Consider the following 138485-nt stretch of genomic DNA (forward strand, 5'->3'; position numbering starts at 1 on the left):
GCATGGCCCTCTTCACACTCTAGCTCCTGCTTGACCCATCAGCCATTTTTGTTACAGAACTCCTGATCCTCCTGCCTCTTGCTCCTGAATGCTGGACTGGCAGGTGTGCACCCCCACACTGGTCTGTATGGTACTGAGGATGGGAGCCCAGGACTCTGCACTAGCTGAGCACTCTGCCCTGCATTGAGCAGCAGCCTGTGGTAGTACTTACTCAGCTGATGTCCCAGTGGTGGTGATGTTATCCCTTGAGGGGTCAATGATGTTCTCATGTGAACATGATTGCTATCCTGGAGGTCATCCCCTCCCCTGAACTCACCATATTCTTTCTCATGTGTGTTCTTGCTAATGTCCCCTACTTATGACACAGCTACAGGACCATACCAAAACCTCGCCTCGAAACTTTACCATGAACCACTAGTCTGTCTCACACAGGTGTCCCTTCCTGCTAATGCTGGTCTGGACTGCCAGAATTGTCTAGATCACCATCTCCACCTCCAGACAGGTACAAGAACTACCCATACTCAGGGGTTTTTTGTTGTTCTTTTTTTTTTCTCTTGAGGATGAAGTGTCTTCCAAGTTATAAGTCAGGCTGGGAGCCAGAAACCCGAGCTGGGCACTTTGTTGTCACAACTTCCTGGGTAACTGAATGTGAATTCACTCCAGATAGGGTCCCCATGATGGACCAAAGACATCAGCTAGCTTAGAGAGTCAGGGAGATTGCTGAGGATACTTGGACTGTCACCTGTGAGCCCACTCCAGCATGGGTGCCCATTCCAAGCTGTCTCTGCTGACTTGCCACCCTCCCAGCCATCGTGACTGCATACGCCATGTGTGGATGGGGCCTCAGGAAACTTGTTTCTTCCAGAACCTTCTGAGTGTCATTTCTTCCTACATTTTAATAAGACTTACAAGACACCAGGAAATGTGTTCCATTTCCTCTGTTGTAAATTGTGTGCACGGACTGCCCCAGCTCATAGGACGTCCCTAGCTCCCATCAGAACTTGTTCAGCCATGTGTTCCAGGACTACTTCAGCACATGCTGTCTTGAACACATCACACGCCTTTAATCCCAGCACTAGTGAGACAGAGGCCAGTCTGATCTACATAGTGAATTCCAGGGCATCCAGGACTACATAGAAACCCTGTCTCGGAAAACCAAAAACCCAAGAATTTAAGCTTATTAATGTAGTTTGAGGTGTTGAGAGCATGGATTGGGGGTTGGCGGACCCAGGTGGTTCTGATGAAGATAGCATGAGATCTCCTGAACCTGCCCCCTAAACTTCATGCCCAAGGGCTGCTGTCAGGTCCCTTTGCTGGAATTGCACCTGCTGGAAGCATTTGCTCTGTCTCTAAGAAAAATTGTAACTGTAGGTCTCAGAAATTCCTCAACTCATTTAGTATAGTGTATAAGTGGATTAGGAGAAGCGGCTCAGTAGTTAGGAGCATTTGCTGCTCTTGCAGAGGACCCACATTCATTTTCCAGCACCACATGGCAGCTCACAACACTTTGTAACTCAAAATCACCAGTCTAGAATACCCAGTGAGGGGCTGGGGGCGTGGTCAGGATGGAGCTCCCGCCTAGGATCCCCAATGAGGGGTTGGAGGCCTGACTGAGAACTATCCTAGTGTAAGGGCCTGGGCTCCAGACTACAACCAAGGGAATAAAAGAGTGTAGTTTTCAAAGTAAAAATAAAGTCTAGGGTGGGAGCCATTTCAGTTTTGGGAGTTTTGCTTGAGGTGTCAACATGATCCCTGGGTCAGAAGTCACTACAATTTAGGATGTTACCCAAGCATCTGAGTGGCCTCTGGGCCCTGCTGAGCGCTGGGCAGTGTCCCAGACTTCCACCCACTTCACACCAGTCATGACAGTTAGATGTCACACAGTGTCCCCTGACAAAATCACCCCTGGGTGAGAGCCACCACTTCACCGAACACATTTAATTATTCCTTTACAATTGGTTCCAACACTAGAGGGCAGGATATGCCTTCTGCTCAGGCCCTCATCCAGAGCACGTCCCCCACTGTAGAAATTGTCCCTTAATAGGCAGAATGAAAACCACGAACTACCAGCACCTGCGTGAAGACGGGGTGCACAGGACTGCTAGGTGCTCGTCTCATATAATTTCTGGATGTCCTCCTGGTATATCTTCGCCACAATGTGCCTGTTCATTTTGGACAAGGGCCCTGTGATGAAAGCAAGGCTGTGAGAGCCTCCTCGTATTCTACCCCTTGTTCTTCACAGAAGCCTGAGCCATGTGCATGTTAGGGGTGCATGGGAACTGGGGTAGGAGAGCGAACTGGAGAGTAGAAACCCACTTTAAGGCACTTCGTGAGTCCTTTCCTTCAGTTATGGGCCAGTGGTTAAAACAGGCATAGAGACGCCACCCCAGGGACCCGTGACCCAAACAGCCTTGCGCAGTATTTTGTGGGCCCAGCCCAAAGTCCTCCAACACTCAGATGCTGCCTCTGCACCCTCAAGAAAGTCAGGAATTATGTCTGGAGTTGACCCATCTTCATTTGTGATGAAGGTGTTGGGATTGGGATCAGCACACTGCATTTTGTACAAGCAGGGATTGAGTGTTGGAGGTGTTTTTAAAGGTTTATATTACAGTTTGTATCCCTGTGTGTGCATATGGAGGCCACAAGTGGGCGTCAGATCCCTGGAGTTGGGGTTAGCAGGTGGTTGTGAGCTGCCCAGTGTGTGTGTAGCCACTGGGAACTGAACTTGGATCTTCTCCAAGAGCAGCAGATCCTTTTAACCTCTGAGCCATCTGGTTCCAGATGTGGGAGTGTGTGCTTATCCGGCCCAGGAGGGTGTCAGATGTCATGCTCCATCACTCTCAGAAGGGCTCTTGCTCAACCCTGAGCTAAGCTGGTTGGCAGCAAACCCCAGGGATCCTCCTGTCTCTGTCCCCACAGCACCCGTTTTTACGTGAGCCCATGTGGTCCTCATGCACCAGCTCCCTTAGCCCACCTAGCTAGCATCTCCTGAGCTCCCAATGGGTTTGGTTTGGTTTGGTTTTTTTCCCAAGGCCCTGGCTGTCCTAGAACTCACACTATAGACCTGTATAGTCTATATACCTATATAGTCTATTCAAAGGCTGGCTTTGAATTCACAGAGATCTGCCTGCCTACCTCTGCCTCCTGAGTGCTAGGTTAAAGGTGTGTACCTCTACTTCTAGCCCCACCCCCAGTTTTTGGAACCAGTCTCATTCTTTGACCTGGTGCTGACCAAGTAGGCTAAGATGATGGTTCAGGGAGAGCTAGGGATTCTCCAGTCTCAGCCTCCCCAGCCCTGGGAGAAAACTCAGTGGTTAGAGCACCGGCTGCTCCTGCAGAGGACCTGGGTTCGGTTCCCAGCACCCACATGGTGCCTCACAACCACTTTTGACTCCAGTTCCAGGGAATCTGATGCCCTTGTCTTGCCTCTGTGGGCACAGGACAAACATGGTAGATCATTCATACATTTACACACGTAAAAATAAAAGTAATTTTAAAAGTCAAACAGCATGCCCCTGGTTTGTTGTTTGCTTGTAAATGGCTTCTGGGGACTCAAACTCAGGTCTTCATGGTTGTGCAGTCAGCACCCTTACAAACTGAGCCATCTCCCCAGCCCCAGTGAGACAGTCTCTCACTCTTGTTCTACCCTGGGCAGCCCCTGAACTCTAGATTCTCCTGCCCGGCTTGCAAGTGCCCGGCTCCTAGGTGTGTACCACCACACTTGTTTTAAATGTGTTTTGTTGGAAAACTCAGCTCGAGCCACATGACCACAGACCATTCCCATACTCAGTGGAAGCCTGGGGCTAGGAGGCTGAGCGAGTCCATGACCCACCCATGCCTGCCATTCACTCACCGAGCTCCCCACCGCCAACAGAGAAATCGCTGTCTAGAATGACCCAGTTAATGATCTTGGCGCCCGCCGAGGGTGCCTCCGCATTCACGTCCTGGATGCCCTGGTTGATGAACTCTGTGACCAAGGGGTCACGGTTTTCTAGGATATCTGTCAACCAGGTGGACTGGCTCCGCAGCTTCCGGCAGCAGGCCACGGCCTCGCTGGTCAGGGCACCCCGAGCCTCTCCAGTCTCCGGATTGATCTGACACTGAGAAGGCAGGTGGGCAGAGTTGGTGTTCTGTGAGCATCCTTCCGGGCCCATTCCCATGGTACGCGCGTCCTTCAGGCTGCAGCCAGTGCGTCAGAAAGTCCCGCCGAACCCACTAGGAAGGGGCAGAGCATGCAGCTCAGAGGTCATGCAAGCTTACAGAGGCATCTGGGAGTCAGTTCTTGCCTTCCACCGTGTGGGTCCTGGGGATCGAACTCAAGTCATCAGGCTTGGCAGCGAGCATCCTTACCCACTGAGAGCTCTCAAGTGCAGCCCACCTTCCTCAGCCAGGCTGTGGTTGATATCCTCAACTTGGTGCCTTGATGCCAATGGCCCTATATTCATGCTTTGAGGGACACTGGTCTACAGGGAATATTCTAGATTCTTCTCTGCTCTCAAGCACTCTGCACCTCTCCACAGAACCCACAACTCCTCATGAAAGCTGCTAAAGGGTAAATGTTCAGTGTTGATGGAACAGGATCTGCAGTCACTATGACAACACACCACTGGAGTTGTGTCTGGGTTTCCAGCATAACTGAGATGAAAAGGCACGTTCTGAATGTGGACAGGGGTCCCTGGGGTGACTCAGTGGGTGAAGGCCCTGTGAGACCAAGGCAGTGGGTTCCATCTCTGGGACTGTGTACCGGTGGGAGGAGAGAATGCATTCTACACAGGTGCTGTGGTACATGAACACAGACACTCATAATAAAAAAATTTTTAAAAATTAAGCCAGACGATGGTGGTGCACACCTTTAATCCTAGAACTCAGGAGGCAGAGGCAGGCGAATCTCCGTGTTCGAGGTCAGCCTGGTCTACAGAGTGAGTTCCAGGACAGCCTGGGCTACACAGAAAAACCCTTTCTTGAAAACTAAAACCAAAACAAAATTGTGTGTGCGCGCGTGCATGCGCGTGCATGAAATTCAGAGGGCAGCATCAGTGCATTCCTCTGGCACTGTCCTTTTTTAGTTTGAGACATGGTCTCTCACTGGCCTGCAGACTCACCGGTGTCCCCAGCACTGGACCGTACAGAGTGCTCCAGCATGCCCAGGCTCACACAGTACTCGGCTTATCCATGGGCTGTCTCCCCTTGCCCTTCAATGCTCTGGTTAGGTATTTAGTCACTAAAGTGGTGACTGAGGAGCTGAATGACTCCCATCTAGCCCATCTCATTCGGTACTGTCAGAGCCTTGCTCTGGGGGAGCCACTGGGTACCTTTAATGTGAGGAGGGCACACAGGTATGGGGCATCCTGGCCCACCAGCATCACGTAGCGCACAATGGGGATGCGCATCTTCACTCGCTCCTCAATGGGATGCGGGTTGACCACTTCGCCCGAGCTCAGTGTGATTGTATCTGTGGCAGGAATGAGAAGGCACATGGAATGGTTTCTGGGGGCTGTCGTGGGGGACATCCCCTGACATCCCCTCCTGGAGGGAGTGGGGCCAGCTGTTCTTCCTTGCGTCGTATGCAGTCTGCACCTCTGTGCCATGTTCCTCACCGTTGTTGTTCCCCGTGACATAGAGAAACTTGTCGACATCCAAGAAGCCCAGGTCGTTTGTGTGTAGCCAGCCCTGGTTGTCCATTTTCTTCTCTGTACTTTCCTTGTCGTTGAGGTACCCCATGAAGATGTTTCGGCCCCACAGACACAACCTCCCGATGCCTTCGTGGTTCTCTTTTTCCACCTTTGTGTGACAGTTGGGCAGTGCCTTCCCACAGCTGTGGGTGTGGAGGGGATAGCAGGGATGGCATGCTCCCCCACCAGGACATGTTATCCCTAGAGCCTCCCCGTCTCTTCCTCTCCTACTCCTTTACTGTCTCAGTCTAAACAAAACAGTGCAGAAAAATATGAAATAATTAAGGTTAAGGCACCAAAGTGCAGTCAGGACATACAACCAAATGTCCCCCTGCCTCCTCAGGATCAGACAGAGGCCAGGTAGGCTGTTCATCCACCTCTCTCCACTAGGGGCATCCTAAACAACCAATCAGAATGGGTTTGCTGTTTTAGGATTCAGCCCAAAGCTGGATGTGATGGCACCTGTCATCACAGTGCTTGGGAAGTTGAAGCAGTAAAGTTTACTGTAAGTGTGAGACTAACCATAACTGTGCAGGAAGATCCAGTCTCAGAAAACAAAATGCAACAAAGCCAGGGAAGGGGTGGGTTTTGGTGGCACACACCTTCCATCCCTCGACTTAGAGACAGAGGAAGGCAGATCTCTGAGTTCAAGGACAGCCTGGTCTACAAAGCGAGTTCCAGGACAGGCTCCAAAGCTACACAGAGAAACCCTTCAAAACTAATGTGTCTTGCCTCATGCACAACCCGAAGCAATGTGTACAGAGGCCCCATCTCCCACTCTGTTGCCAGGCTTGCTCTGAGGGAGGTTGCCCTTCCCAGCATCTGCTTGGTACTCAGAGGGACCTGGATTCCACCTCCTCTCACCTCTGCCCCTCACCGCAGAGAGAAACGTCCAGAAGAAAGGTGAAGGGACGCTCAGGGGTAGCCTGGGTCCCGGGGACCCCTGACCAGCTGCTGTCCCGAGGGGTGGGGAGGAGACAGAGCCCCCCACCCGACCCACCTCGGGAGCCGGAAGGCCTGGTAGCTGGACAGAGAGTGAAGTCCGCTGGACTCGGTCATGCCGTACAGCTGAAAAACGGGGATGTCCAGGCTAAGGAAGAAGTCCACCGTGGCCTTCGACAGCCCCAGGCCGAAGTTCAGGAACTGCTGGCAATGGTTGAGACCCAGGAACTTCCTGGCAGGGTCGAAGGTCACCCTCTTGGCCAGGCCAAAACACAGTGGCTGGTGGATCTGCCTTTAGAAGCGGAGCCATGGCCACGGTGTGATCGCTGCCCCACCCCCGGTCTCCGTCCTCCCCGCCCCCAACGCCCGCTGTACCCTTGCAGCCGCCTCCTGTTGGTGCTGAGTCCCACACGCATGGCCCAGCGGTCGATCTTCCTGCGGAAGGCGGTGGAGTCCAGGTGTTTGGTCTTCAGGTTGTCCAACATACGGTCCCACACCCACGGGATGCCGCAGAACGTGGTGGGCTGGACCTCGCGGAGCATCTCTGTCAGGAAGCCCTGGATGGGACGGGATGGGGCGCTGGGGGACCCTCACGCACACAAGGGTCAAGCTTCAGCGTGGGGGCCAGGATGGGGCCAAGGACAGCACAGGTGACAGGCAGCATCAGGCCACAGAGGCCCCTGTCCCGAATGAGGGAGAGAAGAAAAAGAGGGCCAGAAACTGGGAGGACAGAGGCTGCACCAGCTCTTGTTGGTTTGCCCCATGCTCATACCTGCCTCAGCTGGCCCAGAGATGGCAAAGGATCCCTAGCTCCCCCCCCCCCCCCCCGGTCCTTTGCTGCTCTCACCCCCAGAGCTCACCGTGCCAGGGGCTCGTGGTGGCCCATTCCACTTCCCTGCCTCGGATGAGGGGAAGTAGACTGTTCCAGCCACGGAGATGGCCACCCACACATCCAAGATCTGGACCCCAGCATAGCAGAGCGGCAGGTAGCTCACAAGGACCTCCTGACCATCAGGTGGACACTTGTACCCCAGGCTCTGAACGGTAGCTGCTGTGGTCCATGTGATCTGAAAGGCACTTCTCTAAGTCAGGCCTGGGTCCTTAGTTCCAAGAGCCACCACGCTGGGCCGATCCTTCCTGTCCCTTGGGGAGCATCACTCACATTGTCGTGGCTGAGCATCATGACCTTTGGGGCCCCTACAGTGCCCTGGTTGTACACCAAAGCACAGCACTGGTTAGGCTTCTGTGAGTCGATGATATGGTCCAGTTTTTCATCCGAGATGCCATCTGCGAGGTCCAGGAAGCCTTTCCACTGTAGAAAGGCTAATCAATGGGCTTTGGGGAAGTCGAGGCTAGCCCAGAGACCTGCCCAGCCCAGCCCAGCCACCTCAGCTCCATTTGTACACTGGAATATCAGGAAAAGGAAAGCCATTTGATACATGTTCCAAAATGGAGGAACTACGAGAACATAGTGCCAGACATGTAAGAACACACACTTAAAGAATCCAATCCCACTTGGGGTGGGGAAATTAAAAAAAGAAAGAAAGGAAGGAAGGAAGAAGAAAGGAAGGAAGGAAGAAAGAAAGAATCCCACTTTGGCTTTACTGGACTCTCAATGTCACCCAGCACCAGGCTTGGCCTCTCTGTCTGGGCCTGTGGCTGGCTTTCCACCTCTGACGTCCCTGTCTAAGCATACCGAGTATAGATTCGGCTGTACTTCCTGGATGTCTTCTCTGTATTGTACAATGGCCTTGAGATGCTTCAGGTAGCCCTGGATCTGCAGGACACCGTGGGGTCAACACCAGAAGTGGTGGGGATGCCTGTAGCTCAGGCTGGACTCAAACTCACTATGTAATAATGGAAAGTGATCTTGAAATCCTGACTGCTCTTACTACCATGGACGGTTTCCATGGTGCTGGGCATGGAACCCAGAGCCTCATCCATGCCAGGTGAGCTCTGCCCACTGAGCTCAGTCCCGGTGGTGACATATGATAAAACTTCCTAGTTTTATCATGTGTATGTATATGTACATCTGCATTGCTCATGTGCAAAGTGGAGGTCCAAAGGGGGCGTCAGATCCCTGGAACTGGAGCTACAGTAGGTGGTCCCGAGCCACTGTGTGTTTGACGAGAACCGAACTGGGGTCCTCTGCAGGTGCAGCCAGCAGAATGCTGCAGTGCACCTGCTTCTGAGCCAGCTCCTAGACCCCTGCCTCAGCTGACTTTCTAGTTTATGGTGCGGAGCCTCACATATGCCAAGCAGGCCCCACTGCTGAGACACGCCACCAACCCGGTTTCTTACCATTCGTTTCTATTTTATTTCATTTCTGACTCTCTCTCTCTCTCTCTCTCTCTCTCTCTCTGTGTGTGTGTGTGTGTGTGTGTGTGTATACACATGCACGAACGCGCATGCTCACACATGCATGGCATTGGTGTTTTCCTCTATTGCTCTCCAACCATAGAATTTTTAAAATTTACTTATCTTGCTGTGTGCAGGATGCAGGCATGGCCATCTGGGGTCTCAGACCCCACGGACTGCCCAAGAGAGTCCCCAGATCTACATACCTGAGTGAAGGGGCACGAGTTCACTCAAACATGTGGCTCTGGCAGGCCTGGCCTTTCTCCCCCACTCCCTCTGCCTTGCTAGAAATCATTAGATTGCATTGCTAAAGCTACACGCCAAGATCTGCTCCCTCATTTGCCCACTTTCTCCTACTGTGACTGACTATCAAGGTCCAGCTATCAAAGTATAGAAGTCCATCAGTCAGAACCTCACCTAATTAACATGGCCAATTAAAATTAAACACCTCTTCCTATCAGAGTTTCCTGTTTTACCTTTATAAACCGCAATTTTCCTATTGGCCACATCTGTCTCCTGTATCCAGAGGCAGTTCTGTCCTTTGTCCTCCGGCCGGGACAAATACCCTGCCACTCTTCCTGCTTCCTTCCCCTGCCTTCTTTCTCTTTGTCACTTTCCCTGCCTTCTGTCCTCCTGGGCAAATAAATATCCTCTCTGTTGAGAACTCGGTTTTGGGGTGTCTTATGCCGATGCCTGTCCTTTCATTGAGAGCACCCCAGAGGCTCTCACCTGGTTAACTTTCTGGAGCTGTTTGTCATTGTCCACCACGAAGATGTCCATCTCTGCGGCTTCAGCGATGACCTGGCAGGCTTTGGGCGAGTTGCTGCACAGGATGCCCACAGAGATGCCGCTGGAAGCAGAATTCAGGGGTGCAGACCTCGTGAGTGGAGGCTTTGGGGAACTGTGTGGTTCTTGGGGGCTTTCATACCTCCTTGGAAGGTGGGGTTCAGGGTAACCCCTTTCAAAGCTTCCACTAATGTTCCATGTGAGCTCAGGGATGGCTCAGTGCTAGGATATTGAAAGAACTAAGGAAGTATATCTAGAGGAGGGGGCGTGAATGTTGGGCTCCAGAGGGTGTATATGAGTTTGATGGGGGAAGAGAATGTCTGGAAGGGAGAATGAGCATACTAAGGGCTGTGTCATTGACAAACCCTGTCAAGAATTGACTTGCACCTGGGACAGGCTGAGTGCCCCTTACCCTGCCATGATGGCTCCAATGCTGGCAATCACCCACTCCGTGGAATTGAAGCCCATTATACCCACGCCATGGAAGCGTTCCAGGCCCACCTGAGAGAGGAGACACCTTTGAGAGACTCAGCTCAGCTATCCTCACCCTGACTTCACAGGAGTCTTTAACTGGTAATCTCAGTCTCCTTCTCTGGACCATTTGTTCTCTAGCTCCAGGTGCCATATAGTAGTAATGCTAAGCAGGGCATCTCCACCACACTCTTCTGTACCTGTTTGTCCACCCACCCATCCACCCATCCATCCGTTCATCCGTCCGTCCATCCATCCACCCATCCATCCACACATCCACCCACCCATCCACCCATCCATCCACCCACCCACCCACCCACTCATCCATCCACCCACCCACCCACCCATCCATCCGTCCATCCACCCACACATCCATCCATCCATCCATCCACCCACCCATCCATCCATCCACCCACTCATCCATCCATCCATCCATCCACTCATCCACCCATCCACCCACCCATCCATCTACTCATTGTCATCTCCGATGTTTCCCCACTCACCAGGCTGTATCTTTTGCATAGCATGTAGCCTCTGGTCCAGGGCCTTTGCATGCTGTGTGCCCTTGGCTTGGTATGTTCCTCCCTAGATTTCCCGATAGCTGCTTCCCCCACTTGGTTGAAATTTTACTGTCAGTGAAACCCTCCTTGGCTATCACGCTTTAAAAATCCACCCTAACTCCTGCTCTTTCTTGGTCAGGCTCCAGATCCCCCATCCTGACCTTATTTACCAGTCTGACCGGGAAGGTCACTTCAGGTTTTGTGTCCTTCCCCATTCTGAAGGGTGGACGTTTTTAAAATCATTTACTCAACAAACGCCAGAGGGTGGAATGGTAACTTCCAGTGGAAATTAACAAAGATGCCATCGCAACACCAGGTAGCCAGAAAGACGGGGCAAGGAGATGGCTGTGCTGGCAAAACACATAAGACACGTTCAATCATGCGTTGACGGAGAGTTTTTAACAGCAATCATTCTTTCTTAAAAGACATAAGTGGGTGTTTGCCTGCATTTGTGCCTGTATGCCGTGTGCACCCACAGAGGTGAGAAGGGGCATCTGGGTCCCTGGAGCTGGAGCGACAGACAGTTGGGAGCCACTACGTGGAGGCTGGGAACTGAACCCTGGTCCTCTTCAACAGCAGCCCGTGCGCTACCGCTAAGCCACAATTCCAGTCCCTATTTCTCTATATTACATGTAGGAAGGCATACACTATACACACAACACATATGCCCTGTGTGAAAGTTCTCATATTTATGAGTATCACATGCTAGATTTCAATATTTATATGAATATATTTAGCCATATGATATGGCAGTATACATGTGGCATACCTGATAAAGCTCTGCATTTTATACACTTGTAAGATTAAAAGACACAAAATACATGTAATACAGAAACTTGGAAAATTACCCTCCAGCTCTATGCACTCACATTAATGCACGTCAGCTATGCAGAATGACTCTTGTATGTGAGGAAACTGAGGTAGAGAGTGGCAAATAATCCACGTGACTAATGGCAGGTGTGACCCTCAGTGGCGTGAATGAGCAACCGGAAGTAGAGGGTGACAGTAGCCACCTCACGCGGCCCCATGCCGCCGGCGGCGCAGGTGGGGTGCGCACGCGCAGGCGCAGTACCTTGAGGAAGGCCTTGGCTGCCCGTCGGCAGGCCTCGTAGTATTCGATGTAGGTGAGCAGCTGCCAGTTCTTCTTGTACTTGGTGCCTATCGCCAGGTAGTGCGAGTACTTGGTGGCAGCGCTCATGATTAGGTCGGGCACGGTGACCGGAGGCTCATTCTCCACATTCTTGCCCATGCGCAGCTTTACCTCGCCATCGCGCTCTGCTGTCCAGTAGCAGCTACCTGTGGCAGGGTCAGAGATCACTCCATGGGACGGGAGGAGGGATGGTGGTCACTGTCCCCAGCACAAGAGGGCATGGGGTCAGAGGTCATTCCTCCCCCCACCCCGTGAAGGTTGGACCATAGAGGTCAGGGGTCACTGTCTCCAAGAGGACAGGCCAAAAGACAGGAGAGTTGATGTTCCCTGTCCCCTGACCCACAGAAAGGAGGACATGGAGTCCCGCGACTACGATCACAGGTCGACAAGGTCTGGATAGTTGGTAACCTGGCCACAGATACCATCCTTCCCCGGTACAGCTGCCCCCTTCACAAGGTCCACCCACCCTCGGACCTCTGCTCCCTGTCCCACCAGGAAGTGTGCCAGAGTGAGAGGACTCCCAGGGACCCCGTGCTGGCCCTGCCACCCTCTCCCAGCACACGAGGTAGCAGGCCTCCCACCTGGGGCCTTTGTCTCTGAGTCTCGAGATCTGTATGACTTCATCATTTTGCTGTAAATTTTGGTCTTCAGAATGGCTTTTGCTGCCTGGACGGGATGGCCACCCTCTGGGTCACCTTGTTCCTTAGGGTCAGACATCCTCTTGACAGGGACCAGGTGACAGGAGTCGGTTTGGGGGGGTCAGGTGTACACAGCAGAGGTCCTGCCCCTCACAGAGTTAAGTAGACAGTAGCAGAGTTGGCCCGGCAAAGAAAGGAACCTGCAGACCAGCTGTGGGTGTTGGCACAGGAGACGAAACAAACTGGGTGTTAGCGAGGGCATTTCCTGCGTGGGTGGTGTGTGCAGGCGTGTTGCAGCCAGAGGTTGTAGGCGTGTGTCTTCCTCAGCCACATCGTCGGTCCCCCACCATGCCCCCGACCCAAGCCTGTTGTCGGCTGGCTGCTAGTGAGAACTAGGGCTCCTCCTCTCTCAGGGGTGTGCTGCACACTCGGCTTTTACCCGGGGGTGGGGACTGAACTCAGATCCTCAGGTGAGTAGCTACGGGAGACCCTGGGGAAGGAAGGAGGCGGCAAGAATGGGGTTTCTCAGAACCTTCGGTGCCTAGGACTGCTGCCAGGTGCTTCCCGAGAGAGGCTGGGACTCCTGGACCTTCAGCCTTCCCTCTCCCCACAGGCCTCACTGCCTTCTCATCGGCAGGACAGTGGTGACCCCCGTCCAACTCTCTCACCACCTCCCGCTTTAGCCACAGAGACAAGAAGCACCCAGAATGGATGTCCTCGGGAACAATTCCCTTCTGCAGCCCAGCCCTTGTGACATCACTGCGTTCCATGAGCCAGGGTCGCGATGGCAATGTGGCCCAATGCCCCTTTTCAAGACGCTAGCTCTGGGGGACAAGAACAGGTGCAGGAGAGGAGACTTCGCCTAACTGCCACCAGCCAGGGAGCTCCCAAAGCCCTGGTCCCCAAGGCTGGTGGCAAAGTTTTGGGTTCTGGTCTGAAAGCCTGTGGGACTCCAGTGTCCTAAGGGCATGTCGGCCTACATGAGACCCTGTGTCAAAAAACTTAGAATGACCCTGCGATCTTGAGTCCCCCTTCTGGGCATTTCAAAAGAAGGGACTTGGGGACGTTCCATATCCATATCCACGTGGCAGCTGCCCTGGTCCATGCTCACTGAGAGATGAGGGAGGGAGGGTGTGGGCTCCCCAGTCTCCAAGAGGACATCTGACAATACCCACCCCAACAAGGAGGAGCAGTAACGACACAAAGAAATGTCCCAGATGAGGGTATGGCCCCCAGGGCCCACTTGGAGGCTCCTTGAGCCAGTCACAGACAGGAAGTGCTTGGAGGGGTCCTCGGAGGGTGGGGGTTTGGGACCGAGCACTGAACTGGGGCAGAGCTTCAGTGTGGAGAGCCAGAAGGAAGGTTCCAGTACTGAACAGTGACGGGGTTTGTTACACAGTGTGAATGTGTTTTGTTTGTGTGAGGCAGGGTCTCACTTAGCTGGGACTGCCTTTGAATTCCCTCCGTGTCCAAGGATGACCTTGAACTTCTGATTCTCCTGCCTTCCCTGGTGTTGGGAGTACAGGTGTGTGCCACCACACCCAATTCATGTGACACTTGGCGTGGGCCTGGGCCTTATTCATTCTGTGCAAGCACCACCCAGATGCGATGGTAGGTGTGTGTGTGTGTGTGTGTGTGTGTGTGTGTGTGTGTGTGTGTTTGCTTTAGGACTCCCAACAGGTACTTGAATGGGCCTGTCTGGTTTCATTCATATTTCTAACCTGTGTAAGGCACAATGCCCAGCCCCAGAGCTGTAAAAAGAAACGTAAACAAAAACCTCACAAACACAAATGCATGAATGAGAGGGTGGGTGAGTGATTGGCTAGGTGAATAGATAAGAAAGTACTTGCAGGGTGAATGCTGGGTAAAGGGAGCCCACACTTCCCCTTTCCTGGAAGCACCTTCCTCCTGCAGCTGGGTGCAGGAGACAATGGCTAGTGATGTCACAAGGGGTGACCTGAGAGGAAGGTTCCAGAAGCCTGAATGGGGTAAAAGCTTTGTGGGGCAGGAAAAACCCATCTACCCTCGTCCCACCCTCCACCATCACCATCACCCTGGCTAGACTGAGGGCGTGACCAGTGCTTCTGGGGTGACCTGCCGCTGACCAACTCTGTGCAAGGAGGAATATCTGCGTGACCATATGTCTCCACTTGTGACGCCTGGCCACCTCGGCCAGAGTGGCATCTTGTGAAGGATGGTGCTTGGTAAGGTTCCAGAGATGATCCCCACGTAGGGCACGTGACCATTTCAGAACAGAACCCACACTAGGGAAGGCAGAGAAGTTCAGTTTTTCCCCACAGAGGGAAGATGGCTTTGAACTTCTGATGCTCCTGTACTTGCTCATGGAATGAGGCTTGAGTTTAGGTTCCTAGACACACACAAAAGCCAGGCACAGTTGGGCCCTTCTGCAAACCCAGGACCTGCAGTGTCAAAGGTAGGGGTGCAAGGTAGAGGCCGCCCGCCCTGTCGTGGGTGCTGTAGCAGGGTGCATTGTCCTGAAGTCTGTGGGACTACACAGGCGGTGTCTGAAAGCCACTGTGTACATGTGTGCATAGAAGCCAGAGGTCAGCTTGACTGCCGTCCTTCCGGCACCATTCACCCTGTGTTTTGAGACAGGGTCTCTCATAGAACTGGGAGTTTGCTAAGTGGATTGGGTGGCTGGCAGTGAGCTCCAGCAATGCCCTGTGTCTGCCTCTCCAGAGAGGGGTTACAGATGCATGCAGCCACACCTGGGACTTGGCATGACTGCTGGTGTTTCAAACTCGGGTCCTTGTGCTTGGACTGCACACATTTACCCACAGAAACATCGCCTCAGACCAACCTTGCTCTTGAGCTATGTTTTGTTTTGTTTTGAGACAGGGTCTCTCTGTGTCGCCCTGGCTGTCCTGAAACTTTCATCTGTAGACCAGACTGGCCTTGAACTCACAGAGATTCACTTGTCTCTGCCTCCCAAGTGCTGGGATTAAAGGTGTGGGCCACCACCGCCAGGCAGCTTTTTATATTTCTAACCTTGTGGAGAATTAAAATGTTTTAATTATAGTTATTGTTCAAGAGCAGGTCCTGCTGCCTGTGACTCTGCTCACTGCCTTCCAGACAGCTGTGGTCACAGCGGGCCCCTACCTGGCAACAGACTTTTACAACTTACTTTATTATTAGTGTGTGTGCCTGTGTCACACGTGCGCCATTGCACACGTTAGATGTCACAGGACAACTTGGGGCAGTTTGTTCTATCATGTTGGTCCATCATGTTGGTCCGAGGGACTGAACTCCCTACAAGCTGTCTGGGTGGTCCATTGAAAATTCTGAGGAAAAGAGAGGAGAGAAGAGGGATGAGAGGAGAAGGGGAGAAGTTTGTGAGATCCTCACCACTGAATACCTTCCAACTTAGAAATCGTTCCGGGCTGAGACCACGCAGTCTTGAGCCAGGGACTTGGAGACATCACAGCGGACAGCGGTCTGCTCCTCTGCTCTTCTTGCCAAAGTTCATCCATTCCCCTCATTGACTCAGCAGCTGTGCAGCGTGTGACGCACGCTTCTTGTGACCTGGAAAGACTGAACCACCAATGGCTCAAGAAAAGAAGGTGGAGGACCCCGAGAGAGGCATAGATGCCACCCCAGGTCTGTGATGGCCAGGGAGCACTGGGGAGGGGATAGACGCCTCAGTCAGCAGGGCTCAACCAAGCTTGTCTGACCTGCCGGGCTAGCGCAGTCTTTCTGGTTGGGTATGAAGTAGCAAGCAATCGGCAGTTTGAAGTTTGGTCACTTGGGTCACAGGTGACACCTAGGGGCCTTTGTTACTTACGTATTATCTAGCTTCTGATGTGATGATAAGACTGGCCGAAGAGGGAGAGGGTCACCTGAGGTGGGTGACCCACAGCCCAGGCGTGCCACAGGTGCAGTCTGGACAGCTCCCCACTGAGGTTTACCAGGCTGTTCTAAATAGCGGCAGTTGACAAAACTAATCACGCAGATACTTTTTTTTCTTTCTTTTTTTCTTTTTTCCTTTTTTCCAAGACAAGGTTTCTCCATGTAGCCAACCTTGAACTCACAGAACTCCACCTGCCTCTGCCTCCTGAATGCTGAGATTAAAGGAGTGTGCCACCACTACCCTGCTCACACAAATACTTTTTTAAAAAAGGCTATATGGGGCTGAAGAGAGGGTTCGGTGGGTAAGATCCCTGGCTGCTCTTCAGAGGACTTTGGCTCCCTTCCCAGAATCTGTGTGGTAGTTCAGGATTGCCTGTAACTCTCTGACGCCCTTGCCACACCTTCATGGCCATCAGCCACAGACATACATTCAAACACAATGTTCTTAAACGTAAAATTTGAAAAAAGGTTGTGTGCGTGCATGTGTGTGCATGTGAGCAGGATCACACGTATCTCCACCATGAGGAGCTGTGATAGTGCCGGGGTGTGGGTGACAGCCCAGGAGCCATTCGTGTTAGTCACTTGTGGTCATTATGCAGGGACCTGAGCAAACCTCTGCTTACCCCTGCACCAGCCCTTCTCAGAGAATTGGGGTGAGTGGCAGCTTCTGTGACCCCTTCTCCGCCAGTCCTGATCTTGCAAGAACGCATCTCGGGGCTTGGGAGATGACTTCACAAGCATGGGGGCCTGAGTTGGACCCAGAGCCCATAGCCACATGCGGTGGCTCCCGACTGTGACCCCAGCACTGGGGAGACAGAGACTGGAGGATCCCTGGGGCTCCCTGGTTCCAGCCCAACCAGTCAGGGAGTTTGGGTTCAGTGAGAGACTCTGCCTTAAAATACAAGGTACAGAGCAACTGAGGAGGACACAGCTCTTGACCACTGGCCTACATGTGCACCTGTATACACACACACTCATTCACACAGATGTGCGCACACAGATACAGGTATCCACACGTAAGCACATACACAGATACAAACACACATGACCAGACACATGCGCATACACATACTGTCAGCTATGTAACACTATTCTTGGGGGAACCTGAACAAATACCTACTCACCCTCTTTGTGTGACCAGAGACTTTTCCCGAGGAACTGCAGCACACAGGGACACTCACCAGGTAGGGAGCCCACAGCAGACCGAGTGCAGACACCACCCAAGTCCCACTTGGTGGACCATGAGCTTTCCTGGGGTCACTGACAGGCCTGTGGGTGAGGAGACCCCAGCGTGGGTGACAGCTCACAGAACTGGGCACCTGGAGCCCACTGCACAGCCTGCAGGCCACAGCAGGCTGGAGAGCATCCTTTGCAGATGCCTCAGCTGCTCTGAGCCTCCTCCAGGCAGCTGGAAGACTCTGACAGCATCTCTCAGCCATCCTCATCACTATAGACATCTGCGAGGGTCTTAGCTAGGGTTTTGGTTGCTGGGATAAACCCCATGACTTGAAGCAACTTGGGGAGGAAGGATTTATTTCATCTTACAGCTTATAGTCTGTTTTCAGGAACACCTGCCCAGGGAGGTGCCACCCCCAATTGCCTGGGCCCTCCCCCATCAGTTATCAACCTAGAAAGTGCTACCCAGACTTGCCTACATGCCAGTCTGATGGAGGCATTTTCTCAGTCCAGAGTCCTCTTCCCAGACATGTCTAGGGTTGTGTCAGCTTAACAAAAACCAACCAACCTACAGAGGGAGGAATTGGTGAATCTAATCAGTTTCAGGGACTTCCTGGAGGTTCTGGATGGTTTACTTCCGCAGTCATGAACATTCTGGGCATGGCAGTGTGTTTTAATCTGTTCAATACACACGTCCATAAACACGCATACCTGCAGGCCACTCCCCTCCAGCTTGGAGTCCATGGCCGCGCTCTGCTGATGCTCTGTGGCCGGTGGGCCCCATCTCTGGCTGCTCTGATCCTTGGTGCATTGGTTACTTTCTGTGATGCAATGACACCACAACCAAAGGCGACTTAAGGAAGAGTTTATTTGGCTTGCAGTTCAGAGGAATAAGAGTCTATGTGGTGGGAGGCGCGGCACAAGCCGCAGGGACAGAAAGCTCGCGTCTGGAGCCACTGGCAGGAAGCAGAGAGCAAAGCAGAAGTAGCACAGGCTTTTTAATCCCAAAGTCTGCCCCAGTGACACACTTCCAGCAGCCAGGCCACACCTAGCCACTCCCCAAACAGTACCAGAAACAGGGACCAGGTATTCAAGCATATGAGCCTATGGGGGCCATTCTCAAAGTACCCAAGAAGTCAGAACCGAACCTCAGACATAACAGGAACCTGGAGGCAGCAACTGTTGCAGAGGCCACGGAGGGTGCTGCTAACTGGCTTGCCCCCCATGGCTTGCTCAGCCTGCTTTCAGGACCATCAGCCCAGGGATGGCGCCACCCACAATGGACTGTGCCTTACCCATTGATCACTAATTAAGAAAATACCCTAGAGCCAAATCTTAAGGTGGCATCTTCTCAATCAAGGCTCCCTCCTTTCTGATGGTGCTGCCTTGTGTCCAGTTGACACAAATCTAACCAGCACCCCTCTGAAGCCACAGAGAAAGAATCCAGAATCCATGCTTCATTCACTCCTGCATCCTTTGTGCTTTCAAAGTCAGCACCGTGTCCACTGTGCTACCAGCCTGGGACGGACAGCTCCCTCGGACCACAGCAGCTGCAGTTTTTCCCTTCAATTTCTTTCCAGGAGCATAGATGCCCGCAGGAGTTAGAGCTCAGCTGGGTGACTGTGCCCTGAATGCCCTCCCTTGCATTCCAGTGCGGGGGAGGGGGGAGCCTCCCCTCCATCACCAGCCTGCAGGGCAGCATCAAGTTTCCTGGCGCTCTTTTTCTCTGCACACTGCACAGGTTGAAATTCTCGCTGCCCTGCCGCTCTTTCTCACGTAGACCTTCACTGAGAGTGATCTCTCTAACCACAAGACAGAGCCAACATCATGTTTAAAGCCTCCTGCAACAAAGAAAGGAGTTCTTGCTTTAAGTTGTTCGTGTTTTGCTTGCATTCATGCCAATCACAGGTCCAAGGTCCCTGCCAGGGACAGGCTTATTTTCTGCTTCCTGGCCTCCAGGATTGTGAGCTGATGTTGTAACCCTCCCAGCCTCAGAGGTGCTGTCATAGTGAAGGAAAACACACCGAGGCGCGGTTTGAGAGTTTGAGTGAGAAGTCTCCCTCATGGTCCTGTCTGGGGCATTGTAACTCGGGTCCCCCCAGCAGGTGCTGCAGAAAGAGTGTCACAGGGGCGGCCTTTAACCCAGGAAAGCCTTGTGCTGCTCCCAGTGTGCCCTGTATTTCATTTGTATTCTAATAAATAAAGCTTGCCTGAAGATCAGAGAGAAAAACAGCACCACTAGTCAGCCTTACAGACCAGGCTCTGGCAACACACCCCTTTAATCCCAGTAGCCATACTAGTTTGCCATAGAAACCGAGCGGTGCATGCCTTTAATCCCAGTGGTGCGCGCCTTTAATCCAAGAACTAGAGAGGATTATAAAACTGAAGGATTATAAAAAGTCTCATTCTGAGATTCCTAGAGGCAGGATCGCTACTTTCAGACTAAGGTAAGAGCCAGTGACTGAATGCTTTGTTTTCTGACCTTTAGGCTGAACCCCAGTTTCTCTCTCTGAGTACTTCAGTGCCCTCCACTTCTTGCCAGAACACCTTGCAAAGTAGTTCCAACACACACAGAGCAACACACACACACGGAGCAGCCTTGCCTCAAGACCCTACACGTGCGAGGACTGGCCTAGCTGTGAATCCCTTTTTATTTTTATTTTTTAAATATAACTTTATTTTATGTGCATTGGTGTGAGAGCATCAGATCCCCTGGAACTGGACTTACAGACAGCTGTGAGCTGCCATGTGGGTGCTGGGAATTGAACCTGGGTCCTCTGGAAGACTCAGTGCTCTTAACCGCTGAGCCATCTCTCCAGCCCTGGGAATTCCTCTTTAATTAAAAAAAAAATTCACCCCTTAAATCTCCCCCCACAACACCACAATCAATCAAAATTTCAACCATGGTCCTCAATGTCGGTCACAAAGAGTCAAATGACCTCCTCACAGGGGTCACCAAAGACCATACGAAAACACAGACCTTTACATTATGATTCATTCATAAAATTACAGTTATGCAGCAGCAGCAGAAGTGACTGTGGTTGGGGTCAGCACAACAGGAGGAACGGTACTAAAGGGTCGCAGGGTTAGGAAGGTTGGGAACAGCTGGGAACTCACTGTCTTCAAACCACTGTGCACCCACATCCCATGACCCTGCTGTCTGATACAGCCATTGTCACTTCCTGCTGTTGTTTGGTTTCCTCTTTTAGAGACCATGTCTCATTTCACCCAGGCTGGTCTTGAATGCACTATGAAGCTGAGGATGACCTCAAACTCTGTGTGTGTGTATGTGTGTGTATGTGTGTGCGCGTGGAGGCCAGGAGACAAGTGTCTTCCTCGGTCACTCTCTGGTCTGTCTGTCTGTCTTCTGTCATCTATCTATTATCTATTATCTATCTGTCTGTCTGTCTATCTATCTATATCTATCTGTCTATGTCTGTTTGCCTGACTGCCTATTTGAATTACAGACACACCATACTGCTCCTGTTTTTTTGTTTTGTTTTGTTTTTTAAAACCTGGGCACATATGACCTAAATGCATGCGCACCAAGCCCTCACTGAGCGAGCCTGATTGTAGTCCCCAGTAATGAGTTGATAAACAGGAGCCACTGTGCCTGGCCTCTTTTTAAAAAATTAAATTTATTTGTCTCTTTTTAAGGGTGGGACATACATACCACTGTACTGTACCCAAGTGGAGGCCAGAGGGCCACTGGCAGGAGCCAGCTCTCTCCCTCCCCTCGTGCTTTCAGGGGCGTGAACTAGGGCAGCAGCTTGCACCTAGCCACTGAGCCTCCAGCCCCTTCCTGTTTGGGTGGAACTCCCTGTGGGGGCTGGAGGTACTGCCCAGTAGTTAAGAATGCTTGCTGTGTCCTCTGCTGGCCACAGTGGGTACTGCAGGTGTAAAGTGCTTAGCCTTCACCTCGAGTTCCAGGACAGTCAAGGCTGCACAGAGGAATCCTGTCTCAGAAAATAAAAAAAAAAGCAACAAAATAACCAAAACAAAACCCCCAAAACTGTTTTGAAAATGCCTGTGAGGGCCGAGGCTGTAGTTCGACTGTAGAGTATTGGCCCGGTGTATACAGAGCCTCTAGCTCCAACCCAGCACCACCCACACCTGTGACTCTTTTGTTTGGTTGATTTTTTGAGACAGGGTTTCCATGTATAGCCCTGGCTATACTGGAACTCACTCTGTAGACCAGGCTGGCCTCAAACTCACAAAGATTTGCCTGCCTCTGCTTCCCCAGTGCTGGGATTCAAGGCGTGTGCCACCATTGCTGGGCTAACACCTGGGGCTCTCTCTTGCAGCTCCTCTCAAGCTGTGGAGCAGTCACTGCGACGGAGAGGTGCTGCTGAGGCTCTCCCGACATGGGCCAGGCCATGAGACCCCGATGACCATTCCTGAGCTGTTTCAGGAGTCTGTTGAGCGATTTGGCGCTCACCCAGCCCTGGCCTCGAAGAACGACAAGAGGTGGGACACACTGACTTTCAGCCAGTTCTACGATGCCTGCCGCAAGGCGGCCAGATCCTTCATCAAGGTGAGCAGCCCCTTCTGTCAGCCATTCAGAAGCAGTGGTTCATAGGGTGGAGTGGCAGACTCTGGGGAACTGAGGTAGGAGGCTCCTAAGTCCCGAGCCAGCCTGAGGTACTGAAACCCTGTCTCAGAAAACAAACAAAAGGTTAAAAAGAGGTTGGGCAGAGCCTCAGTGACGGCAGGGTCTCTGGGTGTGCACAGAGCCTGGGGCTCCATCCTCAGTACCACGTAAAACCGGGTGTGGCGGTGCATACCCACCACTCTCAGGAAAGGCTGGAGGGCCAGGAGTTCAAGCTCATCCTCAGCAGCTGAGGGGCCAGGATCTAGCCTGGGCTGCGTGAGGAAACACCTGTGGGGCTGGCTTACAGTCCCAGAGGGTTAGTCCATGGTCATGACGGTGGGGGGCATGCGGAATGCTTGGTGCTGGAACCGCAGCTGACAGTTTACATGTTATGGGTAAGTGGGAGGCAGAGCACAAGACTTGACACCTCAAAGCCCACCTCCTCCGACAAGACCACACCTCCAAATCCTTTCCGAACAGTTCAGTCAACTGGGGGCCATGCATTCAAACGTGAGCCTGTAGGGGCCATTCTCAAACACCACTCCCTGACCCATTGCTTGTGGTCATAGAATGCAAAATACCTTCAGTCCAACTTCAGAAGTTCACATAGTCTGTCACAGTCTAACACTGTTTCAAAGTCCAAAGTCTCTTCTGAGACCCAGTGCAATGGATCATGTCCTTCCAGCATGCAGCGACTCATTCCAAAAGGGAGCAAAGAGCAAAAGAGGCAAGGAAACCCTGCCCCAGAAGGACGTAAATCCAGCGGTGATCTGGATTACTCCATGTCCAGTCACTCTGGTGTCAGAGAGCGGGGACGGCTCTTTGGGTCTCTACTCTTCCCAGCTTCCATGCAGTAGCACACTTCCCTCCCTTGATCTGCAGCTCTCCTGCAGTATCCCATAGTTCTGGCGTCTCCGTCACCTTGAGGTCTCCAGTACAATCCAGGCTTCTCTGTCACAGCCCCCATGTGGGGACTCTCCTGCCACATGCCTGGCCTCAGCGGCTTCTCTAACCACGGAGGGAGTCCAGAACCACATGACTGATACTGCCAAGTCCCGCTGCTTGCTTGGGATGGACCCTGGCCACCCCGGACCTACACGCCTGTGCTTTGAGTCACTGCTACCGTCCTTTGTTGCATAGACCTTCCTTTAATTCCTTTCTTAGTTGCAAGATTGACTGGGTGGGGTCTTGCTCTGTGGACGCCAATCCTTTCTTTTCCATATCAGGCTTTTCTTTAGGCTTCTCGTGCCCTTGAGCGCAGGACTTGGCCCCAACATTACCTTTCCTGATGCCGCTCAGTGCACATTTCTCTTTGCCCTGCTCACTCCTTTCGTTGTGGACTTGCTGAAATCACCAACAGCCATGTGACACAGCCATGTGACACAGTCAATATTAGGCTGTCTTGAAGTCTCCTTTGCCCACAACACTGGTTCAAATTGGTTCAGATCTCTTCACATTAGCCTTAGGCAGAAAGCAGGAACATTCTTCATCAAAATACCTTAACAATGGTCTCCGACTCTGTTGCTAACATTGTTGCCCTCTGAAGCCGCTTGAGCTAGGGCTCCACAGTCTTCCAGCAGCTGTATGCAAACCTTCACATGTGCACGCACACACATCCTCATAAATAAAACTAAGGGCATGAAGAGGGGTGGATCCTAGGTTCCAGCAGCAGCCTGGCCTCTATGGTGAGCACCAGGGAAAAGCATGGGACCTTGTCTGAAAAGACATGAGGGCCCCCGGGGACAGGGTACTCAGTGCAGTGAGCCTTACACAGAGGACACACACTGCAAGATGCCATCCCAAGGGGTTCACAGAGCACCAGATGCACATTGTCAGGAGGAGGGACGTGGGTGCTGAGGTCTGAGGAGGGATGGAGTTCATGTCAAATGGGGGCGGAGAGTCATGTGGGGACAATGGAAGGTTCCATGTGGATGCTCGGAGAGAGGTGACTTAGCTTATGGTACCCGAGTGCAGGCTGGACGGCAACTTCCTGCTCCCCGCAGGCGCTTTCCTTTTTCTTTTCACCCCACGATTGGATCTTGAGAAGCAGACATGCCCAGAAGCTGATGGTGGCTTCCTTCTGGTTTATTTCCCTCCAGCTGGGCCTGCAGCGCTTCCATGGCGTTGGCATCCTGGGTTGTAACTCCGCCGAATGGGTCATCGGCGCCCTTGGTGCTGTCTTGGCTGGGTATGTTCCCCCTTGGGGTCATGTGGATGAACCACCAGCTGCTCAGTGCTGAGTCTGGGAGTCGCACAGATACTGAGGACGAGGCCACCAAAGTTAGATGAGCTGAGGCAGCTATTCCATCACCACGGGGTACCGGAGCTTCCAACTAGTGAGGGTCACGGGCAGCTCGGGTTCTGACCCTGTGACCCCGAGCAGAAGGAGTAGCCTCTTTCTCAACCAAAAGTCACAAGGAAGGGGGTCAGAGGTGATAGAAGAAAGGATTTTTACAATTTGAGGTTCAGTCCCAGTGGCGGTACTTTCCGGGAGCTTACAGCTCAGTAACACTTTCCAACTAGAAGATCCAATTTGTGAGAACACGCAGCCAGCGCAAGAGGGCTTGCTGGCGCAGGTCTGTGGCTATGGTAACACAGCTCCCGACACAGCTGGAGTCCTGATGTTTAACCAGCTGTTGTCATAACTGCAGAGAATATGGGACACGTCAGGCAGAAGAAGCAGGCTAGGTGGCTGGTGGCTTTGAATTATTGTGAACTCCACACTCAGCACAAACCCAGATTCAGTCAGAACCTGGCAGTGGTGGCCCACGCCTTTAAACCCAGCACTTGGGAGGCAGAGGCAGGCCAATCTGTGAGTTTGAGGCCAATTTGAGTTTGGTTTTACAAGAGCTAGTTCCAGGACAGGCTCCAAAGCTACAGCGGAACCCTGTCTCAAAAAAACAACAAACAAACAAACAAAAACCCTGATTCAGATTCAGAGGTCAAGAGTAACACACCTTCCACCTGTGACCTTGGCCTCATTTTCCTTTTAAAAATAATCTCTTAAATTTAAATGTAAAGATTTGTGCACATGTGCAGGTACGTGTGTGTGTGTGTGTGTGTGTGTGTGTGTGTGTGTGTGTGTAGATGTCTACAGAGGCCAGGTGATGGGGTAAGGGGTCAGATCCCCTGGAGCTGGAGTTATAGGCCATTGTGAACCAAGTGGATGCTGGGAACTGGACTGGAGCCCCTGCAAGAGTGGCCAGCCAGCTCTCTAACCACTGAGCCATCCCCAGCCTGGGCCGAGCTCTCACTGCTGGCGACCTCCACAGAAGGCTGGTGGTTTGGGGCTCTGTGGTACAGAGAGCCTCATAAAACCCCCCAGCCACAGCAGAGGAGCCACTTTGATGGCTAACGGCCTTATGATGCCAGCATGAAAACCTGAGTTCAATTCTGAGAAGCCATAGAAAATGCTAGCACTGACTGGGAGATGCTGGCTCGGTGGAGAGAGGCACCTGCTGTCAAACCTGCTGATCTTAGCTCCATGCACTGGGTCCCCAGGGTGGCAGGGGAGAACCCGCTGCTCGGCCCCCCCCTCCACTGCTTGCTTCAGGATGAGTCACCTCATCCACACAAATATCTGTAATTTTAAAAAGAATAAATTGTAGGAAGAGCCTTGACTGCTCCTCCGGAGGACCCAGGTTCTCCCAGCACCCACACGGCAGCTCACAACCGTCTGTAACTCCAGTTCCAGGGATCTGATGAGTCTCTTTGGCTACTCTGGGTATTTTACATATGTGGGACACACAGACATGCAGACAAAACACCCACATACATAAAAAAAACACTTTTAAGAATGAATTCTTTCAGAAGCACTCAGTCTGTCCACACTTGAGTGTGTCTGCTGTCCCCAGGGGCCTCTGCGTTGGCATTTATGCCACCAACTCGGCTGAGGCCTGCCAGTACGTCATCAGGCAAGCCAGGCTGAACGTCCTGCTGGTGGAGAATGACCAGCAGCTGCAGAAGATCCTGTCGGTGAGTGGGGCTCAGGGTGGATTGCACTGTCTGAGGTGCATCCACAAAAGACCTCCAGAAAAAAATTGCTGGGGGGGGGGGTAAGGTGACTGTGGGGTGTTGATTCCCAGGCCTGTTGGTTCACCTCACTTTCCAACATCCCTCTGAAGAGTGCACTCACAGGAGGCAGACATGTCTGTCTACCAGCACTGTCCTGTAGCATTCATGTTCATACAGATGTTCCAGAAACACCTCTCATTCCTCACCTGTGCACAGGTGCCCAGCACCTGCCTGGTTTGCAGGAGGATCTGGAGGAGAGCCCAGGGGGCCAGGCGGATATGCTGTTCAGCTTGGCCATCAGGAGCTGGGGGGCTGGCTCAGTGGGGACCCGAGTCTGTCGTCACAGTGTGAGGATGTCAGACAGGACCCTTGGCCAGTCAGTAGTGAGAGACACCGCCCGAAAAGACAAGCAGAGAGTGATGGGGAAGATGCTCAACACTGTCCTCTGACGCACGGACAGACAGACACATACATAGACACAAAAGTTAAAAAACAAAGCGCAAGAGCTGCCGTGACAGTTCGCTCCATGTCTCCAGGCTCAAGTCAAACATTATCTAGAAACAACATGAGCAGGGACATGTATGTCTACCCGTGGTCTAGCTGTTGGTCATGTGTCCCCAGTGAATTCCTTCTTAGGCTGGCTGGAGTCTGTGGCCATGTGCAACAGTTCCCTTTGACTCCTGGTTGCCAGTATTGAGCTGGGTCTCCTATAGGCTAGGTTGGCCTTGAGCCCACCGTGTAACTGAAGCTAGCCTTGGCCTCCTGATCCTCCGCCTCCACCTCCTGAGTGCTGGGGTGACATGTGCTGGGTCCAGGCCCCAGGGCTTTGTGAGTGCTGGTGACTGTTCTGCCCACTGAGCACAGCCCCAGCCTCCATTTATAAAAATTACTTTCTTTTTTAAAAAAAAGATACGTTTATTTATGTATGAATGTGTCCGTATATTTGCGCGGGGCGCACGCATGCCACGGTGTGTGGAGGACAAAGGTCAGATTTGTGGGGTCGGCCCTCCTCTTTCATCATGTGCAAACGCCTTTACGAGCAGTCTGGTGTGGATCCTGCGTCCTAGTATCTGAGCCCACAGGGAACTCTTTCAGATTCCACCCGACAAGATGGAGCCCGTGAAAGCCATCGTGCAATACAAGCTTCCCTTGAAGGAAAACAGCAGGAATCTGTACTCGGTGAGTACGGGAGGGGCGGGAAGGGCGGGGCCTCTGGGAAGGGCGGGGGCCTGCGGAGCGAGGTGTGCTCTGTGGGAGGGGAGGGGCTTGCGAGAGGGCCCATGCCACTACAGCAAGAGTATCGTGAGTCTTGGATCACTTTAAAGTTTATGTTTGAAGCAAGGCTGGGGACACAGGCCTGCCATCCTAACTACTAGGAAGGTTCAGACAGGAGGATTCTAAGTTTAAGGCCTGCCAGAGCAACAACTAAAAGAAGAGGCCTGGGGCATGGCTCAGAAGTAAAATGACTACTTAGAATCCCCCCAGTGAGGGGCTGGGGGTGTGTTCAGGGGTGGAGCCCCGTCTAGAATCCTCCAGTGAGAGGATGGAGGCGTGGTCAGGGTGGAGCCCCGCCTAGAATCCCCAGTGAGGGGCTGGGAGTATAGCCTTCTGGTGTCTTCTTGCCTTGGTGTGTGATGGGAGAACCTGGGTTCAACCTTTAATGCTGAGTTTTGAAGGAAAGAAAAAACTAAGGTAACCTCCTTAGTTAGAGGTACCCCTGACCACACTTGGCACTCTTAAATTTGGGCCAGAGGACCCTTGGCAGGGATAGTCCTGGAGCCTTGCGTCTGACCTTCAACCACTAGGTGGCAGCAACGGTTGTCCCAGAGGAACAAGTCAATACATTGATTATGGCACGTTCCCTCTGGGCGGCAGTGCCCCTCACTGGTACACACACAGGGGGTGGTTTTGTTACTTAGCAATGTATTATCTACTCTAAGGTGGCTGGGTGGCCCCATGAGGTTGGAATGGAGATAGATCTAGATATGTATGTAGCTCAGGCTAGTCCTGAACTCACAGCCCAGCTGGCCTAAAACTTGACATCCTCCTGCCTCAACCTCCTGTGTGCTGGGACCATGACAAGGGTTCAAGCCTAGGTTTTAAGATTCAGTTTAAGAATACACTTTTTTAGGACCAGCGCCTCAGTCTGCTTAGCTGCCCTGGAAGATCATCTAAACCTGAAGGACACCATTGCCTTTAGTCCTTCAGCAGAGGCAGGCGGATCTCTGAGTTCAAGGCCAGCCTGGTCTGTAGAGTGAGTTCTAGGACAGCCAGGTCTACACAGAGAAGCCCTGTCTCGAAAAACAAAAGGCCAACTCCAAATGTCTTGAGCAAGGAAGGTCTTTTGCCGGTTCCTTTACCTGCAACTTAAAAGGGCTGGTTTCAGGCAGAGGGCTTCAGCCAGGGGCTTGCATCCTCTGGGGTCCTATTCTCTAGCCCCCGGGGCCCCTGCAGCCCCTGGGGATCCCACGGTTCAGACTGTGCTAGCTGCATTCCTCCTCTTCATGAGCTCTAGCCCTGGATCGATGGGATACCCCGGCTTCATTCAGTCAGGAATGACTTCCAAGGTAAGGAAGCCTGACAATGTGAGCTCAGGAAAGCCTAAGCGCTCCCTCCCAGGGTCACCGGCTCCTGCGGGAGGGGCCAGCAAGAGGGCTCAGCAGGTAAAGGGGCTTGATCCTAGGAACTCACATGGTAGAAGGAGGGATCCCCCAGACATGCACCCCAAAATAAGTAAATGTAACTTTAAAAGTTTTTGTTTCAGTGTTTTGAGGGTCAGTCTTTTGTTATTTACACCATGTTGTTCTTCAGGATAGCGTATACACCAGAGGAGCTGGGTGAAGAGACCACAGGTGCTGTCCAAAGCCAAGCACAGACAGGCAGGCAGTCACTTCTTGGGACAGCCCACAGAGAGGGCCTCGCATTCCTGTGCAGAAGATGAGGCCTGACTGAGCTGACAGGCCCTGGGGAGGGGGCTGAGTGTGAAAGTCCTGGGCATTTCTCTGCCAGCCCCTTGGAGTAAGACGGTAGGACAGGGTCTGAGCAGTAGCCATCTGGGGCCCCACCCTCCACCCTCCTTCCCGTCCACAGTGGCATGACTTCATGGAGCTGGGTAACGCCATCCCCAATGTGCAACTGGATCGCATCATCTTGAGCCAGAAGGCCAACCAGTGCGCGGTCCTCATCTATACCTCGGGCACCACAGGGAACCCCAAAGGGGTGATGCTGAGCCATGACAACGTAAGCCAGGGTTCCTTCCCCTGGAGCATGCTGTCCCCTGGGCAAACCAGAGCAGTATGGAGGTGTGTGTGGGTCTGTGTGGGTCTTCTTCCAGGGGACCTGGACAGTTGGTGGAACTGAGGACTTGAAAGTAGGCCTGGGTCCAAAAAAGGGCTGAACAATCTTGGGCAAGAAAACTGATGGTGCCATGCCTCAGTTTCCCTGTCTGTGAAATGGGAGTTGGCTTCATGGTTTCTATCAGGTGGGTGTGGTATTTTAAAAATTCATGTATGTGTGTGTGTGTGTGTGTGTGTGTGTGTAGTCTGAGTGAATGTGTGTGTGAGTGTGTGTGTGCAGGCCAGAGCCTGACTTCAGCTGTGGTCCCTCAGCTGAGCGTCCCTAAGCTGAGGTCTAGAAACCCACCTCTCTAAGGCTAACTCTATTGCTGAGCACCACCACACAGGCACCAGGTACTGGAACTCAGGGCTTTTTATGTAGGATGGGCACTTTACCCACCAAGACATTTCACCAGCCTCATTGGTTTATTGTATTTTTTAAAGATTTTATTTATTTATTATGTATACAGTATTCTGCCTGCATCTATGCCTGCAGGCCAGAAGAGGACACCAGATCTCATTACAGGACGATTGTGAGCCACCATGTAGGTGCTGAGAATTGAACTCAGGACCTCTGGAAGAGCAGCCAGTGCTCTTAACCACTGAGCCATCTCTCCAATCCATTTTATGTTTATTTTTTGAGACATGGTGCCATGTAGTCCAGGCTGGCCTCAAACTTGCTATGTAGCTGAGGATAGCCCTGAACCCCTGATTTTTCTGCCTCCACCTCCTGCGTGTTGGGATGATGGCATGCTTGTGAGAACACGTGTGTGCAGTGTCTGCCGTCATTGATGTCTTTCTCGCTTGCTCTCCTATATATTAAGTCAGGCCTCCCATCTGGACCCAGGGTCACAGGTTCAGCTCGTGTGTCTCCACCTTCCAAGTGACTGGGTTTGCGGGTGACCGCACATACACTGCACTGGACAGTTCTCTGTTAACTTGACACAGGCTGGAGCATCTGAGAGTAGGGACCTTCCAGTCAGAAAAATGCCTGGGGAAGACTGGGCTGCGGACAAGCCTGTGGGGCACTTTCTTAGTTAGCAATCTGTAGTAGATCTGGCTTTCTCTTTTGGGCCACTAATGTGATCCCAAATCACCACACAGAGATTTATTTTAAGTTGTGAATGTTTGATCTTAGCTTAGTTGTTTTTTTTTTTTTTCTGCTCTAGTTCTTTTAGTTTATATTAACCTGTTTCTCTTTTACCTACCGTTTGCCTCGGGGCTGCTTACCTTCTTTCTGTGTGTCCTGCTGGTGGGGGGGGGGGCACCTGGCTTCGGGGCCCCAGTCTCTCTCTCATTCTCTCCCCCTCCTCCTCTCATTTTTTTCCTTTTTCTGAAGCCTAGATTTCTCCTATGTATTATGCCTGCCAACCCTGCCTATCCTTTCTCTGTCTAGCTGTTGACTGTTTAGTCCTTTGTTAGACCAATCTGGTGTCTTGGGCAGGCAAGGCCAAACAGATACAACACATCTTCACAGAATCAGACACATTCTTACATTGTTAAATACAGCATAAACAAAAGTAACACATCTTCACAGAATTAGACACATTCTTATATTGTTAAACAAATACAACATAAACAGATACAACAACAACACATCTTCACAAAATTAGGCACATTCTTACATTGTTAAACAAATACAGAATAAACAAAAGTAACACATCTTTACACAGTTAAAATAATACTCAACAACAGTGATCAGTTAGGAGGGCCCAGCCCATGGTGGCTGCTGGTCCTGGTCTCTGTAAGAAAGCAGGCTGAGCAAACCATAAGAAGCAAGTGAGTAGGCAGCACTCTCCATGGCCTCTGCACCAGCTTCTGCCTCCAGGTTCCTGCCCTGTGTGAGTTCCTGTCCTGACTTCCCTCGGTGATGGTCTGTTACCTGTAAGCATGAGCCAAAGAAACCCTCTCCTCCCCACGTTGCTTTGGTCATGGTGTCTCATCAGACCACTAGTGACCGTGACATCACCCACTAGTGAGGACACCACTGCCATCACGTCTGGGTTCTGGAGACCGTGCTCCAAACTTCACTCTTTTGTGAAAAGAGCGTTAGCAGCCACGCCATCTCCCAACCCCTACAGGTTGGCATTCTAGATGAACCGACAAAGCTGTCTCCCCAGCCTCGTTCCTTCCTTCCACCTGCTGGTCTGTCGGTGTGCAGCGTGGGGAGTGTGCAGTCACTCTCCACCTTCTGAGGACTCTCACTGAACCTGCTGCTCACCTGTGGTTAGGCTGGCCAGCCACCAAGTCCCAGGGATCCCCCTGTATCCACCAGCGTGGTGACAGTAGTGTATCACAAATGTGAAAGGTGGACCAGTAGTCCGGGGAGTGGTTTCAGTGCAGTGCTCTCCCACAAGCATGAGGTCCCCAGTGCAGTCCGCGACACCCAAGTTAAAATGCAGGCGTGACAGTGAGCAGTCTGGAATCCCAATGATGGGGGTGGAGATAGGAAGATCCTGGACCTCACTGGCCAGGCAGCCTCCTCAAATTGTGGAGCCCCAGGTTCAGTGAGAGACCTTGAATCAGAAGACAAGGCAGAGCGGGCTGGAGAGATGGTGCAGTAGTTAGGGGTGGAGTTTGGAACCCAGCACCCACATAGCCCTCAGGTGTTACATGAAGCTGTCGCCTCCAGCTGGAGTGCGGCAGAGACACAAGGGTTGCAAAGCTTGATGGTTCTTTTCTAACCTGGCCACAAAGCAGGAGTAGCTGGTTTGAGAAGAGAGCCCGCCCCAGAGCAGTGCACATGCCCTTATAGGAAAGTCCATATCTTAAGAAAATGCGTGTGTGTGTGTGTGTGTGTGTGTGTGTGTGTGTGTGTACAGCTATGGGCATCTAAGTCATCATGTGGGTGTGGGAGCTGACCAGGTACTCGGCAGGAGCAGCAAGCCGCTGAGCCATCTCGCCAGCCCCAGTAAATAAAATTTCAAAACAGTAAGGTAGTAAACAGTGAGGGAAGAAAACTGATCTCCATCTCGGGCCTCCTCACATGTGCTCACACACACGCACACATGCACACATGTGCACACACACGTGCACAGTGGTCCTCAGGTAAGGCACCAGAGCTCTGGGTTATCCTGTTTTCTAGATCACGTGGACTGCGGGGGCCGCATGGCGGGAGCTGGAGCTGAGCTGTGCCTCAGGGAAGCAGGAGACGATAGTCAGCTACCTGCCCCTCAGCCACATTGCACCCCAGATGACGGACATCTGGTTGGCCATCAAGATTGGGGCGCTCATTTTCTTCGCTCAGCCGGACGCACTCAGAGTAAGGCTGGGCATGGGCCCCACCAAGTGTCTGGGGGCCGTCAGGGGAGTGGATTTCATTTGTCCACTGGACAAAGTCTAAGAAATTTTTCTCTGTCTTCATTTTTCTGCTCTGTTGCACAGCATTGAAAACAGCTGAGTAAATTCTCTTAGTTTTATCTTGATGTGCAGTGCAGTTGTGTAGACTGCACCCTAAACAAGCTCAGCTAGAGGCTGTGTGACGTTGAACGTCTGTGCTTTTAGTATTTCTTGTGTTTGCTTATTGGGTTTGTGTGCCGTGGTGTGCATATGATGGTCAGTGGACATTTGAGGGTCCGTTCTCTCTTCCACCCTGTGATTCTGGGGACAAACTCGGGTCATCAGACTTGGTGGTAAGTGCCTTTACCCTCTCAGCCATCTTGTGAGTTTTCCCTTTTAAAAATGTGTGCTTGGAGTTTGTGTGCCGTGGTGTGCATATGATGGCCAGTGGACATTTGAGGGTCCGTTCTCTCTTCCACCCTGTGATTCTGGGGACAAACTCGGGTCATCAGAATTGGTGGTAAGTGCCTTTACCCTCTCAGCCATCTTGTGAGTTTTCCCTTTTAAAAATGTGTGCTTGGAGTTTGTGTACCGTGGTGTGCATATGATGGCCAGTGGACATTTGAGGGTCCGTTCTCTCTTCCACCCTGTGATTCTGGGGACAAACTCGGGTCATCAGACTTGGTGGTAAGTGCCTTTACCCTCTCAGCCATCTTGTGAGTTTTCCCTTTTAAAAATGTGTGCTTGGAGTGTGTGTGAGTGAGCATGCTCCTGTGAATTCCCAGCCTTTAGGCTCGAGTCTGGGGAGAAGATTCTGGCCTGAGAAGCACCAGCTGCTCCTGCAGAGGACCCAGGTTCGATTCCAGCATCCACATGACGGCTCCCAACCGTCTGTAACTCCAGTTCCAGGGATTCAGTGCCCTCCATGGGGCCAGGCATGCCATGGTGCTCATACACACATGCAGGCAAAACTCATGCTTATATAAATAAAATAAATCTAAAAGCCAAAAGCCTGGCCAATGTTGCAGCTTACCCCTTTAGCAAACTTAGTTCAGAAGTGATTTCTTCTGTATTCAACTCCAGCATTCTGGAGTATACAATGTTATCATTTCTGGAATATACAATGTTACCATTTCTGGATTCATCGTCTGTTGTTTTCCTGTTGTTTTCCTGTGTGTTAGAGGAGGATTCAGCTCCTTCGCTGTCTCCACCCGCTTCCCCTTCATCCTCTGAAAATAAACTGTCCCTTGTCACAGCAACAAAGGGCTGACTACAAGACCCCGGCTTTGCTGCAGTTTTGTCAGGATTTCTCAGAGTGGTCAGTAGGTGAAATTTTCTTCCGGTCAGGGTTCCACCATGAGCTGGGCTGCTCATTGTTTGTTCTATGTTGGGATAACTGGAAGCAAGACCTGAGATGGTTTGTAACTTATTGCAGTCGGATAAAAATTGGAAGGAAGTGAGGAGCCAAGCAAGGGGGCGGGGGGGGGGGGGGCTGAGCTGTGCGGATGGACCCCTAGGGAGCGGAGTGTCAGGCTGCCCTGCATGACCACAAGGACGTGGAACCTTTGTGTCTACCTGCAAGGTGAACACTGACCACAAATTCTGCACGTATCTGTGCTTGTGGACAAGCACAGCTGCCCAGTAATGCAGTTCTGGGGGAAAGAAGATGCTGTGGGCCATGAGGGGCCAGGACAGGCTTGAGCGGTGCCCTTGGCACGCTGTCCTGCAGGCCTCTCCCTAGCCCCCTGCCTGGGCCTCTTTACCGAGGTCTTTGCTGTTGTCTTCCTAGTTTCTTGGTACCATTCCTTCACATTGCTGGAGATGACCCTCTGGTAGGCTTTTCAGAATATTTTGGGAAAGAAATGTCTGGTTCCTTTCGTTCCAGATTTTGCCAAACTTAAAGAAACTGCATAAGAAGTCTGGAGTCCGCATCACCCCTAGTTGACAACTAGTGACGAGAGAAGCCAGTTAACGCAACATGCATGTGTTCTCATGAGCTCGGGGCTACAGGTTCAAACTAGGCTGTCTCGTGCCTAAAGTGGGTTGTCATGGAGCACTTGGGGAGACCCATTCTCCTGCCTTTTCTAGTTTCTAGAAGAAAGGCTGCCTTTATTCCTCGGCTTGTGGTCTCTTCCTCCATTTTCTAAAACATGTCATTGTGTGTGTGTGTTTATGAGTGTTTACTGCATGTATATATGTGCCCCGTTGTGTACTTGGTGTCCATATTAGCTAAGAAGGCACTGGTCCCCTGGAGCTGAAGTTCCAGGTAGTTAAGAGTTTCCATGTGGGTGCTGTGAACCAAACCTGCGGGCTGTGCAGGCACATCCAGCGCTCTAAGCAGGGAGCCCGTCTCAATCTCCTCTCCCTGTCTGTAGAGTCGGGTGCTCATTATCCGCCAGGTTCACCACTAACAAGGCAGAGGAACATAGAAAAACACACATGAACTCAGCTTACGCATTCAAACACGTGAACATACCCTAAGCAGTCACAAATGTGTATGTAAACGCACTGTCTCAGTTAGACTTTCCATTGTAGTGATAAGAAGACACCTTGACCAAAAGCAAGCTGTGGAGGGAAGGGTTTTTCACACTTCCACATCGCAGGCCGTTACTGAAGGAAATCAGGACAGGATGTCACACAGGGCAGGAGCCTGGAGGAGCAGGCGCAGAGGCCAGGGAGGGTGCTGCTTACTGGCTTGCTCAGCCTGCTTTCTTATAGAACCCAGGATCAGCAGCCCAGGGATGGCACCTCCCAAGGTGCCCTGTGTCTCCCCAGTAATCACTAATTAAGGAAATGCCCCAAGCCAACCTGGTAGAGGCATTTCCTAAACTAGGAATCCTCCTCCCTAATGACTCGAGTTTGTGTCAAGTTGGCAAAACACTAACCAAAAATACATACAAACATAAGCCTAGACATACAATAAACACATAAAATAAACACATAAATGCGCATTTACAGACAGTGACAAGCACATAAGTGCAAGTGTAGAAACACAAACATGAGCATGTAAACACACAGGTGCCATACATACATGTGTAATCACACAGCACACACGTGGGCCTCAGTCCCTGCTGAGGCTCCCGCCTCCCTCCCATGTGGACCCTGGACAGGACACTGAGCCACCTGATCACCCAGAAAATCTGACTTCTCAAGATCATTTATTTAGTGTTACTTTTTGAATTTGTATTAAAGTTTAAATTTACAGTGCGTACTGGTAGGAGGTGAAGGCGTCAGGGTCAGTTCCAAGGGGCTACTCCACGGAAACAGTGAAGCATGTAGATGCGTAGACACGGAATCACATGACACATAGACACAGCTGTGTGCAGACAGACACAGCTACATGCAGACTCAGACACAGAGCCGTACGCAGACACAGAGCCACATGAGACACAGAGAAACATGCAGACACAGAGCCACACGAGACATACAGAAGAACCGTACATAGACACACACAGAGCCACATGAGACACAGAGACAGAACCATATGCATGCAGACACAGGGACACACACAGACACAGGGACACATGCAGACACAGAGCCGCACTGCCTGATGAGGACCCTAAAACCATGAGTCTGATCCCCCAGTCTCCACACAGAAGAGACAACTAATTCCTTCCAGGTTTCCCCTGATCTCCACAGGAGTGCCCTAAAGAAAGTGAAGGAAAAAGAAAAGCCCTATGTGGCCAGGAGTAATCCAGATAACCAGGGCACTGAGGTTTTCAGAATGATACCTGCTGTGATCTCATCACATGCATCCTTTCTGGTGGCATGCGTTCCCTCTCCAGGCCCCAGGGGCACTGCATACCACAAATAGTAGAGCTACAGAGACAGCTCAGCTGTGAGACCGCTTGCTGTATGACCATTAGGGCTTGCATTCAATCGCCCAACGCTCAGGTAAAAATCTGAGCGTGGCCACCTGCACACCTATAACCCTGGCACCGTGGAGTGGAGCAGGAGGTCTCTGGGAATCACTTGGCCACCCAGCCTCAGGTGCTGGGAACGAGTGGCCTCAGAACACCGGCCTTCCTGCTCTGCCCTCCATGTGTGTGACTGTGTTGATCTCGGGTGTTTTGTTTGTAGAGGGATGGGATGCAGGGGAAGTGCCCAGCATGGCGTCCTATGCAGTGAAAACACCTTTGAGTGTGTCAGGTGCTTCCACTGCCCCGAGGGGCTCGAAAGTTTCCACTTTTTGGACATCTCTATCAAGTGTGGACGCCTGCTTCTCCATTGCCTTCCAGTGCAAGTCATGTATCCATTTTTAAAGTGTCATTGCCACGCATGTCTGCAGGGGGTGAGGTGGCAGGTCACCACCTTTCATTACATCTTCCCATGGACACACTGCTGCTTGGATTTCACTTCTTACATTTCGGCTGTTTGTGCCTCTCTTTTCTTTTTCGTTCTTCTTCTCTCATACAAACAATCATCTTGGCCGCAGCCCCCCAACCCCCACGCCCCGCTCTGCGTCTCATTAGGCTGTGTTTGCTTGACACCGCTGGGAGGCTTGCTCTTCTCTGGAGGGAAATGGGGGGAAATTACTTGGATTTAATTTCTCTTCAAATTTTTTGCATCTCAAGTGTTCTCAGGTAATGAGTCCTTACCAGATGCCATGGTTGGTTGGCAATTGCCTTCTCCTGGTCATCTGCTCTCTTTTGTTCTTCCTGTCATGGTCTTTTGAAGTGGGAAGGAAGTCTGGTTTTGATGAGGTTCCGTTTGCTGATGTCCCCCATGCTCTGCTAGGACAAAGTGTCCCTGTCTTCCTCTATGTGCCCTCTGCTCTTAGCTCCTCACTTAGAGTTGATTGTCCTGTTAGGTCAGAAGTCTGCTTTTGTACATGAATATCCTTTCCCTGGTGCAGGAAGCTACTCGGGATGCATGCTGAAAGCATGTGATCATAAGTGTAAAATATTGTCTGTGAAACTGTTTGTATATTCTCTCACACATGCACACATGCACACTCATGCGCACATATGCACACTCATGCACACATTCATGCCCAGTGCACACATGTGTACACTCATGTATTTGTACACATGTGCACATGTGCAAGCATACACACGTGGGGTGGGGTGGATGAATCTGAGTCTGATTGGCTGCTGTGAAGCCGGGGGTTGTCCCCATGCTCTGGGGGAAGGGAGAGGGACATGTGTGGCTCCTGAAGGTGCCACAGGGCCTCATGCACCCTGTCCTGTGCAGGGCACCTTGCTGTACACTCTTCAGGAGGTGAAGCCCACCGTTTTCCTGGGGGTGCCTACTGTCTGGGAAAAGATGCAGGAGACCATCAAGGAAAATGTATCGAGGTCCTCGAGTCTGAGGAAGAAGGCGTTTGCATGGGCAAAGATACTTGGCTTAAAGGTCAACACCAAGCGGATGCTGGGGTAGGCGCGGTGTCCTGGAGTGGGGGAGAGGGGTCACGGAGGAGCTCTGTCACCTGAAACTGACTGTCTTTGATGATGCCATTCCCAGGAAGAGAGACATCTCCATGAACTACCGCATGGCCAAGGCCCTCGTGTTCACGAAGGTCAGGACGACCCTGGGTCTGGACAACTGCCACTCCTTCTTCAGTGGGGCTGCACCCCTTTCCCAGGAAGTCTTAGAGTTCTTCCTCAGTCTGGACATCCCTATCGGTGAGATCTACGGGATGAGCGAGAGCTCTGGACCGCACACAGCCTCCAGCAAGAGCAAATACAGAGTTCTGAGGTACCAAGGCTGCTGCAGCCCCAAGTCCCCCGTGTCATGGGATGAGACCTCTGGCGGAGACACATCCTGACCTGGATATCCTGGCAGTCCCATTCTCCAGCCCTCCCAGCCCAGGTCCTCTGGCTTATCCCACAACCTCCCAGGAGGGGCTCTTGCTGGAGAGCCACCTATCATGTTGTGTGACTTTTCCTGGGGGAGACCTGAACGACTGTGTGTTTAGCCCAGATAGAGCGCCAAAAATACCAGAGAACACTTCCTCCCAAGTACAGCATACCACGCTCCTGGGGTGGTGGCTTTCTGCTTTTGCTCGAGGTTTGCTAGCATATGGGATGCAAGCGAAGGACCAGAATAACAATAATGATAAAAATGAAGGAGGAGGAATGGCCAGAACCTGATGGTGTCCCTGAACTGTAGACACCCTCGGGTCCACTCACCTGCATATGGCTTTCTCCACCATGGCCACACACGCCATTTGACCAGGACACTAGTCGTGCTGTGGGCTGGCTGAGGCGGATGCTCCCATGTCCACCCCCAGCACTAGGAGGGCAGGCATACGGCCGCTTACAGAGCACACAGTGCATGTCTGTAAGCCAGTGAACGCAGAGTGCTGCCTCATGAGGTCGAAAGCAGCTCTCCATACATTCCTTCTCTGAGGATATTCAAGCTTGTGGTGCTTTATGCCGCCATCCTGGCCACCACAGGGCTGTTGCCCCCAGTGTTCTCATAGGGAGGTGACTTATCGCCATCCTGAGGTCTTCAGGGATTTTTTTTCTCCACATAAGTGGATGTAGAGCCGGGTAGTGGTGGTGCACACCTTTAATCCCAGCACACTCGGGAGGCAGAGGCAGGTGGATCTCTGTGAGTTCAAGGCTAGCCTGGTCTACAGGAGCTAGTTCCGGGACAGGCTCCAAAGCTACAGAGAAACCCTGTCTTGAAAAACACCAAAAAATAATAATAATAAGTGGATGTAGAAACAACTTCCAGTCCTGCGGGGCTACCAGATGCACAGAATATGGAGAACCTGACCACTGGGTCTTGAAGGGACATGAGTTTAGCTGGGACAGTGGAGAAACCTCAGGACTCTGGGCTGCTGGTGTGGGAGGACCCAGGGTCGGCAGCACTGTGTCCTTAATGCTCTCCTCCCGGCAGCTGCGGCAAGGTCTTTAATGGCTGCAGGAACATGCTGTATGAGCAGAATAGAGACGGCATGGGCGAGGTGTGCATCTGGGGCCGGCACGTCTTCATGGGCTACTTGGACAGGGAGGATGCCACGTTGGAAGTGCTGGATGATGATGGCTGGCTGCACTCTGGGGATATGGGCCGCATGGACAGCCAAGATTTCCTCTATATCACTGGCCGAATCAAAGGTATGACGCATCTTTGGAGCAAAGAGAGCGAGGTGTGCTAGGGGAACTGACAGGGAATTTTGGGTGCCCAGGCTACCAGGAGTACAGGCAGTATGGGCGATGTTGGGGTGCCTGGTACTAGGGACACCCCAGGTCATGGGGACCTGTCATACTGGGGGCAGGTTGCTCTAGACCTGAGACCTGTGTCCCGGAGTGAGACTGCAGCCCAAGGCCAGGAGTTCCTAGCAAAGGTTCAGAGAGAGTGGGGGCAACCCTATCAGCACAGCACTGGGAAGGCTGGGGCTGGAGAGCCGCAGCCTGGAGCTATCCTGGGCTGCACAGTGAGGGTCAAAGTGCTCTGTCACCACAGTGGACACCACGACCAGAAGCAGCTCGGGGAGGAAAGGGTTTATTCGGTTCACAGCTCGGGCCACAAGCCATCATCCAGGGAGTCAATGCAGAAGCTGATGCAGAGGCCGTAGAAGGGTGCTGCTTACTGGCTTGCTTCTCATGGCTTGCTCACTCAGCCTGCTTTCTATAGAACCCAGGACCAGCAGGCCAGGAGTGGTCCCGCCCACATCAATCTCTAATTGAGAAAATGCCCCATAGGTCAATCTTGTGGCGACATTTTCTAGCTAAGGTCCATCTTCCCAGGAGACCCCTGGCTTGTCAAGCTGACAAAAGCTAACAGGACAGATTCTGTCCACGTGGGGTCCTAAGGACATAAATGTTGGGAGGGAAGCAGGAGTGGGTGGGGACTTGGGGTGCCTGAAAGGAAACCACATCAACCTTTGCACTGGTCCCAGGTTGGTGGGGGAAGGACGCTGTACCAAGCTGGGCTCTCGTTCCAGAAATGCTGATCACGGCTGCTGGTGAAAACGTGGCCCCCGTTCCCATCGAGACCCTAGTGAAGGAGAAGATTCCCATCGTCAGCAACGCGGTGCTGGTGGGCGACAAGGCCAAGTTCCTGAGCATGCTGCTGACGCTGAAGGTAGCCCAGGGCAGTCCCAGCCCCCGGGGGCGGGGCTGCAGGTGGCCAGAGCTCAGGCTCTGCTTGTGGGTCTGGGTTGGGGTCAGGGATGACCAGGGAATGTGCATGGTGACAACTTTGTCCTGGGGCAGTGTGAGACAGACCAAATGAGTGGGGAGCCCCTGGACAAGCTGAACCTGGAGGCCCTTAACTTCTGCCGGACACTGGGCAGCATGGCAGATACTGTGTCGGATGTAGTAAAGTTACGAGACCCGCTGATCTACACAGCCATCCAGCGTGGCATAGACAACGTGAATCAGGAAGTGATCTCTGACGCGCAGAGAATTCGGAAGTGGACCATCTTGGAGAAAGACTTTTCCATCCAAGGTGGAGAGCTGGGTGAGTAGCCTGGCCTGGGCCTTCAGAGGGCAGCTCTGGGCTGTACCCTTCCCTGGTGGTTAGGTCTGTGGGACCAGCTAGAACATGGGACATTTACCAGCTGTGTCCAGCTCCCGTCTGGCCTCCCCATGTTGCTTCTTCCCTAGGACAGACACATTTATGCTCTGGAGCTAACGTCAGAAATCCTCACCCTGGGCTGGAGAAGTGGCTCAGTGGTGTGCGCTCATGCGTGCGTGTGTGCACACACACTCCAGCCAGAATTCAGATACCAAAGTCTGTAACTCCAGCTGCCAAGGGATTGGATAGCCTCTCCTGGCCTCTTTGCACAATGCATTCAAATGTACACACACATATACCCCCCCCACATATAGACACATAGTTAAAAATAAAATAAATCTTAAAGACAAAAAAAACCTTTCTTCTAGGCAGAACCGTCATTACCACCAGTCCATTGGACATCTCACCCTCTCACTGAGAGCAGGAAAGGCCCCAGTCCAGCCGTGGGACCCTGTCCTTAGGTGCCCACAAGAAGTGTGGAACTTTGCCTTCCACAGCTTGACTAACCTCTTCTCCACAGGGCCAACAGCGAAACTCCGGAGACGTGTCATAACCCAGAAATACAGAGCCCAGATCGATAACATGTACTTGTGACTGCTGGAGCGGAAGCGTCCGGCCGTCCTCATGGTGAGACCGCCGGCCTGGCTTAGCGGGACTGGGTGACAAGGGCCGGTAGCAGAGCATCCTGCCCCTTCTGTCTTCCCAGTCAGGGGACAGTCACGGTATCACCTGGCTCGTTGGCCACCAGCCTTGATGGCCCACCACCTTCCAGGCCCCCCTCCGAGTGAGCCCTGCTGGACCTGCTGGATCTGCAGGCTTTTGCTCAGAGAAGGTCTGGGTTCTAGAAATCCCGACTCACCACACCTTCTATCTGCACCCCCAGGACGTGTCTGCGGGGAGCATGGGGGAGGGGCGCAGAGCGCATGCATAGCACCTATAACCACTCTAAGTCAGCTGACGCCTTGTCGTGAGACTGAGGAGTGGGCCGCCCAGGAAGGGACACCACAGCTGAGCCCCGGTTCAGCTCCATACACGGACAGAGCTGTGTGTGTGTGCTTTGAGATGGGGTCTCCCGCTGGCCTGAGATTTGCCAAGCAGGCTAAGTGGGCTAGAGAGCCAATGTGCTGGGGTATGAGTGTGCATCGCTGGTAGCTGGCTCCTAGCTCCTCTCCCCCGCCCCTCCCTCTCAAGTTTGCTGAGTCTTTACCCACTGAGCCACCTCATCTCCTCAGCCCTTTCCCCTTTTTAAGGGCACTCGTCAGATTGGATTAGGACTCACCCACTGCTCTTCATTTCCAAATAAGGTCAGTGTGAGACGGGGGCTCGGGTAGCACACTGGCCCACAGCACTCAGTCCTTGGGTTCGCTGCCAGGCAGAGCAGGGCGCAGGGTGCAGCTCCAGCTCTCCACACAGCTCAGATAGAGCAGAGAGCTGCTCAGAGAACAGAGCGCAGGCGCAGCCGCAGCCGGTCAGGGCCTGTCCCCACCCACATGCACGAAGGAACCCCTTCACCTTGAAAGGCTCAGCCTAAAGGTTTAAAGGGGTAACCGAGGTCAATATTGGTTAAAGAGTGTGTGAGAGAGAGACATGCAGGCCAGAGGACGACATCAGGCACCCTGCTTTTTCTCTGAGACTGTACTCCCTTGAGACTGAACCAGGCTGACGGCCTGCAGCGCTAGTCACAGGCGGGAGCAGCCGCTCCCAGCTTTTACATGGGTTCTGGGGCTTCGAAACCCGGTCCTGATGTCTGCGCAGCAGCCCTCCTACCCACAGGGTCCATCTCCCTAGCCCACCACTGATTGTGACTGCAGATGGTGTCCACGGTGTCCACATGGCTGTTCTCTCAGCTGGATGCTCTTTCCCTCCATGGCATTTACTGCCTGGAGCCTCAGGATGTCCCACCAGGGACCCCACAGACTAACTTGGCTCCCTCCTCTCCAGCTTCCCCCAGGTAGACCTCATCTCAGTGGGCGACTCCCGACCTAGGAGCCCCCCTACCGTGCGGAAGAGGCCAGCCAGCCTTCCCGCTTCTCTGTCAGCGCCGCCTCAGCTTCCGAAGCAGGAGGCCCACAAAGGAGGCACCCCAGATGACACACCTTCCAGGCCGTGAGAGGCTCTTCCTCCCCTAGGACTGTGTATTCGGGAAAGAAATGCTTCAGAGGTGTGAATAACCGGACCTCAAAACACCTTCCCAAGAGCAGTATGGAAACCCTCAAATAAGTTGTGGTCAGGCTCCCTGCTGCATTGAAGCCTCATTCTTCCCAGGGGCAAACGCTGCCCCACTTGGTGTGGACAGCAGGGTGCTGCGGTCAGCTGTAGGCTCACCCTTCTGAGATTGTGGCTTGGTTGCCTTGGACCCTGTGTGGTGATTTTGGTGTCTGTTGTAAATATGTGTGTGTGTGTAGTGTGTGGTTTGTGTGCCTGTGTGTGTGGTGTAGGGTGTGTGTGTGGTGTTGTGTGAGGTGTGTGTATGGTATGTGTGTGTGGTGTGGTTTGTGTGGTGTGTGTGGAGGCCAGAAGTCAGGTACCTTGGCTTGGCCTAGGGCTCCCCACTGCAGTGTTTAGGACTGAGCCCCTTACCTCCCTAGACTACCCATCACCCAGCCCCAAGGATACCCATCTCTGCCCCACTGGTTGGATCAGTGACACACATCTCCAGGCCCAGTTTTTAACAGGGTTGCCAGGGATTCGAACTCAAGACCCTCATAGTACTACTGCAGAGGGCAGTGCTACCCTGTTCTTCCTCACTTTCTTGGGTCAGAAATCACTGGAAACACCACTGCTGGGTGTAATGGCACATGCCTGTCGTCCCAATAAGAGGTGCAGGACAGAGGGTCAGGAGTTCAAGGTTACCCTCCGCAGCTTGAAGATTTGGGTCCAGCCTGGGCTACATGCATCCCTATCCTGAAGGAAGGAAAAAAAATAAAGAGCACAAGGCAGTTTGCGGACTTGATAGGAGGCATAGCTAATCCTGTTAGCTCTGTTATCTTCTTGCTCATGTTATCTTTATGAGGTTGTCAAACTCCAGGGGGCAAAGTGGACAAAGAAACACTAGCCTGGCCAGAGTCTGTCACTGGACTCTAAGCCTCTGGGATGCCCTGGCATCTGCTTTGTGTGGACTCAAGGCCGCAGGCGGTCTCTAGTGCCCTCTGCAGGTGTCCGTGGTTTGTACCCCAGAGGCTGACTCCAGCTTATTTCCTGTATTTAAATATTTTAAATTTTACCTTGTAGATGCCTAGCCTTCTAGAGAGTTTTTGAGACTATGTTTTCTGGCCTCCCGTAAGTTGGTATGTCTCTCAGTTTTCAGACTGTCACAAATGTCTACAGGGTCCCTTGATGATCTCAGGAATATGAGGGAGCGGAGTACAGCCCCGGAGGTCACAGTTAGAGACCCGCCCAATTGGGCGGTGGCACACACCTTTAATCCCAGCACTGGGGGCAGAGGCAGGGGGTCTCTCTGAGTTTCAGGCCAGCCTGGTCTACAGAGCAAGTTCCAGGACAATCAGAGCTATACAGAGAAACCTTGTCTTGAAAAACAAAAAATAAAAAAGGAAAGAAAGAAAGGAAAGAGAGAGAGAGAGAGAGAGAGAGAGAGAGAGAGAGAGAGAGAGGAAGGAAAGGAGGGAGGAAGAAACCTGTTCCAGATTAACCCTGATGCCAAGCCCACTGGGCACCGGTCCTGGGCAATGGGCTTTGCAGGGACAGAAATTCAGCCAAGGTGACTCATGCCTGTCAGGCTGGCTTCCAAATCGCTACATAGTGGACGATGACCTTGAATTGACCCTCCAGCCCCCTCCTCTGAGTGCTAGGCTGACAGGTAGGGGCCACACTCAGTTTATGGGGTGCTAGGGACAGATGCAGCTTCACGAATGCTACAAGTGCTGAACAAATGCACCCCCAGGTGGTTTTTATGGTCTTTCTCTTTCCTTGAGACAGTGTCTTGCTCTGTAATCCAGGCTGGCCTTCTGCCCCGCGCTCGGCCTCGCCAGCAAGAACGACGCAGGGCACTTAGGATACTTCTGCAGAAAAGCTTTAATGCCCCTTGGGAGAGCGAGCATCAGCCAACATGGCGGAGACCCAGAATGAGGGGAACCCAGCCCTTATAAAGGAAACAGTCCTCGCTTCTGACATGTCACTCTTGGATTGATCCACTGCCCATTATCCCAGATGATGCCTCGGGAGTAGGCAGGGACGCAGAGGTAGAGAGTTAACAAGCACATGCGCTGGGATTAAAGGCGTGTACTACATCACCTTGAACTCACAGAGATCTGCCTGTCTCTGCTTCCCAGGCACTGGGACCAAAGGCGTGTACTACCACACCTTGAGGTCACAGAGGTCAATCTGCCTGTCTCCCAGGCATCAGGACTAAAGGCGTGTACCGCCACACCTTGGGGTCACAGAGGTCAATCTCTACCTTTGTTCCTTGAAGCAATGGAGAATGTGGTCGCGGCCCTCCACATATCCCCCTTTTTTTTACTTCTTTGCAGAAAGGCAACTCCCTCAGAAGGCAAAGATAGAGGTCGCACTTCCCAGAGCGAAAAACATTACAATGGGCTTGCACGGAATCTGCCCCTAGGTTCATGACACCTGGAACCTATCCGGCCTGCCCTCTGCCATTTTTCTGGGAAAGGGAATATACGACAGGAAACTCTTATGCAGGGCGACATATCTCTCAGAGAGGGCCATTCTCTGTGCGATGCTCTTCAGCTCGACAACCTTCAGGGCTAGCTAAGCCAAGCACTCCACCTTGTGCAATGGACCACAGTCCTAGGGGTGCAGGAGCTGGTTGGCATAAACCTTACTGCTTCAGCATAGATAACCACACATCAGTAGAGGCCCCCTGTTTCAGGGCAGCCAACGCTTGTGCAATAACCACTTTATCCCTACGATTTTGGGATTTGAGTCAGCAGACCATCCAGAGGAGAAACACTATTCCATAGCATAGGACTGTTCCAAAAACATTTCCACCCCCACCCATTCTTTGAAGTAGGGGATGAAGGACACGACCCAGGACTGGAATCCTATGGCCAAGCTTATAAATCATCTCTAGGATGGTAGGGAGGGGGCCCAGAGTCTTATTGGTTGTAAAAAAACATCGAGGAAACACCGCCATCCTATGGCTGACTGGTAACAGCTTCGGGAAATCTGAGAGTGTCCTCCATCGGTGCTCTGTCATCCATCCGCAAAATGGCAGGAGGAGCAGCAGCCAGGTCCTCAGGCGAATCCGTGTGTTGTGGATCACTCTTCACTGTTCGGGTCAATCGCTCTGGCAGCCAGAATGGGCTTTCTTGATCCTGTGGGAAGACACAAACAGCTCCCCTGGATCTCAATAAAATGGGATCCGGGCCTTTCCATTCATTAGAAAGCACGTCTTTCCACTTAACCAAATCTTTGGGTGGCTGCAGATCCGAACAATGTCGTGTTGCAGCATTTTGGCCATTATCATCCAAATTTAAAAAATTTATGGTGAACAGAGCCATGGTGATGGCCACCCGTGGCGTCGTGGGCAGCTCTGTCAATATTCCCCCTTTCTGTTTAAGTAGATAAGATTTGAGTGTACGATGCGCCCGCTCTACAATACCTTGTCCCTGGGGGTTATAAGGCAGGCCTGTAATGTGGGTGACCTGCATCTGTGCACAGAACTGTTTAAACTTTTGAAAAGTATAGGCAGGCCCCTTATCCGTTTTTAAAGATGTGGGCTTGCCCCAAGCACTCCATGCCTCAAGGCAATGTTGAATGACATAAGAGGTTTTTTCTCCTGTAAGTGGTGTGGCATGAATAATGCCAGAGCATGTGTCAATTGACACATGCACATACTGAAGTTTTCCAAAGGCAGTGATATGAGTCACATCCATCTGCCATATTTGCAAGGGCGTAATCCCTCTGGGGTTCACGCCAGCGTGTCTGATAGGAAGAAACTGGCAACAGCTGTGACATTGGGTTACAATATCGCGAGCCTCTTTTCTGGTAAGAGAAAAACGTTTGCGCAGGGTTTCAGCTGTAACATGAAACTTATCATGAAAAGTTTTAGCGGTCTGCAACGGGGGGGGGGGGCAAGAGCTACTGCAGCGAGCTGCGTAGCATGATCAGCCAGGTCATTGCCCAAACTCATTGGGCCTGGAAGCCCCGAATGTGCCCTTATGTGTGTGATAAAAAATGGAGCTCTCCTACTTAGTAAGCACTCCTGTATCCTCTGGAAGAGAGCTGCCACTGTACTAGTAGGTTTTATAATTCCAGCGGCTTCTAATAATTTAACAGCGTTAACCACATAGGCAGAATCAGAAACAATATTAAGGGGACAAGGAAATCTTTGAAGAACCTCTAAAACCACCATACATTACACCACCTGGGGCAAGGTGGCAGAAAAGTTCTTTATATATGTTTTAGAACCGACAACATAGGCTCCCACACCATTCTTGGAGCCGTCTGTATAAACCGTCATCCCGTCTTTTAACGGGGCAGAAGATGTAACTCGGGGAAACACAATGGGATGACATGCAGCAAACTGCAGCAGAGGGTGTTTGGGATAATGATTATCAATTTTCCCCGAAAAGGTTGTAACCAAAATGGCCCAATCGTCAAAGGCAGTGGCCAAAGTTTGTACCTGAGAGGAGGTATAGGGGATTATCATAACCTCTGGATGCTTGCCAAAATGACTAACAGACATTTTAAGGCCTTTAAGGGCAATTTGAGCTATAGCGGTGGGGTACCAATCAATACTTTTGTTAGGAGAAGCATGCGGATGGATCCACAGTAACGGTCCGTCCTGCCATAACACAGCGGTGGGTAGCTTTCTTGTTTTAAACACACATAGAGCAAATGGTTGAGTCTCATCAATACGGCACAGCTGTGCCTCCTTAATGGATTCCTCCACTAGCAACAAGGCTGCCTCTGCTGCCGGCGTCAAGGCCCGAGGGGAGGTAATATGAGTATCTCCTTCCAGGATATCAAATAATGGCTTTAAATCAGCGGAGGGGATTTTTAAGAATGGTCGCAGCCAATTAATATCCCCTAACAACTTTTGGAAATCATTTAACGTTCGCAAATCATCCCTATAAATTTTTATTTTTTGAGGCAGAATCTTTTCAGGAAGAATAACAGAACCTAAAAATTGGCCAGTGTCTGCAATCTGGACCTTCTAGTTTTTCAGAAGTAAGTGGCCACTGGGGAACCCATACGGGGGTCTCTGTTTTCCACGGTATGGGCCGTGCTGCCCCAGTGGCGCCTAGGAAAAACCCAGGCCCTGTTTGTTGATATTAGATTTAAGATTTATTGGCTCCTGTATTTCTTGCCTGTACGGTGGCCTCGGGCTCCAGAGCCCGCCCACCATCCAAGGGCTGTGTGCGGCCCTGGGCCTGCTCGCTGCGCGGCTCCGCGTGTCCTAGGCCAGGAAGTGGCGGCTCCACCCCCAGGTGCCCCCGCCTTTCCCGCGGGGCCAGCCCAGTCCTCCGCGGCTGTGTTGGTGGGGGAGTGTGGCGGGAGCCGACACCCAGACCGAGGCGGCACAGGCTGGCAACATCTCAAGGTCCGCGCCAGAGCCACTGCAACTCAAGGGGCCTATGGGAGAGGCGGCGAACAGGGCCGCTTCCCTACTAGCAAACTCTCAACACCTGTGCCATAGCAAAAGTGGCTGTAAACTCTCACAGATCCAGCCAACGACCCAATCACCCCAAAATCCAAGGGCCCTTCGCATCCATCTCCCTGCGGAACCCGAAACACCAGACAAGCCAAGCATATACACAGCAATCTTTTAGGAGGACTTGAGTTCTTAAAATGCTAAGCAGTTCTTAAAAACTTAAGTCGCACTATGTAGATGTAATACGGTACTGCCTGTTTATTGCCTCTAAACCTTAATTGCACTTTTATTATGATAATTACGACCAGCCCTGCCTGAAGTCAGCGTAGTTTAGCATAGCCAAATGGAACCAGAGCCATTTTTGCCTCAGAGACCCTCACAGTTTTAGGTACATTGTAAGCCTTCTGCATGCCTGGCTGCTTGTGGCACCGCTCTCATTCTCGGTACTGTTGTAACATCCTCCAGGCCAGGCACCAACTGAGCCTGCGCAACGTGCCCTCCACCATAGCTACTGAGCAAAGCTCCGCTCCAGCCGCCCTCCAGCCATAGCTGCACCCATTCCGAGCCCAAACCGGTGTACGGAGCAAAGCGGAATTCAGAGAAGCAGGCTTGCTGCTCTGCAGTCATTGAAAGGACCTCATTTAATCTTTTAGGGAATTTGGGCGCCGTTAATCTCTCTGGCTGCTTCCTGCTGTATTGGGACGCTGCATTTTAGGGGTAAACACTACAACATTTCAGGAGGTCTCGGTGATTCAAACCACATAAATCCCAAGTACACCCTTAGGCTCTCCTTTTCTGTGGAGACAAAAACAGAACCTCTTTTCCAAAACATCATATCCTTAGCAGTTTCTAAATTTAAATATCTTTCTCCTATCCAGTACACAAAAGACAACACACATAACATAACATAAAGCTTTTGACCTTGTAAATCGGCCTTCTCCCCCATTTTTACTTTCTTAGAATCACTGGGGGGTCCTTTTTAACTTATTTTCTTTTCTGTCTCCCCTATTCTTTACCGGAGGGTCATTTTTAACTTATCTGGGTGCGCGCACAACCTCCCACTGCTGCTCAGTTTCTGATATGCTCTCTGGACTTTAGAACGTACCTCTCTGAGCATGCATGCCTGCAGTTCTGAATCCTCCTTGTGTCCAAGGGGTCTCTGGCGGTGCAAGTAGTTGTCAGGGTCCCCCGGCCTCCCGGGTTTCGGCACCAGTTGCCCCGCGCTCGGCCTCGCCAGCAAGAATGACGCGGGGCACTTAGGATACTTCTGCAGAAAAGCTTTAATGCCCCTTGGGAGAGCGAGCATCAGCCAACATGGCGGAGACCCAGAATGAGGGGAACCCAGCCCTTATAAAGGAAACAGTCCTCGCTTCTGACATGTCACTCTTGGATTGATCCACTGCCCATTATCCCAGATGATACCTCGGGAGTAGGCAGGGACGCAGAGGTAGAGAGTTAACAAGCACATGCGCTGGGATTAAAGGCGTGTGCTACATCACCTTGAACTCACAGAGATCTGCCTGTCTCTGCTTCCCAGGCATTGGGACCAAAGGCGTGTACTACCACACCTTGAGGTCACAAGGTCAATCTGCCTCTGTCTCCCAGGCATCAGGACTAAAGGCGTGTACCGCCACACCTTGGGGTCACAGAGGTCAATCTCTACCTTTGTTCCTTGAAGCAATGGAGAATGTGGTCGCGGCCCTCCACAGCCTTCAGCTTGTTTCTCTCCTGCCTGAGTCTTCCAGGAATTGGGAGAACAGATCTGTATCTCCATCCCTGGCTTGAGCTATTTACATCTCTGGTAGTTTCGTTTTCATTTTGAGACACAGTCTCAGGTAGCCCAGGTTTACCTAGAAGTTGTTATGTAGCCAAGGATGACCCTGAATTCCAGATCCTCCTGCCTCCACCAGGATCAGGAAGTGCCAGGATCACAAGGTGCCCGACCATGCCCACTTTGCTCCCCCATCCTTTTCTCTCTCATTCCTATTTCCTTTCTTTTGTTTGCTTTCAACTCTCCATCTTTCTTTCTTGGTCCTCCCAACTGTCTATCCATCCCCCGTCTCATTTCCAGTCAGCAGGGGACATGCCCGCTTTTCCTTCTTTCCCCAGGTTGCCTGGAAGGGGTTAAGGATGCCCGTGGCTGGGCGGGTCTTTGTCCCCCTGCCACTGCAGCCTCCTGTGGCTCTGGGTCAAGTCACAGAGGACTCTGGGACTGGTGGAGAGAAGATGCTGAGCCCCAAGTACCCTCTGTCCATGCAAAGCCCGCTCCCAGGGCTCCTCTGCGTTCAGTTTCCCTCTCAGGGAGTCCCGGGTGGGATCCCGCTGTGTGTGTGGAGGAAGAATGTTCAAGAACTTTGCTTTTAGGGTCAACTGTCCTGTAAAGTTCTGACCCTGCATGAGCAAAGAGGACAAAGCCTGTCAGAGAAAAGAAAGGTCCAGAAAGGGTTCTTGAAGATCCATGAGTGCCTCCTTCTCACCCTCGATGTTGCTTTCTGGGTCTCGTGGCTACACTAGCTCTTCCCTTCTGAATGTGCCTTTAATTCTGTTTCTGCTTTTTAAATTATTGTTTATTACAGTTACTTATTTGTGGGGGTGGGGATCTGCATGTGGAGGTCAGAGGCCAACTTCAGTTTTCCCACGGTGTGGGCCCGGGGGGAGGGGGGTTCAAGTCAGTTCATCAGGCTAAGCCATCTCCCAGCCCTCAGGTAGCCTAGGCTGACTTAAACTAGCTATGTAGCCCAGGTTGGCCTTGAAAACTGCCAGCAATCCTCCTGCCTCAGCTTATTCCCACTTTGGTAGCATCCTCTAATACCTGAACATGCTTAGCTTTGGTGATGTCCGGTTCACTTTTGGTGTATGCGCTGTGGTGCACACATATGTATGAGAGCAGAGCCCAGGGAGCTCAGGGCTGGGATCCCCTGCAGTGGGAGCTGCAGACATTTGTGCTCCTACAGATGTGGGTGCTGGGAATTGAATCCTGAACCATCTCCCTGGTCCCGGGAGTCAAGCCCACCTGCCCACTAAAAACCTGCCCCATGTTGAACTTCCCAAATACAATCTGCCTAGGTAGCATCCTGAGTGCCCACCACAGTCGGCAAATCAGAGCCACCTAAGAATGGCGCAGACAGTTAGCAGCCCACGCCTTTAATCCCAGCACCCGCGAGGCAGAGGCAGGTGGATCTCTGTGAGTTCAAGGCCAACCTGGTCTACAGAGTGAGTTCCAGGATAGTCAGTGCTATGCAGTGAGATCCTGACTCAAACCGAACAAACAAAACAAAACCCAACTCACCAACAAACAAAATTAGTCTGCACCAAGGCGGATGATTATTGTAAATAAGCTTCAGGTCAGACCTCACATTCAAACTGGCCAGAAGAGCGTGTGGGTGTCAATCTTGGTGAAAAGGAAGCAGAACAGAAATCTGGCTGAGTGCATGGCCTTCTCCATTTTTTGAAGCCGGGACAAAAAGCTGTGGGGCTGAGGAACAAAGTTCAATTAGCTCGCGGTTATGGAGGCTGAACTCCAAGACCCTGTTGACGGAACCCCCCTCCCCAGGAGTCACCGACAAACGGCTAACAAAGGGGCAAGAAGAGACAACTGGCCTGAGCTAGGCTTGGACTCAGGATCCTGCCTCAGTCTCACCAGTGCTATTGTGGCAAGTGTGTCTCACCACCAGGCTTGATCTAAATCCTTTTGTTTCCTTGTGTGTGGTGCACACGTGTATGTGTGCATGTATGTGTTTGTTTAAGCCAGAGGACATTCTCCTTACCCTGGAGCCCACTATTTTGGCTAGGCTGGATGCTGGGAGCCCCCACCCACACTGCTGGGTCACCGGCCAGTGTTCCCTCTCTGGGCTTTATCCATCAGCGCTGGGCACAGGGCTTCTGTGCTCGCTCACTGAGTGTATGGCCCACTAAGTCATCTCCAAACTCCTAAATTCCACTGTTTTTTCTTTTTCTTGATTTGGGAGCGGTCTCCCTATGTAGGCCAAGATGACCTCTGCTTCCTGATTATAAGTAAAGTCCTATGCTCCCAGGGTTGGCCCACAACCCCACTTTTAAAGGTCGGCTGGCAGTAGTAGTGGGAAAAAAACCCCAGCTCCACGCAGCCACCACAGCAGCCTGAGCATTTTGCTTAATATTTGGGGGTGTTGGCTCAAGCACACCAAGACTCACTGGTCCAGAAAAAAATTCCAGGATGAAGCAGCAGGCTAGAAGACATTGTAAGGACATCTATCTATGTACTGGGGTGCAGGTGGAGGTTGGAGGACCACATATGTAAGTCTCAGGGATCGAACTCAGGTCTTCAGGCTTCGCAACAATCACTTTTACTTGCTGAGCCATCTCGTTGGTTCCTAAAAGATTTTTTTAATTTAAATTTTTGAAAAAGACTTGTTTTTGTTTTCTGGGCATGTGTGTTTTTCTTGCATGTATATTTGGGCACCAAATTCATGCCTGGGTGCCCACAGAAGGCAGAGGAGGGTATCAATTCCCTGGAACTGTATTTATTTTTGGTGACCTGAGTCCTCTGGAAGAGCCAGTGCTCTTAACTGCTGTCATCTCTCAGCCTACACTTTAGAATAAGACTTTAAAGCTAGGCATGGTGGCGCACGCCTTTAATCCCAGCACTGAGGAGGCAGAGGCAGGCAGATCTCTGTTCAAGGCCAGCCTGGTCTACAGAGTGAGTTCCAGGGCAGCCAGGGCTACACAGAGAAACCCTGTCTTGATCCCGCACCAAAGACTTCAAGCATGAGGGTTAAGAGAGAGAAAGCCAGCAGCATTGGGGGCCAACTTCTCTGATGTGGGCCTTGGTTCCAAGTCTTCACAGAATCTGGGTGGGGTCGAAGCTGCTGAGTTCACAGGGGGATCCTGGGGCATCCACATGAGAACAACCAATGAAGAAAACACCTGGCTCCCGGCCACAGTCTTGTCCGACATCTTTATTCAACAAAGGTCCTCCTTGAGGTTCTCAGAAACTGTCCAGGCTGACCAGGGAAACAAAGCCCTGATCAAGGCCACACACATTGAGGACTTCAGCCTGACATGAAATACGTATATGTGGACAGAGGGACTGGAGAGAGGGCTCAGAGGCCAAGCTGAGCTGCTGCTCAGAACACACGAGGCAAAAGGTGAAAAGTGACATCTTCAAGTTGATATCGACATGTGTGTCATGACCTGCAAGTGTCATCTTAAAGGATGTAAGAAATGTACTAACTGCCGTCAGCTAGCGAGGGGCTCAGGACTCTCAGATCACGGTGAGATGAGAAGCCCCTCTGTCCTCCCTTCCTGCCCTCAAGTGTTACGGGTCTTTCTATGCTTCTGAGGCACCATTTCCCAGAGTCCCCTTGCCAAACACCCGGCTTCCAACCGTGGACCCTCGGGGTTGACTGGTGAGCGCTACGCTTGGTTGACACCCAGATTGTCGTTCTCTCCTGTGCAGCGGTTTGCCTGCAAGAGCAGTTACAGGGGAGTTTGTGGGGACCAGGTCTCTCAGCAGGGTGGGCAATCGACAACCTGGCACCATGGCCCTAGACTTCCAACTCCTCAGATTTATTTGGGAAGCTTTCAGTCCGGGAACAGAGTCTGTGGTCTCTCTCAGGCTCACGTATGTGAAAATGCTTGGCACATGTCTGTTACCCCAGCAGCCAGGGGGCTAAGGCAGGAAGATAATGGGCTTGAAGGGGATCTAGTCTAGCTTGGGCTACTGAGCAAGACCCTGCCTCAAAGAAAAAGAAAAAGTAAAGCTTAGTTTGCTTTAGGCACATAAGCACAAGTGAGCCAGTGTTCACTGGTGCAGTTGCCTGTTCAGTGAATGAATGAATGAAGAGTGGAATCAAAGTCGAAGGGGCCCCAACCTCCTGCCTGCCCCTGCTCACAACTGTGTCCCTGAGTTGTCGGTGTCACCAAAATAAAAGCTGTGAAGGTCCCACGTTTTGACCTGTTCTTAACATACATACATATACATATATATAAATTTGTGTGTGTGTGTGTGTGTGTGTGTGTGTGTGAGAGAGAGAGAGAGAGAGAGAGAGAGAGAGAGAGAGAGAGAGAGAGAAAGGAAGAGAGAAAGAGAGAAAGAGAGAATGGGGGCTCAGCTTTGCGCATACCCCTCATCCCAGCACTAGGGAGGTAGAGAGGAAGGAGGATTAGGAGTTGGAGGCCAGCTTTCGTCACTTAGTGAGTTTGGGTACAGAACACTTGTCTCCAAAAAACGAGGAGACAGGAGAGGAGGTTCCAGGTGACCAGCAATTTCTGCTCTTGCAACTCACAGCCAACTCACAGCCGCCCGTCACTCCGGTGCTAGGAGAGCCGACGCCCTCTTCGGGTTCCTGTGGACATTGCACGCACACTCATCGACAAAAATCTATCCAAAAAGAAAAAGGTTTTCAGTCTATGAGTCGTGGAAGAAGGGAGGGAAGCCGGAGTCCGCTGCTCCTCTTAGATGGTCAACGCCTTCGCGTCTGACGGAATCACCGCAACTTGGAAAATGCGCGCTCCACCGACGCGCTCAACGCGCCGGCCCTCGCGCGCCTCCTCGGAGACAACCCAGAACCGCCCACCTCCAGTCAGGCCCCGCCCTCCCCACAACGATTGGCCAGGCTTTTACTCGAGGGCCTACCCCTCCATCTCTGACGGGCACCACAAGCAGCCAATGGTAAGAGCGCCCGCCCTCTCCGAGGCCGTTGGAGGCGGGCATGGGCGGGCCGTTGGAGGGGGCGGGGCGCGCAGCTTGGTAACCGTTGCCGGGCGCAACGCCCCGCCCCGCAAGTACGGCGCGAGGCCGAAGCGGGCGGGCGCTAGGTGCCGGCGGGCGGGCGGCGGGAGCCGGAGGAGGAGCGGCCGGCGCCGCCACCGCCGCCGCCATAGAGACTGTAGCCGTGGAGACTGTTACTTGCCAACGCGGAGCTACACGCAGCGGCCGCCGCCGCGGGAGCCGCTACCAGAACTCCCAGCCGAACTCCAGGTGAGCGCTGCGGGCCCGGGCGTGGGGCAGCGACTGGCGGGGACCCCGCTGGGGGAGTCGCTGTGGCGAGGGCAGTGGGACCCAGCGCCCCAACTTTGCAGACGCCAACGTCGCCCACTTCTGATCCTTACCAGTGATTTGGGGATCCCTGGACTGGGGGTAACACCGCTCACACTCTTCAAAGTTTGTGAAGTGTAGCGATCTCTTCTTGCGTTTGACGCACTAAATCTAACTTTGAGGGGTGAGGACTCCAAAAGACCCCCTTGTCTCTTATTTTTACCCCGAAACTCCGGGAGCGCGGAGCCACCCCCCCCCCCAAAGTAACTTCTCACTCTCACTACCTTCAAAGCCTGGATTGGAGACTCCCCCAAGTCTGCTCCTCGCTGTCATATCCCCGAAATCTGGGTTGGGGGCTCCCACAGAGCCAGACATTCTCATCCAACTCTAAAAATCAGGGGCATCGTCTCCCCTTTACACTACTGAAATCGGGGTACACTGGGACCCCGGCTGTCATCCCTGAACTTGACTCCGAGGGGATCCTTCTGTTTGCCCCCGAAATTCGGAGCGTCCGGTTTCCTCCTTGACTCAGGCACACTGGATTTGGGGGCACCGCCCCCGGCACCCCTTTCTTGTGCTTTGCTTTGACCAAAATAGTCAGTGTATTTCTTCTGGAAAAGATTCCTCCCCGCCCTTCGCACTCTATTGTCCACCCCAAACTCCCCGGCGCCCCAGATCCTCGGATCCCTTCCCCCGCCGCGTGGAACCCCACAGTACGCGTTTGGGGGTATCTTGGGACCCACGGTCCTTTCCCACGCTGCCCCTGGAATCTCACGCGCATCCGCAGCTTCCTCTTCGTCTCGGGGATCTGCAATCCAGAAAACTTTCCCTAAGGAAAACATTGTGTGAACCGTTTGCAGAAAGCCGGGAGGCCGGCCGGGAGAGTGCGAGTGCGTGCGCGCCGGTGCGTGTGGACCCCACCCGTGCACACTCACGCTCACCCCAAAACAGCCGTGTTTCTCCTCGCCTCTCCCCATTGGCCGTGTCGGCAATCGGGATTCGCTAGAGCAGCGGTTGTCTCCTCCGCTCCCCACTACCCAGCTCAGCCGCCCCAGGACAGACCCCAGGGGGTTGACGCCCGCGGGGGACGAGGGTGGGGGGGAGGGCGCACTGTTAAAGTTCCTGGCCGCTCCACTCCGGAGACCTCATCCCTACTTTAGTCCGTCTAGGGGACACTTTAGTCCCCAGTCATTGCCTTGCTTTGCTCTCAGCTTTACACGGGAATCCTGTTCCACCGAGAAAAATCCTACGATGATTGGGTGTTAAATAATTTTATGAGTTTGTATTACTTGTGCACCGTGTGGCCTCTGACCTTTCCCTTCATGTATGTGTTCTGATCATACACTCCACCACTCACCTATCACTCCCGCCCACTCCTGATGACCCCTCCTCCCAGTTCCTCCTCTACTTTTTGCCTTTTTTTCCTTGAAGAGAGTTGTAATGAGCATGGAATCAGATCCCTCTGAATGAGTTAAAAAAGGGGAATCTGTAGTGTAGGTAAAGTAAGAAATCTGTAGTATAAGGATAAATAAGTATAATATAGAAAATAGAAAATTAAGTAAGAAGCTGTGTGAAGTAGAAAATTATTAAGAAGAAATATTAAGAGAACATTTTTGCCCACTAAGAGGCTGCCACACCCATCTGACCCTGCCAGATAGGAAGGCTGCATCCAGTAACCTTGGTAACAAAAGTAATCTTGCCACACGAGAAGGACCCCACCCTTGTATGTCCAGTTGATACCGATAGCCTAGGACATCTGGCTATCAGAAGGATCGGAAGGGAGACAGGTTCAAACGGGTGGCAATGGTTCCCTCGGCAGTAGCCGCGTTAACTGCCTACATGTCCTCAGGGATCAGATGATTACTGTCAAGTGATTCACTTTTGTTTAACTTTTTACATGCATTTATTTATTGAGTGTGACTACACGCGTGCGCTCACACGCACATGGGTACATGGGTTCCAGGACCTCGGTTCAGCAGGCCTGGCCGCAAGAGCCCTTACCTGCCAAGCCACCTCCGGACTGTGGAATGAGATTTAATTGAAAGTGAAGTAAAGATACTTCCAGAGCCGTCATGTTATTAATAATAAAATAATGACGACACAGAACTTTTTCAAACCTTTCCTGTCATCTTTTTAACCTCTTTGGCCAGCCTGTGGAGGGTGCTTGTTTATTGGGAGGGCTCTTGTGGGTCTGGCGGCTGTCCTGCCCTTCTTCCTGGTTGGGTTCAAGGACTGGAATGGACTGGAAAATCCACCAGGGTGTGCCACACCCGGGCATTCTCCACTTCCACTGGAGAAGTGAGAGCTCGGGCCTCAGGGAAAGAAATCTAAGGCTCCTACCACCAGGCGGTCATATCCAGCGGATTACAAACTGAGGGGCAGGAGCCAGAGAGAGAATTTTGGATACTTTGAATCAGTGATGGTTTAACAATGCTGCAATGTTCTACTGCCTGTCAGGTTGCTCCCTGAGCCCTAGGGCCACAATAGGGCTATAGACGATGTTACCACTCTCAGACTTTAAAATACAGCTTTTAATTCCCTTGCTGCATGAAGAGTCCCTGGTGCCTTAAACTGCATTGGTAGCCGGCTTCTTTCTTTCTTTCTTTCTTTCTTTCTTTCTTTCTTTCTTTCTTTCTTTCTTCCTTTTCTTTCTTTCTTTCTTTTGACAGAGTTTCTCTGTAGCTTTGGAGCCTGTCCTGAAGCTAGCTCTTGTAGATCAGACTGGCCTCAAACTCACAGAGATCCTCCTGCCTCTGCCTCCCGAGTGCTGGGATTAAGGGCGTGCGCTGCCACCGCTCGGCAAGTAGTGGTATTTTCAATCTTTATTATTTCAGTGAGTATGCAGCATCTGTTGTGTGCACAGCGGCGGTCTGAGGACCACTTACAGGAGTTTGCTCTCTCCTTCACCTGGGGATCAAACAAGGGTTATCAGGCTTGGCTGCAAGCCTCTCCCAGTACCAGTGGTGATACCAATATTCATATATGCTTATTAGCACATGCTAATATATTCCTATATTCATTAGTTCATCTATTAAACTAAAGATTGCTTAGCTTGTTAAATCCTTAGCTAGAAGGAATCGCATGTTATATGCTTTGTTTTCTTTGTTTTTTCCCACTTACTTACTGAGGTGCTGGGCTTTGCATATGCTACTCAAGCGTCCCTGCTGCCCAGGCACCCAGCTGTTGTTTTTATTTTTACTGTAGGTTTTGAGATAGTGTCACACTTTTAGACCAGGCTGTCCTAGAACTTGCTGTGTAAACTAGACTGGCTTCGAATTAACCGAAATCTGCTTGCCTCTCTGCGTCCCGAGTGCTCAGATTAAGACATGCACCACCACCCCAACCCTTTACCGGATTTCACTGATGTGTGGGGCTACCCAGCCCACCTACGTTCAGCATTAATGTGTGGATGGGTGGGTGACTGCTCCTTTGTAGATTGTTCCTGATACCTGAGGTTCCTGATACCTGAGTCCAGCTCCCCACAGTCCCCCAAATCCATTCCCCCAATTCCTTACTGTCCTACTAGTGAGCAGCAGCTGGGCACTCAGGTTGTGAAGCCCTCCAGCTGACCTAGCTGCTCCCATGACACACCATCCCTCCAGTGCCGTTTGTCTCCATACTGGAAAATGACAGTGTTTCATGTTGCTCCGTCTCCTCGGTGGTTCTGCCCAGCGCCTTCTGTACTGCTTGTGCACAGTTTATCTGCAGTGCTGAGGACTGAGTCAGGACCACAAATGAGCCGGTCAGGTGCTCACCATTGAGCCATGGCCCCAGCTACAAAAAAAATGCCACTGGAATTTAAACCTCACCAGCAGTGTTGAGTGTCCTCCCCCCACTTCACCCCTGGCCTCGGGCATCATGGTGACCATAAGTTTGCTGGGTGGCCAGCCCACTCGTCAGGGCGGCTTTGACTTCTGAGTTTACCAGCTTTCAGTGCCAATATTGTGATGTCTGGAAGGGAGCCACGGTGAGGCAGGCTGGCTGGCTCATGCCAGGACTTGAACTCAGCCCCCAGGACCAGGCACCAAGCCTTGTGCTCCTCAGCTGTTTCTTACAACCACATTCCTGTCATATGAGGTATAGGCCTGGCAGGTTCTGCCACCCTGCCCAGCACCCTGGCAACTCTGGCTTCTTCTTTTGGGCCCTAGTGAATCCTGTGATTTCCTCCCAAGATGGCTGACTTGGAGGCCATCCTTATAGGCCAGTTTCCTTATAGAGTAAGGGCTTGCTGCTGCTGCTGCTGCTGCTGCGTGCACCCCAAGGATGCCCTGATGAACTTAAGGAGTAGTTAGTATACAGTCTCTAGAACAGGTGGAGTGGAGGACAGCTCGTGGTTAAGAGCACTCATGCACGCGAGGCTCTTGTGGAGGTCCTGGGTTTGGTTCCTGCCTCCACACACAACCCTGTTCAGTCCCGGGGATCTGATGTCCTCGTCTGCCCTCCCTAGGCACCAGGCATTCTCATCATGCACAGATGCAGGGCAGGCAAAACGTCCGTACACATAAAGTGATAAAATGTAAAGATAAAGTGACCGGTGGGGCTCAGTAGGTGATCATTTACCTGCTATACACAAAGCCCTGGGCTCCAGAAGCCAGGTGTGTGGAGCATGCCTGTTAACCAGCACTGGGGAGGCAGAGGCAGAAGGATCAGGGGTTCAAGGTTAACTTTGATTAAATAATGAAGGCCAGCCTGGGTTACATGAGACCACCCCCAAGATAGATGTTTTGTGGCCTCACATGATTAGATATTACACATTAGGTCATGAAGATCAGGAAGTACAAAAGCCCTGGCGTAGTGCAGTGTTGGATCCACTGGGGGGCTGGGTACCACCTGCTGATTGGAGGAAGGTGAGGTAGGGGTGGAGCCATGGAGATCGGCTGGCATGTGTGAGGTGGGGGTGTTGAGCTGTGTCCTGGAAGGGCTGCCTGTGTCCAGGGCTCATCAGATGCCAGCCACCATTCTGTCAGCAGACCTCAGCGTGGTTGTCAGTGGCTGAGGAGGGAAAGGACACAGCCATGTTTTCAGGAAACTTCCCAAACTGCCTAAGCAGGGGTTGTTAACGATGACTCTTGGGTCAAAGCCTGTTGGTTATTTTTAGATTGTGTGTGTGGCAGGGTGGCTGTTGTATACCAGGGTAGCCTCAGATTTGCTGTGTAGCTAAGGATGACCTTAAGCTCCTCATCATACTCTCGTCTCCTCCTGAGTGCTGGGATGACAGGCAAGTGCCACCACACCCTGTTTAGGGCTCCTTACGTGATAAGTACTCTACCACTGAGCTCGGACCCCAGAATCCTTCACGTAGAGGCAGTGACAGACACAAACATCTGTGACACAGAAGAATGTGACCATCCGGTCCGAGCTGCGTCTGCCTGGCCCTTCGCTGTCTTTGTATCTTGCTGGGCTGGAGGCCTCTGGGGTCAGAGCTTCTGCTATCCATACTGGAGACTGCAGCCGCAGTGGGAGAGGTGACAAGGACCAAGGTGTCTGTCCCCAAGGGCTCTCCAGGGTCTGGGTGCTTACCACGGTGTCCCAGACCCTGAGGAAAGTGACCTTCTGGGTATTTGGATTCAGGGCCAGTCAAAGCCTGTCAATTCAGTGACCTCGGATGTGGAGGGGCCATGCAGCCAGCTGTGTGCTCAGGACACTGAGGGGCAGCAGTGATATAGGGAGCTGAGGGGGGGAAGCATCCATAGGATGAGGGGAATCCAAGCCAGAGGTCAGGCTTCAGGGGTGTATGCTGATGTGAACGAGGTTTCAGAATGGATGGACAATGAGAGAGAATCAAGGACGGAGGAATCAGTGACATCCACCCAACTCACAGCAGGCCCGTGTCATAGCTGTGACCACCTTCATCTCCAGAGCCCCCTTCTGCCCTGATGAAGCTCTGAAGCTCAGCACCAGCTTTCAGCCCCTGGCACCACAGTCTCAGCTCCTGTCACTGTGGTTCTGGGGATGTTGGGACCTCCTGGAGGCAGGCTCCTGTGTCTGGCTCATTTTAAATGAGCATTGTGTCCTCAAGGTCCCTCTTTGCTGGCCGGATGGCTCATCTTGTTAACTCAACTGCAGCTGGAGCTAATTAAAACCTGAGCAGCTGGGTACACCTAGCTCAGACCCACCCTGAATCTGGGCCAAATCAATCTTCAGGTAGCGCCCCATGTGAAGGGATGTGGGGAAGAATGGCTGTGCTTTCTGTTGCTCACCCTCAGACTCGTTGGCAAGTTTATTTATCTTGATGGTTCCGCTGATGGTGTTGGAACCCACTTCTTCAGGATCCCATGGACTGAAACCTGGCAGCTCTGGGACCTCCCTGGCCTCCGGCACCAGATGTCCAGTCTCGGGACCAAAGAACCACTGCGGCCACATCAGGAGACAGCACGGTTGGATGACTCAGACCAGAGCCTGTGAGCAACTCTAATCAGTCCATGTATGTGCGTGTTCATTCTGTCAGCTCTGCTCCTTAGGGAACCCTGGGAAATCGGCTGCATCAAGTATAAGACTTTTCTTCATTCTCATGGTTGAGTGTGGATGGGTTACATTATGCCTGTGCCTTTGTCCATCCACCCATCCTCCGCTCATCATTTCACACACCCACCCACCCATCCATCAATCATCTGCCCATCGGCCCACCCATCCATCCACCGCTGTTTCCACCCGGACACTGAGTCACGTTGAACCGAGGTCTCTGAACAGAACGAGCTAAGTGGAGTAGATGGCAGAGGAAGGAGGAAATCTCTTCCCAGACTGAACACCAAGAAGACCAGAAAGATCAAAGCAGAGAAATCTCCGGAGGGGAAGGGGCTGTGTCCTAGAAAGACAAGGTGGCTCGCTTGCCTCAGTCCTGGCTCACTTGTGGAAGTAGCAGGTGTCAGGCTCCTCCTAGCCCTGCCATCTTGTTCCCGGCAAACGGTTTACCTCTGAGAAACACCACGTTGTCCAGAATACATTCGGTTCAAAAGGTGGTCTGTAGGCTACATTCTTGAAAGAAGTTTCTAGAAATGAGTGCTACTTTCTCCGTGTACCTGCCTGTCTTTCCTGCCTCTCGTCTTGGGATGCCACCAGCGGATCAGAAACGCACAGGAGCTTCGGGTTCCCAGGACGGTAAAGTTCTGATTTGAACACATTCCCCCTACTTTTCTAGAAAATTCCTTCGGGCCTTTCTTTTCTGTCCAGTGTTCTGAAGTCAGTGTCCGTTCAGCAAATACTTGTGTGCCCAATCAACCACCATCTGAGGTCCTTAAATTGAGTGACTGCCCGTGTTTCACCATGTGGCAAGCTAAGGGCAGAAGGTGCTGGGGAGGCGGTCGCATGTTAGCAACCCCTGTGAGAGCCGGGCCTGGGTTCCTGGAGTGCATGCTGTGTGAGTCCTTAAAAGACCTGCAGAAGCCTACCTAGTCTTCCCAGCCGGGGGACTGCCAACCATGCTTCTAGCCTCGCATAGGCCAAAGATGGCGCCCCCAGCAATTTCCTATCAGGACCGACCCTTCTGCCTCAAATGCGCATGAGTACCGGAGGCCGGCGGACCTGCGGGTGAGGGCATCTTCCACTCTGGGGACCGCGGATGGAACCCCGGGTGTGAGGCTTGGCGGCAGGTGCCTTTATTGCTGAGCCCTTAGTGGCATATGTGCGCATGCCCACACCGTGGAACCCCTGGGGCGCAGGTGGCCAGAGTTACACATTTTTTTTCCAGAAAGTTTCCAGAATCTCAAAGCGCGGATGAAGTCCTAGTGCGCGAGTGTAGAGGACTGAGCATACAGTGGAGACTATTAAGTGCTTGGTTATGCTTGACCAATGGCAGTGCCCAGATTCCCCGCTTGGTCTAGGTTGGGAGTTTCCGGTGATTTCACTGTGTTTAAAACTGAATGCGGAACAAATACAGACCTTGGACAGACAGAGCAGTTCTGTCTTCTGTTCCAATATCCATCCATCCCGAAACCAGAGGAGAGTTAGGAAGAAACTCCCAAGGGTTGCAATTTTATTTCTTTATTACATCTTTTCCATTTATTTGTTGAGATTGTAATACTTTATTACATTTTGAAAGTTATTTTGATGTCTGTGTGTAGAAGTCAGAGACAGCTTTTAGGAATTGGGTCTGTCCTTCCATCATGTGGGTCCCAAGGCCAGAACTCAGCTCGGCAGGCTTAGTTAGCATCAAGCGGCTTTCCCCCTGAGCCCTCTGGCAAGTTGGTAGGAGCTGCAGGGTCATCTCGGAAGTTGGTCCTGGGAGGAAGTAGCTGCTGGATTGGAGAGAGCTGTTAAAAGTTCTATTTGATTTTGTAAATCAGAGTTCTTGGACTATGCTACCTATGTACCCCAGGGTCTGCACTCTCCCTCAGCAACTCAGCTCTCTCTTGCCCTGGAGTGTGGGTCTTGGGATGTTAGAGACACAGAGCCCCCACCCACTTTCTCCCCCCCCCCCCGTGACTCCCTGTTGAGCTAGATGTCCATTATGAAAGAACAATCTATACCAAGTGTTAATATGCTATACTGAGAAGGTGTAAAGTTTCCTGAGTGTCTGTTTTGCTGCTGTTTTATAGACCTCAAACCCCAGCATCTGTTGCCTAGCAAATACCTACTCCGGATCATAGATAGCCCAAGGCTGACCTCTAGCTCTGAGTTACTGAGGATGACTCTGAACTCTTTGCTTCCACCTCCCAAGGGCTAGATATAAGGTAATGCGGTGCTGGGGGTGGAAGCCAGGGTCACACACATGCTAGCAAGTTCTCTCCCCATGGCCACAGCCTGTGATACTCAAAGTAGAAAACAGTTAAAGAGATGGGCTGAAGCGGACAGTGGTGGCACACACCTTTAATCCCAACACTCAGGAGGCAAAGGCAGGCTGATCTCAGTGAGTTCAAGGCCACCCTGGTTTACAGAGTGAGTTCCAGGACAGCCAAAGCTACACAGAAAAACCCTGTCTCGAAAAACTGGAAAAAAGATAGAGATGGGTTTAGTTCAGAAGTTAAGCAACACTCTAGAATACCCCAGTGAGGGGTTGGGGTGTGGTCAGGGTAGAGCCCTGCCTAGAATCCCCTAATGAGGGACTGGGGGTGTGGTCAGGGGGTGGAGCCCTGCCTAGAATCCCCTAGTGAGGGGCTGGGGGGCGTGGTCAGGGTAGAGCCCTGCCTAGAATCCCCTAGTGAGGGGCTGGGGGCGTGATCAGGGTGGAGCCCTGCCTAGAATCCCCTAGTGAGGGGCTGGGGGCGTGGCCAGGGTAGAGCCCCGCCTAGAATCCCCTAGTGAGGGGCTGGGGGAGTGGTCAGGGTGGAGCCCTGCCTAGAATCCCCTAGTGAGGGGCTGGAGGCTTGGTCAGGATGTGGAGCCCCCGCCTAGAATCCCCAGTGAGGGGCTGGGGTGTGATCAGGGTGGAGCCCCGCCTAGAATCCCCAGTGAGGGGCCACCTAACAAGTGAGGCCTGAGTTTTTTCTAAACACAGCAAAATAAACAAACAAGAAACCCCAGCAAGTTCAAGGATAGCAAAATACTGCTGATTGTTTTCCAGTGGTGCATAAGGCAGATTCCTGCAGCTGGCCCTCAGCACCCCTGTGCCTTGTGGCTACTGGCATCTTGTTGTTCTGGCTTCTTAAGGTACTCCATGGCTGTTAGCGATGTTCCTTGGTCTTGGATGAGGTGCTGCAGCTGGGTATCTGAGGCTGACTTTGGGACCCTCTGCCTCTTGAGCTGTTTACCAGAATGGAGGAAATTGTCTTTTCATGGGGCAGTGTCTCACTAGGTTGCCCAGGCTGGCTTCAAATTCCCGTCCATCCTCCTGCCGGTGTCCACTGCCCATGGGCCAGACCACTGCCGCTGGTATTTCTCGGTTGTAGCTAAAAGCAGTGTGTGTAGGCACAGCCAGGGCCATGTGCCAATAAAACTTTATTTGTGGATGCTGAACTGTGAGTTTCCTTTTATTTGAACTTGTCATAAAACATTTTGATTTTTGATGCTTTCCAACCACTTGAAAGAAATGTGAAACCCTAGGTCGCTGGCAGATGATGCAGAAACAAACAGCTGGTGACCAGATTTGTACAGCAGCCGTGGTTCCATGGTGACTGTGTCCATGGTGACTGTGGGTCAGACTGTGAGTGACCGTGTCCTTGGTGACGGTGGGTCAGACTGTGAGTGACCATGTCCATGGTGACAGTGGGTCAGACGGTGGGTGACTGTGTCCATGACTGTGGGTCAGACTGTGGGTGACCGTGTCCATGGTGACAGTGGGTCAGATGGTGGGTGACCGTGTCCATGGTGACGATGGGTCAGAACCTTGGATCAGCATTCATGGTCTCCCTTAACTCCTGAGCCACATCCCAAGGAAGCTTACCCCTTCCCCCCACTTCCTCCCCTCCCTCCCTCCCTCCCTCCCTCCCCTGGGGTTCCATGTATTCCAGGCTGGCATCAAAGTCCCTCTGTAACTGAGGCTGACCTTGAACTCTGCCTCTGCCTCCTGAGTGCTGGATGACTGGCATGGGCCCCATCGTTAAGTGGTGCTGGGGATGAACCTAAGAGTTCATGTGTGCTAGACTCTACCCACTAAGGTCCCTCAGCCTAACATTCCTGCTCTAGGCCCAGCTCTGGCTTTTGATACAGTCACAACAACTTTGTGTAACCATTACCACCAGAACATTCCATCACTCTCAAAGAAACCCCATCTCCTGTACAGCCCTCTCCATCCATCACCCCGTGAATTCACTTCCGGTCTCTGGGTTTCCCTGGACATCTGTTGCAGACCCCCACACCCTCTGGCCTTCTTTAAGTCGCTGTCCTTGGGGCCAGAGCTGTAGCAGGCATCCAAGGCTGAACTGATACTGCCTTGTTATTTTGCATGGAAAGAATGCACCTCTGGCAGCCTGGCAGCCGCATTCCTGCCCTCTGTCCTTCTGGCTGTTCTGCTGATTGTGCTTCAGCCTTGCTGCCTGTGTTTCTGTTGTGCGGATGTGCCCTGGGGTGGCCACTAGCTCTGGATCAGAGGCACATGTGGCACTGCCTGTGTCCCAGAAGGAAGCAACTGATTCCAGGCCTTCTTGCCTTGGACCATCTCCTCCTACTGCCCTGCAGATGAGGTGACTCCACTGCCATCCTTGCCTCCACGCCCACCACATGTATGTTCTTTCCCATTCATGGCCTCCCTGCCCAGTGCACTCACAGTTTTCTACATGTTCCAGAATGTCAGGTAATCGGTCCTGTGACCGGCTGATGAAAACCTGTGCTGTCCCCAGCAGCAGAAACACTCGGATGCTATCTTGCATCCTGAAGGCACAAGAGAAGGTTCTAGAGCCCTTGAGGCCCCTCCCTGAGCCACACCTCACCGTGTCAGGTCTACCCCACCCACTCATGGTCCCCACGTGCCTGGCTACATTCCTTAGTAGGAACTGCACCCCTGAACCCCTGCCAGGCTGGTTCCACCCCACAGGCCCATGCTTGTCGCTCTGAGTACACCAGAGCTGGAGGAGCAGCCAGGCTTCCTGTCCCTCCAGTCCTCACTGGGGTGGGTGACAGGTGGGTGACATGTCCCTCTGCACACCCATCGCCAAAGCAGGCATCCTACTCCTGTGAGTGTGGTCACCTGCAGCCTGAGGACCGTGCCACAGTGTCCTGCCCAGTGAAGGGCTCTGCAAAGACACACTTGCTGCCCCAGGTGACAGAAACACAGCCCTAGTATCATCTGTCCCCTCTCGTTTTAAAAGTCAATTGATAATATTTTGAAAATACGTTCATTCTGAGACACTAATCTCAAATATTTTCTTCTGTCTTACCCATAAATAACCTAGAAACTTTTAGAATCTTCCAGAAACTTGTAGAATCTTCCAGAAACTACCAGTTTCGATCCCCCATCACTGTACTCTAGTGGTAAGGTTCACTGCAGCTTGACCCAGAAGGCTGGAAATCTTGGCTTGTCTTGTTTTGGGATCCGCATTGTGCAGTACCCCTTCCCCCTCCACTCTCCTCCCCATTCACCCCTCAGGCTGGACTATTTATGGGCCTTGCCTAAGCAAGTGTTTGGCAGCCCAAGCAGCCTTTCTAAAACAGGTCAGCCGCCCCCCTCCCTCCCTCCTGCAGGAGACCTCCCCCAAGGCCTCTGCACTTGTTTGGTCCCCAGGTCACTGCTGCAAAGGTCAGAAGGATTTTGACTCTGACTTCTAACGCCGGATTGTCTCTTGGTCACGGTGATGCATGTGTGCCTTCTCTGAGGAAAACAGCCACCCTGCTCTGGGGGTTAGTGATCCTCAACACTTAGTCAACATATGGAAATAAAAATCCATATTCCATATAAAATAAAGTTAACCTTTAAATTTTTTATTTCTGCATTTGTGCGTCCACCTGTGTGCAGAGGTCAAAGGACAACTTGCTTCATTTCATTCTGTCTCCTACCATAGGGGTCCCAGGGATTGAACTCCGACCCTCAGGCCTGGCAGCAAGCCCTTTATCCATTGAGCCAGCTCGCTGGTCCTTTTCCTGTTTTGTTCTCTACTTTCAGATGCCAAGGTTACAGGCATGCATCACCTGAACTTCTGTCTACCTCCTCTTTACATAAAAAGTACTGTGCACACAAATTTTTTAATTTTCGAAAGACATTTGAAATACAATCAGGTAATTAACACTGAATTAATAAGCTCGCTAATGTTTTGTGCTGTGATGATTTTACCGTGAGTGTAATTACCCACATTAAAACACATAGCTGCCTGTTGCTTCCATTTAAGTTCATGATTAATTACTTCACCCTTCATTCAGCAAGCGCAGCCTTAGCCAGCTGCCCTGTGGGACGCTGTGAGACAGGCCTTGGTGCACCATGAGGGGAGAAAGCCTTTGTACTGGGCCTGGTGATGCAGGTGTCCGTGAAATGAAGACCAGAGACACTTGAGCATGAACTCAATGTCTTAGCCTCTTGGCCGCAGGGGCTCAACCTCTGTGCACTGAAGGCTTTCCTAGCCTTACAGCAGTTTTATTTTTTCCTGTGTTTACACTTTAGCTAGTTGATTTTCATATCTCAAAACAGATTGAATGAAACTTCCAAAAATACAATGCCAAGTGCAAATACCTGATTCATGAGGTACCATGGTTTTTCCAGAATTCCTCTAAACCAAGTTTTGCATTGGGTTTGTTTCCAGGGGGAAAACTCCCAGACAAGATTCACATAGGTATCTGTAGCACAAAAGATGGATTAGGGCTGGGTGCTGACTCCAGAGCTAGGCCAGGGATGGCCCAGCAGGGGATTGTGGCTCCTGGCTAGAGAAAGAAGCTTGTTAACCCTCTAGCGCTAGCCCAGCAGGACTCTCTGTTACACTGGAGAATTCCAAGACCAGCCTGGGCTGGTGGTGGTGGCAGCATGCCTTTAGTCCCAACAGTCGGGAGATGGGCTGGCAGATCTCTGTGAATTCAAGGCCAGACTGGACAGGCCCCAAAGCTGCAAAATTCATTTGGAGAGAGGAAGTAAATCCTTGCTCTCCATGGGCTCTAACTCCCCTCTACCCCTCATGTTCTCCTCACTCTGTCATAGATGGGACAGTGCAAGCTGTCCTTCAGAAAAAGGGTTCCCTCCAAGGACAAGACCACCCCAACAGCCCCACAGCTCGGTGCTCTGCACTTGAGTGGCTGCTTTGAGAGAGTCCATGTGGATGATGAACTACAAAAATACTCACTGGGCCAACCCTTTATTGGGATAGTTTGTTTTTGAATTGCTTGTGTGTGTTGGGGTGGGGTGCAGTGGATGAGCTGGGTTCCAGCACTGAGGACTGAGTTCAGTTCCCATTGGTGTCCCCAGTGTGCACTCACTGGGCCCCTGCTCTGTGCTGAGCCCGCAGGCAGACTCTGTGCTGTGGTCATGTGCTCACTGCCTTCCATTCACTCCAACCGCCAAAGCTTGCTTGATTTTCTCCGCTAATCAGGAAAGACACCAAGGGGACAGGAGTTTTGAGACACTGGCCAAGGTCACCTAGCCAAAATGCAGATCAGGTGACCTTGACCTGTGCATCCTCTGAACCTAGGTCCAGCTCTCCATGGCCATAGTTCTTATTCCCTCCCATCTTCCACCTCCTCTTGTCAGTTTCTAGCTGCTCCACCATTGGCTGGGAGGAACACTCTCTTCTGGGTCCTCTGCCTTATTCTTCTGGGGACCCCACGACTCCCAAGAAGCAAACCCGGTCTCTTCCTTAAGTTCAGCCTCTAGCCTGGCTTGCACCCAAGTTCCAGACTCAGTGTCTACCCCTTGGGCAGCTACCCTTGGGTGTCAGCTAACAACACTCAAGGCTCTTGCTGCTGCATGGGTGTCTGGGCCTGCCTCATCTGTCACTTGTCTCTCCATCCCTCTAATGTCTGGTGTCAGGGCAGCCTCCCCTGCTTTCTCCCTCTGCCTCGGAGTTCCCGGGACCAGAGTGTGGCACTGCCAAGGTCTTGTTGGCTCTGGACCAGCCAGTGTTCTCTGCATGGCAGCTGCTGATACTTCTAAATATGTGCCACAGTGTCCTGAGACACCTTCCAGTGGCTTCTCATCACACCCATGGCAGTTGGGGGGGGAAGCTTTCATGGGGACCCATGTATATCCTCCTCTATCTTATCCTTCATCTCTTTCCCTGTTCTCTCCTCCATCCCCTCCTCCACCTCCTCCATCTCCTCCTCTATCCCCTCCTCCTCCATCCCATCCTCCTCCATCTCCTCCTCCGCCCCCTCCTCCTTCATCTCCTCCTCCTCCATCTCCTCCTCTCCATCTCCTCCACCTCCTCCTCCGTCATCTCCTCCTCCATCTCCTTTGGTCTGCCATCTTTTTTTTTGCAGATGTGTTTGTCATCTGACTTTCCATGACCTTGGTGTCACCTGCCTCCTCCCCCTGAAATATCACCCACAAGTTTAAGATGGTCTGCTCAATTCCTATCAGGTTTCTTAAAGCTTGGAGCAGCACATGGCAAACATCTGTAGAGTGAGTGTGTGACGGATGGCCAAGCCCCAGGCTCCTAGAGTGGGATGCGCTGTGGGTGGTCTTAGGGCTCTGGACATGCAGGGACATAAGAAGGTTTTGCAATGACAGGAGTGCTAATGTTCTGACTCCTGGTGAGCATGGCACAGGGTAGAGGGAGGAAAGATGGCCGACTGTTCCTCTGTCCCTGTGCGTCTGTCCTCATGTCAACGTCAGTGACAGTCTCGGTTGTCTGTGTGACCCACTGTCTTGTCTGTCTGTGTGACCCACTGTCTTGTCTGTCTGTGTGACCCACTGTCTTGTCTGTCTGTGTGACCCACTATCTTGTCTGTCTGTCTGTGTGACCCACTGTCTTATTGTCCATCTGTGTGACCCACTGTCTTGTCTGTCTGTGTGACCCACTGTCTTGTCGTCTGTCTGTGTGACCCACTGTCTTGTCTGTCTGTGTGACCCACTATCTTGTCTGTCTGTGTGACCCACTGTCTTGTCTGTCTGTGTGACCCACTGTCTTGTCTGTCTGTGTGACCCACTGTCTTGTCTGTCTGTGTGACCCACTATCTTGTCTGTCTGTGTGACCCACTATCTTGTCTGTCTGTCTGTGTGACCCACTGTCTTGTCTGTCTGTCTGTGTGACCCACTGTCTTGTCTGTCTGTGTGACCCACTGTCTTGTCTGTCTGTGTGACCCACTATCTTGTCTGTCTGTGTGACCCACTGTCTTGTCTGTCTGTGTGACCCACTGTCTTGTCTGTCTGTGTGACCCACTGTCTTGTCTGTCTGTGTGACCCACTGTCTTGTCTGTCTGTGTGACCCACTGTCTTGTCTGTCTGTGTGACCCACTGTCTTGTCTGTCTGTGTGACCCACTATCTTGTCTGTCTGTCTGTGTGACCCACTGTCTTGTCTGTCTGTCTGTGTGACCCACTGTCTTGTCTGTCTGTGTGACCCACTGTCTTGTCTGTCTGTGTGACCCACTATCTTGTCTGTCTGTGTGACCCACTGTCTTGTCTGTCTGTGTGACCCACTGTCTTGTCTGTCTGTGTGACCCACTGTCTTGTCTGTCTGTGTGACCCACTGTCTTGTCTGTCTGTGTGACCCACTGTCTTGTCTGTCTGTGTGACCCACTGTCTTGTCTGTCTGTGTGACCCACTATCTTGTCTGTCTGTGTGACCCACTATCTTGTCTGTCTGTCTGTGTGACCCACTGTCTTGTCTGTCTGTGTGACCCACTGTCTTGTCTGTCTGTGTGACCCACTATCTTGTCTGTCTGTGTGACCCACTATCTTGTCTGTCTGTCTGTGTGACCCACTATCTTGTCTGTCTGTCTGTGTGACCCACTGTCTTGTCTGTCTGTGTGACCCACTGTCTTGTCTGTCTGTGTGACCCACTGTCTTTGTCTGTCTGTGTGACCCACTGTCTTGTCTGTCTGTGTGACCCACTGTCTTGTCTGTCTGTGTGACCCACTATCTTGTCTGTCTGTGTGACCCACTATCTTGTCTGTCTGTCTGTGTGACCCACTGTCTTGTCTGTCTGTGTGACCCACTGTCTTGTCTGTCTGTGTGACCCACTATCTTGTCTGTCTGTGTGACCCACTATCTTGTCTGTCTGTGTGACCCACTATCTTGTCTGTCTGTCTGTGTGACCCACTGTCTTGTCTGTCTGTGTGACCCACTGTCTTGTCTGTCTGTGTGACCCACTGTCTTGTCTGTCTGTGTGACCCACTGTCTTGTCTGTCTGTGTGACCCACTGTCTTGTCTGTCTGTGTGACCCACTATCTTGTCTGTCTGTGTGACCCACTATCTTGTCTGTCTGTCTGTGTGACCCACTGTCTTGTCTGTCTGTGTGACCCACTGTCTTGTCTGTCTGTGTGACCCACTATCTTGTCTGTCTGTGTGACCCACTATCTTGTCTGTCTGTGTGACCCACTATCTTGTCTGTCTGTCTGTGTGACCCACTGTCTTGTCTGTCTGTGTGACCCACTGTCTTGTCTGTCTGTGTGACCCACTGTCTTGTCTGTCTGTGTGACCCACTGTCTTGTCTGTCTGTGTGACCCACTGTCTTGTCTGTCTGTGTGACCCACTGTCTTGTCTGTCTGTGTGACCCACTGTCTTGTCTGTCTGTGTGACCCACTATCTTGTCTGTCTGTGTGACCCACTGTCTTGTCTGTCTGTGTGACCCACTATCTTGTCTGTCTGTGTGACCCACTATCTTGTCTGTCTGTCTGTGTGACCCACTGTCTTGTCTGTCTGTGTGACCCACTGTCTTGTCTGTCTGTGTGACCCACTGTCTTGTCTGTCTGTGTGACCCACTGTCTTGCCATGCTTACTCTCTTCACTGCTGACCTTGACGTGGGCAGTTGGCGTGAGTGCAGCAACAGAGCCGAATGCCAGCTCCCTGGGTAGTGCTGTTGGAGATGCTACAGTGCTGAATTGTTATCCATGGCAACCCATGTGTCTGGACAAAACCCACACAGGCCATTAGGAGGTGGCAGGAGGATGGGCAGCCAACAGCCAGGTCAGAAGCCTTCAGCCCCAGTGAGTGCAAAGACAATCATGTGTCAGCCATAGTGCTGCCATTCTTGTGTGGTGCCTGGAATTGAACCCTAAGCTGTGTCCCCAGCACTGTGTTGTTGTTGTTGTTGTTGTTGTTGTTAGAGATAGGGTCTCTCTTCACAACCCTGGCTGTCCTGGAACTCACTCTGTAGACCAGGCTGGCCTCAAACTCCTGCCTCTGCCTCCCAGGTGCTGGATTAGTCATGTGCCACCACGTCTGGCTGTGTAAAATCTTAAATGTGAACTTTACATGATCAGTGGTGAAAATTTAATGCACATGTGCACACCTGGAGGCACTGGGAAGGCAGGAGATTGGTTCAGGGCCATCCCGGGCTATATGGAGAGTTTGAAGCCAACCTGTGCTATGTGTGATGCTGTCTCAACATGGAAACAAACAGCATTTTCCAGTTATATTTCAAAGAGTCCCCATGTCTCTCTGACTTTCCAGAGGCTTAGAACATTTTATCCCATTTTCCCCAAATTATCCTGAGCTTCTCTTTGGGAGCTGACTTAATACAGAGCTAGAAATGGAGTCACCAAAAACAGAACAAAGCAGACCCTGGGCAGCACGAGGATCACACTTGTGTCCTGCTTGTCCTGGGGAAGGTGGAGCAGGGGGATGTCTGTTCTCAGATCTACATGTAATCAGGTTCCTTTTTAAAATAAAGTATTTGTCGTGATCACACCCACTCCATCTCCTCACAGATTCACACCCCACACTAAACTCAGTGTCTTCTTGTGTGCTGCCCATGTATTCCTGGTGTGGGGCCGACTGCGGGGCATGTGGGCCCACGGGTGTGGGGCCGACCATGGGGCATGTGAGCCTACTGGGTGTGGGGCCTACTGGGTGTGGGGCATGCTGACCTACTAGGTGTGGGGTCAACTGCAAAATGCTGGCCATACATTCCTGGTGTGGGCCAACCATGGGGCATGCTGGCCTACTGGTAGCCACATCCCTTAAGAAAGCTGTCTCTTGCTCCCTGCCATCAGCTATCCATAGTTCCTCAGTCAGGAGTGTGGTCTTGAGCCCCTCTCTCCCACCGTGCTTCGAGGCTGACTGGCCTGACCCAATGCAGCAACCACAGCTGCTGTGGGTCCCGTCCTGTCCAGAACATACCGGTTTGCTCTGGTCCTGCCGGACCCGGGCGCTCACTGTCTTCTGTGGTGGTCCCGAGTGTGGCGTAGATGTCCCAGTCCCTGGTTGAGCACCCCTTGGTCTCTTGCTCTCTGCGCTTTGGCTGGTTGTGCGTTTCTGTGATGCCCACTGTCTGCTACATGAAGACTCTTCTTCAGTGAGGTCTGAGAACTGTTCTCATCTCTGGGCGTGCATCTACAAAGAGAAGGCTGTTTCATTATGGTGCAGGTTGATACTACATCCATTTAGCAAGCTGATAGAAATAAGCTTGCCTACGAGGCCTGTAGGCACCCAGCCGTGGGTCTTTGGCCAGGTTTACCAGGTGTGAATTGGTAAACTTTAAGGCCTGTAGAACTGGCCTTACAACAAATCAGAGAGCAGTTGGCTGCCCCTGTAAACACCTGCCCCCGCGGGTGGTCTGCCTCCTACTCCACTGCTGTCATTATCCCTGCTCCGGGTCCTTCTGTCCTCCTCCGTCTTCTCCCATCAAGCTGTCAGCCTCAGGCCAGCTTATGATGTGAGTCTCACCCGGTCTTCACGTCTTCATCCCGCTCACTTTGATTTCACCCTGAGTTGACCTGTGGTGATATTCTGGTTCAATCCGCTCTGCTTAGTAGCCACAACCCTGCCCCAGGGCCTTTGTACGAGTGGACCCTCCACCAGGACCACCCTTCTCTCAGTTCCATCTCAGCCCTGGTTTCTGTTCCTGCTGCTCAGAAAGGCAGCAGGCCACCCTTTGGGCACTGAACCCCAACAAGCCCACTATGCCCTACACCAGATCCCTTCCCCTCTGCCACCTAGCACTGTGGCTTTTGTCACTTGTTTCAGTGTGTGCACCCCTTTGGCACCACACTGCACACAGAGGAACTGCTTCACAGAGGCGCGCGTATGTGTGTGTGTGTGTGTGTGTGTGTGTGTCTGTCTGTCTGTCTGTCTGTCTGTGTGTTCTCATCCCAAGGCAAAGTCTGATTGTGTTTATTGTAATTATTCATGTGTGCATGTACATGTGTGTCATGGTTCTGTGTGAGGTCAGAAGACAACTCGCAGGAGCTGGTTCTCTTCTCCCGCCATGTGGTTCTTCTGGTCAAACTCAGCTCCTTAGGCTTGGCAGCAAACACCCTTACCCTCTGATCCACCCTGCTGCTGACCTGGTCCTGGTTTTGGTGGATGCCTAAATATAACTTTGTTCCTCCTTTGGGTCAGAAGTTGAGGGGCCTCACCACTGCACCTCCAAAGCCTCCTTCCCAGTGGAGAGCAGTAGTGACCCCCAGCTTATGACCACCCTACATTCACTGAGCAGCGCTTCAGCCCAGATCTTTGAAGGGACAGCTATTCTTTCATGTGTATTCGTCCCCCCAGGTGGAAGCTTGAAAATCCTTCTCTGCACGGGGAGCCACAGGGATGCTCAATTGCCCGTGTCATTGGGGGGTACCTGAGTCTGCCTCGGTCCAGGGGCCGGGGGTCCCTGCCTCTGTCTGACTGAAATGCTTTCAGAGATACAGAGATGGCTCATGGGTAAAGACACTAAAAGACCAGAGTTTGATCCCAAGGATCCCCTTAGTGGAAGGAGAGAACAGACTCAACAAATTCTCTGAGTTCCACGTGCAAATTGGATGCAGGCATGTAAGTAAATGTAATTAACAGGGAACAGACAGGAGACTGCTATAAAGCCTTGGCCTGTCCCCGAAGACAAGCTCACTGGGCGTGGAGCATGGGTCAGGGCTGTCCCTCATGAGGACTTTCAAGACCATGCCCTCGAGCCTCCTGTCCAGTGGGAGCTCTGAAGTCACCCAGTTCCTCTCTCTGGGAGGGCGGAAGGTGGAGTGGCAATTCCCACCCTTGTGGAGTCCTCTGGGGCAGGGCCACCCTGAGCCATGGGTGCTGAGTGGCTCCTCCCATGCTTTTGGGCTCCCATGGAGTCCTTCATGTTAAACAACTGCTCTGGTCTCACACTTTTCTCAGATAGAAGCCCTGGTTCTTTGCCTAGAGAACAGTTGTGTGTGATTTGCTTCCTTCCCAGCCCAGGGCTAGGCAAGGTGGCAGCCCATCAGTCCCGGGATCCTTGGGAGCTGCCTTGGTCGGGTTGCTGGGTTTCTGGCCTCAGCACAGATCTGGTGAGCTGCCTGCCTTCTCTGGTTACTATAGAGAAGAGATTATTTGTCTTGCTGTTCAGGCCTCTGAAAATAATAGATTACATATTTGGAAGGGCTTTCTTTTTATTTATTTATTTTTTTATTTTAGATCTGGTTAACGTGAGATAGAGAAGTTGCCCTGGGGATGACATTGTTTGGTTTGGGAAGTATTCTCTTGGTTGCTGAGCAACGGGCGCTTGGAAACGGGAGTGGACTGCGTTGCCCCTGGCAACTGTTGTTACTCAGCAAACAATGAGGGCTGGGCACACGGCGCCAGAAGCCTGCCCGATTCCCATCCAGCATCTGCATGTGTTTTTCTCTGATTAGATGATGTGGGGACTCGGGGTGGCAGGTAGCTGGTGTCTGTGCTGACGTCCCTGTGCACTTGAGTTTTTACCCTGTCCTGCTGACTTTGAACTTAAGTTTTTGGTGGAATCTTAAAGAAAATCTAATTCCTGGTGTTTCTAGAACCTCCATCAGGGCCACCCCGATGGCAGACAAGGCAGATCCCACTCAGGACTGGCTGGTGTTGGAATCCGAACCCAGAGTGACCCCACATGGCATGCTGAGATGCAGGGGACAGTATCGCTGACAGGTGCCCCTTGCAGGCCACTTTCCAGCCCTGGCTGTATCAGGATCCGACCCTCCCACTCGCTGTAGCTGGAGATGGGGACTATTTACCCGGCCTCGTTGCTGAGGTAAACACTAGCCCTCCCAGAACTCGGGCTGGCGACACAGCTGCCGCCCTCCTCCAGCCGCTCCGCCCCGAGGGGTGGGGGCGCTATAAATCGATAGTGCAGAGCAGGGCACGAGTGGGACATTTACCTGCGTCTCAGCTGCTTCCACAGTATCCGCAGGGCCTGTCACCCCTTCCTACAATCCTCCCTTCAAAAGACACCGTTTGATGGCCTAGTGGGGACTTTCCCAACTTTTATGCAAGTGGCTCAGCTCCTGTCTTGGTACATTTAAAAGCAGCCGTGCAGAAGTTTCCAGCTTTCAGGGTTGTTCTTATCACTGAACATGACAGTGTCCTATTAAAAACTGAAGCCAGCTTGTTGCATGAAAACCAGCACCTCTATGTCATACACCATGAAGATCTAGTGGAGTGGGCGTGGGGGTGCGCCCCCGTCACCCCAGCACTTGGGAGGTGGAGTAGGAGTAGAGGCGGGGCACCTGGGGTCACACCCAGCCTCGCCTACATCATGAGTTTGGAGCTAGCCTGGGTTGTGTGAACCTCAGTCTTAAGGAGGAACAGACAAACAAAACATCATCATTATTATTGTTATTATTGATTTTTTTTTTTACATTTTGGGCTGTGTGAGAGTTGGTCTTAAAGAGGAATGACCAAATAAAACATTATTATTATTATTGTTATTATTGATTTTTTTTTACATTTTCTATTTATGGTAAGTGTGTGTGTGTACCTGGGCATTCCACAGTTCACCTGTAGGGGCCAGAGGGCCACTTTTGAAAGTTGGTTCCCTACTTCCACCATGCAGGTCCCAAGGATCGAACTCAGGTTGTCAGGTTAGGAGACAAGTATTGAGCATTCCACTGGGTCTGATTTTTGCTTTTCTATTCCCTGTGGAAATTCTTGCTCCTTATGAGTCCGGCTTTGCCACTTGCATAGACCCTGGATTGCAAAGTGTTCCCACATGTCTAGTGGTGGAGTCCACATGTCTAGTGGTGGAGTGGAGTCTGCATGTCTAGTGGTGGAGTCCGTGTGTCTAGTGGTAGAGTGGAGTCCGCATGTCTAGTGGTGGAGTCTGCATGTCTAGTGGTGGAGTCTGAGTGTCTAGTGGTGGAGTCCACGTGTCTTGTCTAGTGGTGGAGTGCACGTGTCTTATCTAGTGGTGGAGTGCGCGTGTTTAGTGGTGGAGTCCACGTGTCTTGTCTAGTGGTGGAGTGCGTGTGTCTATGATGGCGTCCTATGTGATCTCCTAGGGCCTTTCCTTCAGAGTGCTTCCAGGTGGGAATCCCTGCCAGGACTCATTGGTTGCTCTACTTCAATGCCAGTGTGGAGAGAGGGAGTCCAGAGAGCCAGCCCCCATCATTGGCACAGCTGCATGGTCAGAGAGGTTCCTAGGGGGCTTGAAGTACCAGTTGGGCCAGCCAAGACCTTGTCAACAGATAGACATGACCCTCCCCACCATTACCAGTCTCAGACCCCGGAAGACTCTGTGACCTGGGGGACAGTGGAGGGGACAGTGGCTCCTGCTCTGTCTTCTCCTTGGCTGCCCCAGCTGCCATAAGGGACAATGGCCCCGGGCAGGCTGCCCCTCGGCAAGACCAGGCTTCAGGGCTCATGGCTACAAGTTATGAAGGGACCCAACTGGGATGAACAAGCTGAGCTTGGGACTCAGACTCCACAGGGCCCGGTCATTGCCTTCGAGGAGGACAATGTAACAGATAGGAACACAGAAAGACAGTGAGGATGAATGAACATGCCTGGTCTATGGCTGTCAGCCCGGCACTTCTGTCCCCAGGGATCCATGAAGGTCATGGTGAGAGCAGAAGGGAGCTGCAAGCATCCAGGCGTGCTGTTCCACACCTCATGGGCCTTCAGGGCCCAGCGCAAGCCAGTGTTGCTCTGAGAAAATCTCTCATGGGTATGAAGATGGGTGTCCTGGCCAGCTGAGCTCCTGTAAGCATTCATTCTTCATTCATTCAGTTAACTCAGTGTTTGTAACGTGAGCTGACTTCCGGAGCTTCCCTTTTTGTTTATGTGTGTGTGTTTGCCTGCATGCATGACTGTTCTGTGCGTGTGTCTGCTGTCCACGGAGGTCAGAAGGCACTGGATTCCCTGGAGCCAGTGGTACAGATGGTTGTGAGTCACCATGTGGGTGCTGAGAACTGAGTCTCTGCAAAAGTAGCCAGTGTTTTTTAGCTAGGGTCTCATCTGCAACCCAGGCTGGCCTCAAACTTTTTATGTAGCTCAACCTGGCCTTGAACTCACAATCCTTTCAGGAATCCTCCTGTCTTAGCCTTTTGGGTATGGAGATGACAGGTAGGAGCTACCACATTCCAAATGGCTTTTGTTCTTCCCAGGGTTGACCTGAACATCTCTGTGTAGCCCAGGGTAGCCCTGACTAGAGTTCCTTCTTGTCTCATCTCCTGAGTGCTAGGAGGTGTACAGGTATACCTCCACAGGTAGCTCTAGAAACGTCCAAAGGGAACAAGTAAGGTCACTGTTTTCCTTCAGGACAGGGTGGAAGCAGGAGCCAGAGTCAGCTCTACCAGCCCTACCTCATGTCCCTCAAGTTCTTCATCTGCCTCTCAGGTGTATGCAGTGACAGTAGGTTGTCATTTCTGTCTAGCAGGCTTTGCCCCTGGCCCCATCCTGCTCACCATGGCCACTGTCTGCCCCCACCCCACCCCTACTGCCACCTTGGCTCTTGACCTCTGACCCCCAAAGGGTCCTATAAAAGTTCTCCCACCTAGGCTTGGGGCAGATTCCTTATGACACAATATTCCATGTCCTCATTGTCCTCCATCCTCTGTCTCCTCTCCAGCTGGCCCAGGGCTCACAGCCTTGTCATTTGTGTTTTTTTTGAAATGGTTTCTCACTATGTAGCTCATGCTGGCTTTAAATGGCAATCCTCCTGCCTCAGCCTCCCCAGTGCTGGGACAACAGGCGTACACCACCATACCTGGCATGTCGGACTGCTGTGTCTGACACTGGGAAGGGCTGTTTGCCAAAGGCCACTGAGGCAACAGCTAGTGTTTGTCAGCTGAGTAACTGTCTGACGGAGCCCCACTTGGGAAAGCCGTGGGGTCACTGAGTGTAGGTGGCTATTTGTAACTTTTCTCACATGCCACTAAAAACAGCCGTGGGTTCCCCACTGCCTGTGTGTTTATCTCCATCCGCTGGGCACACATGTAGCTGTGGGTGGTCAGGAAGATGATCTCTGCTGAACTGTGTAATTCTGATGAACAGAAATAATACTAGGAGTTTTTCATGACTCAGACTAACATAGGAAAGTTATGTCATCACTAAGACAGCTAATTTTAGACTTCAGAACAAATTCAAAGCAAATTGGTTGCCACAGGAGATGATTATATGAGGTCAATTTCCCAGGTGTTTTTTGCTGATTCAAGGTCAGGCATGAAGCAACTTTAGTAGACATAACTTTCTCAGCAATGGACTTTCTGCACATTCTCCCCAACCTTAAGGTTCAGCCAACTACCTATTTATTGTTTAAGACCTGAGTCTCAATGTAGCTTCCTGTCTGGGAGCCCTGAGCACTCAGAGCTACTGGCTGGTCAGCACAACCTCCGTGGCCTAAGAGAAACTGTGTGATCAGTTTGACTATTTCTCATTGTTACTTTAGAAGTGACTCTGTGTGACCCTGCAGATGTGATCCATATTTGTCCAGAGGCTTTATTGTGAGGGGAGATATGTGATGGGGAGGGTAGTGTGAGAGATGTAGGAAGTGGGAGATGTGAGAGCTATGCGTGTGCGCGCACGTGTGTGTGAGTGTGCATGTGTGTGCGAGTGTGTGTGCGTGTGTGCTGAAGGTGCAGAGAGAAGTAGATTAGCTGAGTGGGTAGAGATTCAGGAGATGTAGCTGTATGGAAGAGAGATGCATGTGGAGATGGAACTGTGTAGAAATGCATGGCTATGCAGGAGGAAGACGCATGTATGTAAAGAGATTGTCAAGAGAGATTATTCAAGGTGATGTAAAAGAGAAGGTTGCCATCAGAAAGCGTGCTTTCCTTATTTACCCCTCAGATAGAAAAGTCTAGCCCTTGCCACACTGTGGATTTTTTGCACACTCTGGAGGCAGCCTTGAAGCATGCTCTCCAAAAGGCCACAGTATAGAGAAGAAATCTTTTCCAAGCTCCTCGCTGCTCTGAGAAGACATTCTTCTCACTAACTGGGTGCAGTCCTGGGTGCTGGGCTTGCGGGCCGTAACAGCTGTCCTCCACCATGAGTCATCACAGAGCAAGGGAGCTGGCAGGCATGGAGGAGAAGGGGCATGGCCATCCCAGGTCTAAAGAGGCCAGGCCTGCCTAAAGTGGCTGCCACAGTGATGGAGTGGAATATGGGGACAGGATCGGGTGCCAGCCCCGAGATGCAGGGGCTCCAGCACCAGGGCTGTGGGGAAGCAGCGGGTGGGAGCAGTGCCCCGCGGATGACAGCACTATGGGCAGAGGTCTGGCAGGTAGTTGCCCAGCCATTGGGCAAGGTCAGAAGTCACCTCAGCTCAGCGCCCCGAACTCTGTGTGCAGTGAAAACCAGGACTGTTCAGCTTCCCACCCCAGGGCCCAGCTCAACAGGTATCTGCAGGGTGGAAATGGCCATGTTCTGGACTGACTCAACCACGTTAGGTGGGGAGCCTGTGTTCGAGCTTGTCTGTGTGACACTTCTGCCGCCACTCCCTCAGGGCAAAACGCTGGTGTCCTCCAGCCCAACCCCAACCCAGTCACCAATATGGTGGCCTTAGGGCACCCTGACCCAGGGTGAGTTTATATTTCCCATGTTGACACAAAATCATGGCTCTCTACTCAGACAGCGGGAGTTTATTCTGAAACCAAATATATGAGTGACCATGGACCAGGTTACCTGACGTTCCATGTTCAAATGTGGAAGCCATTCCAGTGAGCTTTGCGGTGATGGAGCAAAGAGGATCCCAGCTGATCCTCAGAGGGATCAACTCAGAGGGTGCTCCACACACTCTGGTGGAGGCCTGAGTGGCGGCCACAGCTGTGGGCCTCGAATGTTCTTAGCGACTCAGCCTGTGGGTTGGTGGGAATCAGAGTTCTGTTAAGTTGATACAGACCAAAGGTTTCCTAGCCTGGATGTTAAGTCTGATATAGAAAGGCTAGAAATGGCCTCTCAGGAGCTAAGACTGGCCCAAGAAAAACTGTAATTAGGACTTGCAGCACTCCAACTTCCCACAATGCTGAAACCTGTCACTCACCTCTGCAGGCACAACTCCTTCCCACGGCTTCTCCCTCATGACAGACACACACGTACATGCACCCACGCGCACAAACATGCACACATACACACGCAGAAACATGCACACACATACACACACACATATGCACACAAACATGCACACACATACACACGCACACATATGCACACAAACATGCAAACACATGCACACGTGCCCACACACATGCGCGCGCACACACACATTTGTTTTCTTTGAGACAGTGTTTCTCTGTGTAGCCCTGGCTATCCTGGAACTCACTTTTTTTTTTTTTTTTAATTTTGTTTTTTCGAGTCAAGGGTTCTCTGTGCAGCTTTGGAGCCTGTTCTGGAACTCGCTCTGTAGACCAGGCTGGCTTCGAACTCTTGAGATCCACCTGGCTTTACCTCCCGAGTGCTGGGATTACAGGCGTGCGCCAATACTGCCTGGCTTGTTTGTTATATTTATATATTATGTGTGTGTGTTGGGGGAGGTGCCACACATACATGCCAAGAGATTGCAGCTTTCAGTGGGCCCTGGGGATTGAACTTGGGTTGTCAGGCTTGGTGGCAAGTGCCTTGAGCCACTGAGGCCTCTTGTGGGCTGGAAAAAAGAACGTGCTCTCCAGGTTTACAGCGGGGGGAATAGTTGTCATTTCCAGCCCCCAACATAAGCCAGGTGTGGAGATGGACGTCACACACCTGCCCTTGCAGCCCTGGAGTAGTGGATGTTGGAGGGTCAGGAGTTCAAGGTCAGTCTCAGCAGGGCTCCTGGAGACCCAGGCTCCAAAACTCTCAGAAACAAAAATAGGAGTGGAGTCAGGCACCCCAAAAGCTCAACTGAAGGAAAGATGATGGGGTGCCTGAGACAGACATTGGCTAGGGTACCCCAGCTCTCAGATCTGTCTCCTCTCCCTCCCTCAGCCTCTGGCTCTAGCAGGTAATGACTAGGAAAGGCTGAGTCTCTGGGCCTCCCTGGGTGGCCCTGACCCTGGAGGTCTCACCTGATGAGGGTCCTGGCCCTTCCTGGGGACATGTGTGACTGTCACCCATGTGAACCTGGTGTGAACGTCACTTAGCACTCTCAGCCCTGGATATCTGCTGGAGTCAGTTCAGGTGTGGGGGACAGAATCCAGGAAAGAGAAAAGCCTAGGTCCACAGCACTCTCTGACAAGAAAGGACAAGGTGCAGCCACCAAGGCCACCTCCTCAAATGCCAGCATGTCACCTGTGCTGAGTGGGGCAGTTCCCCTCAACAGGCCGCCACTGTCCTGTCTCACACCTGGGCCCCCAGCTCCTGAGACCTTATGTCACCAGAACCAGGGAGTTTTGACATCAGGAACACGGAGGAAGGCTGATGGGGAGTTGGAGCCTGGGCCCATCTGGCTGGATCTGTCCCCTCTCACTCAGAGTGGGGGGATGCCAGCTCCATTCTTAGGAGGTGGAACCTCAAGTGCTATCTATCCAGGTACCAACCAGACGATACTAAGACCAACTGAGGCCTGGGTCCCCCAAGCAGAACTTAACCAGCCAGGCTCCATCCCCGCGATTCCAGGTGAGGTGTGATGAGGCCACAGCTCCCCTGTGGGTGAACGGAGGGGTGGGGACAGAAGAGAGAGAGATTGCTTAAGGTCACAGTGAGTCAGGGCAGCCAGGAACCCAGCCCAGAAATGGCTTGCAGCCTCCCACCCTTCCTTGCCTGCCCATTGGTTGCTAGGCAACCGGAGAGTTTTCCTGTAAACAAAGGGCGCTTCCCCAGCAGATCCACCTGGCCCCCGTCCAGTCCCAGCCAGCTCACTGCAGCCCAGCCAGCTGGTGAGAGAGCCACTGCCCCTGCAGTCGCCTGGAGACCGTGGGCGGGCGGCTACGCCACTGTGACCTGCAGGGCAGTCTCTGCACTTGGCACTCTGTCAAGGTCAAGGAGAAATGCAGGGGTGGACTCGGGACTGGCTGGGGGCACTCCAGTCTCCTCTTGGACCTCTGACCAGTGTGTGACAGAGCTGGGCCACCGGGAACCAGGATCGAGACTCAGAGAGGCATGATGGTAGGGTGCTCATAGCCCCTCTGGAGAGAAACCAGGGTCAAGACAAGCAGAGAACCTGAGAACCTGTGTGGAAGACTTCCATGTCTGCCTTCACACTGCTGCTGATTCCCTCAGACCTTCACAGATATGCACGTACATGTGCACGCATGCACACATGCGTGGACAGACACTTCTGCGCTCACATGCAGGTGTGCATTGCGTGCGCATACGCATACAGACACGCACAGACACACAGAGGCATACTCATGCGAGCACACCTCATGTGTAGCCTGTCACCTGTGGTGTGCATCCATGTCCTTATTACATGACAAGCTTGAACATTGTCACTCGACTCACACACTCCTCGCCCGTTGTCACCAGCATCACTCGTCCTGAGTGAGGAGGGGACCCAGTGACAGAGGGCTCCCACCCTGATGCAAGGATGGAGAAAGACCTGGTCTGTTCCTCAGGACGGGTGGCCATTCACCACCCTCTCCCTTTGTGGTGTTTGTTTCTGAGACAGAGACTCAGGAAAAGCCCAGTTGGCCTGGAACTCAGAGTCCCGACCCCCTTGGCCCTTCCTCATGCTGGGACCAGAGGCGTGGCCACCACACCTGGTCCACTGTTAGACCTTTATGTTTCTAAATATTCACGTCCATAGGGCTGGGCTCAGCGGGTGGAACACAAAGTGTGAAGTCCCAGCTTCAGTCCCTGCTTCACAGAAAGCAGGTGCTGTGGCTCACACCTGCCATCCCAGCACTCAGGAGGTGGAGACAGGAGGATTAGGGCTTGATCAACCTCAGCTACATAGGGACTTGGTTTTTCCAAGACAGCATTTCTCTGTGTAGCCCTGACCTGGAACTCACTCTGTAGACCAGGCTGGCCCCAAGCTCAGAGTTCCACCTGCCTCTGCCTCCTGAGTACTGGGATTAGAGGTGTGCCCACCATTCCTAGCCTACATAGGGTTCTGAAGCCAACAGGAGACCCTGGCTCAGAACTAAAATTCTCAGTCCGCAGTTTTCATCCATTTTCTGAGGAAGAACACTAGATAGAGTTTTTGTTCTTGGCCAGGGTGAGTAAGACAGCCACCTGAGTGGGCCCGTGCTCACACACTGTCTCCAAGTCTCTCAGATGAAAACCAGCAAAGGAGCTGGAGGAAGAGGGAATTCCAATAGGCCTGTCTGGAGAGCGGCTGAGGTGCCTGTCTGGAGAGCGGCTGAGGTGATTGGAGAGGCACTGAGGTGTTTGTTACTCAGACATGGAAGCAGCCAGGTGTTAGTCATTTTCTTCTTTTTTTGTTATTTTGTTTTTGTTTTTCGAGACAGGGTTTTTCTGTAGCTTTGGAGCTCTTGTAGACCAGATCCTCCTGCTTCTGCCTCCCCAGTCATTTCATTCTTGTGAGACTTTGGTGACAAATTTTATTTGTTTGACTCAGTAGCCCAGGCTGGCTATGAACTCCAGCTCCCTCCACCCCACCAACCCCCGCATCTCATCCCCCACCCCCACCTCTGCCCCAGTCCCTGGGAAGTTAAGCACACAGCTTTCTCCTTGGTTCTGGAATGCGAGGAACTCAATGACTTCATTCATTCATCACTCCTTACAGCTACTTACTCCTGCGGATGTATATACAAGAGATTTTTTCTTACAAAATGTTTTATTTTGCTTTTCTAGCTCAGGGTCTGATGCAGCCCAGGCTGGCTTCAGACTCCTTGTCTTGACCACCTCAAGCTCCTGTCTGGGTCCTCGGTGGCTGTGCCCCTGCTCTGCATGGCTCTGGCGCCATCTAGTGTTAGTCCTGGGGCAGCGCAGGCGGGCGTGGAACCCAGAGGGCTTATCGTGGGGGCACACTCTTTTAATCTGTTATGTCTTTAAACATTAAAAAAAAAAGGCATTAGGATTAGGGACCGAGAGGACTGAGAGACAGCTCAGCAGTTACAAGCGCCATCTGCTCTTCAAGAGAACCTGGTTCCGTTCACATTCAACTCAGCATGGTGCATGAACACATGCAGGCAAATACCCGCACACGTGAAATAAATAAGATTTTATTTTTGTTTTTTGAGACAGGATTTCTCTAGCTTTGGAGCCTGTCCTGAACTAGCTCTTGTAGACTGGGCTGAGTCTCGAACTCACAGAGATCCACCTGCCTCTGCCTCCTGAGTGCTGGGACTAAAGGTGTGTGCCACCACTGCCCAGCATAAATAAGATTTTTTAAAGATAAAAATTAAATAATCAACTTTAGGCAGGCAAAGTGCAAGCGCCGGTACCACAGAAGTTGGTACAGGGTGGATGCGGCCTGGCGGAGACTCTGCAGTAGAGTTTGGGACTGACCAGGAGCCTCAGGAATAAGGAAGACTGTGAGAGGGATTGCCAGTCAGAAAGGTGCTGGCTCTGAGGCCTGGGATCAACCCTGGAAGGGGAGGACCGGCTCCTGCAGGTGCCCCCCACCCCCGCACAGGCATCCTCTCATGAGCAACACACGCATGTGCATGCACACACAAATGAGTGTAAGTGTATTAGTTAGTTTATACATTTGTGTGGCCTGGGAGTCAACCTCTATTGTCTTCTTTGAGACAGCGTCTTCACTAAACCTGGGACTCCAGACTGCCTATTCATCCAGGGCTAGGTTACAACCGCAAACTCCAGGCCTGTTTATTACATGGGTTCTGGGGATTTGAACTCAGGTCCTCACTGTTTTTGGGTAGGTGCTCTATCCATGGAGTGTCTCCCAGTCTCTGTGGCCAGGGTCCCTCAGCTTCAACTGTGGTTTAGAAGCCAACTGCAGAGGTCAGTCCCTGGGGACTCCAGGGGTGTGGCTGCCTCCTCACCACAGCTCTCTTCCACTCTAGGTCCGAGCATGCAGAACTCCGAAGGTGGAGCAGATTCACCAGCATCCGTGGCTCTGCGTCCTACAGCCCAGCCAGTGCCAGCCTCCCCACAGGTGACTGTGCCTGCCCCTCCACCTCCGTGCTCCCCCTGGTGTTTGGAAGGTGCCACCAAAGGAACCAGGACACAGATCAAAGGAGGCCGACCCCAGCCTTCAGCTGTTCCTCCTGCACTGGAAGCTGTGTGCCTTAGGAAAGAACCTGAGAACACAACTGTGAACAGGATTCTTGGGATGGCACCTTCCCTCCTTCTTTCCACCTTCTTCCTCCTTCACTTTCCTCCCATCCCACCCCATCTCCTCCTCTGTCTCCTCCACATCCCCTCCTTCCTATCTCCTCTTCCATCTCCTCCTCCATCTCCTCCACCTCCTTCTCCTGCCCTCTCCCACATAGGCGTAGAACCCAAGGTCTTGAGTGTTTTTCAACCCATCATCTTCTCCCCACCTCCTCACCTCCCCAACCCCCACTTCTTCACCTCCCCTGTCCTTTCCCCTCCCCAGTTCCCTCCCCAGTCCCTCCCCTCCTCCCCTCCCCAGTTCCCTCCCCTCCTCAGGTCTTGGGCTTCTCAGACAGAATTTTAGTCTGTAACCCAGCCCTGCCTCAGCTCCTAGGGCCTGGAATTGTGGGTCTCCACCGCGACTGTGCCCTGTAGCTTTCTCTTCTGAGGGCAGCGGAGGTGGAGGGCTCCTATGCCTCTGGCCCTCGTGCTCTCAGGGGCTGTGACTCAGCTTTCTCTCAAAGCTGCCCCAGGTCATGGCAGTGACCTGTCTGCGGGTGCCACCCCCGCAGCTCAGGTCCCTGGGTCCTGGTGCAGATGAAAGCATGCGTGCCCTAGATGTGAGCCGCCTCAGTCTACACGGGTTCTGATTAAATGGCCATTCACTGCCAGGCTCTAACCACCCAGTTGCACTACCTGGTGTTAACTGTGGGTACAAATTCTGGGGTTCTGTTTTGTTCTGTTACTTTGTTGAGATGAGGTCTCACTATGTAGCCAGGCCTGATCTGGGACTGTCAGCAATCCTCCTGCCTCAGCCTCACTCCTTCTCCGACCCTGAATGCTAGAGTCACAGGGTCACCATCACACCACCCTATCCCTAATATTTGTGGTTTTTGGGTTTTGAGACAGGGCCTGACAGTGCCTGAGCCCCATTTATATGGTGTTAGAAATGACGACCACCATACTTTGTGGGGTTCTAAATGAGTTCTCACTCTTTAGTGCAGACTTGCTTCAAATTCGCAGCTAATTCTCCTGCCTCAGTTTCCTGGGTACTGAATTACAGGTGTGTGCCAGACACAGGCACACACACATGTGTGTAGCATGTGGCTGCCAGGTGGATTGTGTGGGGCTTCTTTCCCTCTCCACCTTATTCCCCTGAGACAGGGTCTGTCACAGGAGCCAGGCTGGAGGCCACCTGCGAGTCCCAATCCCTGTCGTCTCCAGCTCCTGTGTCCTGAGGCCACACTAGACAGCGAGGGCTCTTACCCGGAGTCTCTCCAAGCTCTTCCTAATTTCTCTTCCTTGTAAACATTTAGGTATTTGTTTTATGTGTGAGTGCTCTGTCTGTGTGTGCGCCTGCAGGCCAGAAGAGGGCGTCAGAGTCTATTAGACATGGTTGGGAGCCACCCTGTGGGTGCTGGGAATTGAACTCAGGACCTCTGACAGAGCAGCCAGTGCTCTTAACTGCTGAGTCATCTCTCCAGCCCCCACCCCCAACCATGCTTTACTTGAGGTGGAATTGGCACAATATAAAATGAACCACTTGAGAGCAGACTGGTTTTTATCGCATTTACAGAAGTCAGCCATCCTTTCTCTCTAATTCCAGAATATTCCATCACTCCCCACCACCCCCATCAGCAGCTGTGCCTCCCTTTCCTGTCCCAAATGACTCCCTGTCTCTGAGTTCTGTCCTGGAACCCCACGTCTGTCCTCAAGTTCTCTCTGTGCTGTGGTGGGTGTCAGAGCCCTGCCTCCAACAGTGAGGACAGACACCATGTGTATCTACTTTCGTGTGCTGGGGTCCCTACAGTGGCCTGCGTCCCTCTGGGGTTGTCTGACTGTAGCTCACAGTGGCTGCCCCTCACCCACTGGCCCAGCCGTCATGACAGTACCATGTGTGACTTGCACAGATGTCCTTGAACACTAGAGAGCAACAAGTCCTGATTCTCTCAGCACTACTTAGAAAGTGGGGTCACAATTTCCTGTGCCCCCTCCCCTGCTGCCTACGCCCCTACATCTGATCTAATGGCCAAGCTACTGCTCTGGTCAGTGAGGGACAGGGTCAGGACAGGGTCCCCTGCAGGAAAGATCCAACTCCTACCCCAGCTCCTGGGCCTGAACTTCATATTCCCAAAAGGGTGTTTCAGTGTGGTCCATATGTGTGTGGCTTGTGTGCCTACCTGTGCCTGATTTCCCGTGGGTTCCAGTAGTAGTGGGACAGCGAGCCATGGTTCTGAGTGGGTCTTCCACAGTGCTGATCTCCAGCAAGTCTGACTGTCCCATTGTCTGTTGCAGAGGGTGCTGGTTCAAGCCACGGGCTCGACTCCCAAGGGTGCCCCGATGCAGCCACTCACACTCCCCAGAGTCCAGCCGGTGCCACCCCAGGTAAGGACCCCTTTGGCACCTACCAGTTGTGAGCAGCCTCTGGCTTGTGAGCTGTTTCCTGTTGTTACTAGTGTCTGCGGTCACCAGGAATCTATGGAAGCTGTGTTAAAGAAAAAAGAATTCACCACTGGGTGGTTGTGATGAGCACTCTAGAGGTAGAGGCAGGTGGATCTCTGTGAGTTCAAGACCAGCCTGGTCTACAGAGAGAGTTTTAGGACAGCCAGGGCTGCATAGAGAAACCCTGTCTCAAAAAGAAAAAAAAAAAAAAGAAGAAGAAGGGAAACCCACTTACCATGCAGTAAGTGAAGAAAAGTAGTTTCCCTTTGTTCTCAGAGGCACTTGCCAGCCACAGCAGGCCAGGCTGACTTCGGGCCACCTGGAGCTCTGTAAAAGGCACAGGGCTTCCCGGGCGGTGGTGGCGCACACCTTTAATCCCAGCACTAGTTCCAGGACAGCCAGGGCTATACAGAGAAACCCCCATCTAGAAAAACAAACAAAACAAAAAGTCCCAGGGTTAAGTGGCCTTTGCTTCTGAGACGCTGCCTGGCCGCAGGCAGGGAGTGGGTGACTGTGACTTTGTCAAAGACTGGGGAAAGTGTACAGATCCCCAGAAAGCACCAAGCACCAGGGGTGCTACGAATCGCCAGGACCTGGCCAGTGGCACTGTAGGAGGAGGGCACCAGCACCAGCACGAGCCTAGAGGCCCCGCCCCCCAGGTCTGGACTGCCCCAGCCAGGCTTTCTCTCCCTCCCTCTCCCTGGGGATTCCACTTAGAGCTCTGAGCCCCCAAGTTGTGGGTGGTCATTGTACTCTGGGACCCCAGAAAGTCCAAGACCGCTGAGATGGTTCCCCATAGACTGGCTAGGGAAGAGGCTGAAGTTTGGGCCACAGCACGCTCGACATCTACTCTAAAGCTTCTGCCCAGGGCTGAGCTGCCCACCACAGGAGAGAGGAGGTTGTGGGGATGGGGCAGTAGAGGGGGAGAGATGGAGGCAGGATGTGGGGGGCAGTGGGGGTAGGGGGAGAGGGATGCAGGATGTGGGGGGCAGTGGGGGGGGAGGCGGGATGTGGGAGCAGTGGGGTGGAGATGAGGTGTGGGTGGGGTGGTATCGCAGGTACCTCTGTCCCTCTTCAAGCCCTCTCCAGACTTGCCTCTGTTTCCAGCCCAGTTCTCATCTTCCCCATCTCCCCACCCCTGCAGGGGACCACACAGCCTCTGCCATACCTGAAACAGGTAGCCTTCCTCCATGGCAGCCACAGTGTCCCTAGTCCAACCCACATGGGACAGAAGCTGCTTAGCTGCTGCCTAAACCAGGCACAGCACTGCACTTAGGAGGTGGAGGGTCAGGAGTTCAAGGTCATCCTCAGCTACATAGTTCAGGGCCAGCCTGGGCTACATGAGGCTGCCTCATGGATACTTAAGTACATGCATAAATCACTAAGCTCTGTGTCCATGGCCCCAAGCCATGATGAGGCCCTGTGTGACTTGTACCTACATGTCGTTGCAGGTGCAGCATGTATACCCGGCGCAGGTGCAGTACGTGGAGGGCGGGGATGCGGTCTATGCCAATGGAGCCATGTACGTGTCTCCCGTGGGGCCCCCACAGACTCTCAACTCCAGTGTTCTCTATGGGGTTCATGTGGAATCATGTCCCCAGGGTCATGTCCCTCCCTGTCCTGAGATCTGAGTTGGCTTCTAGAAAACTATAAAAATATCAAACCAAAGCCACAGTCCCCTGGAGAACAATAGCCTGAAAACTTTCCCTCTAGGCCGTTTATGAAGCTTATTTTCCAGTTTTTAAGCTGTTCTGAAACTTTCTTGAATTTTCTTTCTTCTATCTCTCTTTTGTGTGTGTGCATTTGTAGTGGTGATGCATACTCGTGTGTGTGTGTGTGTGTGTGTGTGTGTGTGTGTGTGAGTGCAGTGCCCATCAAGACCAGCAGGGGTGTCATGTCTCCTGGGGCTGGAGTCACAGGTGGCTGTGGGTGGCTGTGAGCTGTGGAGTGGGTGCTGGGACCAAACGTGGGTCCTCTGCAGGAGCAGCAAGCCCTCCAGCCCTGTGTCTTCTTTCTTCCTTTTGTTCTCTTCTTCGAATGTATTTGTTATAAAATGGTGGCACTTTCTGTCCCACAGTCGAGCGGCCTATGCCTACAACCCAGACCCTCAGCTCTACGCCCCCAGCAGTGCAGCGTCTTACTTTGAGACTCCAGGTGGTGCTCAGGTGACAGTGGCGGCCTCATCCCCACCGGCAGTCCCCTCCCACGGCATGGTGGGCATCACCATGGATGTTGCAGGGACCCCCATCGTGTCTGGAGCAGGAGCCTACCTCATCCATGGGGGCATGGACAGCACAAGACACTCCCTGGCCCACACTGCACGCTCCTCGCCTGCCACGGTATGTAGAAAGGCCCCGTGGGCAGCTGTAGCCCTGCTAGCCTAGGCATCCGACACGCAGGGAGGTGAGCAGGAGGACCAGGCCGTGAGAATGTTGGGGAGCAGAGCCCCTCCTGGTGGTCCTGTTCTCACTGGCATCCCAGGGCCCCGCCCCATCCCTGACAAGCGGCTGTGCCTCTGCAGGATGCAGCCTCCTGGTGCAGCTAGTTCGCTGCTCTCCTGCTTACATAAAACTTCATTTGGTCTTTGGAGGTTTTACAGGAAAGGGGAGCTGAGACAGGGTTCTGCTGTGTCCCAGGCTGGTCCAGAACTTCCCCTGAAGTATAGGCTGACCTCAGTTATTCCTCTGCCTCAGCCTCCCAAGTATCCAGCTGCATCTCTGCTTTTGATGTTTATTGCTATTTTATCATTTTTTAAATCACCACACACTCACACCTGCTCTCTGACGCAGAGCCCTGTGGGACTCGATGTGTGTAGGTTCGTGAATTCTCATGGCACATCCTCCACCAACCCCACAAAAAACCCTGGCCTAGATGCTGGCAGCTATGGATCTGTTCTGTCTGGTCTGACACTTGTGGGCTGTCAGAAGCAGAGTTGCTGGCTGCCCTGGGTCTGGTTTCCTGCCCTCACCACGTGGCCATCAGACCCCTGACTTGAGTCCCCAGTTCCTTATGTGCCCAGCTGGAGGTTTCTGGCTGGGAACACAGTGAGGAATTCAGGCTGAGCAGTCAGGGTGCTGTCTTTGCTCCTGGGGGGGGGAGAAATGCCTCCAAGTGGGGTTGCTGTGCAGCCCGCTTCTTACAAAGCCACCAGTTCACTTCCCATTGCCCAGTGGTGCATTTAGTCACCTGGTCAGGGAGTAAAAGTTGCTTCCTTGCCAGCTCTTGTAGCTGTTGACATTTTTTTTTCATTTTCTCTATCCTGGAGCCTCTCTGTGGTGGTCATTTGTGTTTTCTAGCTGGGGACGATAGCCAGACAGGCACTTGCCCTGTGGTTGAGGATCACTTGAATAGTCTGCTTGAGGCTCAGCTGGTGTCTTCCTGCTCCTGAGTGTGGAGAAGTCTTTATGTTCCAGAAACAGATCAGACACATGATTTGCAAACATTTCCTGTGTCTGTGCTTTCTTTTCTAAATTGTTTAAATTGAGCGTTTTGGGAGATGGCTCAGTGCTTAAATGTGCAAGCACAGGGACCCCGAATGCTTGTGAGTGCTGGGAAGGCACACCTGCAACTCCAGGGTCCCTGAAGCAAGCTCTGTAGGGATTAGCCATATCTGTGAGCTCTGAGTTTGATTGAGAGAGCCTGCCTCATTGAAGACAGTGGAAGAGCAACCTAAAGCATCATTCCTACTATGGACCTTGTCCTAAACGTGTGTACACACACATGCAAATGTACATTCACGCCAGTTGCGTATATTCTCTCTTCCTATATCCACTGAGACTCCAGCAGCTAGTCCTGAGGACAGGTGAGACCAGACCACTTGCTTTCTGAGGGCTGTGAGGTTCCAGTGCTGTACTTGCTGCTCCGGCCACCGACACTTGAGCCTGGCAGCATGGGACACATAAGACCTTGTCCCTCAGTGGGCAGGCTGGAGAACTTGTTGTGGAGTTCTCACAGCCTCGATCATTTCCATGAGATGCCGTGGGCTTGGGCAGCCTGTCCCACACGCTGGCCGTCGCGTCACAGATCCTCCCCAGGGACAACAGTGTCCACAGTGTGTCTTGAATGTGCAAACATAAGCACTTGAGTCTGAGTCCCCAGAACCCATGAAAATGCCAGGTGGACTGATGGGCATGGGGCCCACCTGTCGTTTTCGCCTCTGGAGAGGGAGACGGGATGCTCAGAGCAGCTGACACCAAAAACACATACTTTAAAGGGGTAGACAGTATTTCAAGTTAACAATTCTCTTTGTTTCCTTGTATCTTTTTTATCTTTCAAGTCTTTTATTGTTGTTGTTATCATTTGCAGTCTGACACAGAGGGAACTTTGAATGTGTGGACTGGTGTCTTTCCTCAAGTCTGGGGTGTTTTCAGATACTTTATCTTCAGATACAAAGTTGCTCTCCTTCCCCCCCCTCCCCCGCTCTGGAACCATTGGTGGGGTCTTTGTTTTATGGGACACAGTCCTTGTTTGTCCTTCTGCTCTTAGCTCCTTGGCCGTATAAAGTTGACCTAAGTCATAAACCCACTGTGTTGTCCTGGGCCCTCAGGATGGCCCTGTGTACAGACTCATCTTTCCATATTTGGGTGCATCATAATTTTCTGTAGCAAAGAGTTTCTTCAGCTCTATTGTGTGGAAGCCCTAGCTGCCCCATTCTTCCATCCTCCCAGGGTTTGCTGTTGGAGCAGTTGTCGCTGATCAATTGTTTGATTACCTTTCTGGGCCACAGTAAAATCTGTATTCTTTGTCATGGTGAGCCCTGCAATCTGTTGGCGAGCCAAGAGCCGGCCACGTTGATGGACTGCCCCCCAGGGGCTATGTGAGACCTCTGGGTTTCTCTTGCTGCTGCCGTCGTCATTACTGGATGAGGTGCCAGCCGGTGGCTGCCCACTTGTCACTTACATGAGGTCTCCTGTGTATCCATCGCTCTCCTGGAGGGGCGGTGGTCCTGACTTCACCCTTACTCCAGATGTGGTGTATTTTACATGCCAACTGCGTGTGGTGAGCTCGCAGATGTGGCAAGACTCCATGTTGCAGCTAAGTTTTAGAGACTGCCAGTCCTGCAGTGTGACGTTAGGTAGGACGACTCACAGTGAGGTAGGACAGCTGCTTGTTTTTGTGAGGACAAGATTCTTTCCACACAGTACCTCTACGCTGGGAGAGCAGGTAGGGACGCAGAGCTAAGGCCTCACCACCCTCCAGACCCAGAGATAGAGGAGGTCCACACAGATGTAAGCATTCAAGTCCTCTAGTTTTTTGATAATTAGAGAAGATAGTTATCTTTATTTTTAATACTATTAATGGTGACTTATGATGGGTCAATTACTTTTAAAAGAGTGAATCCATAGATTTAATTGTTCCACCATAAGCTCTGTGGGAAACGTTAGGTTTAATTCCTTCTTGTTGCTTGAGAGGTTTGGGTTTTGTTTTGGGAGAGACACATTCGCCATCTTCCTGCCTCATCCTCCCAAGTACTGGTGCTCCTCCCCACATCTGGCCTGATAAATATCACCCTTAAAAACAAAATTTGTGCCAGGTATGGTGGTGCACACTTTTAATCCCAGCACTCAGGAGACAGAGGTAGGAGGATCTTTGTGAGTTCCAGGCCAGCCGGGGCTGCACAGTAAGACCCTGTTTCAAATTTAAAAAGACATACAGACAGACAGACATAGGGACTGGGGAGTGGCTTGGTGGGTAAAGTGCCTACTGAGCAAACATGGGCCCTATAAAAGCAAGGCATGGAGGTGCACAGGTGTCATCCCAATCGGGGACAGGAGGGTTCCTGGGGCTCGTGGGCAAGCCCAGCAGAGTTAGCAGGCTGTAGGTTCACGGGGAGGGAGACCCTGTCTCAAAAAGTAAGACAGAAAGCGACCAGGAAAGAGTCCTAGCTACACCAACCTCTGACGTCCACTTGCACAAACGGGTGAGCCCACCACAGTCCCCCCCAGCTCTCTTTCATTGGGGGCCTCAGCAGTTTTTAATAGTGCAACAGAGTCATTAGCTCAGGTTCAAACCTGCTGTCACTCACTGTCCACGTCCTTGAAGGGCTCCTCTCCCACTGAGCAAGGGGCTGTCTAGGTCCCTCATGGAAGGTCCCAGAAGTGGGAAGAATTTGCCTGCTGGTCTATTCAGCTGATACTCACCCAGTCACCCCTGCAGCCCATCAGGCCACCTTGCTTCCCTCTGCTGCTGGCACCCCACCTGTGCTCAACACTGGCAGGAGCAGAAGATGGCCCTAGCCTCTGCCTGCCCATGCCCTGCAGTGTTCTGTGCTCATGTCCTGGCTCATCCAATGTCACTGTGGGAGATCACAGGTCCATCATGACTCCAGGGCCTCCGAAGCCGTGGCCCCGCTTTTTCTTATCACACTGTGTCTGTGTTTATTGTGTGTGTGTGCATGCACATGCCAGTGCACACTTGAGGAGGTCAGAAAGTCAGAGGACCGCTTGTGGGAGTGGACTCTCTCCTTCCATGGGGATCCTAGGGATCAAACTCAGGTCACCAGGCTTGGTATCTCTCTCCCAAACATGGTTCTAGGGAGCCTGGTGAGTGAAAGCCAGCGGGAGCCTCTGCTATCCTGGCGGATGTTAGTTCTTGCTGCAGGGCCAGCTCATGCCCAACACAGTCACATGGGAACCACTGCCGCAGCCAGGCATCGTAACTGCAGCTCGTTCCTCCTCCACCCCACCCGGGTCCTCAGCCCAGGTCACAGCTCCCTGGAAGCCTACTCTGTCCCCACTGTGTCCTCAGGCCTTGTGTCCCCCCACTCCCAACTCCTCATCAGGCAGAAGGGTGCACCGGGGCAGCACCCCATGACCCAGTCCCGTCCCCAACAACGGGATGGTTTGGGATGTGTAACTCTGGCCTGGCTCACATCTGAGTTCACACAACTGTGTAGAAGTTTGGTTCTCAGGGCCTGGGGAGAGGGCTTAGTGGTGATGTTTCTGGCCCCTTCAACCCCCACCTAAGAAACTGGGCATGGCGGGGCCTGCCTGCGGCCCCAGTGCTGAGGAGGATCCCAGGAGCTTGCTAGCGAGTCAGCGAGCCCCAGGTTAGGTGACAGACCCTGTGTCAAAAGATAAGGTGGAGAAGTGACTCAGTGGCCCTCACAGAGGACCTGGGCCCGCCGTGGCTCACAGTTGCAGGGGATCTGACACCCTCTCTGGCCTCTGCAGGCACCAGGTACATGCACTTACTGCATTGACAGACAGACACGCAAGCCAAACACCCACGTACATAAAGAGCAACACAAATGAGCGATGAGACCGAGGAGGAGGACTCTGATGTTTCCTCAACCTGCAGAGAGATGCACAAGCTGGGCTCCTGGTGCCTTGTGTCCTGTGCTGAGATGTGATGTCAGCCACCAGTGGCCGTCCTGTCTGCTGCTGTCTTGGGCTCTGGGCTCAGGACCGTGATGCAGGACCTTGCGCCTGCCACAGCTTCACTCACGCTAACGCTGCCATTCACTGCTGATGCCAGGCTGGGGCTGGTGTGGGCTGCCTGCCGCTAACCATCTGATTTCCTTCTCTCCCCACCCCACCCCACCCCACCCCACCCCACCACCTCTTTGGTTTTGTCCTGTCTCTGTACACATCTGCGTAGCTTGAAATGGCGATTGAGACTCTTCAAAAAAGCGAAGGCCTCGCCCCCCACAAAGGCGGCCTACTCAACAGCCACGTAAGTGCGCTGGGGCCCTGGACACCCTGCTCTGTCTGGAGTGCTCACAGATGTTAGAAAAACCCAGGGATGTGACAGAATGCAGCCTTGCAGAGGCTAATGGGAGAGAGAAAAAACACTAGCCAAAAATCCCAGAAGCCTTATCCCTGAGGAAGACCCCCATGCCTACCCTCACACTGCTGCATGGGTATTAGACTTGAGGATGACACCCATGTCCCAGGCTTGTCCCTGCCAACTCAGACAGAAGGCTGGCAGGTCTTCCACTAAGCTGTGCTGCATAACAATATCCTGTCTTAAAATGGAAAAGATGGACCAAGCTTAAGACCTGGGGATCCATTCCTACCACCACCAAGCAGGTGTTGGCGGCTCATACCTCACACTGTCACCAGCAGTGAAGATCAGGGGTCAAGGTCACCCTCCACAGCACAGCAGGTCTGTGGTCAGGGTCAAGGTCACCCTCCACAGCACAGCAGATCTGGGGTCAGGGGTCAAGGTCACCCTCCACAGCACAGCAGGTCTGAGGCTAGCAGAAGACCCTGGTCCGGTTCCCAGCACCGTGTGGAGTTCACAGCTATCTGACTCCATTTCCAGGGCATCTCATGTCCTCTTCTGGCCTTTGTGGGCAGTGCATACACATGCTACACAGACTTACATGCAAGCAAACACCTGTATACATGAAATAAGATAAATCTAAAAATAATGATAATAAAAATTAAATAATGAAACAAAAATACAACTTTCTAAAGGGGAAAGGTGGTTTGGGACTGGGTGGCCATGAAGGCCCTCGGCCGTGTAGTTTGGAAATGTAAGGCACGCAGCAGGCAGCAGGCATTCTTGGCTTCGCTCTGTGATGGAGGCCTCTCGGGGCTGAGCGCCCTGGTTCACTCAGCATGGCCGGATGGGACTAGAACACCATAGGGCTCGGTGTTTGTCCTGGGGAGCTGAGAGGAAATGTTCAGCTCTCTCTAACACCCCCAAATGCCTCTTGTCCAACGGGTGGGCCTCTCCGTGCCTTGGTATTTATTTACTCAGAAGCTGGACCTTGCTATGTAGCCCAGGTTGACCCAAACTCCACATACTCTTACCCAGGGCTGGGTGTAGCTGCTGGGACCATGGGCCTGACTGTTAGGTGTTTGATTTTTTGTTTATTGAGACAGACTTTCCTGTGGCCCAGGCTGGCCTGGGTTTCACTATGTGTCTGAGACTGGCTTTGAATTTGCATGCTTGCTGTCCCAGACTCCTGAGGGCTGGGATGACAGGAGTGTGCCACCATTTCTGACCGGGTTGGACTGTGGCCATTGGCATTTCCCTAAGACTTCTAACATCTGCTTTTTGTCCAGCTTGATCCTGTGAACCGCCCCCCGCCCCCCCCCCAATACTTTCTTGATGGCCCAGGTTCACAGTGGACTGATGTGGGAGACTGTGACTCTCTAGGAAGAGGGGCAGATGCTGATCTAGAGAAAGGTCTAGAAGCCTTGAGGGCTTATAAGGTTGGTGCTGTCCCAGGCAGTGTGTGGCAAGTATCCTGTCTCAGGAGGCAATGATGAGGCCATTTCCTTCCTCCGGGGGCCCAACCCTTCCACTGCGAGACAGTGTCCTCCTGGGGACAGCGCCCAAGGAGCCTTTGGCATGTTCCAGGGAAGGGCCACATACCACCCAGGTTACACCTTGAGGGGAAGCCTGGGATTGGCCACAGGCTCAGGCTGAAGGCAGATGAATGTGACCACCAACAGCCAGAGGAGGCACTCCGGGAAAATCATCTGTGGGGATAGAGCCCCTAAGTTGTTGTAGGCCATTCAAAATGTTTGCGGGGACATCTGCAGCCTCCATCCAGAGATTCCCTGCAGGCTCCTATGGACAAGGGTCCCCTCTTTTCAGCGACTCCTTACCTTGGACTTTGGTCCTAAAGTGTCATTAGTGTCGGGTGCTGGGCGCCTGCATGGACACCTCCAGCTCTGCCACTGCCTCACGGAGCTGGGAGGAGTTCAAGGGTCCTGATGTGTGAGAGCCAAGTTCTCGCTGGATCCTTGTGCAATGATGGGCCCTGTGGCATCGTGCAGCACTTGGGGCCAAATCATTTTCCAGAGGAGTGGAATGATCACATGGCTAGCTGGGAGGGACTGGGTGGGCAGTGGGCGCCATTCACAAGCCACAGTGGCTTCACATGTAGAAGGACACGCCTCCTTGTCAGCATCACACAGTCACAGGACAGCCATGGGTCAGGTCACAAGACTAACTTCTGAGACAGAATCAAGACAGGAGGGCGCAGCGCCCACAGGGAGCAGGTGGTAGTCTGGCGCCTCCCGAAGCCACTGCCTCTGTACACAGCCTCAACCTGTGCCTTTCACTGACCCTCCGAGCTATCCCTAGGTGTCTGGGTTTTACCCAGAGCCCTCTGACTTTGGGGGTTGGGGCAGCAGGCCATCAGTGACCTGTGGCCTGGAACACAAGACTCCATGTCCACTGTCCTGTTTCTGCATCGAATCTGTCACTGTACTGTGGGTCCTCGAGACTTTGGTGTTCCTGGGTATGTGGTGCTATGTCTGTTTCAGCCTGGAGACATAGCCTGATCTGTCTCCATCATATGGGGGCTCATAAAATACGACAGAGAACACAAAGGCCAAAGTGTACTTGCATAAAAGCAATGAGTGGATGGATGTGTGGATGCATGCATTGATGGGTGGGTGGACGGATGCATGGATGGACAGGGGTAGATGGATAAATAGGTGAATAGGTAGGTGGGTGGATGGATGGCTGGGTGAGTGGGTGGATGGGTAGGTGGATGGATGGGTGGGTGGGTGGATGGATGGCTGGGTGAGTGGGTGGATGGATGGGTGGGTGGATGGGTGGATGGGTGGGTGGGTGGATGGATGGCTGGGTGGGTGGGTGGGCAGATGAATGGACAGAAGTGATTGGCATATGTGTTCAGGGGACAGACATGAGTACCACACAGGTAGCTCTGTCACTACCCTTGCCAGCACAGGGAAGTGAGCCGCTGTCCTGGGACTCCAAGCCTTTGATGCCCATCTGTCCTCCAGCTCCAGTGGCTTCTGGATAATTATGAGACAGCCGAGGGCGTGAGCCTGCCCCGCAGCTCCCTGTACAACCACTACCTACGCCACTGCCAGGAGCACAAGCTGGAGCCTGTCAACGCCGCGTCCTTCGGCAAGCTTATCCGCTCTGTGTTCATGGGCCTGCGCACGCGGCGCCTGGGGACCAGGTGGGTGACAGCGACCAGGACTCCCCCAGAGCCCACAGGACCAGTTCCAGCGGAGGCTTCTTGACTTGCAGTCGCCCAGAGTGGGAGTGGGGTACGCTAGGAGGAGATGGGTTTCACAGTAGCCCAGGCTGGCCTTGAACTCCCAGAGATCCACCCCTTCCTGCCCCCCCCCACCAGTACTGGGATTGAAGGTGTGCACCACCACACAGCTTCACAGCTCTTTTTGAAACCGGTAGTCATTCTGCCTCACCCTCCTGAGTGCGGCGGTAGCCAGCCTGCGTGCTGTCCAGTCACGGGGTCACTGTGCACTAGCAAAAGTGGGTTCTCCTTGGGAACAGATGAAGAAGGGAGGCACTGGGGGACAGTGGCAGAGGACAGCCATCTCTGCCATGAAGGCCAGCTTCCAGACTGGGGCTCATCTGTCCATGTGTTGCCCCTGAGTGTGGCAGGGCCACCTCCTCCTGCCTGGTGTGGTGATACGCAGCTGTCTCCCAGCACTCAGGACATGTGGGCAGGTTCCTGGGCTACGGTGCATTCAGGCCAGCTGGGAGATGGGTTTAGGGAAGATTCGGGAGACTGGGGAAATTGGGGAAGGATCGTCAGTCATAAACACAGTAGGCAGATCTGGGCTGGACACACCTGGCCTTTCCTAAAATGTCAGCTGCCTCCCCATCAGTGGCTGCTGCGTGTAGAATGTCCCCATGAGCGCCAAACCTGAATGTCCCCACGCAGTACCTACCTTGTGCTGTTTTGTTTCCAGGGGCAACTCGAAGTACCATTACTATGGGATCCGCCTAAAGCCGGACTCCCCTCTGAACCGATTGCAGGATGACACACAGTACATGGCCATGAGGCAGCAGCCCACACACCAGAAGCCCAGGTGGGTGACGCCGGCCAGGCTGCCGGACCCGCAGCCCTAGACCTAGGGTGCAGCCACAGTGTCTCCCAAACATGACAGGCAAACCAGGCCATTCTCCAGGTCTCCTCCTCTGCCTCTTGTATGTTTGGGCAAATACACAGTGGCGTGTGCTGTCAGATGAGGGGATCCTGTCCTCCACCTGTGCCTGCCTCCCACCCAGACCTTGGCAACACTAATTTTTCATTTATTTTCTTTTTGGGTGTCTATATTTCCAATATTTTCTAGAAGACCATGTAGTTGAAACCACAGACCCTAATTATCCTGTTTTATTGAGGTGTTGAGGACCTCAAACATTCTAGGAGGGGGCAGAGCTCCCCAGCTCCTCACAGGAGAATTCAGGACGAGGGCTACACCTGTGACCACACCTCAGCCCCTCCCTGGGGAATTCTAGGCAGGGCTCCTTCCCTGACCACACCCCCAGCCCCTCACTGGGGGACTCTAGGCAGGGCTCCTCCCCTGACCACACTCCCAGCCCCTCACTGGTGGAGTCTAGATGGAGCTCCACCCTGACCACGCCCCCAGCCCCTCACTGGGGGATTCTAGGCAGGGCTCCTCCCCTGACCACACCCCCAGCCCTTCACTGGGGGACTCTAGGCAGGGCTCCTCCCCTGACCACACTCCCAGCCCCTCACTGGGGGATTCTAGGCAGGGCTCCACCCCTGACCGTGCCCCCAGCCCCTCATTGGTTCCTTCCAGAGCCATCAGACAGAAGCAAGCCTTCACCCTTGTCAAGGGACTTTCCAGATAGTGCACCTTCGAGTACATTCTCCCTCCCCTAGGAGGCCTCAGCACACTGCACTGTGTCCAGGCAGAGTCTCCGAGGCTGTGTGTGTGCCCTCTGTGCACCTATATAGGGTCTCTAGTAGACAGAACCCAAAGTAAGTCAAAAGTCAGAATCTCCACACAGTGAGGAAACAGCTAGGGTCTGTGTCAAGGGTCACCAATCTCCAGAGGGCAAACAGCAGGGAAACATGGAGATACATGTGTCATAGGTGACTTCAACACAAGCCAGTCTGCCGACTACCTGGGTACCATTCAGCCAGGAAAGCGAAGGGCTGAAGTCTCCAACCTCAGTGGACACAACGCTTGGTTACATGAGCCAGACAAAGGGCAGGGTATTCCTCTCAGGCGGTCCCTAGAGCCAGTAGAGTCACAGAGACATGATGTGGAGTCAGTTATTTCTGGAGCTGGGTGACAGGGACAGCTAGCTGTGTGAGGGCTTCCTGTCCCAGCAGTGCCGCTCCTGGGCTGAGGTTTGTCTGGGTATGAGACACTCCCCACAGGTTCAGTTCCAGCCCTGGGAGAACAAGAATACTTTTGACCACTATTAAAAATGATATAACACCCACGTGCATGTCCACATGTGCACCGAGTCCTCTGCTCCCTGGTCCATCCCACACAGTGCTGCCTAGGCCTCAAGGTGGCACATATGTCCCCTGACCAGGTACCGACCAGCCCAGAAGTCAGACAGCCTTGGGGACAGCGGCGCTCATGGCAGCCTGCATGGCACACCTGAGCAGGCCATGGCCACGCAGGGCCAGCATCACCAGCAGTACATAGGTGAGCATGGAGGAACTTCTAGATGAACCGTCTTCCTGATATCACTGGGATTCCAGAATGATGGCTGTGTGCCCAAACAACAGCTAATCTATGAGCTTATTAGTGACCCTTCTGTAACCCATGCTGACTGTGAACCCCTGGTCCTCCCGAGTGCTGGGGTGACAAGTCTCTGGTACTGTGGGTGGGACCCAGGGCCTCGTGCATCGCAGCAAGCGCTCTAGCCAGAATCCAAGCCCAGCCTATGTCTTTGGTGACATCTCTGAGACATTGCTGTGCTTTGTCCAGAGTAACACCTAAGGAACTGGCGCTGGCAGTCACCGTGTGACTGCAGTACCAGGGCTGCCATTGTGCCTGTGTCCCCTGGAGCCTGTATGTGTGACATGCATGTGTTGTCTCTTCCAGATGTGTCCCACGTCTTCCCAGAGTTCCCAGCCCCTGACCTGAGCAGTGCGCTGCTGCAGGAGAGCGTCACCCCTCATGATGTGAAGGCCCTGCAGCTGGTGTATCGCAGGCACTGTGAGGTGACGCCCTACTTGGCCAGACCCACCCCCAACCTGCAGCTCCCAGGCACCACTGCCAGATCTGGGTCCCCCCTCCCATGCCCAACAGGGCCCTCTCCCGGCACCGCCTCTGCCCACTCTCTCTCACTAGCCCCTTTGGGGACCTCAGAAAGTCCCACCGCTTCCCAGTGCACCAGGCATGTGACCGGCCTATCCCCTGACAGGCCGTTCTGCTCCTAGGCCACCTTAGACGTCGTCATGAACCTCCAGTTTCAGTACATCGAGAAGCTGTGGTTATCCTTTTGGAACTGCAAGGCCACCTCCAATGATGGTCGTGCCTCACTGCCTGCCAGGTGACACCTCAACCCCAGAACAGGGCAGGCATATGTTCAGGCCGTATGCTCCCCAGTTTAACCCCAAATCAATCTCCTGATCCCTTCCCTGTGTCTAAGCTGCCTGAGACATTGCCTAGACACCCCTTCTCCCACATCCTGCCAGCACCTTCCTTCTCTAGCACCCTGTTCTGCTGCAGGACTGGGGACCCAGGGCCTTGGCACATGCTGGGCAGGGCATCTTACCCTGAGTCATGCCCCCCAGCTCTCTTGCCATAGTCCAGACTTGGGATGGCTTTGTCATCCTCCTGCCTCAGGTTCCTGAGAGTCAGGATAATGGCCTTGTGCTACCATTTTGTGAGCTGGCGCAGTAACTGCAGTGACTGCGTTACCTGAGCCACAGGCAGAGAGGGAGCAGTGCCACTTCGTGGGGAACCAGAGGACCCTGATCCCTCAACTATTTAGTCCAGTTGACTCTGTTCCCTCCATGCTGAGTGATCCCTGCCCTGTCACTTTGTGCTCACCCTGTGTCCCTCACCCTCCCACAGCGATGAGGAGCCGGAAGTCACCCTCCTCCCCAAGGACAAGCTCATCTGTCTGTGTAGGTGCGAGCCAATCCTGCAGTGGATGCGCAGCTGCGACCACATCCTGTACCAGGCGCTGGTGGAGACCCTTATCCCAGACGTGCTGCGGCCTGTCCCCAGTAAGCCACCCCGTCCCCAGGCCCGGCCCCCAGAGCCACCACTCAGCCCTGTGGTTCCCTCACCTGCCAACTCCTCCCTATTCCTGACCCCGGTGGACTCTGCCAGGAAGCAGTGTGCCAAGAGCTGGCCAGGGCAGGTGCCCGGGCTTTCCAGAAGGTTCCCTGAAGGGCAGGTAAGGGCAGCCAAGAGTCATCTATTAGGAAAGCCATTTTCAAGGGCATTGCCAGGCCACCATGGGCACCAGGGATGTTTGCTAGAGACAGCCAGGACCCGCACAGGCCCTCAGGGCTCAGTGCCACAACCCCAGAGTGGGCAAGGAGCCGGCTTCAGCTTTGAACACCTTCTGTGCAGGCGAGCTGGGGGGGGCGTGCTCGGCCAGGGTGCCATTTTGCTCTCAGGAAGAATGAGGTTGAAAACATATTTTCTTTAAATAAAATAAATTAAAATCAAAAACACTTAAATCAGTCTGAAAATAAAATAAAAAGAAAAACAAAATTGAAAATATAAATTGCCTGATAATCCAGGCATGGTGGCACACACCTGTTATCCCAGCACTCAGGAGGCAGAGGCAGGAGGATCTCTGCATTCGAGACAGCCTGGGCTACAAAGTGAGTTCCAGGACAGCCAGTAGAGAGACCCTCTCCCAAATACAAAAACAGGAAGTCCAGTTTTCTTCTTACAGCAGGTCAGGATAAAATAAATTTGTATATTGACAGAATACACTTTGTATATGCGTGTGTGCATGTGTGTGCATATATGTGTGTCTATGCACTATGTGCATATGAGTGAGTGTGCATGTGTGCGTGCGTGCGTGTCTGACCCTGAGGCTGTGATACTGGGAGCGTGTGCATCTTGATTGTAGGGCAGCTCAGGCAATGCTGGGTGCTGGGCAAGTGTCCGTGGTCTCCATGCCAGGGGTTCCATAACTGACCACCATGTGTGCTCCCAGACAGAGCAGACCCCATGGGGGGGTCACCACCCCACTCACTCTGAGCCTCTGATTCACACCTCCAGGTTCCCTGACCCAGGCCATCAGGAACTTCGCCAAGAGCTTAGAGGGCTGGCTCATCAATGCCATGAGCGGCTTCCCTCAGCAGGTCATCCAGACTAAGGTACCTGCGCAAATGGGTCCGTGGGGCCCCTCGGCCTTTAGGGTGACAGGAAGACCCCTGTGCCTCTCAGGCCACCTCCGCTGTGTGTCTGGGGAATGTTGTGAGGGTGGGGAGCTGGCAGGGAGAGGGACATAGCGACAGAGGTGACGCTCCTGGGCCACTGCAGAGCAGAGCAAACAGCTCCGACTTCCATCTCCTCCCAGCCATAAATCAGAGTCTTCACTATAAACCTGGGCCTCAGCGTGAAGTGCAAGTGAGGCCCTGGCAGTCCAGGACATGTGTACAGGGCCGCGGGGGCCCGGGGCTGAGGAGGCAGCTCAGGAAATAACATGTTTGCCACACAAATGTGAGGACCTGAGTTTGAGCCCCGGCACCACAAGAGCTGGGCATGGTGCTGCACACCTGTAATGCCAGACCAGAGAGGCAGAGGCGGTTCCCGGGGGCTCGCCGGGCCAGCTTCAGGGAGATTGGCTCAGAAAATGCAGTGCAGGGGCCAGCGAGATGAATCAGTGGGTGAAACACTTGCCACCAAGTCTGATGACCTGGATGCAATTCCTCGGACCCACGTGGTAAAAGGAGAGAACCAGCTCCTCACCGTCTGACCTCTACACGCATACCATTACATGTGTGCATCGGACACACATAGATAAGGAAAACTAAGGTGGAGAGAGAAGACCCCAGCCTCTGACCACCACACACGCGCTAGCATGGTGGGCCTGAGGGTTCTAGGCCCCCACCTCTCCTTAGCCCAAAATTTCTTCCAACTCATAATCCTCCTGCCTCAGTTCCCTGAGTGCTAGGACATCCCACTGCACCAGGATCTGCATCTTTACCATCCACTGAGGCTTCTAGAAGCAGGGACAACCACACCACCAGGAAAGAAAGCCCTTAGAGGTTCCCCATGATGAGCCAGCTGGCGACAGTTGAGACCTTCATGCATGCCTCCCGCCCCCGGTCCTGTCATAGCAATGCCGCAGCGGAAGGGTTTATCATGGAGTATGGCTGGAGGCATAGTTCCTCATGCGCTGAGCAGTGGCTGGAGACAGTCTGTCATGGCTGGAACTGCTCTGCTCACAGTGGGATAGGTTTTCTTGTCTCAGTTTTGCAATCTGGCTAATCCCTCAAGGGCCCAAGTGAAGCTTGTCTCTATTAGGCCAGCAAGTAAGACGGGCCTACACAGATGGTGTCACAGGCCCCCTTACCTACAGGTCCTCTGCCCCGCCCCTTTCTCCCTCTGACATCCTACAGGCCTGCTGGGAGAAGGGTGATGAGGTGCGCACAGGTGTGCCAGAGTGTCTGTTCGCAGTTTGCTCCCACATCCCTCATGCAGGGTCTCTGCTGACTGTGTTACCGGGTCCCTCACAGGTTGGCGTCGTGAGTGCCTTTGCACAGACTCTGCGGCGCTATACGTCCCTCAACCACCTGGCTCAGGCGGCACGTGCTGTGCTGCAGAACACGTCGCAGATCAACCAGATGCTGAGCGACCTCAACCGCGTGGACTTTGCCAACGTTCAGGTGACTTGGCTGTGCTATCTGCTTGCCCTACTGTGCTCCACTGGGTGCTCACTGTGCAGGCTGGCCTGCAAACCCACAGCTGTGCCACAGTGGGCAGCCATCCCTCCCTTGCCTGCACATCTGCAGTGGGAAGCCTGAGGCTGGCTCGTTCCCCACCTGCCCGCCTTGCTGTGATTCAGATCTGCTTTGTAGCCGGCTTAGCCAGCTGCACCCATGTCTGCTCACATTCCAAACACTCCCAGCCTCTGGCCCTTGTGTGCCTGACTCTGTCTTGCCAGAAAAGTGCACACCGTGGCACGGCTGAAGCCAGTCTTTCAGCACACACATCTATGCCCTAAGAAAGGACCCCTGTGAGGCTCAGTGACACACACCTGTCATCACAGCATTCAGGAGACTGAGACAGGAAGGTTGGAAGTCTTAGGCCAGCCTCTGGGCTACCTCTTGAGACTCTGTGTTGATAAGTAAGGGAAGCTGGAGTGAGACTCAGTGGGCAGAGTCCCGCCTGGCACACAGGGCTCCATCCCCGTACACATCCACTCATCTACGATCAGGAGTTCAGGGTCATCCTCAGCTCCGCCTGGCACACAGGGCTCCATCCCCGTACACATGCACTCATCTACGATCAGGAGTTCAGGGTCATCCTCAGTCCACCCAACCAGGTGTGAGTTGTAAGGCCAACCAGGGCTACGTGAGACCCGGCCTCAAGTAAACACAGCAGAGAATCCCCCAGACCCTCACACACTACCCCTTCCCAGGAGCAGGCCTCGTGGGTGTGCCAGTGTGAGGAGAGCCTGGTACAGCGTCTGGAGCATGACTTCAAGGTGACCCTGCAGCAGCAAAGCTCGCTGGACCAGTGGGCCAGTTGGCTGGACAACGTGGTAACGCAGGTGCTGAAGCAGCATGCAGGCAGCCCCAGCTTCCCCAAGGCTGCCCGCCAGTTCCTGCTCAAGTGGTCCTTCTACAGGTGAGCTGGGTCACCCCACGCTCCTAGTGGGAGGCGCCATCCCTGAAGTCCACACACCCTCTGGGCAGATAGGGCCGTGTGGGTTGAGGGAGGACTGGAACCCAGTACAGCCTCAGACAACACTCTCCCCTCTGGGGCCATTGAAAACAACACCTGAAACTTCTGGATGGGGAGTTGGCGTTAGGGCCTTGAAGACTCTAAGATGCAGGGAGAGAGAAAGCCAGGGAGCAGGGTGGAGAGCACCTGAGCTCCGCTGTCCCCACAGAGACACCTGCCAGGTCTGGCATACCAGGTGTACACCTGTGACAATTAGCCCCAAATACGTGGAAACCCTGTGGAAACACGTAAGACGTGAGACTGTGGGCCAGCAAATCAGAAAACTCCTGGGATGGCCGTGTCCTAGTCAGCGTCACTAGTGCTGCGACAAAATGCCGTGACCACAGCAACTGCGGGGACAGGGTTTCTGTGTCTTAGACGTCCAGGTCCATCACTGAGGGAAGTCAGGGCAGGAACCTGGAGGATGGAGCTGGTACAGACCATGGGGGGGTGCCACTTACTGGCTTGCTCAGCCTGCTTTCTTTTCTTGCTTTCTTTTTTTTTAAGTTTATTTATTTATATTTTCTGTATGAGTGTTCTGAGGCACAAGATCTTATTACAGATAGTTGTGAGCCACCATGTGGTTGCTGGGAATTGAACTCAGGACTCTGGAAGAGCAGGCAATGCTCTTAACCTCTGAGCCATCTCTCCAGGCCAAGCCTGCTTTCTTATAGAACCTAGGACCACCAGCCCAGGGATGGCACCACCCGCCATGGGCTGGACCCTCCCCCATCAATCACTAAATGAGAAAATGCCCTACAACTGGATCCCATGGAGGCATTTTCTCAGCTGAGGCTCCATCCTCTCTGATGACTCCAGCTTGTGTCAAGTTGATGTGAAATGAGTCAGCAGGGCAGGGCAGAAGCTCAGGCTAGAGTTAGAATTGCAGCTCAAGGGGAAACGGCTGTTTATGTATGAGGCTTTTACTAGGGCGGGTGAGATGCAGGACCAGACTGCTCCCTCAGTCACGGCTGCAGTGCCTCTCAACCACATGCACCACAGGAAACTGGAAAAGACAGTAGGGAAGGGTTCATTTAAGAAAACATGAGCTGGCCAAGGTGTTGTGTGCAAGGCTGAGGCAGGGGGAATCTAAGTTCAACATGAGCCTTGGCCACAGAATAAGACACTGCCCTTTCCCTCAAAAAAAAGAAAAAAGAAAAAAAGAAAGAAAGAGGCCGGGATGTGAAAAAAGAGGAAAATATCACTAGGAGAGGAGCCTCTGAGCAAGCGTGACCCCAAGCAAGCTGCCCGCACGACAGTCCGCACCTGTAATGTCCATGCTGAGGTGGGATGGGAGGTTCCCCAGGGCTCCCTGACCACCAAGTCACCAAGCCTGGGTGCAGACAAACCCATCCCAAACAAGGCAGACGGAGCTGGAGAGATTCTCAGCAGCAGCTGCTCTTGCAAAGCACCCAGCTTTGAGTCCCAGCACTCACATGTGGCTCCCATCTGTAACTCCAGTTCCAGGCAATGGCCTTCTGGGGCGCTGCATCCTTGGGTGCACTTACAGGCAGGCAACGTGTTTTTGTTTTTTTTTTTTTAAAAGGGAGCTATCTGTCAATCACCATAGAAGGACAAAACAAGATATTCCATGACAAATCTAGATTTCACCAATACCTAGCCACAAACCCAGCCCTACACAAAATACCAGAAGGAAAACTCCAACCCAAGGAAGATGGCTACACCAACAAAAACACACACAATTGATTATCTCATTACAGCAAATCCCGAAGAAGAAAAAAACACAAAGTAACATCACCAACGATGAAAACTAAATAACAGGAGATAGCAAGCACTGGTCATTAATATCCCTTAGTGTAAATGGACTCAACTCACCTATAAAAAGGCACAGGCTAACAGATTGGATATGAAAACAGAATACATCTCTCTTATACATACAAGAAACACATCTCAACCTCAAAGACAGACATCGTCTCAGAGTAAAAGGTTGGGAAAAAATATGCCAATCAAATGGACCTGAGAAACAAACAGGTGTAGATATCCTAATATCTAACAAAATAGACTTCAAGCTAAAATCAGTCAAAGGAGACAAAGAAGGACATTTCATATTAATCACAGAAAAAAATCCATCAAGAGGAAATTTCAATACTGAACATCTATGTCCCAAATACAAGGGCACCCTCATATGTCAAAGAAACACTTCTAAAGCTTAAATCATATATTAAACCCCACACTCTAATAGTGGGAGACTTCAACACTCCCCTCTCACCACTGGACAGGTCAATCAGACAAAAAGTGAACAGAGAAATAAGAGAACTAACAGATGTTATGACTCAAATGGACTTAACAGACATCTATATAATATTCCATCCAAACAGAAAAGAATATACCTTCTTCTCAGCACCTCATGGAACCTTCTAAAAAATTGACCACATACTTGGTAACAAAACAAACCTAAACAAGTACAAAAAAAATTGAAATAACCCAATGTACCTTATCAGATCACCATGGTATAAAACTAAAAGTCAATAGCAATACTAATTCCAGAAAACCTACAAACACATGGAAATTAAACAATGCTCACCTGAATCATCAATGGGTCAAGGGAGAAATTAAAAACTTCCTAAAATTCAATGAAAATGACCACACAACATACCCAAATTTATGGGACACAATGAAAGCAGAGTTAAGAGGCAAGTTCATAGCACTGCCTACATAAAGAAGCTGGAAAAAATCCCACACTAGTGAATTAACAGAACATTTGAAAACTTTAGAACAAAAAGAAGCAAACTCATCTAAGAGAACTAAATGACAGGAAATAATCAAGTTGAGAGCTGAAAATAGAAACAAAGAAAACAATACAAAGAATCAAAGAGACAAAGAGTGGGTTCTTCCAGAAAATCAACAAAATAGACAAACCTTTATCCAAACCAACCAAAAGGCAGAGAGAATATCCAAATTAACAAAATCAGAAATGAAAAGGGGAGCATAAGGGACTGGAGCTCAGTGGTTAGAGCACTGACTGCTCTTCCAGAGGTCCTGAGTTCAATTCCCAGCAACCAAATGGTGGCTCACAGCCATCTGTAATGAGATCTGACGCCCTCCTCTGATGTGCAGGCATACATGGAGGCAGAATGTTGTATACATAATAAATAAATAAATCTAAAAAGGGGGGGACATAACAACAGACATGGGAGAAAATACAGAGGTTCATCAGGTCATATTTTGAAAACCTGTACTCCACAAAATTGGAAAACTTAAAGGAAATGGACAACTTTCTGGATAAATATCACTTACCAAAATTAAATCAAGACCAGATAAGCAAATTAAACAGGCCTATAGGTGCTGAAGAAATAGAAACAGTCATCAAAAGTCTCCCAACCAAAAAAATCCCAGGACCAGATGGTTTCAGCTCAGAATTCTACAAGACTTTCAAAGAAAACTAATACCAATACTCCTCAAATTATTCCACATAGCAGAAACAGAAGGAACATTGCTAAACTCTTTTTATGAGGCTACAATTACCCTGATACCCAAACCACACAAAGATAATACTAAGAAAGAGAATTACAGACCAATCTCACTCATGAACATTGATGTAAAAATACTAAGTAAAATACTGGCAAATCGAATCCAAGAACACATCAGAACCATCATCCACCATGAACAAGTTGACTTCATCCCACAGATGATGAAGCTGGTTCAATATATGAAAATCTGTCAACGTAATCCATCATATAAGCAAGCTGAAAAATAAAAACCATATGATCATCTCATTAGATGCCGAAAAAGCATTTGACAAAATACAACATCCCTTCATGATAAAGGTCTTAGAGAGAACAGGGATACAAGGAACATACCTAAACATAATTAAGGCAATATTCAGCAAGCCAACGGCCAATGTCAAACTAACTGGAAACTCCCAGTGATTCCATTGAAATCAGAAACAAGACAAGGTTATCCACTCTCTCTATATCTATTCAATATAGTTCTTGAGGTCCTAACTAGAGCTATAAGACACCAAAGGGAGATCAAGGGGATACAAATTGGAAAAGAAGTCAAAGTCACACTGTTTGCTGATGATTTCATAGTTTACATAAGTGATCCCAAAAATTCTACCAAGCAACTTCTACAACTCATAAACACTTTCAGCAATGTAGCAGGATATAAGATTAACTCAAAAAAATTAGTAGCCCTCCTGTACACAGATGATTAAAGGGCTGGGGAAAAAAATCAGAGAATCAACACCCTTCATAATATCCACAAATAATATCCACAAAAAAAAATATCTCGGAGTAAATCTAACCAAACAAGTGGAAGACTTGTATGACAAGAACTCTAAATTTTTGAAGAAAGAAATTGAAGAAGACACTAGAAAGTGGAAAGATCTCCCATGCTCTTGGGTAGACAGAATTAACATAGTAAAAATGGCAATCTTACTAAATGCAATCTACAGAGTCAACACAATCCCCATCAAAATCCCAGCAAAATCTTCAAAGACCTCGAAAGAACGGTACTCAGCTTCATTTGGAAAAGCAAAAAACCCAGGATAGCCAAAACAATCCTGGGCAATAAAAGAACTTCTGAGGCATCACAATCCCTGATTTCAAGCTCTACTACAGAGCTACAGTACTGAAAACAGCCTGGTATTGGCATAAGAACAGACAGCGGGGGCTGGAGAGATGGCTCAGTGGTTAAGAGAATTGCCTGCTCTTCCAAAGGTCCTGAGTTCAATTCCCAGCAACCACATGGTGGCTCACAACCATCTGTAATGGGGTCTGGTGCCCTCTTCTGGCCTTCAGACATACACATGGACAGAATATTGTATACATAATAAATAAAAAAAAGGGGGGGAGAAACTTAAAAAAAAAAAAAAAAGAACAGACAGCGGGGCCAATGGAACCAAGTAGAAGACCTGGATATCAATCCACATATCTTCAAACACCTGATATTTGATAAAGAAACAAAAAATATCAAATGGGAAAAAAATCATATTTAACAAGTGGTGCTGGCATTACTGGATATCAGCATGTAAAAGAATGAAAACAGACCCATATCTATCACCATGCACAAAATTCAAGTCCAAATGGATCAAAGACCTCAACATAAAGCCAGCCACACTGAATCTTATAGAAAAGAAAGTGGGAAGTACACTTGAACGCATTGGCACAGGGAACCACTTCCTAAATAGAACTCCAGCAGCACAGACACTGAGAGAAACAATTAGTAAATGGGACCTCCTGAAACTGAAAAGTTTCTGTAAAGCAAAGGATACGGTCAACAAGTCAAAACGACAGCCTACAGAATGGGAAAAAGATCTTCACTAACCCCACATCAGACAGAGGTCTGATCTCCAAAATATACAAAGAACTCAAGAAAAGATTACATAATCCAATAAAAAAATGGAGTACAGACCTATACAGAGAACTCTTAACAGAGGAATCTATAATAGCTGAAAGATACTTAAGGAAATGTTCAACATCCTTAGTCATCAGAGAAATGCAAATCAAAACAACTCTGAGATTCCATCTAACACCTGTAAGAATGGCCAAGATCAAAAACACTGATGACAACTCATGCTGGAGAGGTTGTGGGGAAAAGGGAACACTTCTGCATTGCTGATGGGAATGCAAGCTGGTACAGCCGCTTTGGATGTCAGTGTGGCAATTTCTCAAAAAAATTAGGAAACAACCTTCCTCAAGACCCAACAAATACCACTTTTGGGTATATATCCAAAGGATGCTCAATCGTGCCACAAGGACATGTGCTCAACTATGTTCATAGCAGCTTTGTTTGTCATAGCCAGAACCTGGAAACAACCTAAATGTCCCTTGACCGAAGAATGGATAAGGAAAATATGGTACATTTACATAATGGAAAATATGTGTACATTTACACAGCAGAAAAAAATAATGACAGCTTGAATTTTGCAGGAAAATGGATGGAGCTAGAAAACATTATTTTGAGTTAGGTAATCCAGACACAGAAAGACAATTATCACATGTACTCACTCATAGGTGGTTTTTAAACATAAAACAAAGAAAGCCAGCCTACAAACCACAATCCTAGAGAACTTAGAAAACAATGAGGACACTAAGAGAGACTTACATAGATCTAATCTACATGGGAAGTAGAAAAAGACAAGATCTCCTGAATAAATTGGGAGCCTGGAGATCTTGGGGAGAGGATTGAAGGGGGGGGAGACAGGGAGGGGAGCATAGAAAAATGCAGAGCTCAATAAATATCAATAAAAGAAAGTAGCTGTCTGTGTGTGGTGCATGCCTTTAATCCCAGCATTCAATAGGCAGGAGAATCTCTGTGAATTTGAGGCCTGCCTGGTCTATGGAAAGAGACAGACATACATATAGACAGATAAATGTATTATTTATTTATTTACTTACTTACTTACTTTCTTACTTACTTTCTTACTTATTTGGTTTTTCAAGACAGGGTTTCTCTGTAACTTTGTTGCCTGTCCTGGAACTAGCTCTAATAGACCAGGCTGGCCTCGAACTCACAGAGATCTGTCTGCCTCTGCCTCCTGAGTGCTGGGATTAAAGACAGAATATATTTTTTTAAAAAGTTAAAACAAAGCAGAAATGTGACAGTGAAGCGCTGGGGTTGCTGCCTTCTACCCACCCATCCCTCTCCATCCCCGTGTGTTTGTGGGGGTGGGCGGGCATCCCCGCCTGTGGAGGCTGTCCTGGGAACCATGAGACCTCCTGGGGTGGTCCTCACAGTGCTTGTGCTCCAGGCTCAGAGCGTTCTCTGTCCCTGCCCCAGCTCTATGGTGATCCGGGACCTGACCCTTCGCAGCGCAGCGAGCTTTGGCTCCTTCCACCTCATCCGGCTGCTGTATGATGAGTACATGTTCTACCTGGTGGAGCACCGTGTGGCCCAGGCCACTGGGGAGACGCCCATTGCCGTGATGGGCGAGGTGAGGCAGGGAGACCCAGAGGCCCAGATCCACCCAGACACCCTCACGCTGGCTCAGGTCTCGCAAAGGACCTGCAATTTTCAGCACCCACAAAGTAGCTCACGCCTGTCTATAACTCCATCTCCCGGGGATCCAGCATCCTCTTCTGTCCTCTGTAGGTTCTGCACACACACACATAGACTAAAGGCAAAGAAATGAAGCCATGCTTGTAATTTGTATGGGCTGGCATCAGGACCCCCAAGAACACTGTGTCGCTATGCCCAGTAGCCTCGAGCCACCCCCAGGACTTAGCAGAGGCAGCTCTGGCTATGTCACTGGGGTTTGACTGACATCTCAGGCCCCTCCCTTCTCTTACAGTTCAATGATCTGGCCTCCCTATCGCTGACCCTGCTGGACAAAGGTGGGTGTGTGCCCTGGCTCCTGCAACTGTGACAGCCTCTGGGGTGGGCTGAGGACTATGCAGGTGGTGGGAATCCTGGCAATTTGGCGTGGGCTCCTGTAATACCCTGTAATAGCTTAATAGGGTATGAGAAGAGTTCATGGCCAGTCTGGGTGGCACCCCAGGCTGGTGGCCACAGGAGACCCTGGTGCGCCTGGATGGTCAGGCAGGACTTGGGGTGCACCCGGATGGTCAGGCAGGACGTGGGGGTAGGTGGAAAGTTTCACAGGCCACTGTGTTCTTACTGTCCCGTCCCTCACCCCTGCAGAGGACACTGGGGGTGGCCGCAGCAGTGAGGCAGATGTGGATGGCCGCAGCCTGGGCGAGCCCCTGGTGAAACGGGAACGGAGTGACCCCAATCACCCACTGCAGGGCATCTAGCCCCTTCTCTGGGCGCCTTCCACGTGCTTCCGGAAGGCGTCGCCTGGCTCTCCAGGGATCTGGACTCTCAGCCTATCACACTAGTGCCTCTTAGATGACGCCATGTTTACTGTGACCCAAGGTGCCCCACCCCCCAGAGGCCACAGACTGTGGGGAACTGGTGGCCGCTCAAGCTGCCCACACCCTGCTAAGGTATCCCCAGGAGATACAGGGATCCATCTGTCCCTTGTCCCAACACCTTCCCTGCTCCATGTACAAGTTGTGAGGCATATCCCTCCCAATAGCCCCAGCCGCCCCATGGCTTTTCCACTCAGCTGCTCTCAACTTAGACCACCATTTCAGAGAAAACCCAACCCTCGCTGGGCACTGACCACGTGCTCTGTTCCATGCACCTCATGGCCTCTCGTGGACAGGCGAGGCCTCCAGGTACAGGACCTGGCCCTAGGTGGATCACAGATGCTAAGACATCCTGTGATTTACCCTGGACAGGTCCAAGTCCAAAAAGACCCACCCGTGTCAGCCTGTCAAACTGTCCAGTTCAAGGTCGACACCAAGCTAGCCCAGGGCAGGGCCTACGCTGGGTTTGCCCAATTAGCCGCAGTGGTCAGCACCACGTCCACATCTCCCTGCAACCTGTGTACACCACAGTGCCTGGGCCCCTGCAGTCTTCCAGACAACACCCCAAAAAAAGTCATGCTGACCCCTTCTCAACCCCAGACCCCAAAATCTTTGGGGACAAATGATCACCAAGGCTGTGTGGGCCCTGAGTTCTAGACACCCAGCACGTGGCCATGATGGGAATTCTGCCCCAAACACAAGCTCCTCCCACAACCTAGGAAGCGCCTCATGAAATACGAGTTTTTCTCTTTTTGAAAAAAATGTTCCCCCAATAGTTTTGTGCTGTAATTGTTCTTGGAAAGTTCTTGTGAATGTGTCCATCGCAACACACCCAGAGTCAGTCTGTGTTCATTCACGCGGCACTGGTCATGTGGAGCCCCAGAGTCTGTCTGTGTTCATTCACGCGGCACTGGTCACGTGGAGCCTTTGGACAGAGTGGCTCCCAAGGACAGTGTCCTAGGGGACGCGGAGCTGGCCAGGCTCGCACTCTTGTGGAAACCAGTACACACCGGAGTTTTGCCTTGCACTGTGTTGTCCTTTCCTGGGTAGGTGGATCCCCTGTGCTTCAGTCTTGGGATCATGTAGGTACCTCCAAAACACCTTACTCTGGGCAACCAGCCCCCTGCACTGGCCGGCTGGCTCACCGGAGAGAGGAGGCCGAGCCCTTTGACCACTGGGTCCCTTGCTTCCAGGAGTGACAGGCTGGTGACCCTAGCAAGGTCAGCCCCGAGCTGGTGACAGCAGGACACAAGCTTCCAGACACAACAGAATAGATGCTCTTGTCCCTGGTACCTGACAGGCACCTCAGGGCTTTGTCTGCACCGCGGTGAGCGCAAATGTCGGCTCTCCTAGGGGTTTGGGGGGAGTTTGTATCCCAGAAGTGACTCTGTCCATGGAGAGCTTTTCAGGGTGGAACTGGGAATTGGCTCCTGGGGTGGCCAGTTCCTTACAGGACACCCCAACCACTGCTCGGGGGCCAGGTCCACACATCTGAGACAGCCCAGACCCCCTAGTCCAGGAAGGGAGCCCTGGGGGACCTCCAGTGGGGACAGAGGTGACATCTTAGTCCCTTCTCTGGCTGCTGTGACAAAACCAACCAGCAAAAGCGACCAAAGGCTGGAAGGGTTTGATGTGGCTCACGGAATGCAGCCAGGCATGCAGGAAGGCCTGGTGGCAGGCAGGAGCATGAGGTGGCATCTGGGCTCTCAGCTGGCTTCCTCTGGCTTTACACTGAGTGTGTGCGTTTGTGAGTTTGTGCACAAGTGTGCATGTGGTGTGTGAAGGTTCAAGGAGTCAGTCTCTCATCCTCATATGGGTGTCAGGAATTAAACTTTGGTCATCAGGCCTGGCAGCAAGCACCCTTACCCACTGAGCCATCTCGCCGGCCCATTTCACACAGAACTCTCCAGACTGTCCAGCAGGACCCCGCACAGCCCTTCACTCCTCCTGGGGAACAGGCTCGGACCATCCTGTCTCCCACTGAAGCCTCAAGCTCCCAGCCTCTCCCAGCCGGAGAGATGACACCCTGGTGCTGAAGACAGGTCACATTGGAGTCCACGTCCCATCAGGTCCCAGGCTAGGACCTCATACAGAAAGCCTCCGGGAGGCCCTGTGAGCACAGCAGGCTGAACACCATTTCCGTGCTGTCCCAAGAAGGACAGGCTCACTGGAATGAAGATACAATGGCTGGGACACCAACAGCCACCTTGGGCCTCCAGACAGAAGTTTCTTGGTAGGGATAGGACAGAAGCCTGGCTCTTCTGTGTCTTAGTTACTGTTTGGTCACTCGGAGACACCATGACAAAGGCAGCTTTAAAAAGAAAGCATCAGATGCCTTTAATCCAAGCACTCAGGAGGCAAAGACAGGTGGATCTCTGTGAGGTCGAGGTCAGCCTGGTCTACAAGAGCTAATTCCAGAACAGGCTCCAAGGCTACAGAGAAACCCTGTCTCGAAGAAAAGAAAAAACTTGTTGCATAATAAACGAGATGCCCACTCCCGGGGAGACATTCCCTTCCTGAAGCATGCCCTTGCACCTGGTTCTCCTCCCATCTCTGGCTGGTGTGTGTCTCCATTCTGGGTCCGGCTCCAGGCCCTGCCCCACCCCCTTTAGGGATAGGGGTATCCATTCTCAAGAATGCTGGGCTTGCCAGCACCTGGCCCTCAGCAGCAGCACACAGAAATTCAGAAATGCGAGAGATTCTTGGAGTAGTGACAGGGGTGGGGTGGCACAGGTGTGGCAGGTGAGATCTCGGCTTTGCCATTCAGACACTCTCACAGGACAGGCAGCTCGGCATCAGCCTTCAGGCATTCGAGGCCTAACCTTCAACCAAGTGTCTCCCCTTCCCTGTTTTCTGGGGCAAGTTCACAGGGAGTTTAGAGCACTAATTGGCCCCGGATGGTGTGTGATGTGGAAGCCACAGGAGGACGTTGGAGGAGGTCTCTTGCTGAAACTGGAAGTAGGTGACGCCCACTGAGCCCCCCACCCCCACCCTGCACTGTCTCTGTCCCTGTGGTGCTGGAATTATCAGTGCATGCAACTGGCTGCAGCTTTTATCTTCAAAGAGAGGGACTCACTATGTGACTGAACTATGTAGCTCAGGCTGGCCTCAAACTCCCAGAGCGCTACCAGCCCCTGCCTCCCGAGTGCTGGTCTTAAAGGCTGTGTAGCAGCAGATTTCCTTGAGTTCCTGACCTCCTGCCCCCACTTAGCACTGTGTGGCTGTCATACTGTAAGTGGTGCTAGGGGTTGAACCTGGACTTCATGCTTGCCAGTCAAAGGTCTCCCCACTGCGCCCCAACCCCTTCATCATTTATCTTAATTGGTACTTTATCCAGGGGAGCTTCCTGGGGGTCCCCAAGCCCAATGAGGAACACTTCCATGCCTTACGGTGTTCTCCACCCAGGATTCCCAGCTCTTGTGTGCATTGCTCTACAGTCATATCTCCCAATCCCGTCACCCTGCACTTAGCCAGCACTGGAGGGGAGGAGGTACCAGGAGACGGTGGTCTCTCTTCACAGTGGAATTAAGGTGGGCTGCTCAGTGGGTAGAATGTCTGAGCCCTGGAGGCCCAGAGCTCAGGCACATGGCCTGTCAACCCAGCACTCCGCAGGTGGAGGCAGAAAGATTAGGAGTTCAAGACCATTCTCAACTCCAGAGGTTTGAGGCCAGTCTGGGCTACGAGAGACCTGTCTGAAAAAAAGAAAAGCAAACTGGGCATGGTGGTACATGCCTTGAGGGGGTCTAATCCCTGCGAGTTCCAGGCCAAGCCAGGACTACACACCGAGACCCTGTCTCAAGAGAGAATGACAGCCATGCAGAACAGCGGTCTCGGGTTTGAGCGTGACAGAAGCTGGGGGTGACAGAATGGTGAGTGGTGATCGTGTATGGAGTCAGAGGACAGCTCTATGGAGCTGGCTCTCTCCATCTTCACAGGTCTGGTCTGGGGATCCCGCCGTTCTCGTTCTTGGCTGTGGGCTCCCTGTATACCCTTCTGGCACCCTCAGCTTTTCGGGAAAAGAGACTGTTGCTTCCTACAGCGCAGCACCCTCCCCCAAAGCCTACGCCTGCCCCACAAACAAGCCAGTGGCTCTTGCAGTCATCCCCCATGACATGGATGTCAGCAATCACGCTGAGGCTGAACCCAGCTCCCCAGATACCCCACAGCCCCACACAGCAGCAGTAACCTCCCTGTGCTCCCTCATGGGGACATGAGATGTGGACAGCTGGCGGGAGTGGGGAAGAGCCATCCTCCGGGCCCTGCCTTGAGCACTGTGTGGCTCTGGGCAGGTGTCCACTGCTCTCTGGACTACCAAGGGAGCATACAAGGGACATACCCTCTTTTAGTGTGGGGTCTGAGTGGAGAAGAAAACCCCACTTCTTAAAAGGCCTCCTAACATATCCAGTCCCAGGTGTAGCTCAGGCTAGCCTTGAAATTCTGATACTCCTGATTCCTTCCACCTCCTCAGCACTAGGTTTACAGCCGTGAATCACCACGCGTGCTTCATGTAGCACTGTGAGTGGAGCCCAGGGCCTTGTGTGTAGCAACTGAGCCCAAGCTACTGAGCCCTAAGTACTTTACCAACTGAACCCCAACACCCCACCCTACTGAGGTACAGTCCAACCCCTATGTCCTCATTTCTTTTAGACAGGGCTGTCCTTTGTGGCCCCGAATGACCTCCATCTACCCTGTTCCAGCCTCCTGAATGCAGTTCAGTGTCAACCCTGACGCCGACACTTAGGTTCTGAGGTTCCCAGCTGAACTCCAAAGACATCTGGCAACTGCCAGGTCCTCCTGGCCTCACCGTGCAGTCTGAGCAGCACACACAGCAGAGATCAAATCGCTTTAATTGGGGGCAGCTCCCGGGTCCAGCCTGGGTCCTGTGGCAGTGGGGCGAGCAGGGCCAGCCAGGCCCGCGGTCTGCCTGTGTCTGCCACCTGGTTTCCCTTTCTTGGTGGATGCGGTAGTCTTCTTCCCCAACTGATCGGACTGCAGGCCAGGGGTCACCACGTCAGTGACAGGGACCCCCACATGGGGCAGCGGCTCATCATCTAGGGCCTTGAAGCTGAAAACATAATCCACACTCGCCACGGCATCCAAGACCTCGGGGACGCCATAGTCGAAGGACAGTAGCTCATCTGGCAGGTGCAGGGAGCGGATGTCAGCTGTGCAGTCGTCCCCACCGCCACCACTGTCTCGTGGGCCAGGCCCAGAGCCCCTGTGCAGGGCTGCCTCCGACTCAGTGCCACCAGGGAGACAATCGAAAAGTTTCATGGCATCTTCTAGAAGGACTTTGTCCGGAAGGAAGAACGCACGGGCCACCTCGGGAGGCATGGTCTCACCTGAGCCCACTGGGGTGACATCCTCCGCCCCGACCACCTTGGGCTCCACAGGCCCAGGAGGGAACTGCAGACCCGGCCTGGCCACAGCATTGCCCTGCAGCTCCCTGGGGGCTTCGATGGGCCTCACAGTCACCTGGGGCCCTGGGAACTGGCTGGCATGGCCACTGAGATGGCCATAGGGTCCAGGGGGCAGCGCGTGTGCTGTGGGGACAGTGATGAGCAAGGAAGACGGCTTAGTCTCTTTGGGGGTTGGTAGGGGTGCCAGGCCGTCTCTAAGCATCTCCATGAAATTGAGGGGCCCTCCATCCCCCACAAAGCCCAGTGCCTCGGGACCAGGCTCTTCAGGTGGAAGGTAGTGTGTGAGGTACTGCGGCCCGCTAGGAGCCGGCTGGTAGTGGGGGTAGAGAGGAGGCGGAGGCCCTGGGGCCTTGAGGTAGGATGGGGCCTCCAGCACATAGCCACCAGACAAGGTGGGACCCCCAGCCACTGCCACCTTGTACAGAGATGACTGGCCAAAGTCAGAGGGGGCCCACTCAATTCGGTAGATGCGAGGGTCGAAGAAGCAGCCACAGGGAGCCATCTGGAAACCTGTAGGTGGTAGACACTCTGAGAGGAGTGTCCATGGGGAAACCAGGCCACGGCATAGGGGGTAGAATGACCAAGACCCAGGCACAGAGGACACAGCCCTCACCTCGAAAGTGCCTTGAATATATACTGGCTTTGTTCAGTAGTCATCTGGGGACTCGTGGGGGCAAGGCACTCAGAGACTGTTGGGGAGACTCCTATTCTCAGGGGAGCCGCGACCTGAGCTTGTGAGTGGCTGGGCCTTGTGGAGAGCCTTACCTAGTGGCCACTGTTGTCACCAAAGCAAGCTTCGGCCTGGTCTCTAGTGTCACCTCAAACCGTGGCACATGGGTTAGTATAGGGGGATCTGTCTGGGGTACAGAGGCGGCCCAAGGTCTCATCGGGGCCCTGGCCAGTACCTGCTGGAGGCCCTGAAAGCGCATCCTGGTCTGCAGGAGTCTGATAGAGCAAGCTGGCGCTGGCTGTGAACAAAGGCAGCTGGTGGGTGGGGCGGAGCCAGGCCCCAGGGCCATCATACACCCCGCCCACCACTACCATCATACCTATGGTGGGAAGGGGCTCTGGGATAGCTGGCACCTCAGTGCCCTCCAGGCCCCGTGGGCCGAAGCCTTCCTGGGGTATGGCTGGGGGGTAAAGGGTTTTGGGTTGCTGCATGGGGGAGACAGGCCACCCCGGGGCGGGGGGCGCCGGGTGGCAGCAGAGGCACCTTGGGGACAGAGTCCCACTGGGTTCTGTTTGCCCTGTTGCTAGGTGGAGGTTCCGGTTCAGGGTGGGCACACCACCTAGGTTCCAGGGTGGGGGTGGACAGGACAGTGACTCCCTCCACTCCCTGGGCAGACACACCCTGGGTCAGGTCACCCCAATTCACAGCTACAAGGGCACTGGCCAGCAAAACAGGATAACCAGGAGTCAGAAACAGGGCAGACAGGGACCTGCAGGAAGAGGGAAGGACGCTGCCCCAGACATGTAAAGAAAGCTGAGCATGGTGGCGGGTGCCTGCCCAGGGTTCCAGGTGTTCAAGGCCACCCTAGGAAACATGAAGCTTTATCGCAAAAACACAATACAGAAAAACAAGTTGTAGAAGAATAAAATTTATTGTCTCAGTCAGCTACTTGTAGGCATTGGCTTTGTGTTTGGGCAGGAAGGCGAAGCCTGGTGGGACTGGTCCAAGCAGCATCTCACTGTGAGGAGGGTGACAGACAGGTCAGGCCCAGGCCTCCTAGCATCACCCGCAGAACCCTGGCCAGTAGGTACCTGATGCGAATCCAGTCTGCGGCCTGTTGGCTGGCCATGAGTGTCTCCAGGTGGTCACGGCCTAGGTAGTAAGGTGGCCTCTCATTGATCCTCTGTGGGAGTCGCTCAAGCAGGCCCACGGGCACATACCTGCAGGCCAGGGAGGACAGAGGAGGCCATAGGCTGGGAAGGCCTGAGCCTGTGACCTCCAGCCTGAGCCCGCTCCCTGGCTGACGCCCACCTGCAAAGGAAGGAGAGCCACTCGAGAAGGAAGCGCCGGGTCCGCTCCACGCCTTGTGTGTCGGAGCCCCAGTGTTCCAGGCCATAGTGTGTGAAGTCCCTCAGGATGTCCAGGCGCTCAGAGGACGAGATGTCCCAGTGCCTCTGTTCCTTGATCTCCGTGAATAGCCAGGGCTTGAGCAAGGCGCCACTGTGAAGGGACACGGTCAGTGGGGACCTGCTGCCTCCTGCCAGCCACCTCAGCACCCGCCTCGTCCACCCAGCAACCCCAGGTGTAGAAACTTCAAGCATCCCTATCCAAGCTCGGCTATCACTCACCGGGCAATCATGACCCCTGCGACCCCTGTCTGCATGGCACAGTTGGCGTCCTCGAACGAAAGGATATCTCCATTTCCTTAAGAGACAAAGGGGGGGTCTTGGCAGTGGCAAGCCCATGGTGCTGGGAAAGCCATCAGTATTGGGGTTTCCCAGGGACCCAATGTGCCCCCCGTCTTCCTAGCTGAGAGACACAGCAGGGTGAGTGGCTCTGGAAGCTCTGGGCACCTACCGAACAGGGGCATAGGGCTGGCCACCTTGGCACACTGCTCGATGTAAGGCCAGTCAGCCAGCCTGGTGTAGCGCTGCTCCCGGGAGCGGCCATGGAGCTGGGAGGGAGGCGCCATGATGAGGAGGGAAGGTGGAGGAGCCGAGTGCGGGGGGGTGGCAAGGGAGACAGCAAGGAACCAAAGAGAGACAGAGAGCAAGGGACCAGGAGACCCATAATGACTCCATGACAGGACCACACTGCCCAACACCCACCGTGACCAGTGCGACACCCCAGTCCCGTAGCTCAGGCAGCAGACGGTGCGCTAGGCTCACACGCTCCTGGACACCTGTGCGCATCTTCACAGTCAAAGGCACATCCAGCACCTGTGGGCACAAGAGCAGAGAGAGAGCACACAGCAGAACCGTGGAGGGGTGGGGATGGGGGGCGTATCCTGAAGAGCCCAGGTTACCTCATTCACGCCCCGCACAATCTGCTGGAACTTGGCTGAGCGATTCATGAGTGCACAGCCGCCACCCTGTGGGACATGGACACCCTGGTGACTCCCTGAGAAACGCAGACTCTCCCGAAGGGCACCCATACATAGCTGAATCGCCTGCCATCTGGCTCAGTGTGCTTCATGTCCAGATAAGGACAGGAGGACAGGGTCCTCAGCTTAGGCCACACCCTCCCCGGCTCATCACCTTCTTGTAGACAAGGTCGATGGGGCAGCCCACATTGATGTCCACAAAGTCCACGTCAATGGTGCGGTTCAGGAGTTCAGCACATTTGGTCATGGTGTCAGGGAAGGCACCCTCCAGCTGCCCCAGGCAAAGTGTGGTTAGTGACCAGCCCACTGGGGTCATCACACAGCCCATGGACACCATGCTGGGGAGGTATTGTTTTTCCAACATGGCAGCGCCTTCCAACCTCCCTCAGGACAAACACTGACTTGCACTCCAAAGATGTCCTCACAGGGGTGGCGCTTGAGCAAGGCCCACTCGGACATCTGTCCCTGCAAGAGGTTCGTGCACACGGCCATCTCACCGCAGGTCACATCCGCACCGAAGCGCTTGCAGATGCGGCGAAAGGGTAGGTTCCCACACTGGCCAGGACAGGGGCAGGTTCAGGCCTCAGAAGTCAGCAAAGCCGGGACACCAGTCACCAGCAATGCCCCGAGAACCCCTGAGCCGCCCCCCGCACCACCTCCTACCGTGGTGAGCGGAGCAAGGTACAGCTTTCCGCTAATGTCCAGCTGGAGGGGAGGAGAATGTCAGGTGGAGTCAGGCCTCCCCGTACCGTTCACAACGATGTTCCCTCCACACCCGGGCCTCCTGCTACTGTTCCCTCTGTGCACACCATGTCCGTGTCTCTCAGGAGATAAGTTTGCCAGCGCCCAGGCTCCTATACTGGAGGGCTCTATTCAACCTTTAAAATCCCAGTCTCAATGGCCTCCCTTCAGGAGCCTTCCATGCTGTTCCCTTCACCCCTAGCCCTGATCGGCCGGCCGGACCTGTTCAGGTTCCGTTCTGAGACAGGACTATGGACAGTCCGGGAGCCCAGCTCCCATGCCTGCATCCTTACCCGCTTCTTCTCACAGGGTCGCAGCCGAATGATGTCCTCGTCTGTCAAGGGGCCACAGGTGGACACAGGGCTGCCATGTGGGGTGCTGACCCCTCCCGCAGTGTCCAGCTGGGCATGGCAACTATTCTGCTCTGGAGTAACCATGGCTACAGAGGTTTCAGGGATGGCCATGGGCATGGGGCCCTGGGTGAGGCGGCGCAGGGCCTGCTCGGCCCGCTCGAAGCACACTTGGCGCTTCCTCAGCTGCTGCTGCAGGGCTCTGTTGAGGCCATTGCGCACTGGAGGGAGGTCCGCACAGCGAGCCACTACCTCCTCTTGCACCAGGTTCTGGCCCTCGGGCCCAAGGTGTGCCCCGGCAAAGCGACAGGTCACGCTGTAAGGACACCGGCCGAAGGTGTCAAAGAGCACGCAGCGGGGGCCCAAGTCTGCTGGCTTGGCCTCCAGGTAGCGCCCTACATCATGCAGGAAGCGGCACCGGTCACCAAATGTACATGTGGCCGACTCCTGTGAGGGACATGAGGGAAGGGGAGGGGCCGGAAGAGAAGAAAGTGGCCAGGGTGGTTGCGAGGGATTATTCTCCCAGCTGTGTATGTGAGCAACCCCAGCAAGCCTGTGTCGCCAGCTCTAAAGCTGGAACCATCTCAGGCTCACATGAGCTGGAGATCACATCAGCTCAGCAGTGACCAAGAGCCCCGGCTGCCATTCCCACACAGTGTAGTGACTCACAACAGTCTCTAACTCTGGTACCAGGGTGGCCAAAGCCCTCTTTAAAGGACAGGTAAGTAAAATTAGGTCTCTTTGGACACAGCATCATGGTAAACTCGAAACAGATTAATCAGACCAGCACGGGCCACAGAAGACACAAAAAGGCCAGTGTGGCCTCAGATGCCAGCACAGCAGCAGGCAGGCTAAGGGTAGTAGGAGTTCTGTGCCTGTGAGAAGGCGAGATGCCAAGGGCCGTGTGCATGTCCCAGCACAGCAACAGCAGGCTTTGAGATGACAGGCCCATGGCGCACCCTCAGGCCCCCTCTCACCTGAAGGAGGGACGGGCAAAGCCGCTCCTTGTCATAGTGCGTTGGCTTCACATGGGGCCGGCTTTTGTTTTGGCCTCGGGCCCTCTTGGGCACCTGTCGTTGCTCGAGGGGCTCAGCTGCCTCCTCTGTCTTCCCGTTCTCCTGCCCATCTTCCAGGCATATCCTCTTGGCCTTGGGCTCAGCCGGATCACTGTCATCAGGGTCTCCGGCAGGCGTTTCTTGGAACACATCCTCCGGCTTGTCTGCGTCCAGGTATTGGTGGAACTGTTCCTTGGTGGTGCGGTACCTGCCAGAGAGGGAGAGGTTTGGTCGGCATAGGGAAAGAGGCCTGGCGACCAATGTCCTCGCTCAAACGCTTCTATAGACCAGAGGCTCGCTGCTTAGGTCAGCTCTCATCCTGGGACACCCCAGCGACTGAGGGACACCTATTTGTGTCTCTATTCAGAGAATTGCACTAAAACAGGTTGTAATGTACAAACACCAACAAATCACGTTAGACTACAGAGAAACTACAAGTTCCAGAACGCTTGGCCGTTAGACTCAAGCGGCCACGCTTCCCAGGAAGCCTTTCGGCCCGCTTAGAGACGCAGTCTATAACCGCATCGGGAAGTGGCAATGCAGCGCGTCATATTTTTTTTTTTGCCCGCGACCGGAAACTACAAGCCCCAGCATGCACCGCTGGCCTCGAGTCTGCGTCCTCACGCTGCGCACGCTCACAGCCGTCTCTAAGGCGTGTGACAGCCGACAACGTGTTACTCTCCATCGAGACAGTGGGGCCACCGGGCTGTCCCTCTCCAGGACGTCGCCACACCTCCCGGCATGCACCGCGTTCATCGCGCTACGGACGCCGGGAAGGCCCCATCAGCTTCGCCGTCCCACACCAGCGACTCACTGAGCTTTAATGGGCGCTACGCCCCGTTCGCACGCGCCGACTCCGGAGTCACCACCACCACCACCACTCTCGGCTGCCGCTTCTGCATCCTCTGCCATCGACGCCCCTCACGGCAGTTCTGGAGTGTGGCACGAAAGTCTTCCGGGTCGCGCGTGTCCGCCAAAGCCTACTGAGCTAGTGCGCATGCTCAGACTGCACCAATGGCGCTAAGGGGCGCGTGCGCAGGCCGCCCAGGGGGCGGGGCCTCGACTCGTTGGCTCGCGCAGGAACCGGAAGTGCCCGAGGGTTCCCGTGGGGTTCGCACACCGGTCACCGGTGGATCTCGAACTCACAGATATCTTCCTGCCTCTGTCCCCGGAGTGTTCGGAGTAAAGACGGGCGCCACTGTCGCCTTTTGAAAGTGACATTTCCTTTCTCCCGTGTGTCACGTGTGTATGGTGGGCTGCAGCAGGCGTTCCTCCCCACTGATCTCGGATGGAGCCCACTGAGCACGAGGCCCCGTCCCCCCCTCATCCGGACACTTGGGGGGGGGGTGGAGGCAGCAGGATCGGGAGTTGAAAGGTCATCCCGGGTTCGGTAGTGTTCGAGACCAGCCAGAGCTACACGTCTCAAAAACCGAAGCCAAGTCCAACAAGTCAATAGGTATACTCATTTAATTCTTGGAGTCAGGGGGTCTCCACTCTAACCCAGGCTGGCCCTCAACGCACAAAACAGACACAAGGGGAAACTGAGACCCAGAGAGAGAAAGGCATTAATAAGCCTGAGACCTCGGTGGTGGCCTGTTGCTCTCTGCCTCTCCCTGCAGGACGACATGGGGATAACACGATGCGCGTGGAAAGGCTGGGGCTCCTTGTAGTGTCCCTTGGATTGCGACGAGGATGCAGTGGGGGAAACAGGCCCGCAGAGGGCGACCCCTCCTTCCGCGCAAGGCAGCCCGCGGCCGCGGTACGGTACCGACGTTAACCGCGGCGACTGCGCCGTTGGCGAGCGCTTACCGCGTACCAGGCCTCGACTTCCTACCCTGGCCGGAGCCGCCATCGCCGCCCCGCCCCGCCCCGTCCCGCAGCACGGCCAGAGTCCTCACCACCCCTCGCTTACGGTGTTCCCTTCTCTAGGGACACCGCACACCCGCCCCTTTCAACCTGGCAGTTTCCGCACCCCGGCGTCGCCTTCGGGGAGTCCGTGTTCCCTGAACAGTGGGATCCGGATAATCCCCCGGAACTGTGGCAAGCCGTGCCCAGGCCTGAACTCTGCTCACACCGAGGAACTAGGGGGCCAAGAGGGAGACTGAGGCACCAAGTGGGCGCAGGGAAGACTCCGGGTCCCAGCTGCTGCGTCCTTCCACCTTCCTCTCTGCCTGTCCTATTCTTCCTGTTTAGCCTCAGTGGTTTTCTTTCTTTTCTTTTCTTTTTTTTTTTTTTTTGAAGGTAAGGTCTCACGTAGCCAGTGCTACCTGTGGCTGAAAATGACTTTGAACTTCTGATCCTTCGGCCTCCACTTCGAGTGTGTCTGATCCATGCCTGGCATTCTCTTATTTTTGTCTTTTGTGACAAAGGCTCACTTTCTGTCCCACGGCAACCCCAAACTCAGGGCAGTCCCCCTGTCCGCTTCTGGCTCCCTCCTTTTCTGTCTCTCTCCAGGTCTGTGCCTGCCTGAGTTCCCCCGCCCCTCCCCCCAGGTCTAGCAGGTGCAGCCCCGGGCCGAGTGCCCACGGCTGGCCTCCCGGATTTGTGTGGCAGCGATTCTTTTATCTGAGTCTGCAGCTGGGTCCTTATCTCGGGGCTGCAGGTCGGGAGCAGGGGGATTAAAGCAGCAGTGGCCAAGCCGGCGGCGGAGAGCCCGCGAACCGTGCAAGTGTGCGCGTGCGCAGAACGGCCCGCCCGGGAGCAGGCCCGCCTCAGCCCCGCCCCTTTCCCCCGCTCCCTCCGCGGGAGTCCTCGCTGCCCAGGTGGCCGGCCTGATGCGTTTCCCACCTTCCTGACCCCGGACCCGTGGGGACCGGGCCTTGACCTCTGACCCTGGGCTGTCGATGGTCCCCGGGGGAACTGCCCGGTCCTGTTTTTACCATCCCCGCTTGGATCTGCAGTCCCGTTCCTTCCTGCCGCCTACGGGCCCCCCAGGGTCCCTGCCTGACCTCGGTTTACGCGTGACCCTTCCACCCCCACCAGAGAGAGTATCAGGTGAAGTCGGAGGCCCAGTTGAAGTGACAATCACCCCAAAGTCCCAGAAGCCAGTGCTGCAAACTCTGGAGGCAGGACAGGATGGGGAAGCCCCAGGCCAGCCTGGGCTATGCACACAGTACACAGCAAAGCCTTATCAGGGTCAGCCTGGGGTTGGGCCTCAGTGGGTAGAGCCCTCGTTGGAACCGCTAAAGTCCTGGTTCCATCCGGAGCACCTCAGACCAGCACGGGAACATGCCCAGAGGATCAGAAGTTAAGTTTAGGCTAGCCTGGGCTACGGTATGGGAGCCTTTCTCAGAAGGAAAGCCCAAGGACACTCCTGTCATATACAGGGTATCCAAGACTAGGTCCGGAACACACTTAGGAGCTATTTCACAAATGGGGAAACAGACCGAGCAATCTCTCACTGTGACTCCACACACACTGCAGGATGGTGCTTGTGAAGTTCCTCTTCACATAGAGGTAGCCTAGGGGAAGAGAGGGCACACTGAGTTCCCAGGCACCTCCAACCCCGCAGGGCTAGTCCCTGCCCCCCCCCCCCCCCCCCGCCCCAGGGTCTAGCCCCCAGCCGGTTGAACCTGGACCAACTCTTGACGCTAAGATGGAAACTTCCCCACCAGCCAAATTCATGTTTTGGCCAGAGGCCACCAGCTGTCCAAGCCTTGGCCTGGGTCTCCACCCAAGAACAGAGTGCTTTCCCTTGGGAATGGTGGCCTCCAGGAGAGGTCAGGCTGGCTCCGGAGCAGGGGGAGATGGGTGGGTGGACAGGGCGGGACATTTTGCAAAGTCCCCAAGCCACAGCCTCTTGCTGTGTGACTGGAGCCTGCTGCATGGTCTCTCTGAGCCCCAAGTTTCACAACCACCCAGTCGGTCACCAGGCAGGCCGTGTGGTAGGGCGGGGGTGTTTCCTGGCGATGTGGGAAGATAGACACCAAAGAGGAACAAAGTCCAGGTAAACATGGGATGGGGGCCACAACTCAGGCCCTGCGTCCTCACTGAAATGGATCAAAGGGGCCTGCATACAGCTGTGCCTCTGCACCTCAGTTTCCCCATGTCTAGGCTCTGGTAGGACACCAAGTTCACCTCATAGTTGTCCCCCTGGCATGGGAAGTTCAGATGTTCAGCTGCTCCCTGTCTGTGTCCTCTGTCACATTCATCACTGGCCTGCATCTGGACAAGAGGACTTAGCACTGTAAACACCCCCAGCCTAGCCCTGAACTCAGCCTCCCGGACAGGAACACGACTGTGACCCTTCTCTGAAGGGGGTGGCACCAATAGTGCCGGTCTCCATGGAGCAGCTCCCTCATCCAACAAGATCCCAGTGGGGGATCGGCCTCCACTGGGGGTGGAGGATGCTGTAAAGAGAGGTGCGTGCCTGCATGCGTGTGTGCCCTGGTTCCCAGCTGAAGTGTGACTCAGAGCACGACAAGGCATCCGTCTTGGGGGGCTGTCAGGATAGATGGCACCTGTGTTTCTGGTGTGACCGCTTCCAGCCCTGAGCGCGGCAGCCACTTTGTGTCTCTGATGAGATTGCCGTGGGTGTTTGGAACAAACCATGTGTCCCAGAAATGGGGTCATAGGTGGGTGCGGGTCCTGTGTCCCACCTTCTGTTCTGGTCCCGCCTGCTGGTGTCAGCTCCACCCCTGCACCCCTATCTATCCCAGAGGAAGAGCCTGATCTTTCAAGTTGCTGTTGCTAGGGCAACCATTTTATGAGCGTCCACATGGTGGGCACATGTGTGTGTCCTGCTCCCATGTGTCTGCCTGCCCCACCCCCAGTCACGGCTGGGCCGGGTGAGCAGAGGTGGCCACATGGTGACTGGTGACAGCTTCATGGTGGCTGGCCCAGTAGGGGTGGGCTTTGGCCAGCTGTGTGTGCAAGAGGGACCTGGTCTGCCATACCAGCACCCTATGTGTGTCATATGTGTGTCTGCGGGAGCTGTGGGCTTTTCTTGCACATGTTGCATGTTGTGCTAGTGTGTCAGTGTGGACCTTTGCACCAGTGATGAATGTGACAGAGGACACAGACAGGGAGCAGCTGTATTGTTCGTGTAAATTGGCCAATGTGAGTCTGTGTGTGTGAACCAGCAGCTGGCTGTATCGGAATTGGGTGTCTGTAAATGAGCCTCAGGGGAGATCCTCTGTGTGCGGGCCAAGAAGAGTGTGTGTGGGTGTGTGTGCATGCACACACATGCCCACACGTGGAGCAGGAGCGTGTGTAAAGTCAGTGTGCGTCCAGTGTCTATGGGACCTACAGCTGAGTGTCCTGCCACCAAACATGTATGTGCATGTATGGCTAGTGCACAGCTCACCGGTGTCTAACATCCTTTCCAAACTTCCCAACCCATACCCTCACCCTATCTCCTCTGTGCCAGGTCTTCGCCTATCTTCCCCACCCACGCCCTCGCCCCATTTCCCCCGTGCCACACCCTCGCCCCATCTCCCCTGGTGCCAGGTCCTCGCCCATGTCCCTCTTGCCATGCCCTCGCCCCATCTCCCCAGTGCCACGCCCTGACTCTGTCTCCCCCATGACAGGCCTGTCTCCCCCATGACAGGCCTTCACCCATCTCCCCCTTACCAGGCCCTTGCCCATCTCCCCGCTCCTGCAGCATGCCCTCACCCCTGGACAAATCACTTGGAAGCCAAAGACACAAGGAGGAGTCACTGCCTCAGGTCTCAGAGCACACAGGGCACAGGTGACTTTCAGAAGTCTGCTATTCTGACCCACGGAGTCAAACCCACATTACTCCCTGCACCCCACACGCACATGCGCACACACTCCACCGGCATGGGGGGGGGATCCCCAGCACAGGCCCTGGGCAAGGGGTGGGATTGTTTGGGGGCTTGGTCATGAAAAGGCTTCTGGGATAAGTTGACGTTAAGTCAACCCACCTACCCACACCAAGCGGTGGCAGCCAAGGGTGCAGTGAAGGAGCCGGCTCTGGATGTCGAGGGCGGGACCTCAGGGTAGTGGTTTCTCGGCAACTGGGTGTGGAGGGGGCGTGGTCACAGCATCCCTCACCCCGCCCCCGCCTGCCCTGCCCCTGAGTCTCCACTAGGGAGCGCTCGCGAGTCGCATGTGGTGGAGTAGGGTGTGGTGGACTTCAGTGATGGGGTCCGGGATGGGGTGGTGGGATGCTTTGGGGGAAACCGTCAGTGAGAAATGGGGTTCCTCACGGGACTCTGAGGCGCAGGGTGACGGGAAGCGACGATGGGTGTGGTTCACTGAGGACCACGGAATCTTGGGCAGTACTCATAACCCAGGATGCCTGAGCAGAGACCTTGAACCCAGTTTCCCTGGGAAGGCTTCTTGGGGGCAGACAGAGGAATGGGAAAGACTCGTGGGGGGATCATGAGTGGGTGCAGAGTGGCCTTTGGCTGACCAGACGGACGTCCTGGGACTCTAGGTTACAACGTAGATGGCCACAGAGCACTGGGGACAGCAATTTGGAGGGCATCCGATGCTCTAGGGGTTCACCCTCGTGGGAAGTCTTAGGGAGTCTAGGTGGGGGATTTGGGAACATGGGGAAGGGGTGCGCAAAGTTAGTGTGTACTAGATTTGAGGCGCAAAGTCTCGGATGAAGGAGAGTCCCGGGGAAGTCGATAGATCGATCGGTGTGGCCGTCTAGGGCCTCCCGCGTTCCTGCCACCTGCTCTCCCGGCGCGCCCCTCCGGCTGTGGGCGGGATGAGGGCGGCTCCCAAGCCCGGGAAACCTTACGCCACGCCCACGTCCACGCCTCCGGGAAGGCCACGCCCCCTCTAGCCCAGCCGGCCTGAGCGGTGCGCGGCGGGAGCGGAGGGAGAGCGCGAGGTGGCTCCGTCCGTGCGCCCCGCGCTCCCCGCGTGGCCCCGCGTCCCGAGCGCGCTCCAGCCTCCCACGCGTGCCTCCCCAGGGTTTACTGAGCCCGGGGAAGCCAGAGAGAGAGAGGACAGGGGGGGAACCCCATGGCCCGGCCCGCGTCCCGCACCCTGCGCGGTGGCCTCCTCCGGCACGGGGTCCCCGGGTCGCCTTGGGTCCCCGCGATCCGGATGGCACACGCAGTGGCTGGGGCCGGGCCGGGCTCGGGTGGTCGGAGAAGTCACCACTGACAGGGTCATCTGGAGACCCCGACAGGTAAGCTGAGTTCCGGGACCTAATGCGGTGGGGGGGGAGTCCCCGAGGTCCCCCTCCCGGGTTACCGCGGGGTTCCGTACCCGACGGGGCGCGTTCCTGGCTCCTGCGTCCTCGGTTCCTGTGCTAAGCTGCTGGACCCCCGGACCCCTGTGAGCGCTCCGTCAGTCAGGGAGGATGGAGAGGTGACATCGAGATCGCAGTGCGTCCCAGGAGGGGGCCCAGCCGCGGCGCAAGCCCGCGGCGCACAGAAGTAAACACATCAGGGGCGCGTTCGCTGCGTGCCCGGGGACACCGTGTCCTCCCCGGTAAGGGCCGGGCTGCTGGGCTCCTGAGTCGCTGCTCAGCCACAAGAGGGCGTGGGGCTCTTTGGAGGAGGGGGGGTCCCTTAAGGGCAAAGCTCAGACTGGAAACCGTGTATGTGTTCCCCACTTTCTGAGTTCTTGCTCCAGATTACTCCCGGATAATTCGGTTTATGGGTGAGAAGTCATCCGGTCCAGGGTTGCTGTAGAGTGGGCATACTTCAGGTGGGACCAGAGGCACAAATCGTGAAGCCCAGGCTGGATGCTGAGATGCGGATTTGGGGGCCTTGGTGGGGTGGTTGCCACTTGCCTGACACAGTGGTTGGGTGGGGGCTGTGCTGGACACTGGACGCCTGGGTTTCCATCCAGCCTCCTTCCCTAGGCCTCACATCCCTGATGTTCTGGGACACCCATTGTGTGCTAGCGCCCGGGGCGTGCCGGGCAGGATGTCAGTGGAGGGCAGATTCCAGCCTGACCAGCTCGTCCCACTCCAGCCCCTTGCCCCGGGCAGGACACCCCTTCCCGCTCTTTCATCCGGGGGACTTCTGAGGGTCCCAGTCCCTAGCCGGCTCCAAACCCCTAGGCAATCACAAAGGGCTGACTGTGCAGTGGAGTGAAAAACAAATGCTCCCCTCAGCCGGATATCCCCCCAGCCAAACACACACATCCTAGCCAAGCACCCCTCAGCAGGGCAACCCCACAGCTAGACACTCCCCTCAACCGCGCACACCCCACAGCCAGGCACATCCCACAGCCGGGCACCCCACAGCCAGGTTCCCCACAACCAGGCTCCCCTCAGTCGGGCACACTCCACAGCCAGATACCCCCTCAGTCGGATATCCACTCAGTCAAATAAACACACCCTAACCTAGCACCCCTCAGCAGGGCACACCCCACAGCCAGGCACCCCCAAGTTGGGCACCCCTCCCCCAGCCAAATACACACACTCTAGCTGAGCACCCCACAGCCAGGCACTCCTCAGCTGGGCACACCCCACAGTCAGGCATCCCCCCCTTCAGCCGGGAACACCCCACAGTCAGGCACCCCACCCCCTCAGCCGGGCACACCGCACAGCCAGACACCCCTCAGTCGGGCACACCCCACAGTCAGGCATCCCCCTTCAGCCAGGAACATTCCCAGTCGGGTACCGCCCCAAACCCGGTATTCCTTCAGCCGGGCATCCTGTCTGAAACGCCACCACCATGTTCTCAGAATTAAATAAAAACCCAACAAAGCTAGGCACCAAAACAAAACCCAGAGATGCTCCGACAGATGTGAGCCCTGTGGGCTGTCCTTAGAAGCAGCAACACTGCCTTCCACGGACACGGGCACCTGTGACAGGGACTGGCCAGGTGGGAGGCTCAGGGAAGACTTCTTGAAGGAGGGCACTACAGCTGCGGAAAGCTTGGCTCGCGTGGGGACAATCAGGATGAGGAGAAAATGTTCTGGAAGGTTGGCCGGGGAAGCATGGGGAGCAGGTGTGGCGCCTTGAGCTGTCCTCACTGCTACTCAGGAGCTGGAGGCAGGGGATCAGGGGCTCAAGGTCAGCCTAAGGCCACACAAGGTCCAGCCTGGGCCACATTGACTCAAACGAGAAGAAGCACAGAGAAAAGGTTAGAAATAAGTCGATGAAAGCAGAGTGCTCCCTGGGGTTCCTGAGCCAGGGGTCGACGCCCCTGCATCCGCCTTGCGCAAACACGCGTATTTAAAGTAATGAGGATAATTCAAGAGGAAAAAGCTCCGAGCGCCGGCTCCCGTCTTGGGAAACTGAGGTACGGAGAACCGATGCTTTCATCTAGGACGTGAGACCAAACCTTGGATTTGGGAAGAAGGGAGAGGGCAGGTAGCCGCGGAGCCTGCCTCAGTTTCCTTTCCAAGCCAGATGGTCAGACTGGGACGGAGCGGGGGGGGGGGGGGTCCCTTGCCGTCTTTGCGCCCCGCGCCAGCGGCTCAGCCCGCATTAGCCTGATCCGGTTATCCGCGAGGCATGCGCACAGCCAGCCCTGGGAGACGGGGTGGGGGGCGCTGTGTGTCTGCGGTGACAGCCCACCCCTGTGGTCCTGACTGCGTGGTGTCGGGGGTGGGGTGGCGCACTACCCAGCAGAGATCGCAGAGTCACCGAGGGCCCTCAATGTGCTGTGTTTAAACCCATGTGATGTGTGACGCTGAGCAGTCAGTGTCCTACGCTGACACCAGCTTGGCCACCGGAACCCATAGACTGACTCCACAGTTGCCCTCTGACCTACGCACTCACGCTTCTGCGGACCACAATAAGATGCTCCTGCAGACCACAATAAGATGAAATCTCTTGAAAATGGGGGGGGGGGACGTATTGAAATTGTGGCTTTAAAGTACAAGCAGGAGTTTGAACAAATCAGGCCTCACTCAGTCCCTGGGGCTGCAGCGGCCCTGAGTCCTTGCCTGCGCCCCCAAACCCCAAAGGGCACCCCAGACTGCGGCCCCCACAGCTCATCGGAACCAGCTGCGCTCTGCAGATGTTGTTGCTTTGCCCCCAGATGTGCGTCCCGCCGGCGGGTGGGGCCCTCAGAGGGAGGTGAGGACCGACCGAGCTCCTGGAGGCTTCAGTTTCCCCACAGACCAGAGGAAAAACTGTCAGTGCTGACAGGGAAACTAAGGCACAGACTTTGCCTAAAGCATATGTACAGAACCCCCCTCCTCGGGGCCCCAATGATTTTCTAAAATTGAATGACCCCCCCCAAACCGGAAGCGGTGGCACGCCACCCCAGCTCTCAGGAGGTAGAGGCAGGAGGCCAGCATGGGCTACCTGAGACCCTATGGATCACAGGGGAGTGAGGAGGCTGAGCGCCATGGGGCCCCAGGTCGTGCGCAACTCCCGTACACGAGTGGGTCTGCTGGACACCACTGCAGATGGGGAAACAGGCCTGAAGACAGAGACAGGAGGACGCGGTGACCACTGGGCCCTGTCCAGGAGTCTCTGCGTATCCACCTCATCCCCCAGTACCCCCTTCCGTGACAGACAAACCAGTCGGGTGACCCCGGACAGAGGGGCCATTGTTGACGGGTTCGAAGCTCCGCTGAGGGTCTACGGTCGGTCATCTCTGCCATCATGCTTTCTCATAGAGTCCACAGGGGGAAACAGAGGCGCAGCCCACTGTGGGGGGAACGGAGGCACAGCTCACGGGGGAAAGGGGGGAAACGGAGGTACAGCCCACGGAGGGAGGGGGACGACGACGGAGGAACAGCCCTTGGGGCTTAGGAAACGGATGCATAGTCCGGAGTTAGCGGGAAGGAGGTGGGGGTAATGGAGGTACAGCTGGGATGGGGGTGAGGAAGGCATGCCAGGACAGAGACTCCACCACCGTAGACCGTGGACAGAGGTTAATTCCCGCCTGTGGGCGCCGGAGGACTCAGGTGTCGGGACTCAGGTTCCCGACACGTGCACTCAGCGCTCGGCCCTGGCATTCGGCTCCGGAGACCCCGGGCTAGCCTCGGCTACTGGGCAATAGCCGGGTCCTAGCAGTGGCATAGCCCGGACTACTACTGTAGCGTGCCCACCCTCCTCCTGCTCCCCGGCCTTTGCACTGCGGTGCAGGGATGTGCGCATGTATGGGCACCCGTACGGCTGTCCATTACGCACACACTCCTCCCGCCCAATAAATGTCAGCCGCGGAGAAACGCACGCGTTGTTTACTGAGAGGATGGACAGTGTACAGTCGGTGCTCAATGACGGGGGCGGGGGAGGGCAGGGTCCAAGGCGGACAGGAGGGACAGAGTTCGGGGTCAGCTCCACATAGTGGCCTGTGCTGGGGTGGGGCCATGCAAATCGAATGCAAGGGACTTCAGGCCTAAGCAGCTGGTTCTGGGTAAACTGGGGTGTGGTCCAATCCGGGTGGCGGATTATTACACACCTACTGTGTGCGGTAAACAGGAAGTATGGGTGCC

General features: G+C 53.3%; 6 protein-coding genes and 2 long non-coding RNA genes across 20 annotated transcripts in view; 3 read left to right on the top strand and 5 right to left on the bottom strand.

Annotated features, from left to right (window-relative positions):
- Positions 1-1923: 1923 nt before the first annotated feature.
- Positions 1924-13449, bottom strand: LOC125395815 (long-chain-fatty-acid--CoA ligase ACSBG2-like). Of its 2 annotated transcripts, XM_087909242.1 has the most exons (14): positions 13110-13445; positions 12521-12788; positions 11862-12085; positions 10171-10259; positions 9702-9822; positions 8311-8391; positions 7777-7926; positions 7475-7681; positions 6990-7171; positions 6673-6906; positions 5598-5815; positions 5313-5452; positions 3854-4100; positions 1924-2184 (listed from the first exon to the last, which is right to left on the bottom strand). In XM_087909242.1, exons 2-14 carry the CDS (start codon positions 12654-12656, stop codon positions 2102-2104), a joined length of 2112 nt encoding a protein of 703 aa, XP_087765368.1. In that variant the 5' UTR covers positions 12657-12788; positions 13110-13445; the 3' UTR covers positions 1924-2101. The 2 variants fall into 2 exon arrangements, with proteins under 2 accessions (XP_087765368.1, XP_087765369.1); XM_087909243.1 differs by lacking the exon at positions 8311-8391 and having other exon boundaries at positions 13110-13449.
- A 1088-nt stretch (positions 13450-14537) lies between these two features.
- On the top strand, positions 14538-43543 carry LOC125395816 (long-chain-fatty-acid--CoA ligase ACSBG2). 7 transcript variants are annotated; one of them, XR_015738621.1, is made up of 16 exons: positions 14538-14781; positions 15966-16195; positions 21925-22154; positions 24311-24399; positions 26066-26186; positions 27321-27404; positions 29316-29465; positions 32646-32822; positions 38033-38214; positions 38303-38536; positions 39686-39903; positions 40734-40873; positions 41005-41251; positions 41829-41935; positions 42541-42612; positions 43250-43543. XR_015738621.1 is itself a non-coding variant. In XM_087909244.1 (15 exons), exons 2-14 carry the CDS (start codon positions 16141-16143, stop codon positions 41900-41902), a joined length of 2001 nt encoding a protein of 666 aa, XP_087765370.1. In that variant the 5' UTR covers positions 14538-14781; positions 15966-16140; the 3' UTR covers positions 41903-41935; positions 43250-43543. The 7 variants fall into 7 exon arrangements, 5 of the variants coding, with proteins under 5 accessions (XP_087765370.1, XP_087765372.1, XP_087765371.1 ...); XR_015738620.1 differs by having other exon boundaries at positions 42559-42612; XM_087909244.1 differs by lacking the exon at positions 42541-42612.
- On the bottom strand, positions 40276-43025 carry LOC148121234 (uncharacterized). The gene is made up of 2 exons (XR_015738622.1): positions 42588-43025; positions 40276-40786 (listed from the first exon to the last, which is right to left on the bottom strand). It is a non-coding gene; the product is annotated as an uncharacterized LOC148121234 (long non-coding RNA).
- Positions 43544-52189: 8646 nt separating the features above from the next.
- LOC125395818 (uncharacterized) lies at positions 52190-55366 on the bottom strand. The gene is made up of 2 exons (XR_007230666.3): positions 55151-55366; positions 52190-52359 (listed from the first exon to the last, which is right to left on the bottom strand). It is a non-coding gene; the product is annotated as an uncharacterized LOC125395818 (long non-coding RNA).
- A 295-nt stretch (positions 55367-55661) lies between these two features.
- Positions 55662-117366, top strand: Rfx2 (regulatory factor X2). Of its 6 annotated transcripts, none has more exons than XM_087909249.1 (19): positions 55662-55845; positions 62172-63000; positions 87410-87501; positions 89958-90047; positions 91556-91626; positions 92182-92443; positions 97704-97778; positions 100817-100998; positions 101759-101878; positions 103362-103477; positions 103880-103998; positions 104218-104330; positions 104858-105012; positions 106028-106125; positions 107491-107640; positions 108396-108604; positions 115445-115598; positions 115956-115998; positions 116306-117366. In XM_087909249.1, the coding sequence occupies exons 2-19, from the start codon at positions 62898-62900 to the stop codon at positions 116416-116418; spliced, it is 2265 nt and encodes a 754-aa protein (XP_087765375.1). In that variant the 5' UTR covers positions 55662-55845; positions 62172-62897; the 3' UTR covers positions 116419-117366. The 6 variants fall into 6 exon arrangements, with proteins under 6 accessions (XP_087765375.1, XP_087765376.1, XP_087765379.1 ...); XM_087909250.1 differs by having other exon boundaries at positions 104915-105012; XM_087909253.1 differs by having other exon boundaries at positions 62172-62326.
- A 4014-nt stretch (positions 117367-121380) lies between these two features.
- On the bottom strand, positions 121381-123189 carry Prr22 (proline rich 22). The gene is made up of 3 exons (XM_048427436.3): positions 123005-123189; positions 122861-122923; positions 121381-122465 (listed from the first exon to the last, which is right to left on the bottom strand). The coding sequence occupies exons 1-3, from the start codon at positions 123114-123116 to the stop codon at positions 121381-121383; spliced, it is 1260 nt and encodes a 419-aa protein (XP_048283393.1). The 5' UTR covers positions 123117-123189.
- A 348-nt stretch (positions 123190-123537) lies between these two features.
- Dus3l (dihydrouridine synthase 3 like) lies at positions 123538-128353 on the bottom strand. Its single transcript, XM_048427435.3, has 13 exons — positions 127969-128353; positions 127077-127362; positions 126043-126546; positions 125672-125713; positions 125411-125563; positions 125163-125279; positions 124931-124996; positions 124734-124844; positions 124483-124579; positions 124254-124329; positions 123937-124125; positions 123717-123845; positions 123538-123643 (listed from the first exon to the last, which is right to left on the bottom strand). The coding sequence occupies exons 1-13, from the start codon at positions 128064-128066 to the stop codon at positions 123571-123573; spliced, it is 1941 nt and encodes a 646-aa protein (XP_048283392.1). The 5' UTR covers positions 128067-128353; the 3' UTR covers positions 123538-123570.
- Positions 128354-134128: 5775 nt separating this feature from the next.
- Nrtn (neurturin) overlaps positions 134129-138485 on the top strand; it is a 5778-nt gene continuing 1421 nt past the window's right edge. The window contains exon 1 of the mRNA XM_085692354.1: positions 134129-134262. The gene's annotated coding sequence lies outside the window, so the exon portion shown is untranslated. The remainder of the gene's footprint in view (positions 134263-138485) is intronic.

This window comes from Myodes glareolus, chromosome 8 (assembly GCF_982192425.1).
Source record: "Myodes glareolus chromosome 8, mMyoGla1.1, whole genome shotgun sequence".
Taxonomy (NCBI): Eukaryota; Metazoa; Chordata; class Mammalia; order Rodentia; family Cricetidae; genus Myodes; species Myodes glareolus.

Excerpts from the sequence above, each read along its gene's own strand:
- LOC125395815 (XM_087909242.1), bottom strand. The coding sequence starts at position 12,656 with ATGTCTGACCCTAAGGAACAAGGTGACCCAGAGGGTGGCCATCCCGTC. Across the intron at positions 10,260-11,861 it reads CAGCCAAGGCCTTCCTCAAG|GTGGGCCTGGAACGCTTCCA; the intron begins GTACTGCGCCTG and ends CTCCTCTCTCAG. Across the intron at positions 8,392-9,701 it reads AGCTCCAGAAAGTTAACCAG|ATCCAGGGCTACCTGAAGCA; the intron begins GTGAGAGCCTCT and ends GGTGTCCTGCAG.
- LOC125395816 (XM_087909244.1), top strand. The coding sequence starts at position 16,141 with ATGGCTCAAGAAAAGAAGGTGGAGGACCCCGAGAGAGGCATAGATGCC. Across the intron at positions 32,823-38,032 it reads CTCAGCCGGACGCACTCAGA|GGCACCTTGCTGTACACTCT; the intron begins GTAAGGCTGGGC and ends TGTCCTGTGCAG. Across the intron at positions 40,874-41,004 it reads GCATGCTGCTGACGCTGAAG|TGTGAGACAGACCAAATGAG; the intron begins GTAGCCCAGGGC and ends GTCCTGGGGCAG.
- Rfx2 (XM_087909249.1), top strand. The coding sequence starts at position 62,898 with ATGAGTGCTACTTTCTCCGTGTACCTGCCTGTCTTTCCTGCCTCTCGT. Across the intron at positions 91,627-92,181 it reads GTCTATGCCAATGGAGCCAT|TCGAGCGGCCTATGCCTACA; the intron begins GTACGTGTCTCC and ends TCTGTCCCACAG. Across the intron at positions 103,999-104,217 it reads TGTATCGCAGGCACTGTGAG|GCCACCTTAGACGTCGTCAT; the intron begins GTGACGCCCTAC and ends TTCTGCTCCTAG.
- Prr22 (XM_048427436.3), bottom strand. The coding sequence starts at position 123,116 with ATGCAGCAACCCAAAACCCTTTACCCCCCAGCCATACCCCAGGAAGGC. Across the intron at positions 122,924-123,004 it reads AGAGCCCCTTCCCACCATAG|CCAGCGCCAGCTTGCTCTAT; the intron begins GTATGATGGTAG and ends CTTTGTTCACAG. Across the intron at positions 122,466-122,860 it reads GCTTTCAGGGCCTCCAGCAG|GTTTCCAGATGGCTCCCTGT; the intron begins GTACTGGCCAGG and ends TACCACCTACAG.
- Dus3l (XM_048427435.3), bottom strand. The coding sequence starts at position 128,066 with ATGGCAGAGGATGCAGAAGCGGCAGCCGAGAGTGGTGGTGGTGGTGGT. Across the intron at positions 125,564-125,671 it reads ACCTTGCTCCGCTCACCACG|TGTGGGAACCTACCCTTTCG; the intron begins GTAGGAGGTGGT and ends TGTCCTGGCCAG. Across the intron at positions 123,846-123,936 it reads TGGCTCTCCTTCCTTTGCAG|GTATGTGCCCGTGGGCCTGC; the intron begins GTGGGCGTCAGC and ends CCTGGCCTGCAG.